Source organism: Zosterops lateralis, assembly GCF_965231275.1.
Source record: "Zosterops lateralis genome assembly, chromosome: 5".
NCBI classification, from domain to species: Eukaryota; Metazoa; Chordata; class Aves; order Passeriformes; family Zosteropidae; genus Zosterops; species Zosterops lateralis.
The window spans coordinates 16,078,284-16,197,991 of NC_139766.1; the positions used below are offsets into that span (position 1 = coordinate 16,078,284).

The 119,708-nt window shown below is 38.4% G+C and overlaps 6 protein-coding genes across 6 annotated transcripts; 4 read left to right on the forward strand and 2 right to left on the reverse strand.

Moving 5' to 3' along the window:
- Positions 1 to 11,299: 11,299 nt before the first annotated feature.
- Positions 11,300 to 20,845, reverse strand: QDPR (quinoid dihydropteridine reductase). The gene is made up of 7 exons (XM_083862516.1): positions 20,726 to 20,845; positions 20,515 to 20,607; positions 18,823 to 18,919; positions 17,915 to 18,055; positions 15,418 to 15,526; positions 14,012 to 14,095; positions 11,300 to 12,160 (listed from the first exon to the last, which is right to left on the reverse strand). Exons 1-7 carry the CDS (start codon positions 20,807 to 20,809, stop codon positions 12,052 to 12,054), a joined length of 717 nt encoding a protein of 238 aa, XP_083718642.1. The 5' UTR covers positions 20,810 to 20,845; the 3' UTR covers positions 11,300 to 12,051.
- Positions 20,846 to 21,755: 910 nt separating this feature from the next.
- CLRN2 (clarin 2) lies at positions 21,756 to 26,626 on the forward strand (the record flags this gene model as incomplete). Its single annotated transcript, XM_083861063.1, has 3 exons — positions 21,756 to 22,008; positions 25,778 to 25,957; positions 26,361 to 26,626. 3 exons carry the CDS (start codon positions 21,756 to 21,758, stop codon positions 26,624 to 26,626), a joined length of 699 nt encoding a protein of 232 aa, XP_083717189.1.
- A 5,724-nt stretch (positions 26,627 to 32,350) lies between these two features.
- Positions 32,351 to 46,105, forward strand: LAP3 (leucine aminopeptidase 3; the record flags this gene model as incomplete). The annotated part of the gene is made up of 13 exons (XM_083862363.1): positions 32,351 to 32,473; positions 32,905 to 33,020; positions 33,351 to 33,405; positions 35,143 to 35,248; positions 36,358 to 36,517; positions 38,285 to 38,446; positions 39,443 to 39,601; positions 40,332 to 40,456; positions 41,806 to 41,894; positions 43,024 to 43,126; positions 44,680 to 44,759; positions 45,381 to 45,493; positions 45,602 to 46,105. 13 exons carry the CDS (start codon positions 32,351 to 32,353, stop codon positions 45,798 to 45,800), a joined length of 1,590 nt encoding a protein of 529 aa, XP_083718489.1. The 3' UTR covers positions 45,801 to 46,105.
- A 1,037-nt stretch (positions 46,106 to 47,142) lies between these two features.
- On the forward strand, positions 47,143 to 49,115 carry MED28 (mediator complex subunit 28; the record flags this gene model as incomplete). The annotated part of the gene is made up of 4 exons (XM_083862535.1): positions 47,143 to 47,292; positions 47,378 to 47,444; positions 48,232 to 48,344; positions 48,782 to 49,115. The coding sequence occupies 4 exons, from the start codon at positions 47,143 to 47,145 to the stop codon at positions 48,977 to 48,979; spliced, it is 528 nt and encodes a 175-aa protein (XP_083718661.1). The 3' UTR covers positions 48,980 to 49,115.
- Positions 49,116 to 49,531: 416 nt separating this feature from the next.
- Positions 49,532 to 85,222, reverse strand: FAM184B (family with sequence similarity 184 member B; the record flags this gene model as incomplete). Its single annotated transcript, XM_083861638.1, has 12 exons — positions 49,532 to 51,313; positions 52,824 to 53,026; positions 53,693 to 53,797; positions 54,024 to 54,141; positions 55,550 to 55,696; positions 58,771 to 58,955; positions 59,379 to 59,491; positions 60,645 to 60,798; positions 62,025 to 62,237; positions 66,558 to 66,668; positions 73,664 to 74,422; positions 85,088 to 85,222. The coding sequence occupies 12 exons, from the start codon at positions 85,220 to 85,222 to the stop codon at positions 51,223 to 51,225; spliced, it is 2,334 nt and encodes a 777-aa protein (XP_083717764.1). The 3' UTR covers positions 49,532 to 51,222.
- Positions 85,223 to 92,424: 7,202 nt separating this feature from the next.
- On the forward strand, positions 92,425 to 117,051 carry NCAPG (non-SMC condensin I complex subunit G). The gene is made up of 21 exons (XM_083860809.1): positions 92,425 to 92,654; positions 93,247 to 93,456; positions 94,329 to 94,557; positions 95,839 to 95,984; positions 96,915 to 96,999; positions 100,174 to 100,366; positions 101,903 to 102,052; positions 104,068 to 104,208; positions 105,195 to 105,318; positions 105,948 to 106,037; positions 106,190 to 106,369; positions 106,844 to 106,954; positions 107,499 to 107,618; positions 109,125 to 109,361; positions 109,688 to 109,869; positions 112,547 to 112,721; positions 113,137 to 113,298; positions 114,114 to 114,285; positions 115,335 to 115,421; positions 115,846 to 115,921; positions 116,732 to 117,051. Exons 1-21 carry the CDS (start codon positions 92,544 to 92,546, stop codon positions 116,856 to 116,858), a joined length of 3,108 nt encoding a protein of 1,035 aa, XP_083716935.1. The 5' UTR covers positions 92,425 to 92,543; the 3' UTR covers positions 116,859 to 117,051.
- The last annotated feature ends 2,657 nt before the right edge of the window (positions 117,052 to 119,708 follow it).

A 119,708-nucleotide genomic window follows, 5' to 3' on the forward strand; every position in this document is an offset into this window, starting at 1 on the left:
GGAAGCCAAAACAGCTGGTCAGTATTGAAGCATCACTTCCAGTGTATTCCAGCGAGCAAGAAATCAAGCAAAGTGAGCAGGAGATCTGCATGAATAACCAGAGAGCTTCTAGCAAATCCCAAACAGAATAAAGAAATTTATGGGATGTGGAAAGAGGGAGAGGCTACATGGGACAGCTATAGGAACCTTGTATGCAAGGATCCAATGAGGAAGGCCAAGACCCACTTGAGGAATTCAGATTAGCAAGGGATGTCAGGAAGGGCTTCTACCAATACATCAGCAGAAAAAGGAAGATTAGGGAAAATATGGGGCTGCTGCAGAATCAGATGAGTCCTGATGATGGAAGACACAGAAAAGGTGGAATTTTTGAATGCCTTTTGTGCCTCAGTCTTTACTGCTGAGGCTGGCCCTCAGGAGTCCCTGTCCTGGTAAGAGAGGAATGCTAGAGAAAGGAAGACCTCCCTTTAGTCATAGACAGTTGGATTTGACATCAGCTTGATAGATTTAACACCCATAAATCCATGGGCCCTGATGGGATGCACCCATGGGTGCTGATGGAGCTGCCACATGCTGTTTAGATACTCTCCATCATTTTTGAAAAATCATGGAGAATGAGAGAGGTGCCTGATGACTGGAGGAATGCCAATGTTACTCCCATCTTCAAAAAGGAAAAGGAGGACCTGGAAAACTACCATCCAGTAAGCCTCACCCCCATCCCAAAAATTACAGGCTTAGAAGGAAATATAAGGCTCACAGCAGATGCTGTAGTTTACATTTACCTTTGTCTGACAAGGCTGTGCATGGCAGGGGCAAGAAAACTGCTGCCTTTCTCTCAGGGTGTAGCCCTGCTTTGTGCTTGAGATGTTTTGGTTTTCTGAAATTCTTTTCCCAGGGAATTTTCTGTACACAAGACTTGTTTTGTAACTGTAAACTTGTTAACATTCTTTCCCTAAGAGAGGCTTCTTCTTGATGTGCCTCTGGTCTGACCAATGTGATTGAAGAGGTTTGTCTTTGTTTCATCAATCAAATAGGTCTGGGTAGAATAGTATATAAGGAGACACATCCCAAAAATAAAGGACTCATTTTCAGCCTTCTGAAGTCACAGTCTTTGTGTCATTGTGGTGTGCAACAGTGTCACTCAGGGTATTAATAATAGGAGGGATCATTAAAAAAAAAAATACCAATGAAGTAACAGAGCAGTGCCTGGCTTTAAGGACCAGAGGCAGGGAACTTAGATACACTTCAGCTATGACAGAAGTGAAACAGTTCTCTTTGCGGCTATAAACCATCATTCAAAATATCAGCAACAGCAGAAATATTTAATGAAGAAGTGTGAGAATATCTGGTAAATAATGGGGTTTTCTAACTACCAAAGTTCTCTTTTTTCTTTTTTTTTTTTTTTTTTTTTTTTTTTTTTTTTTTTTTTCCCCTGAATCCTATCTCCTGACCTTAGAAAAATCAGTGTCCTTGTTAAGGACAAGACATGCTACCCAAATACAGTATAGCTGCTAACTCCAGGGGCAGAGCAGACACACTGTTAGAATCAGATACTGCATGACTAGCAACAATACACTGCAGCAATAGGAATAATACAGAAATTTCTTAGAGCAGCCTACAAGTCTCAGTGGTCTGTGAGTTCTCCATGGACATCTTCAACATATCCACTGTCTGTGCTCCCAGCTCTGAAGTGTTTGCCCACACACCAATGGCTACTCCCTCCCATTCTTGGACACAGAGCAGGTTTCCTTTAAAAACAGAAAAACAGTACTGATTGTACATCAGACATGATGCTTCATCACACCAGAATTTCTGTTTCCCTCTCCTCAGCAGGGAGAGCCAGAAACACATCTCCAAGCTGATGGTTCCTCCTCCCTGTGCAACTTTGCTCAGCACTCCACAAGGCAAGAATGAAACCACAGGAAGGAAGACACTGCAGGCTCAGAGTTTCTGTCTGTTTGAGTTGACAGTCTACAGGCAATGAAGATATTGTGCTCCCCTTTATGCAGTACTTATTTTTAACCTGTGCTTTTCATATCTGCACTTATTTTTTCCTTCAGAGGAAGTGGAAAAAAAAGTGAGCCCTTCCTATATAAACAGTTTGCAATTAAATTGGTAGTGTGAGTAGGAATTCCCCACTTTCAAGTTAAAAGCTGAAAAAAACTTCAGTGATGTCAATTTATTTTGCTTTTTTCTTCCTCTGTAATGTGTGCCTAACACACTACATTTTTAGTCCTTGCTGCAGCCAGCTACAAATCATGTGGCTGACAGTTAAATGGCCACTCTGAAGATGTTGTCTGATGTTGCTGAGGCTTTGGTATGCCCCGGGATGTAGGTCACTGTTAGTGCACAGCCTTTCTCATATTCTTTGCTCCCATGATGCATTTATATGATGGTGCTTTAATGTGACACTCTTTCAAAATAGAAGTTGAGAGATGTAAAATCTGTTTCCTACATAAATTATTTTTAATCTGTAATTTCCATGACTTGACATCTGCCATCAAATGAATATATCTTGTTGTTTAATTCTTGTGAAAGGCAGATTGTTGCTATCTCTACTGCCAGCACTCATCTCATCATTTTTAAACAGCCTTATCCCGGGTTTCCAGTGGTGCAAAAGAGACTTGTAAGGAGCAAAGTGTTGTGGGAGTTTTACATAAAAAAAACATTGGAATGAAGAAAGCTCCTAGGATTAGCAAGACTTGCCCCTCAAGTCACATGTGGTCACATCACAAAAGACTTATAAATTTAACAAGCTCCACCTAGTAGATGGGATAGTATTTTACTTCTCTCTAATCCCACTGAAAAAGCTGATCCAAAACCTCATAGATCTAATGACAGGAACCTTATTCTAATTTCTAGGTTGACCCTGTCTGTTTAGTAGTGCGATAAAAATGCAAAACAATATAAGAACTAGTGTATTACACCACAGCCAAAGTCCACCTGTCTTGGCATTTTGTATCCAACTGTGAGCAGTATAGGCCACTTTGGGAAAGAATTTTAGAATCAAGCACTAGAAGAGCAAGGAAGAGATGAAGTTGTGTCAGAAACAAGCATGCTAACCTGAGACACTAATTTCCAACTATGACTAAAATAAAAATTAACAGAATAAGCATATTTTCTTTGGTTCTGTTCCTTTCTGAACACTCTGAGCCTCTGAGAGGCATTTCAGATAAGATTACAGGTGCTTTGTTATCTTTTTTTAAACTATTTTTAAGTAGAGTAAATATCTCAGGCTGAACCTTGATCTATGATGCTTGCGCTTTTGCCATATCTAGGTTAATTTAAAACTAGTCTGTATTCCAGTTGGAAACATCTGGCTTAGATGCCACTAAAACATATTCAGGGTCGATAGGGACTTCGTGACTTTGTACAGGTGGATGTATATGTTTTTGAAGATGTTTGACTTTGGCATGCCTAAAATTAGTGCCAGTGGCTAAAAAGAATCACAGATGGGACTACAACACTGCTAGAATCTGATTTAAAACTTGTAAGATCAACTTTTTCTATCCTACACCAGTTCATTTAACAAAAAAAAAATCTGATTAGCAAAGACTTTACAAGTGAAATGTTTGATTTACCAACATTCATTTTTCAGTGAATGGAAGACAAGGTGGCTTTTGAATACTGGATCCAAACAGCTCCATAGATGGGGTTCTTGACAGGGTAAGATCGATTGTGAGTAGCAATGAACTGGACATTTTGTAGTTTCATTTTCACTGCACTTGCCATTTTATAACTCCAGGTTACTAAGTTAGAAACAGTGAGGAACATTCAGTTTTCAGGACAGTGAGAACTCTAAATGCCAGCTTCGTGACCAATGCAAGCACTTAAGCATTGATAGCTACATTTGGTTTTACCCCATGTGGTATTTCATACAGGTTATCTGAATGTCTTCTGAAAAATGGAAAGTACTGAAAGTAGACTGAACTTCATCTCTTATGCTCCTTAAAATAAAATGTCCCAAACTTGGGCACTATCTTCTGTCTCTCTTACAATAATTAACATAGTAATTTTTACTTCTTGGAGTAACAGAGTGAAAAGAACATTTTTAGTTTCTGCAGTAGTGTTCCAAGTGTTCCATTTCCTGGTACAAGAAGAAGGATTTAGAATGCAAATGTGGTTCAGTGAAACCACACTATATGTATTAATCCAAATCACAAGTTATGCCATCAATAAATACTTGATAGTCTTTTAATACTGATTTTGTGTGGTTGGAGAAGGCTCCCATCAAAATGGCAGGCTGTTCTGAAAAACAGAGAGAGTAATTCACAACTGTGGGAGGTCTGCATTACCACAAGGAGAATCATAGAATCCTGGAATGGTCTGGATTAGAAGGGACTTTTAAGACCACAAAGTTCCAATCCCCCTACCATGGGTGGGGACACCCTCCAGTAGACCAAGTAGATCAGAGCTTCATCCAATATGGCCTTGAATATTCCAAGGGTGGGGTATCCACAGCTTCTCTAGGTGATCTGTTTCAGCACTTCAGCACCTTCATTTTAAAGAATTTCCTCTTTATATCAAAACCTACTCTTAAAATGTGAAACCATTTTCCCTTGTCCTATCCTTACATGCTCTCGTAAATAGTCTCTCTGCACCTTTCTTGCAGACTCACTTTAGGTGCCAGAAGGGCACAATTAGGTAACTCCAAAGCCTTCTCTTTTCTCTCTGGATGTGACATACAACCCTTTCTTACTCACCTAACAGTCTTGCAAAGGGGTTTTTTCCTGAGGTTTGCATTACAAGATAACCTTGTTTGTTCATGAAATACAAATCAGGAGTTAAAATTTCATCTTTTCGGATGGAACAGATGCATTTTTTCTATCACCTGGCTGATAATTTCGACCATATTGGACATGGACAAAGTTAGTTGATATTTTTAATTACTGCATAAAGAACACATGGAGCCTTGGTTCCCTGAACACAGGAAGAATCAAGAAACAGAAGAAAATACTTCGCTAAAATTCATGCTTGTTTTACCTAATCCTTAACTCAAATTCAGCTCTCTCAAGTGTTTTTTTCCCCTCTTGGACATATATCCATGATTTCCTTCTTTAGCTAGAACATTGGTCCTTCGGTATGATGTTGGTATCTTCACACAAAACCCTCCAAACTAGTGCTAGTATAACCTTAGGTTTGCTTTGTTATTTGACATGAAAACGGGCATTGCACTACTCCACTTCTTGCCATATACTGGTGTTCTGGGCTTGTATTCTTACCTTCAATTTGAAGAGTAACATCATCTTTCTCATGTCCATGTTTGTTCTTATTTCACTCATCCATTTTATCCCAGTCTTCAGTATCACCACCATCCTCCAGTACTGTTCCCACTCATCCTCCATCAGAACTGACTGTGCTCTAAAGCTCTAGCATAACTTCATCCACATCAGAGACCCTCTCTTGTTAACACTTCCACTTTGCTCAGCAATCCAAAGAAACCTATAATCACAATGGCTGGAATCATGCCTCACATAAAGTGTTTTTGACTGAGATCTCAAAAAACTGAATAGAACAAAGAATAATAGGTTTAACAATGAGTGAGTGGAACAAAACTACTTAAGATCAATCCTTTTTTTCTGCTGAACTTCAAAATTACCCTGTAAATGCCACCCTCAGTGAAAAAGTATTGTGGCAAAAACCCCCTAGCATTAGGAATTTTCTTAATTATGACATGTTCAGCTGCAGTCAGAGTCTCTGCATGAAATCCACATAATGCAGCCATACACAAAGGAGTTGCTCTGTCTTCGTCTGTTCCCTCTTGACTATAGTTAAGGTGAAATTAATGCATTAAATGATGGAATTTAACTCAAATTTGCTACAGTTTTTAGGAAATCTTAGTACTGAAGGTATTTACCCAAGTAATTTTGTTGTAGCAGATGTATGTAACAGCAGATGCACCTAATATCTTTTCCTGAATAGAAAGTATTGACTTTAACCATTTAACAATTGTGAAATGGGAGGTGTATCTCCTTATCCAAAATCCAGTGGTTTTGTCAAGTTACTAAGTAAAAGCTCAAGAGTTAAGGAGAATATGTTAATTTGAAAACTCAGCCCCCACTGGAAATGACCATTGGACACTTCAAGAGTGACAATTCCTGTTTTGTTCCAATTTCAAACAGTATTTCAAAAGGTATCAGGTCCTCATGAAAAAATTAACTATTACAATTGTCTGAAAATTCAAGGGTTGCCCTCCATTGTTTTCCACCTCTGTTACTTTGAATTCACCTATTTGTTCAGCCCTTGTGACCAGGGGCTGCAGAAGCCACATGCCTGGGCACGCTGCAGTGCTGCCCAGGTGCCTGCTGTACCCAATGCCCAGCAAGCAGCCCACAGCTGGGAAACTGTCCTTGCCCCTTCAAACTATTTCATATCATCTCCTGACTATATGGGAAAACATCACTTGGCCCTTCCTAATAACCACCAAGAAAAAATACTTAAGTGCATACATGACTGGGTGCCAGCTGAACAGTTCCTACATCATTAATAACCTGTCCTCCCCACTCCATTTATCCTGCACACGATGTCTGTGTCGTTTTCTAGAGCACTCAAGACATTTATATGCTAAGCATGACTTATGCCCTTCTTCTCTTGCCAGCAGAGTGAAGACAAACCCCCTCTGCAACAGGAACATGGTGCATGGCTGCAATGGCATCAGATGAGCCTTCTCCCCACTTCCTGGCAAGGTGGCAAGAGCAGAAGCACCAGGAGACAGAGCAGCAGGAAAACCAGTAGGCAAAGTGGAGGAGAAAACCATTAGAAGCACAGCACCTCAACCTCCTACATTGCCTGACACCTCTCTGAGCAAATTTGGTCTTAGAGAGGCACTTAGGGCATACATAGCTACACCCTGCTACCCAGGATATGATTCACAGATTTTGAAAACTAGAAGCTGGGAGTTTAGGAGTCTGGTCATTGTTCTCATGGGGAGTGGAAAAAAATATGGACATCTGAGCATCTGAGAAGGATCTCAACAACTGGGAAAAAAAAACCTTCCTGGGGTCCCAAGAGACCTTTTTCTTTCAGGTGATATTTGTGTACGGTCTTAAATTAAAAAAACTAACCATCACACTAACTCATATTGATTCTGGATTTACTATGAGGCCCATTTCTTTTATTACCTCAGCCCTGTCTCACTGAGATGTAAGGATACGTTGATAGAAAGAGTAATTAGTTTCTTCAAAATTAAAATCAACAAGCTATTTTTAAATTCCAGCTGTGATAGTCATGAAAAATTAATGCCTGTTGTACTCAAAAGAAAATATCACTGCATACTACCAGATACAGGCAAGTGATGTCCAAACTGAGGCAGTCTTTGACACAGCAATTCTTTTGCAAATCAGCAAATATGACTGGTGGTAACAAAGTGATATGACTGTTGCGTGGGGTCACAATTTTACATTAAGTTCAATGAACAAAAGAGGTATTTTGAGCTTCTATGATTGTACCCATTGAGGTAACTGTGTTTTATTCATACATTCTGTTGCATCAATAGATCTCAACGCACTATAAAAATAGTCTCACATATATTTGAGATATGAGGCACAGGTGCAGAGATGTATTCAGTCTTCCACCAGACCAGTTGCCAAAGCAGGAGCAGAAACCAGAGGCTTCAATCTTAAGGTTTTACTATGCTTTCCATTTGTAAGAACATCCTAGTATGTACTTAGAAAGTGCTGAAGAGGAGGTTTATACAAGGAAAATACTAAGATTAGTGGTGTAGTTCATTGTTGGAATTTTTTCTGTGGATGGCAGGGACAAGGAACTCTGCACACCTGAGATGTTCTAGAAACACGTGGCTTTATTATTACAAAGGTCGTGGGTAAAGCGGGCCTGCTTCCAGCCACCAGCCTCAGCTGGAGCAAAGCCCTAAAGAGAGAATGGAGAGAGAGAGAGATAGAAGAGAGCTAAGGGGTAAAAATGGGGCAGGAGCAGGGGAAAAACGTGAGGAGAAAGCAGGAGCAAGGGAGGTGAGAGAGAGGAGAGGAGATGGGCCGAGAGAAGGGAAGAAGAGTGAGAGGGCCAGAGGAGAGAGGTAAGGGCAAAAGGTAGGAGAGCCAGGACAAGACAACAGAGGGGAGAAAAGGGGAGAAGAGCGGAGAAGAGAGCGATCCTCTTGTTACAATACATTATATCTTTTTTTCTGTTGAATATTCTAATTCACATTGACCAACCGGCATGAGATACAAAACCTACAAACTTTGCATGCAGCCTATAAGAAGGACTACATTACCATGTCATTTTACTTTCTAACCTCTATAGACTTCTTTCTTATGCATTAGTTCCCGGATGTCTTTGCCAAGGTGGAAAGGCAACATTCTTGTCCTTTTGTCAGCTAATCACCGTCTTCTTGCCTGCCATGCACACATCTCCAAACTGGCTTTCATTCCTATTTCACTCAGGTTTTACATCTACAGTATTTCTTGCCATGCAGTCATATTCATAAGTACTTCCTGTCCCCTCTTTCCCAACAGTTCATATCTACAGAAGGCACTGGATAATGAATATTAAACTAGAGAAATCAGAATTGTGTGGCTTGCTACTTTTTGTTCCCTCCTAAATAGTTTTTTTTTTAAATAGATATCCATTTCACAGGCAAAGGAGTTAAACTCCATAGTAATTAATTTTTATGTGTCCAAATTCCACCTCTTTGTTAACACCAGTCCAGTCTGAACAGTTACTGGCTTTTTTGCTTGGGTTAGGAGATTCTTATACCCATATGCGCAGCACAGCAGTTAAATAACCTGGTTTTATTCATACTGTGTCCAGGCCCTTAAAGCTGCGCTGCACAATATTGATTGTCATTGCACTTGCTGATAACATGTCAACAGCAATGGTACACCCTGCTCTGGGACTCCCTTCACAGCCTTGGTTTGTTTTTTTGTTGCGGTTCTTTTGTGTGTATCTGTGTATTGGTGCTGGCGGTGCTTGTTGGGTTTTTGCTGCAGTTTTTTTGTTTGTTCTGCTTGAGGCTGATGGAATAGTTTCTGGAACTGATATATGGAGTAGGCTGCATGTGCTTGGCATAGGAAAGGCAAGAAAGGTCGGGCTGTGGGCACTAAAACAAGAAATGGGGAAGAGCCTCTCAGCAGAGGCTGTGGCACAGTTAAAATCCTTGCCGATAAAAAGATATTCCTCAGCAGTAGAGAAATCTCCCCAATCCAGTGGGAGTCTCTGCCCTCTACTGGCACTGCTGAAGATCAGCCTTGCTCGGCCGTGGGAGTCTGTGATCAAACCCCGAGAGCCCTCACAGACCGTGTTGAGACCAGCCGTATTTATAGAGCAAATCCTTCAGAACATGGTGTTTCAGGAGCTGCAATAATAACAGAGAACTAAATCTCAAGTGACATTTGCTGTTGACTTCTGCAATGCCTTTCAGATGTCTGCCTACTTCTCACCTTGTTCAACACTGCAAGGGTCAGTCTGAAGCATCTCCACATGCTATTACAGTCCCCATCTGTTTTCTTCCAGTGAGCCAATACAAGGAAGAAGAGAAATATATAATAAATGTTACTTCTTGTTGTGGTAGTAATTTTCATTCCACTATTAAAAAAATCCACACTTGTTTAACATACCTTAATATGCAATTTTGAGTTACTGTAGAACTGGATGTGCTGACTCTGGTATTATTGTATTTGAAAACTTTTCTGTTTTCCTTGGAACCGGAGCATGATCCTAATTTTGTTGTAAATGTTATTAGATAATTGGTAGAAAACTATTTTCTTATGAAAATATAACTTTTTCAGTGAATTTTTAGTATGACAACAACTGTACAGTCTCAACTAAAAAACATGATAAATTCAGCTGCTTAATATATACAAGAAATTAATAACTATTGCATTCCTTAAATTAAAGGAGGATAAGCTTCTAACTTCTGCAGTATTGCAGTGTTGGTAATCATGCCATATAAATGCAAAATATGAGCAATTCCGAAGTTCTCATCAACACTAGAGTGGAAATTCATCATGCACTTATTTTTGTAATAAGCAGAAAGACACGCCTGCCTGATGTGGGTTGGGGTGCACTAGATGATCTTCAGAGGTCCCTTCCAGCCCAAACCATCCCATAATTCTGTGAAAATCTTCACAAGACTAGTCTCCATTAGTAGTGTGTGGGCACTGCAGAGAGTTCATCCATATGGAACACATCCACACAAAGACACATCTCTGCTTCTCATTGCAGCACCACCAGACCCTGGGCCAGCTGAAGGAACCAGGCCACCCAGATGTTTGCAGTGTCAGGGTGGCTTTTTCTCCTAGCCAATTAACTGAAATAAAGTTTGGAGAGATACAGAATGAAACTGGCCACAAAAGGCTCTTTAACATCAAACTCTTCAGGTTAAATCTCTCACCTTTAGCAACAAGCTTGACAGACACTTGGCTCATTGTCATACACTCACCTCTATCTTCACTCTCCAGCTTCAATAATGTAATTTTTGTATCTTTCTGCTCATACCTGCAAACTGCTGTAAGTTAATCCCAAAGTCTTGCATTCACAATTATTCGTTAACACTACTCACTGTTTTAGCTATCTTGGTAATGGGAAGCCTTCAAATCATGTTAACTTGTAGTATGAGAACTACTCCCTTTTCCTGCCCCCCTAGAGTTTCATTCCTTACCAGTCCCTTGCAGTTTGTGTCTGTACTCTGAGCCTGTAGAAACTGCTGGTGCAGCAGCATCATTGCAAGCTTTTCACTTAAATCAAAATCAGATTTACAAATTGATAGTCCTGGACTGGTTCAACAGGACAGAAAAATTGCCCTCTACCTTTGCATCCAGCAAAACAAAACAAATAAAGAGACAGTCATACCAAAACAGGCAATAATTCTACATTAAAATTAACATGGGCACATGGTGAGCTTTTCCAGTGGGCAAAGGGTTCCTAACTCATGGCAGTAAATCCTTCCCCAACATAACCCTGAAGTTAATAAAAAACAGAAAAGTGCAAAGGGACAACATACACACAACTTGCATATTTAATTGCCTTTAAGATGTGCTCAAAAACCCGACAGTACTGATTCTGTGAAAGTCTATGCTCAGACAGGTAATGCTTGCACTCTCTATCTGAACTGTATTTCCATGTAACACAGCTGGATTTAAGAAAACATTTGCCTCATCTGAAGGCCTGCCTCTATGCATGGCTAGTAGATCTTTGGCACACACAAAAATGTATTCTATGCACCATGATCAAAATTAAATAAGTAAAAAAATTAAGTCCTTTACCCCAACTGAACTATATGTTCAATTAAACCAATTAAAATGTTATCAAGATATTGGGATTACATAATAGAGACAGCCCAGTACATAAAACAATATGTATTTTATTTAGCACAAAAAGTTCCATCTTCAAGTGCATGTATGCTTTTTTCTACTACTTTATGGCACTTTGCTTTATGAAAAGGTTAAGAACCATCATGACTAAGAGAAAGACATACTATTCATTTAACAGAATGACTGTTTTATCCTACAACTGTAGGCCTGAGAGCAGCTTCTGAACTATAAGGCAAATTAGGAATTCCTTCTCAAGTGAGTTATCTCTATTCAGATTCTTTAACTCAACTGGAACATTCACAAGAAAAGTGTTACACAACTAGGACATGATATGTGACTGCAGAGCTCCCTATGGCTACAGCCAACATAATATGCAGAGGTGGGGTTATATTCTCAGACAGAAGAATACTCAAAAATTTACAGTAAGGTGCCAGAAACACTTACTGACAGAGAAAAAAATCCAACCATTATGTATGCAATCACATGACGTAGTTAAGCACAATTTTCATTTCACCGAGAACAGGTAAGTCGCCATATAATGCTCAGAATTAGGACATCTACAGACTTTAAAGCCTGCAACTTCAATTTAGAGACAAGTTGGTATTATTTGGTAAACAAATGCTGATACCTCACAACTGACAGCACAGAAATATTACTTGAAATCTGGTTCCATTCATGGAATAACAACGAACGCTGGATACAGAAGACCATTCAAATTATACTGGTGGACAAATTTTCCACAGCTTCTCCTTTGCTGAAGTTTCATCACTTTAAGTGACTGACATCAAAGATGTGCTGCTGAAACTAGTTCAGTCTTCCCACCTGTAGTTATCACCTGGATTAGACTGCCAGAGCTTGGTCGATCCTTTCCTGTTATCCAGTCATAAAAGGTTCTGTTTTAAAATAAACAGACAAAACAGGGTGAGGGGGAGCAAAAAAATTACAACTACTATCAGGTATAGAATGGATGAATAAAATACAAGCCTATTACTTTTCCTTCTTTTCCTGCTCTCTCTCTAGAGAGTTCTATGTGATACGATGTAATCACTGGATTTAGACCCTCAGAACTGGACAGAGGGCCCAGAGAAATCCAAGGGGCCTTAGAGCACACAGGATTTCCAAAATATCTCAAAGGAAAAGGCCAGGAGCTTAAAATGTCAGAGTGGCTAGATTTTTTCCCCAGTTTAAAAAAAAAAACAGAAAAGGTGGAGGAGGAGCTACTTTAATTGTCTGTACAGCATATATATAAAAGAAATACAGTTTTATGGCTAGGACAGAGTTGCTAAACCCATTACTCTGACAACTGGCCATTAGGAAATTTTGTGATCAAAATCAATGTTTTGATATTTAACTGTGGTCTCAGTGGGAGAAAAAAAAGCCTTAAGACATCCAAAACAGTGCTAGGATGAACACATTCTAGGTAGCAGACTGGGAGACTCCGTATCAAAACATAACATAATCTTCTTCCTCAAAACAGACTAGAGAAAGTGAATTATATTTTACATGTCCTTCAGCCCCTCCAATAGTGCAGACACAGCAACTGCCATGTTGGAACATCCCAGTATCCAACAAGAGCTTCCAAGGCACAAAATTCAAGTGTCATGTGGGAAAGGATTTCCTGCATCCTTCCCAAGATGCAGATGGTGCCAACAAATGCTGATGTTGCACAGTAAGATTTTCAGTTTTCAGAGCACTGGGGTTAAACTTTAGGGAATTAGAAACAAAACAATAAACCAAATTCTCCTGTAAGGATAAATTACTTAAAACTTAAACCTAAGAAATTAATTTGCAACACCGCAACATCTAGTTGAGCTGTCCCTGGAGCACAATAAATTAATGATCTTTTTCTGAACATTTTCAGGCCAGCTAAATTCAATTGATAGGGCCTGCTATAAAGAGCCTCATCAGACAACTGTAGAGGCTTAAACTAAACAGATGCAACTAAAATCACTTCCATCTCTGGAATTTACCTTACAAAAATTTACAAAAAAGGAAATCTGATGTCAGAACTAAACTACTCTCTGAACAATTAGCAATAGGTAAATTCAATTCCACTGTCAGTTCTAAAAGACTTAAAAATCTGAGTTCACCCTCAACATAAATTCTGCTACTCCACATCACATGGTAGAAGGCAATACTCACACTGCACCTTCTCTAACCCTCAGGAATGAGAACAGTAAGGCAGATAATCTCAGCCTGCCACTGCATAAGCTACAGTTGAAGTTCCAGCATTTTGCAGTATCATTCAGGACAAGTTTTCGTGGATCGTAAAAAAATTCTTTACTAAATTTTTCTGAACGAGAGCAGAAATGTTGCCAGTTGAGAGAACTGAACTAACATGCCATAAACTGGGCAGTAAAATGTGTTTAGAAGAAAAAGAAGCCCACCCAAGGTGACATGCTTATTTGCAGTTTATCTTTAAGCCAGGTGTCTCCTGCACCTGCTGTCTGCAATTTAATTTGTCTACGGGCTTTAGGAAATTCTCCAGCTTCCAGCTGCTTAAGGCTATCTTCCTTGCTGGAATAACTCATGTAGAGAACCTGAAGATGATGGAGTTAGGTTAATTTTCTCCAGTTAGGAAGCCTGTGTAATTAAATCCAATGTGATTTAGAAAGATGCACAATAAGATGATGGAGGAAAAAAATCCATGCAAATCCCAGACAGCTATTTTAAAAAGAACAGGCACTGAGATGCAGCAGCAAGAGGGACAGTGAGGAACATTTAGTTATCCCACAGATACTCACTCTGCAATGAATTCTAAGGGTGTCCAGGAGCTGAAATCTGCATCAGGCATTGATTTCCTGTTTGTTGGTGTATCTAAGGTAACTCTGTGATTAAAAAAGATAAGCAAACCTTTTATCATGTTTCTGATGAGCACCACCTGCTTCAATTCACTGCTGTAATATGTGCTTGACTTTTACACCACGTGGTATGGATTTCCCTTGCATCTCCCCCCGTGTGTTAACAATATATAGTCATTAGTTTCAATGTACATGCAAAGCTCCAACTAAGACCCCCCAGCTCCCTGGCTAGCTGAGGAACTGCCCATTGGAGCCATTACTCAGCTTGCAGCTCCCTTCCCACCTCTCTCATGAAGATGGGGAATGGAGCAATAAGCTTGTTCACATATACTGCACAGCACACATGCACTACATCCACATTTTGAGAGACTAAGTGCATGAATATAGGAAGTTTTGATTTTGACAATAGATATTTACACTACATACAATGACATGAAAGGGGTAACTTTCCAGAACTCCCTCACTGAAGTGCTGTTGACAATCCAAGGTACATTTACCCTCTCAAAAATTCACTTAAGAACAGTTTTGCATGAGAACTGCACAACAGCAGCATGCACAAGAACCCCATGATCTTGGCATCTGCCTGCAGGTAAAGGTCTCTAGAAGGTGGTGACAACTATCCAAACAAATTTAATGCCATTTCTGTCTGAGCAGAAGAAGTGTATTAAGAGTGTGTGTGAAGATACCAAAACAGAGAATTCAGGTAGTGTACCAAATCTCTGTACAGAACTCTTTAGTCTTTCGTTTTGGGTCCTGAACTAGATACTGACCTGTCAAGAAAAATACTCTAATTTTTGCAAGAAAATTGATTAAAATAAACATAGTGAAGACTTATTAGGCCATCCACTTTCTACTAGCTTTCCTGACAAAAATGAAAGCAAGCTAAACTTTTTTGGTTTACAGGTTCTCAAAGTAACCAAATTTTACCAATCAAGCATAGGTATGGTGCACCTTATAAAAAAGCATCTTTGATCAAGTGAAAACCTGTCAAGTAATCCTTTGCCTTATTATTATCCCAGAGCTAGGTCTAAAACTTCACTGAACAGTTCATCTCATTTTTACAGTTCTTTCCATAATGAAATAAAGAAATCATACACTAATGCATGGCTACAGTTAAACTGATTAAAAGTAAATCAAATTTTAATGCTAATATCCACTACTGTTTTGCAAAGGCAAAGGAAAGAACGTTATCATTTTTGTGCATCCAGCCAAGATGCAGCCTTTCTCTGTGAGTAGGTCTGAGAGGCTGTTTGTGTGCTGTCAACAGGACTCTGCAAACACATCTGTGTGGCTCTAGGTTACAGCAGTAATTAAATAAAACAGGCAGAGACAACTAAGCAACCACTTACGGTAAAATGGCAACTGCAGCAGAACCAGATGGCAGCCCACTGCTGGCACCAGCCAAACTCTGACAAAGCTGATGCACTGCTCCTTTGGCCATGCCATAGGCTATCATCCCTACAAATTAAAAACAGGCAATTTAGAGCACAATCAGAACAGCCATCATTATCAGCAGTAACATGACAGAAACTAAAGAGTGTTTGAATATTAAGACCACTTACCATAGCCAGAAAAGAGTCAGACTTTTAAAGCATACATATTAAAAGTATTGTAAAGCATACATATTGAAAGAAAAATTATACTATTAATAAAAAGGCTTTAGTAGATGTCCAGAAACTATCACAGAACTCAGTTAACTTAGTACTACAGAAATAAGCAGCTTACCAAGTCAAGCATGTTTAGTTAATGTATCCAAGTGCACCCTGAAGGATGTGACCTACAGGGCTAAGTTTACAAATTTAACAGAGTAAGATGCTCATAGACTTTATTAAGACACTCCTCTGTTAATTTTCATCATATAACTAAGGTATTTGTGAATTTGGACACAAACAGATACACTTCACTTCTCTCTCCAATCCGGAATTCACTTGGTCAGCATCCTGGGTTTGACAAGACCTGAGGAGAAAGCTACAAAAGAACCCAACTCTCATGGTAGGAAATTAATAAATAACATGCAGGGAAAGCAAGCTTCTTCCTAAAAACTGTTGCTTTCTAGGCAGCCATTATTTAGCAGTGTAAGAGCAGCAGAAAACAGAGCATAAGGCACACTGCTCAGGAACAAGATCTAGACAATCAGGGTGCTAGAGGTCTCAGATGTCTCAAGGCATGTATCTGTCAAGAAGTTCAGACACATAGACAAAGTACCTAAGAAATCATGAATATATTTTGTCTACTACAACTGAATATCTTTTCTCCTACCCCTCTATACAGCTATTCAGCCCCTTTCCAATGTTCCTAAAAAGTATTTTGAATATAATAAAAATACTTCTACAATGTAATTAGACATATTATATAACATCCACTTTTATTAGGAGGGATCACCGACAACACTAGCTAATTTATTTTATTGTTATGATAAACATATTCACACGTGTCTCATATTCTTCTCTGGTCTTGCCTAAACCAAACATTCTAAATCTTCTCAGAAACCTTTTCATGCTTGATGCATTTCTCAGACATCACATTCACACTGCTTCTGTCACTGTTAATATAATTTTCAGTGTTCTTCAGTTTGCTTTATGGGAGGCAAGAGCTTCTCATAGGAAAAGAAAAATCTCATAAACAGCAAACAAGAAAAAGATTATTTCTTACAGAACAGCTGGTTGTAACAAGGCTAATAAGGCATATTTACAAAAGTTGAGTAACAACTCTTTCCCAATTCTTCCTGATGTTAATAAGTTGCATGTGTTTGCCCAAAGCACTGCTGTGACTTTCAGAAAATTCCAGACTAGCTGAAACCAGCTAGTTCAAAACTAAAGTGACAGAAGGCTCATCACTCTGATTCCTGTGTTGTGGTCCCTTCCTCCCATGACCACCCAAAGAAAAACCACAAGAGTTTGCCAGAATTCATGATTTTCATTTTTTCATTTGTGTATAGTCAGTCAGCAGTTGACTGTAAATTATTTGTCCGCTTATTCTCAAAAATAAACCTTTTATCTTTGACTACAACAGATGCTGCTATAAATATAAAACATTAATCATTAACTAGAAAATATATAGAATACTTTTGCCCAAACAGTTTTAGGCAAAGCTTTTGAGAATATTCATAAAGTGTATATGTTTTAGTATCTGTGTCTTAAAAATATTGTTGAAATGACACTAATAAAAGCTTGGGAAATAGGAGTATTTGTCTCAAACTTTCCTCTTGCTGCCTGTGGGCTTGTGTGTCAGTACCTTTTTTTTTTTAATTATAAATTGCTCCCAGATTTCTTCCTCCATGCAAACCAACATGTTTGAGGAGCAAGATTAAAAATCCAATAAAGTTCTTATTAAATAGTTAGCTAAGGACAAAGCCAACAGTCAACAAGCTTATCTATGTCTGAAGCAAAGACTGGAATCAGAACATGAACAGGACAAGCATGGTTATCAGAATCAGCTGAGTCATCACCAACAGAATGACTGATCAATTAAGGACTCTGTCTTTCAGAACACAAATAGGAAATTTAACTTTGTCTAAGCATTGTACTTACATTGCTGTGTGTCTCTAGTCTTCACTATCTTCCAAACTTTTTTCTGTATCATATACTAGCCAAGTACATTTCACCAATGCATGCCAAATACTATTTAAATACTGATTCTACATGCTTGCACTAGAGCTTCGGGAGATTCAATATTGCTACCTGTAAAACCACACTTTCCTGACACCTTTGAGCAGCAGGGTCCCATTTGTGCTAGGTGTCAAGAACCCAGGGTGTAAAGTTATTGCTTCACAAACAAGAATGTGCTCAGATAAATAACTGTCTCTAACTGCTGGTGTCCCTGCAGCTGTCATGCACAGCCTTTTACCTGGGGTTCCAGATAAAGCAGCTTGAGCTCCTGTCAGAGTCAAGAGGCCGCCTTCTTTCAGATGTTTTGTGGCAAGGTGGCTGGAAATAGTCGATGTCCAAACACTCTGCTTCCACATCAGATCACAGTTTTTGTATAAAGCTGATTAGGAAGAGAATTAGTGAAATTAGCCAAAGGAAGACTTTTAACTCTGATTTCCTCACTGTTATACAGAGTGCAACAGCACTATGAAAACATTCTACCATTTTCTACCTCCCCATTGTAAAATATTCATTTATGTCTTTTGTTTCTTCTTTCTCTTTGGGCCTGTAACATCCGAACCAGAAGGGGGAAGAACAGGACACATTTTACCACATTTACTCCAGATAGAAAAGAAGGCTATTTTTCTTCTTGAATCTATACAGAAGTGGAAAAAGTATAAATTTCATTATGAATATTACATGTTTAAAAGCCTTTTTTTTAATCTGAAGGGTTTTTTCTGTAGCATGATTAGGCAGTGTCTTCCAATATCATATTGCACAGTAACAGCTCAGAAGTGCAGGAAGCAACTGAGGTTTTATGCATAAAGCAATGACTTAGGAAACAACATCAATGTGTCTTTTGTAACTTGCCTGACTCAGGTAATCTCAGCAAAAGTCACCTCATAGATAACAATACTGAGCTCCTTCAGAAAGCACACCAAAACTTTTTGATAAAAATTAGTGCATCAACAAACTACTGAAGAAACTAAGTGCTGTGCAAATTTAACAAAAAGCAAAACTTCAGAGAAGCACCAAAGAAACACTGTGACTAAGCTATTTTGTACTTCTATGCTTTTGTCCTCTTCTGGACTCAGGAAGAAAGGTTTTTAAAGACTTCTCTCAGGTATCATCCACGTTTTCACCAGCATGTGTGTACCAAAGGCTTACACTTGGCTTTGGCGCTGCCTCCAGCCCATCCTCCCGCTACACACAAGATTGCATCCACCTTTTCTTCACCAAGAAGTTTTCCAACTTCTGCTGTCACCTTCAACACACAGAACAAGAACATACTGAAAACACTGGACTGATAAGGTAAAGAGGTAAACACCACAAATGTCTTAAAGCTCCTATTTATGTATTTGAGTAACAAAGGACACAACGCAATTTAAACAGCTGTAGAAAGTTAATATTTACGATTCACAAACTCAAAACTGTGTTAAGAAGTAACTATAGATGAAAGTCAGACAAATGAAAGCCACAGAGTGTGTGCTGTCATCGGAAATAAATGATCATCAGGGCTGAAATACCTGACCCTTACCTCTATTGTCAGCAAAAATTATTATTTACTTGCTTTTGACAAGTTCTCTTCCGAGTATAGTGCTGTTTAAGACGAGAAATGAAACTCCAGGTCTGACCAGGACTACTGGCATCACTTTTGATGACAGTGCAAGAAAAACAACTAAAGATTAGCCTCCTTATTGCTTCTGTCTAAACTACAACCATCAGTTTGAGTCTGGCCACTAAATTTCAGCTTATATACTTTCAAATATTTATGATTTGTTCTCTTTCAAATATAAGACCTTTCAGCTGGTAATAAATTTTTTGGCTACGAATTTTCTCTGTAAAAGTAAACAGCAAACAATCCATCTCTCAACAAGTGAATAAGAATCAATAGCTTTTGCAAAACTATACTGAAAAATTTATTTTAAACATTCTATGTTATTGTTCTAAAGCTTTAAGAGTTGTGTAGATATAAAAGACCCATATTGGCTAAATATACAGTATATCAGTAACAGAAACTAGTTCAAAACTTAAAATGTATAAAATGAATCCTATCTATTGAGAATAAAGCAAATTTTTTTTTTAGGCTGGCTAAGATTCTCCAACATTCACCTTTGTGGAAACCAGTGCATTCCCCTAGGGATCCCTTGGGGCTTAGGCTCATATGTTTTGAGCGTGCCATCTACTTACCCACAACACCTTTATAAGTTAGGGCATTTGAAAGCAGTGTTGCATTTTAAGATCTCCTTACCCATCTTCATTTCAACTCACCTGGTTCAGTCTGTGACTTTTAAAAGTCAAGACAAAAAAAAAAAAAAAAAAAAAAAAAAAAAAAAAAAAAACCCAAAACTACTCTGTGTTCTGAGCCTCCAATATCCCGGACCAAGCCCTGCGTATGCACTTAAAAGGAATTACAACAAATTAAAAAGAAGCGACGAACAGAAGCTGAAGGACCTTGAGATTCGCCATGCGGCCGCACGACCGCCACCGACTGCGCTCCTGCTTCTGCACAGAGCCGTCCCTGCAGCGCCTCGCCCCCCGCGGCGGCAGCCAGAGAGACGCACAAACCCGCGGGGAGGCTCCGGGCATCGCTCGGCCCGAGGGACGGGCACCCCGGGGGAGGCTCTGTCCATCGCTCGGCCTGAGGGATGCGCACCCCGGGGGAGGCTCTGTCCATCGCTCGGCCTGAGGGATGCGCACCCCCGGGGAAGGCTCTGTCCATCGCTCGGCCTGAGGGATGCGCACCCCCGGGGAAGGCTCTGTCCATCGCTCGGCCTGAGGGATGCGCACCCCCGGGGAAGGTTGGCCGCTGCGCCGCCTCACCCGGCATCGGCCGCCCCGCGCCCGCCGCCGACCCACCTGCTCGGCCTGCTCGGGGAAGGAGTCGGTCGCTCTCACCACCACGTTGGCGCTGGCGTCCGCGTTCTCGGCCAGGTCGATGCTGGCCACCCACTGCCCCGGCGGGAGGAAGGGCGCGTTAGCGGCCCGCTCCCCGGAGCCCCGGCCCGGCGGGGCACGGCCGCTCCCCCGCGGGGCTCCCCGCCCCGCCACCGCCCGGCCCGGCGCTTACCCAGTTCTTGGACTTGAAGTACCGCACGCACTGGGAGCCCAGCGCCCCCCTGCCCCCGTACACCAGCACCTTGCCCGCCGCCATGCCCGCTGCTCCGGCGCTGCTCTCCCGGCGCGGTGGGGCAAGGCTGGGCAAGGCTGGGCCGGCCCTGAGGGCGGGCGAGGGGCGGGGCGGGGCGGGGCGGGGGAGGAGAAGTCCCAATGCCCCGCCTGAGCCACCGCAAGGGCCGCGTTACTAGTCCCCAGGAGTCCTGCTGCTAGTTAGTTAATTAATTAGTGGTTGTGAAGGCCCCCCCGGGCTCGGGTGGCAGTAATCGTAGACGCGCAGGCAATGAGGGCCGGTTTTGTTTAGCGCTCCCGGGTCGCACCTGTCGCTCGGGTTACCCCTCATGGGAGGGCCGGGCTGCGGCGGGCGGGCCGGACACCCCGTGCGAGGGGCTTGTGCGCCCCAGGGTGATCCAGGAGGCTCCAGAGCCATCATTTCTGCCCCTCGGATAACTCTGCCAGCCGTGACATTTAGAGGCCGGGTGGGAGCAAGCGCCGGGGAGCGCAGCACGGCTGAGACAGACGACAGCACAATCCTTCATCCAAATTATGCTGGTTTAATGCTTTGTCCCTTGCACACAGATATTTACCCATCTTTTAAAATAATCTAAGAAACTGGATTCTTCTCCAAATTTTCTTCACATGAAGTTGCAGTGAAAAACTTGATGTCATTTGAGCAGGACAATTAACCCCGTGAGGAAACATTAGACAGGCCACAGAGATAGGATTACTTGCTGCAGAAAGCATCACTGCACTACAATGTAATGAAGCCGTTACTTGCAACAATTTCAGGATGGTGTTGCAGCAAAATGTATTTTTGCCTTGATTTTTAACCATACAAATTAATTGCGGGACCTTCAAAATACAGACAGGAGTATTTTGAAATGCCTGGTATTCAGCTGTGGATTGTGGAGCATGATGAAAAATGGGAAATATGTCTGACTGCTGCAGAGAGGGCTTGTGGATGATCCCTTGAAAGCACTAGGATGCCTGGCTGCTTTAAAAAGACATTATTTGCCTTGGCTTCTCTAATAAGCTTTGTGTCCTTTATCTTGATTGTTGTTGCAATGGGGACTCCAAAATGGATGACTGGAAAGATCCTTTGCAAAACAGGGGCTGATTTGGTCAATGCCACAGATCCAGAGCTGGTCAAGTTCATTGGAGACATTTACTACGGACTCTTTCGGGGCGGCAAAATACGCCAGTGTGGCCTGGGCGGGCGGCGTTCCAAATTCACAAGTAAGTACAATTTTGGTTGAATTTTTAATCTAATGTCTAGTTCAAGTTTAGCACTTTATTATTGTTGTTTACAGAACTTTAGAATGTAAATTATTATTATTAAATAAATATGCAGTCTTCATGGTTTGACATTTTGAGTGTGAATATAAAATTTTTATCATTTCAGGAATGCTTTTTCATACAGTTATATTCTGTAATCCTGGAATCAAGTTGGGGAGAAAAATCCCTAGGGCTAGATGCAGAGTTTCCTTTCAACCTTGTGAAGGAGGTGAAAGTCATCTGGAGATGACCCTGTAAATCATACTTTCCCCTTGACTGACCTTTTCCCATGCCAGGATTTGCTCTGCCATCTCTCTGCCTCTGTCCTTGCCTTCTCTGTTGAACGCTTCTGAGGTTTTTTCCTTTTAAAAAGCAGAGATTTATTTAGCTGGACACATTTCTGTATTTCTCTGGCTGTCCTAATGCAAATGTCTACCATAGCACATATCGCTAACGTTATTAACATGTTGAAGAAATTCTTACTTTCTTTTCTATTAAGCAGGGAGACAAAGATTTGCTAAACTCTTAACAAATGTAGAAACTCTTCTAAATGTATTCCTTTTAACGTAAAAGATTTTCTTGAGGTCTTGAAAGCACTGAGCTATACGCTGGATGATTCCCAAATTTCACTCATCCTGTTTTGTAGTGAAAATAGCAATTTGCATTGAAGATTTCTAGTTCAGTGTACAGATTTACTGAAATTTAAAGCAATGTGAGCTGAAGCTGTTGCAGTCTCACCCTCTCCCTGGCCCACAGCAATGCTGTCCTGTCCCATCCCTTGCAATGGCTCTGGTAGTTGAGGTGAGATAGTTCAGAAGTTAAACTGGCCAAAAATTTAATCTACAAAAATAAATACTTGTTTTCCCATACAATTGTGTCTGACTACACAACTGCACAAGGACTTCTATAAAAACCTGAAGGCAGGTGTGTCTGTGGGACTTCAAAGAAAATGGAGAAAAGAACCAGAGCAACCTCAACTTAGATCAGCATGACCAGTTGTTAAACTGGATGAATTTGGACTGGTCACTTTTACAGTAACCAAATTATTGCTTGTGTTCTGATTGCAACTGCAACTTCATGACATGGACATAGCAGTCATGCTTATCCAGTCCCAGTTCTATCACTCCATCCTGGCAGAGAGAATGAGAAAAAAATAGCCAATCTCCTTTAAAACTCTGTGCAACTTTCTGGACTATTTAATGAACTTTCTGATTCTTTACTGTGCAACCTGAGAGGAAGGCATTATGTTCCAAAGTCACTCTGGAATACATCAATATGCAGTTGGAAGATGTGAGCCGGCACTCCTTAGACAAACAGAGCTCTCACTGAAGCTAGTAATAATTCTCTGTTAGAACTGTAAAACATTAAGTGCAGTAGGCATAAATAGGCATTTTCATCAACAAGTGTTCCAGAGATTTTCCCTTTTAAGTATTTTAATAACTCTATTGAATTTGATATTTTCACAATACTGGTTTCAAACAACAATACACAAAGCTGTTACTTTGGCACAGTAGTGAGCAGGCCTGGGGGTTCTGGGTTTGGCTTCTTTTTTTTGTTTGAATGTCCCCCTTAATCTCCAAGCATTCTGAACTTAGCAAGAACTGTGAGACTTTTCATGGGGGATGTGATAATATAAATGGACTTCACTGGCACCATAGATCAAGACAAAGCTAACACATCATATGGTACAGTATTGCAGTATCTTTGTCACTTCAGAATTCCAAATTGCAATAATTTACTGCTGTTGGTACATCCCCTTTCACTCTGTTAACATTCACTAGAGTAGACCTATGGCTGGGATGCTCTTTTAGCTGGGACAGTGACAGCGTGATTCAGTTGCCATAATAGGTGTCCACTGCTCTTTTGTACTCAAGATGTCTCATCTGGCCTCCAGCTGCAGCTTCTGGAAGTGTCCCATGTATAGTCTGCACTGTGCCATAGTGCAGCACGTACATTAGACCCAAGGGGTTGTTATGATGGTCCTATGGCACCTAAGTTGGCATAAGATGCTTCTGTTTTGACAATTGAGAACAAGCTGGGGAAGCCATGCACTTCTCCTGTGCATAGCAAACACTGCTGGATTGTGTCAGGAGTCCCCATGGCAATATCCTTCTCATGGATTCTTATTTCTGTGAACTAGGACTCACTGGGTAGGTCATTGGGACTTGGCTGCAAAACTCAGAAAAGAGACCAAATAATCCTTACAACTACCCTAAAATCTCTGATCATTTGTAAGGAGGCTTAATTCCATCTGCTTTGTTGTTACACTGCCAGTTATTTTCCAGTCAGAAAGCAACCTAGTTTTTGGATTCCCATTTCTCATCTATACTTCTGATTCTCATTTACTCCCCTCATTTCTTGTTGTCAGAGTCTTCTGCAGCTCTTCTGTGCACCAGGCCCAACTGAGAATGAGCTACTGAAAGGGTAGATCTGTTGAATCACATCATTTTTGTATGAGATTTGTACAGTATGATTTTTTTCTACAGAATCTACTATAATTCTGTCATATCATGACCAAATTATATGCCTGAAGTTCATGGTGACATCTACCAACTCTTGCTGCCTACTTTTCAGGTGGCTTGTTTAGACTTGGGTTGTTTTTTTTTGTCAGTTATGCAGCACAGGTAGGAATTTATTTATTTGTTTATAACACAGTATGCCTTCTTTGTAGTAACCTTTTAGAAATTAGGAAGAGAGTTCTTCAAAACATGCATTAGTGAGCAGTGCTATGCTAGCTGAAGGTCTCTTCTTGATCACCTTGTGTTTTAGGGTTCCTCTCAATCAGCCTCTCTCTTTCCTATCAGTCAACATGTCACCTACAATTCCCTACTCAGGTTTCTTCTGATTGTGTTACTAGAGGGCTGCAGGACAAACCAAAAACTCAGGTGTACATGTCCTGCTGCTGGCCAATCTGGCCCTCCAACAAAGGAACTGTCTGTGAAGACAGAACCAAGAAAATAACTGTTCTCTAAAGACAAGTGAGCGACAGGCTGCTGAGGGAGAGTTTGTGCCTATAGCAAAACATGGCTTCACCTAAAGCCCACCTGACTGCAATACTCTACAAGCTTCCTACATCTGTAGCTAAAACACTGCCAGATGCCCAGGAAAGCATAAAGGGGCCATAAACACTAGATGAGAAACCAAGAAGGGAATCTTAAACGCCAAACCTCTGGGATTAGGATGTGTGAAATCAGGGCAGATCTCGCTGGAGCCAGCAGTAAAGAGAGGATTAGAAAAAAAGAATAACATAAGAAAATAAACACAGAAAAAAAGTGATACTATTTTAGGCAGCAAGGGGCTGAACAAGAAAATGGAGACTATCAAACCTCAAATGCATGAGATTAAAAGCATGAGACAGGAATGAGAAGCTCAAAACCAGGAGTTTGGTACAGAGAACAGTGGTGAAAAAGACAGGAAAGTATGTAGCATACAATACAGCAGCAGAGATAAAGACATTAACACCGCTAGATAAACAGGACTTAAGCCTGAATCCTTGTTCACGGATCCTGTGTAGAGGATTATTCCTGTAGCAGAATATTCCTGGTTTGTCTGACGCACAGAAAAGTAAAGCATCAGGAGCTGAGATGTGTGCAACTAGCTGAATTCCACATCTCCATAAAAAACAGTCTTCCTTAAATATAAGTTGAATTTGAAGCACCAGCACAGTATGATGTTTACCATCATCAAGAAAACCTATACACTGAATAGACAATTTATTTTTTCTTGACAGTTTTCCCACACATGGTGAAAAAGTTGAATACAGGTCTGCATGTGATGATCATAATATTCCTCTGTGTGGCCATTTTCTTTTCTCTGGTCAGTTTTGGATTCTGCATTCTTAACGCAATAAAAGTTCCTTATCGGGCTATTAACGGTCCAGCAGGAGCATGCCTTTGGAACTTCCTTGCAGGTAAAGTAATTTTCCAATGTTTTTCTCTAGCCACATTCATAGAAAATTATACAAGTTCCTTCTTCTGCCTTACTAAATACCTCTTTGACTTAAATACTTATGAATGCAATCAAGTTGGTGGAGAATTCACACCTTTTAAAGCAGAACTTCCAGGTGGCATCTTGGCTTATTGTGTCTAGTCAACATTTAACAGGAGCTATGAATGCCAACCTTTGTCACAGATAAAAGTATGTTTGCCCATACAATAAAGCCTAAGCATTTTGAAGGTATTTAAGCCATGCTTTTGTCTGTCCCTACTCTGTATAGTGCTCACTGTTGTATTCAGTAAGTCTTTTGACGCATGATCAAGACATGTCGTATTTTGATTTAATAATGGTGAATACTTATTTTCATTTTGTTGCAGGTGGATTTGTAGTACTTGCAGTCACCAGCTTCATGGCTGCTGTGAAACTTCATCACCTCACAGAAAGAATTGCCAATTTTCGGGAAAATGTCTTTCGGTTCATTATCTTAGAAGAATGCTTTGAAGACTGTTTTTGGATTTGTGTGGCAAGTGCCACAGCACATGCAGTGAATTTGCTGCTAATAGCCATTAGTGAGATTCATTTCCCTAAAATTAAGACTAAAACAGAAGAAGTGAATGTTACAGCAGAAGATATCATGTACTAACAAATCTACCCAAAACTATATTGGTCAAGTGAACTGTTTTGACAGGAACAGCTTCTTCAGCCTTTGTTTTGAATAGATGATTTACATATAAACCTGAGTAAAGATGTCATTCTATACTACCAGCATCTAACATGTCTGTGAAGAAATAATTTTTAAAAAGCTGTAAATATCATTCTCAAAGAGACTGGTATCTGCAGTGAATATATGCTGTTTCTCAGTTTTTAGAACATTTGTACTTCAGGAAAATATTTAAGGTAAAATATTTAATCAAACCAAATGTCTTCTTTATTTAAAAAGACAACATGTTTATCACAAATCTTTGAAACTATAACTTTATTTCAAATCAGAAAGAACGCAAGTTTGGCATTTACTTTTGCAGAATTATCTAGAGCATATTGAGAGGGACATGTATGTTTGATGATGTTGGACAGTATTGAAAAAGAAAAGATCATCTGTGAGGCTAAAGTTAAGGGGCAGCAAAGGCTAAGTGTGAAAAATGTTTTTAAAACAGAAATTATCCAATACCACAAGAGAAAGAAGTGATAAATGTAAAGTATATGGGATACTGTTAGTCTATGAAAAAAAATATTAGCTGCTAGATGAATGTCTCATTGCAGCTTCTGGAAGTAAACACATTAAGGGTAGAAGTGCTTTTAGATAACCTGGAAAATATTAATCTGACAGATTAATTTTCTTCATAACTGTGTTAATTGTTAACTCTATCTGAAATCAAGTAAAAGTGATGTATGATGAAACAATATTGAAATTAATAGAACTGGCTAAATGGGTGGAAAAGTTACTTTCTTAGGAAGTACCATCATTTTGACATGGATTCGACCAGTTCACAGGTTACAAGGAGTGAATATTTTTGAGAAAAGAATATGGAATATACCATTAATAATGGATACAGTGGCCTCTACCATCTCTGGGTTTGGCTCTGCAAGGTTAGCAGGATTATGAGTGAAGCAGAAATTTGTGAGGGTGCCTCTGCAATAGGCCCTACTGACCTGTTTTCTTCAAGACACCATGAGCCACTTTTTTTTTAGGAGCACTTAAATTATTTTTAAAAAATTAAGAGATATGTGGAAAATTATGATTAGCCTAGAAAACTGTTACAATTTTAGCATAAAGGAGACTCAAAGCTGAAAAAGTTCCTATTTTATACCATCCTCTTACTTCACTGTTCTTCTAAATTTACTGGTGCTTTCACTCAGACTGTACCCTGGGCCACAACTCCAGAAAGATGGTGCAATAGCCAGTACTTGGATAGGCAGCAAACAAACCCCATCTACAATGGTGTCTTAGATGGTAATAACACAGTACTGCCCTGAAAACTGCCCACAGGGCCCTCTGTGGTACCACCACAGAAAATTCTGAGCGGCTTTGAGATAAAAAAAGTTGAAGCACAGCATAATTACACAAGTAGAAAATGTAATACTTTTTATTTGTAATTGTTCTATGAACATGTATAATTTAGATGTAGTTACTGTACAGAAAGATTTGAATTGTGGCATGTAACTTAGCTTTTACTAAATATAATTCTCTGCAGGAGGTAAGAAGGAAGCAGATTCTTACATCCCCCATATTGAGTGATTGCTTTAAAAATGCTTTTCAGTAGTATTACTATGCATGTATTGCAACACATTTTCATACTGATAATGAACTGCCTGATGCCCCCCACATTTCCACTCCTTCCAAAAATATTATTGAATAAGAATCATGGGACTATTTAGGTAGGAGAAGATTAAAGATTTGTTGGAGTGGATTCCTCGGTAGGTCACAGTATCTCTGAAAGAACCTGCAGAATGAATGCACTGTATACATGAAGTTAAAAGGGGATAACTGGGCTGACTAGCATTGTAGTTTCTTGAATCAATTCAACCATAGAGCATACTCTGTGGTAAAGGTCCAAGAGAAGATTTCTCTTACAGCAGACCTATGAATCATCATTGGGGATACTGTAGCTGGACAAGTTGAATGACCAAATAACATTATCACCCAATGACTGTGCTGTGACCTGTGAGAAAATAGTATTTTCAGTTCAGAGTGAACAGAAGTCTCACCATGCATGAACTAAACTTAATGAAACAGATGTAAGGCTGAATTAAACTTTCAGCTGCAAAGGTTGTCTAACCCTGGTATGTCCCTGGGGGCAAAAGGGGCAGCAGCCGATGAAGGATTCCTAACAAGAAGCTTCACTTCCAGAGAAATCCTAAGAACCCTTCTGGCACTGGAAATCAACCCACCAGGCTTCAGCCTGCCCTTCCAAAGTTTCCATCCAGCACAGCCCAGACAGAGAATGTTCCACCTCATCCACCCCTGCCTGTAGCTCCAGAGGAGCTCTTAGAAAACACTTTCCTGTCCGAATTCCTGATTTTGTGAATGTGACACAAGCAGACCTTGGGGACTGGAGTGAGTCCTCTGCAGGCAGAGCTCATTATCAACGTGAGGCCAGTCTCATTTAATGCTCATTAACTTCCAGAGAGGCAGGGAAGGAGCAGCAATTCCTTGCCACAACCAGGGATAATAGCAAAGAACTTGGACACCACAGAGTGGCATCTGCAGAGCCTTGGTGGCCCCATCCAAAGACCATGGTCACTGAGGAGAAATTCCAGCAGCTAGCATAACACCCTCATTTATTCCTGGATTTATTCTTCCCTCTTTCCTCTGCAAATACTTTTTCTGAACTTTGTACAAGGGCAGAGCTTTCAGAGAGATATTCATATGGTAGTTCTATAGACTGTCATGGTCTCCAAACTGTTTATTAACTGTACAACTTACAAGCATTCAAAATCCCTTGTTTCTCCTTCATAGCTGGTAACTTTCTCAATTATATTTTGTTTAACACTAATTACTGCATTATTTAGCTGAATAATCTTTTATTCTCCTGATACTTGAGTCCCCATCCTTATGTTCCCAGCAGCTCACCTGTACTGCAGGTGTCAAAATCAAGTCTGGACTGGCAGCTTCACCTGCTGCTCTCAGCTTTGCTGGGCTCCACCTCTGCTGCATCTCACCCTGCAGCCCAATTGCAAATCATGTTTGGCATCACCATGTGTCATTGTAGAGACAGCCATGACGCTCAGAGTGCTTTGGCAAAACTTGAGAATGCTTCAGCCATCAGCACCGTGTTATCTAGAACTCCTTCATACCTTTTCTACATAGCCTCCCATGGGCAGCTCCACACAGCTCTGGCTCTTTCTCTCCTGCTCTCTTCCTTCTGCAGTCCCAGCTCACTGCTTCCCATCCCTAGCACAGCCTCCTGTCCCTTCCTCCTCACAGCACGGCCAGCAGACTCTACCTGACTCTCCACCACCTAATTCACTCTTTTATCACACCCATAGCTGTGAGGGCAAGGCTGTTCCCACTCTTTGGTAATTAACACAGCTGCAAGATATGGGAGGCAAGATTGCCTTTAGCTCTATCTCTGTCTCTTCCCACAATTCCCCTTTTCTTTTTTATTACAAAGTTGAGCATTTCTAAAAAAACATAGTTAGATAATTTGACTTTATAACATATTTTCATATTTCTCTTAGGACTAACAGTTATCTAAGTGTTTAAATACAATACATGTTTTATTAGACTATCAAATAAACACATTGTACTGAGTAATAGAATTGCTCTGTCTCCAGTTTCTTCTGTATCTGCTGCTTTGATTACTTTTCTTGTTTCTTCTTCAGCTTTGTTGGTTTGCATGTTGTTCTCTATCTTCCACAAACTGTCTCATTTCCCTGTTGCAGGGAATGGTTCTCATCTTCTTTTGCTGTTGCAATGGTCTTCCTGCAGACCTCAAACCTCAGGGTCTAGATGGGCTTTAGGGTCTCTTTCAGACCTTTTCAGATTCCCTGATCCATTCCCAGCAGGAAGCATCCCAGTATCCCCCAGCAGCAGGCAGGAGCACACAAGACCCCAGACTGGGAGCAGTGACATTTTGTGGGGCTTGGAACCTCCCAACCCACAGCATCCCCAGATTCTGTAACAGCAGCAGGGATTGCAGGAAGGGAATGGCAGAAGAGGATGAAAAAGCAAATAATGACCCTGAACCGGAGCAGCTTCCCAGGGATAGTATTTCCTAGGATGTCCCTGTTTAAGCACTGCTAAGATACACTGATAGGTCAATACATGGAATGTTTGCCCTGGGAAATTTTGTCTGGAGAACAAAAAGTTAAATGCAGTCATATATATTTCGAAAGTACAATTACAAAGCCCACCCTGGGGTTAACAATAGTTAAGTTTATCACTTAGACCTTTTCAGCTTTCCCTTGTACCTCATGAACTAATTTCAAAAACGTGCAACCTGATATATGTAGTTTATTTACACTTTACGACCTTATTTACACATTTTTATTATGTTTCACATAGTGTATCTGACCATATGCATGCTCAACACGTGGAAATTATTATTTCTCTGGGGGCACTTCTTAGTTTGGAAGATCAGAAATCCCAGATGAGAAGATTTATGAGTAATATTTGCCCAGAACTTTGAAGACATTATGGGTCCAATCCTATCTTTCCACAAAATTAAAGACAACTTCATATATCCCAAAAACACCCACTTAATTTGTATGTGCAGAATAATATATAGAAGCAACATAAATGTAGAGAAGCTATGGAGTTCAAAGAACTAAAAAACTGTTCATTGTATCCAAGAGCTTTGCCAAAATAAATGAAACTAAAAATCAATTACTGCTTTGATTCTTCAAAAATTATTATGGTTTGATTTTAAAAAAATGCATTTTTACAAGATAAATCAAATTGGATGCAGTTTTCCTCAGTCATTTTTTCTGAGTACTGCTGTCCTTAATAAAACAAGTTATTTGTCTCTGTTCCACTTCATGGAAAAAGCTGTGAGGTGAGAAGGGCAATGGACTCCTAGAGAACAGGCCCAACTCCCACATGATGGTCTAACAGTGTCACTCCAGTTAAAGATGGATGGAAAAGCAAACATTGTTGTACATGTTGTCATAAGGTGTCTTATTCTCACATATTAAAATTAATTACTTAAAATCTATGCAGGGACAGGGAGAGAAACAAAAAATGTCTGATCACCTGAAATTTAAGTCCAGGGCATGTTCAGTGCTCTTTAGACTGACAGTGCAGTAACTCAGCAAACTCCAACCAGTTCTTGTCCATGCAGTACTTTTGCTGAGCATAAATCTATTTCTGATGTTACAGCGATGACCCCATGTTCTGTTGTGAATTTTCCTGGCAGAATATAAACAGTCATTCTCACTGTTTTCGGGGGGTTTTGCTTTGTTTAGCTTGATTTCTTTTTGGCGTTTCACCCTGAAACTGTTAGTGCTTTCTCGTAGAAAATAACGTGCCTTTGCAATAAAGTTTTATTTTTCCTAAATAATTTACATTTTAATCTTCAATACGCAAATTAAGTATGCAGTATGCAGACCAGGGCTGCCTAAGTCTGTGATAAACCCCGGACAGAAGTACGACCGCCTAGAGAGAGCATGCCACAGAGGGCAAAGCTCCCAAATCCGGCCCCTCGCAGGAGTCCTGGTCCCCCGTGAGGTGGGAGGACCCCGGCTCGGGCAGCGCTGCGGCCCCATCGCGGCCCCGCCCCGGCCCCTTCCCGGCCCTCCCGCCGCGGCCGCGGGCCCCGCCCCTGCCGGCGCGGGCTGATGAGGCGCCGTGCGCGCCCGGCCCGGCCCCGCCGCTCCTCCCCCGCTGCCTCCCGTGCTCGGTGCCGTGCTTGGTGCCGTGCCCGGTGCCATGCTGCTGCCGCCCTGCGTGCGGAGCGTGGCTGCCCGCCGCCTGGCCCGGGACGTGCCCCGAGCCTGCAGCTGCTGGCAGGGCCCCTCGGCGCGGGGATACAGCCGCGGCCCGGCCGGCAAGGTGAGGGGGAGCCGGGCCGGGTGCCCTGTCCCTTCCTGCGCTCGGGCCCGCCGCGCTCGGCTGAGCCCCCCTGTGCCCCCAGAGCTGAGCCAGGGGTGGGGCGGCTCTCTCTGCTCCTCCAGGGTGTAACAAGGCTGGAGGTCTGCACTGGCGGGGAGAAGCTCTTTTGTACTTAAAATTACTGATTGAAAGAGTTTTTGTCTTTATGTGATCGCTAAAACTGTTGTAAGTTCAGTGATGTATCTGATTTCTTTTTCATACTTTAATGTAGTTGTAGTAGTTGATCCTGGTTTACTGAAGTGTTACTCTGTGCATCAAGTTAGATAAATTCAAAAACAGATAAGTACAAATGTAGCAGTAGTTTTGAATAGTGTGCTCGCTGCCTCTCTGATAGGTCTCTAAATTTCGTTTTTATATTAACCCTTTTTTAGGGTCTTGTTCTGGGAGTCTACTCTAGTGAAAAGGATGATGGTGCTGCCCAGTTCACTAGTGCAGGAGATGCTTTTGATCAGCTTGTGTCTGGAAAGCTGAGAGCACTTCTGTCCCTGTAAGTGTGTGATAAACTTCTGAAATGGACTGAAGTACCTACAAATACCAGTAGAAATTATCTCTTTTTTCATTATTACTGTCTGTGTCCATATCACTCTCAGGCTGGTATTTGCTTTGACAGTTGGGAGGGGAACTGCCATGATAAAGCCAACCACTGAGCAAACATGCAAAAATTTCATGGGACCTGTCCTCTCTTCTGAATCAGCACAGAGCCAAGTATCCTAGTGCATGTGTGGCACACTGTGTGGTCATGGAGTAAATGTGGTGCTGTAACTACGTGTATCGCAAGTAAGGCCTTCTGTACTGAAAGAATCTCTTTGTGTCCTAGATGTGGGCCGCCTTTGAAGAAAGGCAAGACACGTATATTTCATGGTTTGCATCAGGTATGAACTTCGTGGTTTTGTGTGCTAGTTGGTTGATGTGTGAAGTTTGTTCTGCCTGATTTTACACTGCATTCACTGCTGTGCTTTACAAATGGCCTGCTCTTCTTCCCTCTTCTTGACCATTTCAACTCCTGTTCTGCACTGCCCATGTGTGCACAGCCTTTTGCACAGTCCTGTACTCCCTGCCCTGTGCTGCAAATGGAGAGGATGTGAACAAGTCTGCTGCAAAAGTGCTGTACTCTGAATAGCTCCTCCTGAATGAGCTAAAGCATGGCAGTTTTGGATCTGACTTCTGTGCCTCCTGTGTCCAGGAGGGGTGAGTGTGAGAGGAGTTACTGATAGATGCAAAGACCTTCCAGACCTGACTATTCTAACACAAGGCAGTCCCTTCATAGACTTCAGGTGCTTGAAACTTCTGAAAACAAGACTGTTTGGGACTGTTCTTCAAACAGGACTTTTGTCTGCACAGCCATGATAGATCACAAAGGTATGAGATGAGGATTCATCCACTCAAAGTCAGGCTTTTGGTGCCATTTGAGAAGCCAGGATAGACCTAACGCACGTATGTGCAATTAGCTGACGTATATGGAAGGATTTGTGCTTTCTTGGAGTCCTAGCTAAGGCCTAGGCAGGCATGCAATGTGATACTAGGTATTCCTGTCTAAGTAACTGAATCTTACATTAAGGCTATTTAAATAATCTGAAATAAATCCATTTGTAGTGAGAATTGCCTACCATGTATAAATTCCTGTGCGGACACCCCATGCAGGTGACACTGGACTTGGTAAAAAGGCTCTCAGAAATTTCATGGAAGTTGAGTGCACTGAAGGTCCCATTATCCCAGTTCTGCATACAGGATGGGCTCTGAAGTGAGTAACAAATCTCTGCAAAAGACAGGAGAATGTTAACTGGTATCACTGATTTTCTGGAAAGCTAACACAAGTTTCAGCATTTTGTGGACTAAAAGACTTTATTAGAGTGTAGCAGTATGAAAGCTGATTGTTAGAAGCTGACAAAGATGGAAGGGAAAACTTAAGACTAACTTAATTTTGTCTTAAGAGCTATAGGAACATTGTATATGTTCACATACATAGCTTTGAGGTTTATACAAATTTGACTTCACTCTTAAAAGGCTCCTTTAATCTTCACTGCTTCTTTTTTATTCCACTTGCATGCAGCTTATGAGGCAGGCATATAGTGTGCTGTGCTGTATTGTTTTCCTGGCTTCTGAAGAGGTGTACCACTGTGCAGCTTTGGGTTGCTACCTGGCTAATCCTGCCAGCAGAGCTCCTGAGATGAGCTAACACATTGAGCTTTTGAAGTGATTTTATTTTCTTGAACATAATACTGTGCCAAAAAAGGTTACAATTTTTCAGATAAGTTCTGACCTTTCTTACATCTTGAAAGCTGGATCTGCTTTCCAAAGACTCTTGGGCTTGCCCTTGGGAGTATCAGATTTTCATGTGTTGAGCATAAAGGCTTGTCTGCTGTGTGCAATGCACATGATTATTAACTGGACAACAGAATAACTGACTGCATGCCTGTGGCAAATGATGGGGAGCACAGGACAGCAGCACCATGCAGGCATTCTTAATGAAAAGTACCTGACATAGAAAAGGTACTGCATGTATTTAAATGCTGTGCTTCATTTGATTTGGAAAGTAAATCTTTTTAACAACTCTGCTGTGGCTGTAACAATGAGGAAAGTGAATCCATTTGTGTGTTGGCTTCATCTAGGACTTTCCAAGTGTGGTGGTAGTTGGCTTGGGTAAGAAGAATGCTGGAATAAATGAACAAGAAAACTGGAATGAAGGCAAAGAAAATATTCGTACAGCTGTTGCAGGTTAACTATTTTTTAAATTTTTTAAGCATTTTATCTGTAAAGCAATTGCAGTTCTGCAGCATGTTCCATTTTTTAAGACCAAGCCTAGGTATGCCTTTGTTTTGAAATGTGCAACTTACTGCATGGTTTGGTAAATACATTTACTTGTCACTGATACTCATGTAAATTTTTCCTTAGTGAGCAAGGACTTATCAAGAATGTAAATCAAATCTGAACAGGTAACTGCAGTTATTTAAATCAAATAACTTTCCTAAACAGTGTGATATTGAGAAGGGACTTGTCTAATTAGTATTTTAGAGCCAGGGAGCATCACCAATTTGCTTTATGGTCACTCTGTACTTAAGTATGCAGATATATTTACTTCTGCCACTTATTTCGTAACTGAGATATTTGTGTTATAAACTAATGTCAACATCAGTACCATGATTCAGTACCATGATTCTTCATTCTGTTGAAGACAGAATAAGGCGTATTTATCTTAATCAAGGATGACTGCTGCATCTAAGTGTGTAAATAAGAATTAAGAGTTCTCACCGAAGACTTTATAGTCTGTGATTGCATGACAGCTCTATGTCCAAAATGCCAGCCTGTACCTGCCATTAACATTGTTAATTAACTTTGTAGCTAACATAAAACATTATTAAATTATTTGGGAACAAAATAGAATTTATGGGATACATTGTTTATAAAAATGTATATAAACAAGTCTGGAAGATAGAACAGTCATATTCGTGGCAAAAAACTAAATTATGACAAATTTCTGATACCTGTAGATAGTCATAACTCATAGCATTCCAGAATAATAGAGCCTTGCTTTGCTATATAATGAGCTTTAAGGAGAACAACTGTGATCTTTCCTTTTTTATTCTTGCAAAGCATTTTAATAATTATAATGCCTCAACTGATATTTTTAGTAAAAATTTGCCAGTATATGGTCATTAGCACTTTTAATTCTTCTACTGCATGATCTCTTTGATTGACTTATTTATAAACTCAGATATCTTGAGTTAAAATAATTTTTTCCTTGCAATGTCCCATTGATCACCTCAGACTCCTGTTTTGCTGTTCTGTGTAATAGTTGGTCTTCAGTTCTATGCTGTATTTTTCAGTTGGCTGCAGGCAGATCCAGGACCTGGAGATCCCCTGTGTGGAAGTAGACCCTTGTGGAGATGCACAAGCAGCTGCAGAAGGTGCTGTCCTTGGATTGCATGAATATAATGAGCTGAAGAAAAAAAAGAAGCCTGTAGTTACTCCTCAGCTTCACGGAAGGTGATGGCAAAGGAAAGCTTGCTATTTATTCATCTGTTTGCTTATTTATAAAACTGTGTGCATGGCATGCTTGCACATGAGAAAAACAAAACTGAAGGAATAGGGCTAGCTACAATACTCTTAACTCCTACTCATTTGAATTTCCTGAAGTATTTTTCATCTCAGATATATTTATAGTGTTTGTTCCATGTGTTTTGATGCCATATTTAGAGGTTAAGGGTAAATAAATGCTGCTTCACAAAAAAGAAGGACCAGGATAAAAAAAGCAAAAGCTACTTGAAAAGAAGTTGTGATATACTAGGACTTCTGTTGGTATTGTGTGCCAGAATTGTGGAGAAGAGGTATTTCAAACTCCATAAATGGATAAATCCTTTGGAGAATCAGGATCTCCATCTGCTGTGGTCCTCTGTGACAAACCCTCTCATCACAGAATTCAGTTAAGTTGGTCAGGAATTTGTCCCAAATCTAAAATGATGGTTCCCAGTGACCATCTTGTCCTTCATACACCTAGAAATGGCTTTCAGAATTACTTTCTCTGCACGCTTCTAAGGAATTAGTCTAGGATGACTGGCTTGTAGTTCCCTATATCCTCCTTAGCATTTTTAAAGATGTGTATTTGTCCTTTTCAGTCATCAGGGATCCCATTCAGTTACACCTTTCAAACTGAAAGAGCCTAGGATTGCAGTGATGCCAGCCAGTTCCCTCAGAATCCTCAGATATGTGCTGCCTGCTACCAAGGACTTGTGTAGGTCCATCATCCTTAAGCTAAGTCCTAGGTCTCTCTTCCTGTCATGAGGAGTGCCCTTCTTCCTCAAACTGTTGCTCAGCACAAAGAACTGGGGAATTTGGAAGTAGATCTTTATAATTATGAAAGCTGATGCAAAGCCAGCATTGAGAACTTCAGTTTTCTCAGTGTTCAGTAGGTTGCCTGCACCATTTTGTAAGTGAACAGTGTTATTCCTGCCCTGCCTTTTGCTGATGGTTGAAGTCCTGACCTGTTGAAGTCCTCTAGGTACCTTTCCCATATCTTGCCAGTTTCAGTGTCAGCTGACATTTGGTTTCTTAATTACATCCTTCCATATCCAGGCAATATTTCTGTATTCTTCCTGCATTCTTTTATCATTGCCCTGCTCTTTTTAGAGGCAAAGTCCTGTTCAATGCCTTGCTTTGTGATAACAAAGGAAGTAAGTTGTCTCAGTAAAATGAAAGGTTTTGTACTGGCTATCTGGCAAAGTAACCCGAGAGACTTGCCCATTTCCTACACAGGCAGCTCTATGAATGTTTGCTCTGTCATTTGTTAGTGAAGTGCTGCCTTGAGTGCACTGGGAAATGAGATCCAAATTCCACTTTTACTGCATAATCATATTTCAGTAAAGGGAAAAACAGAATTGGAGACTTTATATGGTAAATAAAAACTTTGAAGGTTGTTAAAAGTTGATTACAAACTTCAAAAGGGGTATTAAACCTTGTGTTTAAGGATTTAAGCCAATCTTTGATTAGTAAGGATTAGGATAAGACCTAATGAATTAGATGGATAATTTTACATCTGTCTACTCTTGGATTCTCCTTGCTTTCTCTGAAGTATTTTTCACTGAGTAAAAGAAGAGATGAGTTACTAGACTAGAATCCTTGTAGTAAGATAACTCTGATATTCTTAATTGCTCCAAATTAATAATACTGCATTTTAAGAAAGAGAGTAAATGGTTGCTGACAACATCTTACTTTTGCAAATGTCTATAATCCTGATTATTGTGTATTGTTGTTTAGTGCTGAAAGTGAAGCCTGGCAAAAAGGTGTTATCTATGCTGAGGGGCAGAACCTCGCCCGGTACCTTATGGAGGCTCCAGCTAATTACATAACTCCAATCAAATTTGCTGAACATATTGAACAGAAGCTCAGAAGTTTCAGCAATGTAAAGGTCCACATAAGGTAAATTCCATGGAAATGATTCCCCTGTAGGGTAGAGGACCATAACAGTAAGATAAGGTATCTTCCAGGTTATTCAAATCTGAAGTTATTCAAATCTCATTTTCCCTTTACTACTTCAGATGAAACAAGCAGGGGAAGTAATTGGGGAGAAGGTGTGAGGGGTGCCCAGACTGCAGGCTGTTGTCAAGGATTAAGTGAGCTGCTAGTTTGCAAAGGAAGCAAGATACTGTGATGCAGTAAAATCATTATCTGTCAATTAGTCATGCAGTCAATTACTGCTTAATTAACACATTAGTGCTGTGAAAAGAAGCCTCAGTGAATAGAGGTCTAATATTAAGTACCTTTTGTTTTTTTCCCAAGTGGGTTTTTTACATACCTTTGCTTTTTTTGTGTGGATGTGGTAATAAAACATCATCTATTTATTGCTGTTCCTGTTGGGATTTTTTAAATAGTTTTTAAAAATCTGAGATGGAGCCATAAAAGCCCTTACAAGTGAATTTGCACAGCTGGTGCTTCTAGCCCCTGAACCTTTTTTCTGAATTTCTGCTCTATAGTGGAAACGGGCATTACTGGTTGTGCAAGTGTCGGAGGCTGTTTTGTTGACAAGCAAAAGACTGGGGGAAATCTTGCTAGCAGAAAGCTAAATATAACCTGCTGCAATATTGTTACTTCACATACCTTTAGCATCTACAGCCTCATAGGTAAGTGAAAGATCAGTGCTTCTGATGCAGAAACTGTAGACAAGCTGTTGTTTTGTTGGGCTTTTTTAAACAAGACAAAACAAATCAAAGAGCAACTTTGAGGAAGTATTTTAATGTTTCACCAAAAAAAGGTAGTAGTGGTTGGATTTAAACTGCAGTTTCCAAAATAACTAACTAAAATGAAATGGTTTGTGTACAAACCTTCAAGAATCATGATCTCTTGAAAAAAATCACCTTGGTCAAAGTGTCCAGTTGAAAAAATAAAAAACAAAACTAATATGTGTTTCTATTCCAGACCCGAGTCTTGGATAACAACACAAGAGATGGGAGCATTCCTGAGTGTAGCTAAGGGTTCAGCTGAACCTCCCATCTTTCTGGAGATTCACTATTTAGGGGCTGCCAATACAGATGACTCCCCGTTGGTGTTTGTAGGAAAAGGAGTTACATTTGACAGGTATGTATGCTTGTATGCCAATATTTTAATTACTAGGGGGAGAAAATGCTTGCCTGCTGTTTGTGTTCAACAGGGAGATGCTTTTTCTTTGCTCAGCACGTCTTCCAATGCCATTCTGCTGAACTGGCGTTATATAGTAGCTTGTGCTGCCTTTTCTGGCAATGAGACAACATCACTTGTCCAAAGTAATTAATAGGAATTAATATGCCATCATCTTGTAAGGGGAAGAAGGAAATTCAGAGGGAAAGAAAATAAAGATGGTGCTCTTTCTTTTCTTGTCCTGAACAAACCTGTGGATGAAGAATTTGCATGTTTAGAATTGCAGTATGTCACTGGACATCTAGATGATGCTTAAGGAAATAGAAAATAATTCATTCTTTGCAGCAGATCCTTATAACTACCTTCCATGTCACATACTACTGAAGACTTTATCAGTCAGTTCCCCATCCATATGCTGATTTTTATCAAGTGTGCTATTTTGTTTGCTTTGTGCACTGCTATTATGAAGACCAATGAGTTACTCCACTGCACTTTACCTGGATTTTTGTGGTCTCCTAATTATGAGGAAGTAATATTTTATCTGAAATGAAAACCCAGATACCTTGGTTTCAGTACTAGGGGTGCAGAAGTATTTGGAGCACCAGGTCTAGCATTCACTGATATTTAGTGTTAACATATACTGATGGACAGAACATCATCAGTGTATGTGACCTTGAGCTGTTTGTTGCAGCGGTGGCATTTCACTGAAGCCGTCATCGGGTATGGATGCAATGAGAGCAGATATGGGAGGGGCAGCAACTGTCTGTTCAGCCATTGTGACAGCAGCAGCTCTAAAGCTACCTTTGAACATAATTGGTAAGTGTTTTTGTGTGGAGAATCAAAAAATCTTAGTTTTAGAGGGTTTTGTGAGAGAGTATTTTTCTAGTATTAGCAATGTTAACAGCCATGTACAAACATCATGGACTCTTGTATACTTCTCTCATTCCCTTGCTCAACCTCTCTTCCATTTTTACTTGCATGTCAGAAAATTACTATTCTTTACTTGAATAAAGTATTGAACACCAAATCAAGACTTTTAAGGTATGATATTTACATTTTAAGTGGGAAATGTTTGTCAGTAAAGATACTTTCAGTGAGTCTTTGAAAAGTCCCGAACCTATATTACAAGAAGGAATGGGCATTTCTGTATAAGCAGTTAGAATGAAAAGGAGTCAGGAGTGCTGAGCTCCCTCCATGAGTGTGTGCCACAGCTGAGCAGGAAGAGGGATCAGCTCTAGTTCCCTTAGGTGAATATCTCAGCAGAAAACTAAAACAAACCAAACCAGTCTGCTGATACTGTTATGTATGTGCAATCTTTTTTTTTTTTTTTTCTGAAAAAAGTTTATTTTTTCTGCAGAGGTGAAATTAAATGAGCTGATTCGGACACTGTGGCAAGACCAGTTGGCAGTGACATGGAACGTGGTCTAGGATAAGTTTTAGTTAGAGAAGCTCGACTTTGAGTTAACTGGTACTTTAGTCACTTCTGTGCTTCAACCAGGAGAGGGCAGCGATGCCCACACATCTTCCTGGCGTTCCTCACCGGAGAGTGCAGTGGGGAGGGCTGGCAATCTGCACATCGTGCCACTGAAAAGTGGTGCTCCACTTGTGCACCTTGTGCCAGGTGCAGGTTTTCCCTAGGAGTGGTGAAGTGCCTTTCTTTCCATGATCCCAGTCACAGTTGCAGTTTTGAGACTGAGCCTGTTTTTTGCACATTTCTTAGTATGGCTGGAATTATGTGACAAGTCCTTGGACCACTCTATGATGAGCAAAACTTGAATGGCTCAGAGTGTTTATTTGAGAAGTTTTTAATTTCAGAAAGAAGGAAGTTCCTTTACATGTGAATAATTATATATGGGAGACATAAAATAATACTTACTGCTCCTCTGATATCACTTGTCTGGGGAAAAAAGTCGAAGAAAACCCTAGTGGTAAAATAGTGTTGGTTAGAGAGCCTGGTAGTGCATCATGCAGGGGGAGTTTCCCTAATTGAAAACTGGACCATGTGTCTTTCATTGACTGGGAAAATTTGGATTTTGAGCTTAATTTCAAAATTAACATTTGCACTGTTTCCTTAAGGAGATGTTTGGAGTTTATCTAAGTGGGGTTTTTTTCTACAGTTTTTCTGAGAGGAAAACTAATAATTCACTTTTCCTTTTGTCTCTGAGGTTTGGCACCCCTCTGTGAAAATATGCCCAGTGGTAAGGCAACCAAGCCTGGGGATGTAGTTAGAGCTAAGAATGGAAAAACAATACAGGTATGCATGTGAAACTTGGATTTTGAGTAGTTTTGGTGAAGTGGTTTAATCAACCAAGTTGACTGCAGTCAGAGTACATTTGAAAAAAAGCCCTTAAAGATAAGCAGTGCAAATGTGCTGTTTTCAAAATTGTAAGAAGCATGCTACTAACTAGAAGTTGCTGTCATAGGAGTTTTTCAAATACAGATTGAAGAGATGGGACGTGTTTTATAAATTGCTAGGAAAAGCTGCAAAGTAAGGTCATTTTTTGAGCATGCTAGAAAAGCTTTTTTGGCACAAGAGGTTGTTACAATGCTCATAAGTACAGCCTCTAAGTCCAAACAAATAACATTAATTGCTTCTAGCAGACCCTTCAGGACAATTCCTTGCTCTCTGTAGTAAGACATGAAAGTAAGACATCAATTTCCTGCTGATGTAACCAAGGTCTTTACACTGCCAGAATGCTCAGTACAATCAGAATTGTGAGTCATAGGGGCTCTTGGTTCAAAGGAGCTTGCCAAATCAGTACCCAAGATACATTTCATATTTATTATAAATGGTTCCATTACTCATCTAATAGATTAAATTGTACTGGAAGTCATTGTGCTGTAGATCACTGATTTAATGCAGAAGTAGATGGCTTTGTTTTTGTCTGAATTTCTGTGATTCTGCCACGTTTGACTTGCTGAACCTTCCATTTCTTTGACATTCATCTCTGAAAACTGACTTCAGTCACCCTCTGCTTTGAGGGAAAAAGACTGGGCATGTATTCCCCCACCAAGAAGAATTCTGCAAGAAAGTGCTGGTAGCTCCAAGCTTATGGTGCAGCCTGTGTGCTCCCCTGAGACACCTCTCCAGTCTCCAGGCCCTTCTGAGGAGCCAGCAGTACAGAGACCCAGCATGCAGAGGAGGCTGTAGTGCTGAAAGATGACTTACCTCAGTTACAGATACAGTTTTATTTTATAAACATAACTGTATATCAATACTATATTTTTTCTTTCTTTTTATCAGTGTAGTTTGAGTAAATTTTCATTACCTGAAGTTTCTAGGGCCTCTATCCAACAGCTATTTAAGACATGTGAGAAATACATCAGTGAAAGAGACATTTACAGTACTTCATCTGTTTTTTTTACTGATTTTGCCTTTGAAGGTAGATAACACAGATGCAGAAGGAAGACTGCTGTTAGCTGATGCTCTCTGTTATGCCCACAATTTTAATGCAAGGGCTATTGTGAATGCTGCAACATTAACAGGTAAGCAGTGTCCCTTCCCTGCTCATTTTGAAGTCAGTTTTATGTTACTCATTAGTTTGACTGTAAATTAGTCATGCTGTGTATATAAACCCAACCTTAATTCAAAGACAACTGAGATGATTTTACATCTTTCAGGGTAACAGCAGGCACAGCTCGTGTGTCTCTGGAGTGGGGAGGGGACATGCTCAGCTCTGGAGATGCAGCTGGGCTGGCTCAGCCCAGCTGGAACCAAGAGCAGCAAAGCCTGTGCAGACTTCAGTGTTTCCCTGTGCTTCTCCCATCCCTGAGCTGAACCCTGTCAGCTCCCAGGCCTGTGAGATGCAGAGGTCCTGCCCAGTCCACTCAAGCCCAGACAGGTGCCTGAACAGCTTGCTGAGTGCCTGAGCTCTGACCTCGCCCAGTGCCAGTTCTGAGCTAGCTCAGGCTCCATGATGACAGGAGTCATCATCATTCCCCAAGAATTCATTTGACTGAAGTACCTCCTTTTTTTTTTTTGTGTAGCTTGCATACTTTTAGGCATTATGAAACATGTTTTAATTGTTTCATCTCTACAGCTGTATAATAATAAAATTGTAAATTTAAATTTAAAACCAGCAATTGTGTATGCAGCTCATGAACTCGCTAACAAGCTGTCATGGGTGAGGTGACTGTAGCTGAAATAAAAGCAAACACAGAAGAGTAATTCAGGCAGGACTCCACTGTGTTGCTTAATGAATATGCTAAATGAAATAATTATGCTTCTGTAGATTCTCTGCTAATGCTTTAAATTATGTTCCATCAGTTTTACCAGTTCAGATCTGTGGAAATTTTCAACAGACAGAAGGGAAACTGATTTTAACATTGTTGGCTTGTATAAAAGCATTCCAGTCTGAGATCCTTGGAAGCAGAAAGGAGGGCTCCCACAGAAATTTTTTACATGTTTTGCTAACCTTTCTTTGTTGTTTTTTTTTTCATCTCACTAAGGATTGAGTGTTGGTATGAGAGAAGCAGTTCTGGCACACCAGATAGATAAATATCTAATCCCATGGTTTAATATTTTGATAAAGATTATTTTAATAAATTGAATACTTAATAAAGTAAATTTACACATGATGTGCAAAAGTCTATGTAAGTGAAATTCACAAAAGAGAAAGAAAGTCTTAGCTCAAAATTTATAAAGGTCTGTAAACTGGAAAAAGCCCATTTCACTTGTATTTTCTACATGAAAACAATATTAATAACTAGGGTTTTTTTTAGAGGATACCGTTATTGTGTAATACATTATTTTAGAACTATTTCTAAGAAACATCAATCTGAAATCAGAAAATTTAGTTTCATGGGAAGCAGAATATAGTTTTTATGATTTCTTGTGTTTATTAGAATATATGAATGTTTTTAAAGTGTTCAGAGTTTCAAAAATGTCAGTGTATTAAAGTCTTCAGGTTTTTTTGATAAATTCCTGTTACTGATAATGGGAATTAAAAATGGAAAGTTCTGTGAGGAGTCAGGATGCAGGGAAGAGCAATAGTCCACCTTCGGCTTTGTCATATAAACTTGAAGGTGTGTTTCTTTAGGTGCTATGGATGTTGCATTGGGATCTGCTGCAGCTGGAGTGTTCACAAATTCATCTTGGCTTTGGACTCACCTCTATGAGGTAGACCTCATTTTTTTGTTAAATCATAATAGTAATAATTCAGTGATATATCTTGTTGAAAAGCTACTACATTACTGAAAGATGTTACTACATTTTGAAAATTTAGAGGAATGATGTCAGTACTATATTGACTTGAAGATAATATTGACTTAATTTCTAGCTCTTCAGTGAGATGTAATATCATACACCAAACATCTCAAGGATCTGCATGTTCTGATAACTCACTGCATATACATAAACTCTGGACCACTGGCAGTAATTAGTTCATGTTAAAAAGATAATTGATCTTGCTGAACAACATGGAGAGAGAGATTCAGAGAGACCTTGTGAGTGGCTGAAATGCAATGGATCAAGGAAGCCTCGGAGGGGAAGGATTTCTGTTGTCAGGGAAAAGGAAAAACAGATAAAAAATGTGGTCTTTTGATGTTGCCTTTTGGCTAACATTAAGTACCTACAAAGCAGGATTGCCTGTTTAGTTTTGCAAACAGTGTATTTCCAAAAACCTAATATCTTGGGCTGAAGATTTTTAGACTGATAAAACCTAAACGAAAAGAAGCATGCATGGAAACAGGGCTTACAAGTGCACTTTAAAAAAAATTGCTCAAAATATTATTTTTTCAGGCCAGTATTTTGACAGGGGACAGAGTTTGGAGGATGCCTCTTTTTGAGCATTACACAAAACAAGTCACAGACTGTCCTCTTGCAGATGTGAGTAACATTGGAAAGTACAGCAGGTAAGATGAACCAATGCTTTCCATGTGGCCCTTTCTTCCAACCTATTTGTTCAATATGTGTGCTGTTGGAATTGCTTTGGAAACAACACACCTTTCTGTTTCCCACAGAGCTGGAGGAGCATGCACAGCTGCTGCATTCCTGAAGGAGTTTGTGACAGCCTCTCACTGGGCTCATTTGGACATAGCTGGGGTGATGTCCAACAAGGATGAGGTGCCGTATCTCCGGAAGGGCATGGCAGGCCGGCCCACCAGGACACTCGTAGAGTTCGCGGCTCGATTAAGTCAAGACAGTCACAATGCCAAATAAAAATACTTGTTCTAAAATCATCCTCTCTGCCTTAAGGAAAAAAAATGTATCATTCATAAATGAATGTCCCAAGCACATTTTCACTATGGCAATGAACTGAAAATGGATATTGTAAATTATTACTTGGGTAAGAATATCTCACTTTTGAGATTTGTCTTCCCATACCACATTATGCAGCTTAAAAATTACTCTGTTTTAACAATTGAAATATTTAATACCAAAACATGATAATGGAAATTACTGAGATGCCTATTTTATATGTAAAGTAGGGCATAATTATTGTAAACAATAAATACCTTATTTGGATGTGAGTTTTGAGTGAGAGAATAAACAATCTAATAGATGTACCTCAGGTTTGAGTAAACAGTAGGTGATGTCAGCGGTAACTGCAAAGTTGTTCATAAAAACATCATTCTGGCATTTTTTCCTTAGAAAATCTAAACTGCTTTTGGTATATACTGAGGCAGAAATGATGCTGTGTGATTAGTAGGGCTTCAGCACAGAATTGTGGAGTAAGTTATAAACAGGTCCAGAAGACATTGTAACATTTTTATAGAAAGCTAAGACTGCAAGTTAGTGCTTGTGTGTGTTTTTAGGGGGACTTGCTGGACCATCTCACATGGTTTTTGTCATCCTTGTAGTTGCCCTCTTTCCTGCTATGAGGTGGCTGCACTCCAAGCCAGGGACATTATTCCCAGAATCTCTTCAAACATCCTGAGACTTAAAACGTGGGGTGATGTTTTCTTGACAGTTTGGGGGGTCCAAATCCATAGGGTGGGGGTTTATTTTGGTTTAGGGTGGGTTTTGGGTATTTTTTGTTAAATGCCGTTGTTGGAACAAGTGATGCTGAAACGGCGCTTACCCAGGCTCGTACTTGTGACAAGGCAGGGCAAAGGTTGGAGGAGGAAGGTCCTTCTGGAGAGGATGGCCTTGCTGTCTGTACTTGCCTTGTTCCAGAAGGGCCAGTGGTCTCCTGGGGCCAGCAGCTTGGGCGAGGGGAGCCTCCCCCACGTCCTGTGCCCTATGAGGCCCTTCTGGTGAGCTCGGTCCGGTTCTGGGCTCGTCAGTGCAAGACAAGGAGCTGCTGGAGAGGGTCCAGCAGAGGGCAGTGAGGAGGATGGAGGGTCTGGAACATCTGGTTCTGTTTAGTCTGGAGAAGTCTAAGAAGGGATCTCATCGATACACTAAACTATCTCCTAGGCAGGTGCCAAGGGAACGGTGCCAGGCTCTCCAGCGGTGCCCAGGTACAGGCCGAGGAGCCCTGGCCCCGCGCTGCCCACTCAAAGCGCTTGCCCGCCCCGGGCCCGCCCCGCTCCGGCGCATGCGCGGTGCCCGCTCGGCCATGGCGGGCGCGCTGGGCGGGATGTTCGGCTCCCAAGCGCCGGGGCCGCCGCCACCAGGCCCGCCCGGCCCGCCCGGCCTCATCCCGCCGCCCGCGGGGCCGCGCAACCCCAACAGCACTCTGGTGGACGAGCTGGAGGCGTCCTTCGAGGTGAGGGGGGCGGCCGCGGGCGGGCACTGCCCTGCCTGCGCCGGGCCCCCGCGGCCGCTGAGCGCAGTGCTTCCCTGTCCCGCAGGCCTGCTTCGCCTCGCTGGTGAGCCAGGACTACGTGAACGGCACCGACCAGGAGGAGATCCGCACCGGTGAGCCCTTCCCGCTGGAAGGCTGCTGGGAGCAGGGGCAGGAGGGAAAGCAGTGCCGGGGTCTGGTGGGAAGGGCTCCTATCGGCGTGCAGTGAATGCCTTTCCAGCAGCAGGGAGGTGCTGGGGGGCGTTCGGAAGCTGTATCTTCATACAGTAACAGGAAATTGGAAAGGCCCGGCCAAGGCAGCTCAGCAGCGCATCGGTGCTTTAGGGCTTGAGTGACGCTCCTCTGTGGAGGAGGAATAAATAATGGCGTGAACAGGAGTTTGAAAAGTGGCCCTTGACTACTCCTTAGAAGTGCAGTTGTCCCTGAAAATTTTCTGAAACTTCACTCAAATGGCGTTTGAAAGTCGGCATAAATGCTTTTCAAAACTCCTTTCTGGATATTCATGTGCTGGCATGGAACGGCTTTTATTACCAAAACAGTAATGTGTAGTATATGAGGGCAGATATTCTCCTCAATAAGTGCATATTTTGGAACTCTGCACTGAGCCTGTTGCTTAGGCATGCAACCAAGTTCCGTGAATTATTTTATTACTTCTTGTCAGAAATAAAATAAAATCTGGGAGGAAGTGTTGTCCTGCACTTCTAAAATAACTTGAAACGTTTGACAAGCAGTGTCTTATACAGGGTCTTGCTGGTCTATAAATACATTATTTTAGATACTCTGAAAATTTTCATTCTAGAAAGTACTGTGAAAAGTGTTTTTAACAGACCACTACCATTACCAGCCTGAAATCTTCTATTTTTGAAAGCTGTTCTTTCAATCTTGTTACTATATGTTTAGGTGTTGATCAGTGCATTCAAAAGTTTCTGGATGTTGCAAGACAAACCGAATGCTTTTTTCTACAAAAAAGACTGCAGCTGTCAGTCCAGAAACCAGAACAAGTAATTAAAGAGGTATGTTAATTTACCTGTCTTGTGCTAGATCAGATAAGGTATGTACCTTAATCAACATATTCATAATTTTGGGTTTCTCAACATGATGCTGTGCCTTAAGATGGTAGAACTTGACTGTTATCATAACACTCAACATGAACCTGGAGAAGCTGCTTCTGTGTGAAGTATTGGAACACAACTGATAATTCGTTGGAAGAGACAAACTAGTTAGTCAGATTTTGCTGGGACGGGTGATCTCTGAAATATGTGGCATAGGTGAGCAGCAGTAGTGCTGTATCACTCCCTCTGTATCATTAGACACTTTTCCATTACTCCATTTTTCTACTGGAAGATCAGCTTGAAACCTCAAGGTCTGAAAAAGTTACATGGTCTTTATGCAAGGTGGTTACCATTTTGAATACTGTCTATTTACTAACACACCATCTTTTCATCCATAGGATGTTTCAGAATTAAGAAATGAATTGCAGAGAAAAGAAGCATTAATTCAGAAGCATTTAAGTAAACTGCGACACTGGCAACAAGTCCTGGAAGACATCAGTGTACAGCACAAGAAGCCTGCAGAAATACCTCAAGGTCCATTAGCTTACCTGGAACAAGCATCTGCCAATATTCCTGCTCCAATGAAGCAAACATAATCTTCAGTTGCACACAGCTGAATATTTTAAAAGCAATGGTGTTCTTTGTATGCTTTTTTTATAATGTAATACGTACTACAAATATAGTTAAAACAGTTAAGCCAAATAAATTATCTTCTTTTCTTTTATTACAGAAGTATTGATTGGTTTTACGTTTCAATGAAAAGTATTCAGAGTTGTTGTTCAGGGTGTTTTCTGGTAGAAGTGTCTCTCCCAGAATGTATCCTGTTCCTTCTAGAGAGAGTGGCCCTTGCTTTCCTCTCTGTCTTTTTGGCATGATCAAAATACCTGCAAAGATTAGTGTTTGATTTTACTGGAATATTTAAATGTTTTATGATCCAGTCATTGTCTTTGAGTACCACTGCAGAAATACCCTTAGAATTGTCTGTATGTAGGTCAGATCAGGTTTTTTTTAAGTGAATTGTCACACTCCACGGGACTGGCTCACCTCATGGAGGCTGTCTTGGAATATGTAAATTTAGTTCTTATAGGATGAACTGAAATGGAAAAGCACAAACAAAAGGGTTGGATTTGTAATGCAGGCATCATGTTACTGATCTTCTGACTCACAAGCTACTGAAGAGGTGTTCCAAAATACCTATCCCCAAAATACAGATCATTCATTGTGGCGGTAGGATCATCACCACTGTCCAGAATTATACAGTATACAGAATTACCTTCTATTGCAGTGCTCTACTTACTAAGTTAAATGTAGCCTAAAAAGATTTTGGAAGTAGAAATGGCAAGAGTCCTGTCTGTGTATTACTAAGCAACAAATTTAATTAATCCATGTAACCACTTTTCCACATACACATTTTTGGGGGCAGAGTGGAGTCATTAATTGTTGTAAGCCTGCAAATAAGAATTGGTAATTGTGTATTGAAATTTCCAGTGTTCTTGGGGCAGTGTGGATGCAAGTAATGACAACAGCACTGTACGTTTCCATCCTCACAGATGGCAAGATACTCATAGTGTTATTGTACACTATTTAATCTCTTTCTTGGTTGCAAGTATCAGAAGTGCCTTTTTGCCAAATCTACTGCCAAAGTCACATTTCCAACCAAGCAGTTCCTTTTGGAAAAAATGCTAGATTAACTGGGATGAAAAGTATTGGCAAGTAGAAGTGTTCTGCCCTTCCTTCCACATTTGCACCACCAGTGAGATGCAGTGGCTGTTTTGTGTGAAATACTTGCATCTCTTGGTGCTCTTGCTGGCTTTTCAGTGTAAGAAGAGGTTAGACTCGAGGTACACCTCTTTGTACATGTAAATTTTTTTTAGGTAGCTGGGCCCTGATGGCTGAAACTAAATGGGAATTCAAAGCAATTGAAGAGGAACTAGCCTGTCTTAAACAGCAGGCTGCTGGTTGTGCATTTCCCTGCCTTTCACACTTACTGAGTTAATTGCCCAAGAGTCAACTTCATGGGTTCTTTCTTGCCAGCAATGAATTAGCATGAGCTGAAAAATTTAGTCATTCCCCCACTCTGCTTTTATGGCGTTAAAAGGTACAAGGATGCAGCTGCCATCACTCTGGAACTCGGTGTACAAGTCTGACTTACTTCAGCATAACACAGAACTCTTTTGAAAAAACATAGAAATTGGATAATTTACAAGCTTTAATGTTCATACTTACACATCATCCTAATTTATCAGGCTAATACATATATTGAAATTCAATGGGAATATTACATAGTAATGCTGAGTATACAAAACAGTTTATGAAGCAAACCAGAAATTATTTCTAAACCAGCCTGCTATAAACATGCTATTTTTGAAGGTATACCACATGCTGTACAGCTTAAAATTCATTTAGCAAAAAGCATTAAAATCTTTTAAAATTACATTATTATATGCAGAACTTACTTTAAACAGCTGATGAAGCAAGCATATAAATGTACAGAAGGAAGATCTTTTTTCAGCTGGTGCCAAATTGACAGAATGTATCAGAGTCCAAATTCCATATTTAATGAAATTGTGGAGTGGTACAGTCTCTTGATTAAAAAGTCTTTTTGCATAACTGTATCCAAAGTTTTTCTTCATTTTTTACAGAAGTTGTTAAAAAAATGCATTTTCCTGAAATTCATGCCTGTAACTCCATAGATGTAAGAGGGTACAGGTATTTCCTAACTTTACTTAGAAATTACTTTTTTTTTTTCTTCCCTTAAATCATCTATTGGATTATCATTCCTAAAAGGAAACAGGAATTACTTTTATCGCAATTCTGAGAAGTACAGAAATAGTTTGCTTTAAAATGAAAAAAACTTAGTAAACCATTCTTGATGCTGAGGGTCTTGTTTTTGGTCATCTTTGGTTTGTGATGGTTCATTGCCATGTGTCCTGTGCAAACAAATAAGCATTAGCATCACCGACCTATGTAATACTTTTCCCAGAAAAAACTCATCATCCCATGAATAGTTCTATGCTCACATGAATGGATGAGGCCAAAAGGTGCCAGCTACAGTTTTAGTGGGATCTGTGCCAGCCAGGTAACTGGACTAGCAGCACTGGTTGTACCATGAAGAAAAGCATGAAGCAGAGCCTAACAGCTATGGAGAAAGGTTTGAACATAGTTCTTAACTTGACAGCCCAAAAAAAATGAAACAAAATTATGCTTCAAGGATGTAAAGTCTGGAAAATCAGAGAATGGCAGCTGCAATTCACTCTTAAAAATACAAAATACAATTTATGCATTAAAAATGTTTGGTAAAAGCCCCATTTGAAACGGAATGATTTATCTGAACGCTACCTGGTATTCATAATCAATCCTATTATGTAGTCCCTGATTTTCCATCACTCAGGATTTTTTAAACAAATGCTAGCAAATAGAATGTAACTTACGATTGACTGATGTAAAAGAATTAAGTGAGTAGCAGCCTAGTGACTCTCAGTCTCTATACATTTGTTTCCCTTTAAAACAGAAATCCCATTTGCCTTGGCAGTCATCTGGCATGACACAGCATGTTTGTATATTTAAGTGGGAATTGCCAAGCAGGATCTAAGCCTGGGTCCCAGGCGGTTTTTGTCAGCAGTCAGCACCATCTGCCCCCAAAGAAAAGAACTCTCTTGCACACAATTTACAGGATAACTAAATCTCCACCAGGAGATAGGCAAGAAGGCTGGATTTTGTCCCGAAATACAGTGGTAAGGTTTGGAGACTTTTTAACTGTATATTAGCTACATACATTTTTAACTAATTCTTGAAGAGAGAGTTCATGTTATAAAACATTGAATATCATTTACACAACTCATAAATTTGAAGAATTGAAGCTCCTTAGAGAGAAAAAAAGCAGACATTAAGTATCTGCTAATCAAGTTTTCAAGTTTTTAACCTTTGCCAAATGATCAGCCTAGATTCATTCAAATATCTCCTAGAATAAAAACATGCCATCTACATCTAGTAAGTGCAAGATGAGGCAATAAAAATAAGGAAGACACATCCTTACCAGAATTTTACTTTACTGAAAGATGCCATGTTCACAATTAAGTACATTCTTAGATAAATACTTGCAGCTCCTTTTCTTATTTTTTTTTTAATTTTTATTTTATTTGTGTATGTGTACGTGTGTGTGCATGTGTCTCTGTGTGTGTGTTTTTTGGTTGGTTGGTTGGTTTCAGGTTTGGTTTTTTTCTGCCAGGAGGGGTTGCAAGCATAAGGTCTGCTGGGCAGGGATTAGAGCCCACTTTTGCAGTAAAGTTCTGGATCTATTTGCAGAAAACCAAATACACAGAGTTCATTGCACAGCAGGAACCTTACATGGTTGTGTATTTCCACATGTCTAATATGTTTGAATTGCCTACAAGATTCTAAATATGAATTCATTTATCATCATACAAAATGGACAAATACCTTGTGGCAGCACTGCTGTCTGAGGACTGTGCTGATGGAGAGCCCACCCTGAGGCAGCCAGGACTCCGGTCTAAGCTTGTAGATTTTGTTATTTGAGGAGCACTTCTTTTTGATTTTAAGTCACAGCTCAAAAAGCTCTTTGCGTAGGAAGCTAAATTCGGAACACTGACAACACGACTGGGCACCTCAACCGTTTTCTTCTTCTGCTTTTATTGTAACAAAAAACTTCATTACATAAATTTTTTACAATTTATAATATAAAACCTCAACAATACTTCATTTCCAGATACCTTCTGAGGAACCCCCAAATAGGAAGATTTCTATCTTTTTCTATAGGCATTTAAATTAAGTTCTCAGGGTATGCTGCAATTCCATGGATTTTGTCATCCAATTAAAACAACTTGTGTATTTGACCCTGAAATTTTAGACAAACCAAGGTACTTTCCACCAACTTGACCTCCCTTCTTTCTATGGCTATTTGCAGACAGTAGCATGCAGAGGGGCTGGAATGACAAAGGGCAAATATCAAGAAACTCAAATAGATTCATAATTTTCCTCCTGCATGCAATATCCCGATTAGCTACTCCCAAATCTGCAAGCAATGGCCATGCTTATCCCAGTGGAAGACTGATGTCAGAGTTCTAGTGTTTTATATTGGCCTAAACACCTGTTATTTACGTTGCATATATACTTCTACTGAATTTCTCCTAGGCTCAACAACTGACTGTAGGTTGGCTCTGGAAAGAATTCTACTGAGTAACATTATCATAAAAAATTGATAGCGCTTTTATTGTCCTGATTGGCTGTATAATTCAAATAGTAATAAAAATTATCAGAATTTGTGATTTTAACTGCATTGCTGATCTTACCTTCATGGAGGGAGTCAGGCACGCTGTATTAGGGTTGAAGGAAAATGACCGATTCCTGTAAGATTCAGTGTTGGCTGAAAGTGAATGCTGACATTTTCTTCCTTCCTGAAGGGAAACAAAGGTATGTGTATGGGTGGTTGGTTTTTTTTTTTTTTTTTTTTTTTTTTGTTTTTTTTTTTTTTTTGTTGGAAGCTGATATGGAAAGATACATTTGTCAAAGTATTCCAGAACAGAAAGAAAAAATCCAGTCTGAAGCAATGTGTGAAACACTGAAGAGAACCTTGCAATAGATTATATAAATACGTATGTCCATATAAAAAACCAGTCTTACCACCAGCTGCTTGATAATCTCTTCTCTCTCGCTTAATTTGTCCTGCAGACAGTTTATAAGGTGTGTATCTTCAGGCCTGGACTCCCACTTTCTTGACTTTTCTTCTAATTCTTTAAGTCTGTACCAAAGAAAATGCAGACCAGAAAAAAATTTGCTCCAATTAGGTTCAAGAGATGCCTCGGATGTAGTCTTCCCTATGTTCCAAGCTAAAATACAGGGACATAGCCAGGCCTTTCCAGTAAAACAGGATTTTTTAAAAAAGGGCATCTGTACATGGTTTATGTAGAAGTACAAATCTTCTGGATTTCCAAAATAACTTGCCAGGGTTAATCCACAGCAGCTGTCCAGTGTAAAATCTAGTCCCTTGTGGAAAATAGTAAAAAGCCTGCACATCATGTTGCTAGTCTAGTTTCCTAACAAAAAAATCAGTGTCACAGTACCTATACATATCTATATTCAGCTATTTGTTCTGTTTTCTGACCCAGTAATTTTGGAATCCTCAGAATTACTCAATTCCTGTAACTTTCATGAAGACAGGCTTGAATATACATGCTGTTTTAATAACCCTGCTAAGTCAAAACCTGTAGTCTGAGTTCAGCTTTTAAAATTCCTTAATCAGGGGAAAAGATTCAAATGCTTATTACACGTTCTTAAATATGGTGTGGAAACATACATTTGATTGACCCATGTGAACACCAGTCATCATTTCATCAGCCAGGTTCCTGAACTCTGCTGCCTGAGAAACTGAATGCTATGAAGTTCACCTGCCATAACCAGGATGCATATGAGAAATGTATTACAGAATACAAACCACCTTTTTTTGTTTTGTTGTTTTTTTTTTTTTAATGTGTAGATAAACATCTTTGAGAGGACCACCCCCACTCTTATCATCTTAGTTATCTCAGAGTTAAAATAAAAAGATAAATCTTTACATTTGTAAGGTTTGGAGGTTAGAGGCCTGTTTACATACCAAGTCTCTCTTCTGAACTTCTGCTGCAAAGTTGTGGTAAGAGATAAGGAGGAGGGATATATATATATATAAGGGATTATTTCTGAGGGGTCTCTCCTGTACAATCTGAAGCACTGCAGAACTTCTCAACTCCACAGGGGGCTGCAAACTGTGTTTATTTACATGAGCATAACTTGGAAATTTTTAAGGAAATGAGAACGAGGTTAAGAAGCTTTTACTTAATGCTGCTCTGCTAAACAAAATTAAGTACAAGATCAAGGCCTCTGGTATCATCTGTGACAAAGATAATTTTATATTTCATAAAATTTCTAGATGCTACACACAAGTTTTAATTTAGCATTGTAAAACTTCATGTATAGCACTTTAGATTAAACAATTTCCAGAATTTATTGCAATGTATCTGGGTCGTTTTGGTTTGCAAAGACAATACCTATTCACTTCTATTTTGATCCTTATTTTACTTATGATTAGTAAAGAAACCGTACATACTAAAAATAATAAATACAAACAGAACTCATTGCCAGCATGAGCCAGAGTTTATTGTTAAATTACTTACGCAGTTTCTAAGGAGAATATCTTTGCTTGGAGATGTGCCTGAGTGCTGCTGAAATCAGATACTATGTTTTCAATTTCCTTCCGGTGATCTCCTTTCAGTATGTCCAGTTCTTTTTTATGCTTGATACTGAGGTCTTCTACCAGTAGCCTTTCATTGGTATCAAAATATGTCTGAATCCTCATGTTTTAATACTAGTTTATTATCATTAATCAAAGCATGCAGTTTTGAGGTGTTTTATTGACTGCAAAGGTAGTTAACTGGGCAAAGACCTGGCTTCTGCCTACTGATTTGACTTTGACATTTTGGTTGCAATTTCAGAAAAACATTTTAACACTGAGGAAGAGAAAAATTCTTTTGTAAAGTATTTGACCTTCACCCTTCAGAAAATGGAAAGTCTATTCCATATAATGGTGCTATTGATATTCTGTCTAGGGTTAGCTTGTACATCAATCTTAATGATAAAACATGACAATTAAGTATTACAGGAACTTATTTGTATTAAGCAAAATTATGTTGAAATATCTGGGATTTTAACATGGCTCTCATTATATATTTCACCACATCATGGCACCAGAAACATTTAATACTGCCTATCATCATCCTGAAACTCAAAAAAAAAAAAAGTGAAGAAATGTTGTAACAAATGCTTTTAACTACAACATTTATCTTTTTTTAGACCATATATTTTGCAAGATACTTACATTAGAAATGATATATTAAGAAATAATATTAAGAGATATATTAGAAAATATATATTAACACCATAAACTGAAAACTAAAAAATGCCTTACATTTTCTCAAGCCTAACCACAACATTGCATTCTAATATCAATCTCAAAAGCAACAGGCATTTATTGAAAAATCATAGTTTGATTTTTTGCTATTGCTTTATTAAACTTTCAAGAAACTTTTTCATTAACTCAATAGAGAGCCCATGTTCTATGGTTTACTGATTAAAATAGACATGTTCATCTCAGCATATTAACAATTATAATATTCACAAAAGACACTCAGTTTACCTTTTTTCCCCCTATTTTTTTTTTAATGTATTCCCAAGCCTGTTTCACTTGTTTCTGAAAGGCTTCAGGAAAGACCAAAAGGTCCATGAAAGGTTTCTTCCCTTGAACTTAGAGCACAGCCATGGAGATGATTGATTTGGCACGTAGCATAAAATAACCAGTGGAAGAATAAGGGTAAAAAAGGGAGAAGAATCCCTGAAATAAATCTTCAGGAGAAGAATATTCTCCTTCAGAATAGCCATTTTGGGACTTGTTCTCTCTTCCCATAAAAATACCTTTGCCTGCTCTAATTCTAAACCTTGTAAAAGCTTTCTTGTACTGGTGGTGGAATTCACACAATTCAAGAGAATAGAAAGCGGAATTACTACTTCAAGCAGATTACTGGTTTCACTTACTTGGCTAGCAGGATTAGTAATTTTAAGTAATTTGTTATAAAAAAATTGTCACATACAAATAACAAGCCACTATCAGCATTGAAATCAGAAAAAAAATTGGCATAGTATCCTATGTTATGGGGCACTATTGTTAAAAGTAAAAATAGCAGTTACTTATATGCACCAAATTAACCATTCCCCTACAGAAAAGCAAAACGAGAGCTGCAAGTTTCAGGTCTTCCATGGGTTAATTTCAGAGCAGCCTGGATCAGGTCCACCCCAGTGCTTTGGTCCTACCTCTGGTTATTGCAGGATTTATCATTACATAATTTCCATTAATGCTTCCTTCCCAAATGCTCACTGTAGTAGAGCTACATCATTTATTTCCTGTAAAGAAAATCCCCCAGCCCAGCAGCCTCAGCAGCCTTAGCATTTGAGGCCTTTTAGACCTCATCGCTGACACGTGAATAATTCTTCTCTTCATGAACAGAGGCTCAAAATTCCTTCAAGGTAGCTTGAGGGCATTAATGAAACTCTCTGGTTTGCAATTCTCTCTGTTGATCTTGCTTCAAAAGCTTGAAATGAAATTCACTTTGAAGTAACTCTCCAAAGAGTGCAAAAAAAAAAAAAAAAAAAAAGTTACTCATTCTTTAAATATCTACTGCCTGGTAGACAGAAATGGAATTACTCTGGCCACTCTGACAGTCTGCAGAGAGATATTCTATCCATTGAGTGCTTTTCTCTGGACTACATGGGCCATAATTTTAAAGATTCCTTTAAAGGCACACTCTTCAGAAATCCTTTTATGTATACAGCTCGTGTAGTTAGGGGCATACATTCTGCACCATTGCAAAAATGAATTGAAATTTCAAAGGATTCAACAGCCATACAAATGCAGTGGGCAGTGAACCCAGTCTTGTCTCCTTTGTAAGCTGTGCCAGGAGAGGTTTAGGTCAGGTATCAGAAAGAATTTCTTCAAAGGAAGGGTGATCAGACATTGGAATGGGCTGCCCAGATGTGTTTAAGGAAAGACTGGACGTGGCACCCAGTGCCATGGTCTAGTTGACATGGTGGTGTTTGGTCACAGGTTGGACTCAATGACTCAGAGGTCTTTTCCACCCTAATTGATCCTGGATTCTGCACTTTTTCTGTACAGAAATGGGAAGATCATTTGCACCATGTGTGCTGAGCCTGTAGCTACACTAAGACATGGTTTACCTTCTGCAAGACGGCCAAAACTCAAGTCACTTTGCGCCTCCTGTGCCCTGACAGCCTCTCCCAGTGCCAGGCTCACCATCAGCCCAGAGACACTGTCAGTATCCAGTGGCACTGCCCTTACTTCCCCTGTGCAAGGCTGGCTGCTACAGCCAAAGCAAACTCTTACAGGGTATACATGGCATTCTCAAGTGTCCCCTTTGGAATTAACAGTCCATTGATTTCAGCTACAGAGAGTATGTACAAAAACCTGATATTTATTCTCAGAGACTTCTATATATTTTTTTAATAGCTCTTTGGTGAGTTTGGGATTTATGTCTTCCAGTGCCTTTGAAAGGCTGACATTATGCACATTTTCTCAGGTCACTCCTGTGGGGATACACTAGACATAGTTTTCTGTGACATATAATGAACAATTAGTTCAAATGCATCTATTATGGCTGGAGGAAAATGTGAAATTAACTACTGCTTTTGCAAAATTCCTAGCTTCTAAAATTAGTACTTTAGAGGGGAAAGATTCTGACATGCATCTCACTTAGAACCCCACTCACACTGGCATTATTATCAAATCTCTAGATAGCACTACATAGTCAAGTGGGAATTCAAAGCAAACCTTCTATGCTGTTTATCTCTATCCTGAAGCTGTGCAGCATCTTGCTTCTGTGACTCCAACTCAGCGCTGAGTAGCTCCATTGTGTCCTTCAAAAGTAAATTCTCTTTCTTGAGTTCAGAAATTTCACTCTGACATTTTTCCAATTCATCATGAAGAGATCTGATCTGGCTTTGGCTACTTCCTTCCTAAGAAAAAGGCCAAATTTAGTTATTCACAGCCTCTTATTTTTAATGTTAACATCTTCCTAGAACTGTGTGCATTGAATTTTTTGTGATATGATTTTAAAATTATTAGTGTCATGCTATATACGTGCAAGACAAATTCAGTGATCAAAATTTCCTGAATATATTCTATAGTCTCCACAGAATTTATTTTATTGTAACATTCATTCATTTACTTCTTTTGTAGAGTCTGATCTTTAATTGGAAAGGAAAAAGCCTGCCTATAGGGAAAAAATTATAAACATTTAAAGTGAGACATAAAGGCAGAAAACCCATTCCATTTCTGGAAGAGACTGTATAATTTTACTATCACTGGAGAGAGAAATTTGATACCTTTGCTTTTGCTAAACACAACACATGGCAATGAAGTAGAAACTGGTCCCTTGCCTGTTGCTTCTTCAGTGTCCTCACACTCCTCAGCTCCATTTGTAGTTCTTCTATTTGTTTCTTCAGGTTCGTGCATGATGTCTGTTGCTCAGAGAGTTCCATCCTTAGAGATCCTAGTAACAATCAGACAGACAATCATTTAGGCAGTCAGAGGCCAGCTGGATGGGAAAGGCAGATACAGGGAATGTAGATGTAAACATTAATACATTACATTTTGTTTTGCTCCTCAACTCCTTCTCCATTAAACATAATGGCCTCCTATTACTAGAGAGGTAACAGCTGAGCAATAGTAAAATGATATGGAGCTACAAAAGCAATGAGTCAACATCAGAGTGGTAATTCTGTGGGAGTAGTATTGCAGACATCATCATCACAACTCTTTCTTCTAATCTTGAACTTTAGTGGAGCACCCCTCAGCTTCCCTGTTAATTCCACTGGTGTTTTATAAAGGGCCAAAAGGCAGACTGAGGAGAGCTCTGGTGGTTGTGTTAGAGAAGTACAATGCTTATGCAAGCTCATCTGTCATATACTGCAACTTCTGTGTATATTAGGTACAGGTTTTTCAAGTACAAGAAGAAAAAAGTTTTTATCTCTGTTGTCTCCCTACAATTTTTCTTGAAGCAGAGAATCTATCTATTGCATGTATAATAAGAGAGCAAGAAAACTTTCTAGCAAATTTTAATTACTGGTATAAAAAAATTCCAAGAACAAAATTCAGTTTGTATGTAAAATACTTTCAAATTATTCTTTATTTAATTTAAAAAAAATCTTATAGAGGAGCTTTAATAACCTGAGATTAAACTTGGTGATATTACACATCTTCCTAGTGCAGTGTTCTGTTTAGTTCTAAACAGTTTAGGGCACTTTTTGAACTGACTAAACAGTACATAGGAAACAACTGATCTCCACTGCTGAACTCAACAGAAAAGACTTGAAACAGATATAACAATTCATCTCAACATTGAAAAAAAGAATATAGTCATATAAACTAACTATAATTTTCCTATCTAATATACCAAATAATACATATTTGAATGTTGCACACCAGACTACTCTCTCAGCAACATTTTGCTGCTGACAACTGAGGGCTTGGTTAACAAAGAATATTAAGTCTACGTTGTTAAAATTGCAAGGTATGAAAAAGGAGATTAACATAGACCTCAGTTCCCAGAAGATGGGAAAGAAAATGAATGGGATGAAAGTCAGTGGTTCTCAGGATATATATAATCAAGCAGTAGGAACTGTGCATGACATGAGACACTATACCTAGCAACAGGGTTTGCTGCTTCTGTATCTGCTCAAGTTCATAATGTAATTCTTTCTTTGCTTTCTCTTCCAAGGTTTGTATTTCCAGTCTATGAGACTGATGTTGGATCTTGAAAGTCTCATTAAATTCCTTTTTCAAACGTTCTTCTGCCTCCTGTAAGCAAAAGTCCCCCCAAAAACAAAGTAGTTGGAGCCTATTTATCAGCTTGTTGTTTTACTTGTAATACTAGGATGAATATGGCCTTCCATTGTAGAACTTTAATTTTCATCACCACTTTACAAGACATTTTATCTATGCAAGCATAAAAATAAGCTGAAGTCAAAGATTAACACTTAATAGGTACAAGTTAAATGATCAGTTTAATTAACCTCTTAGATTTGTTGTGCATGATGAAATAGTAACACTGATATCTTTGCACTATTTGACATTAGAAAGAAAGTTTTATTATTCAACATTCAAAAGCCCCCATATTTGACCTGTTTGTCATTACTTATCACAGTGTGTCAGACAAAGGTGCCTATCTTTCCTTGTATCATTCTTGGGTCATGCTTCCACTGTGATTAGAAGCACAGCTGGTACACTGTAAATGATGGAGCAGTTGCTCTGTAGTGGCTCTGAAAGCAAATTCCTGTCCTCAGTTTCATTCTTAGCAACTCACTGCCTTCAGCTTGGTTTTGTCAAAACTGGAATTTTATTTGGAATATATAAACATGATATTAAATTCTACTTAGGGTGGTTTTATTACCTATGTTTCATAAAGTTATCTAAGCTGAGGGAACCAACAGGGACATCTGAACTCCATGTCACAATCACATGTACATTTTTCAAGTTGTTTTTTTCTTGGAGAGCAACAGTCTTTAGAACTTCAGTCTATTGCATTAATATTTTGTCACTGAAATCAATTCATCTGAACCTTTAAAAGCTTTGGTTACCCACTTACTGAATTGATTTCTTGAAGGTATATAAGGCAATACACATCACCATATCTGTCTATTATACTACTTCTTAAGTATTTATGTATAAATTAATGATGAAAAATAATAAAACTGAGTCCTGTTATTAACACGCTCAGGAATTCCCTTGTATTTGTGAAGCACGTGCACAGATAAAAGAGCTTGTATTCACTGCAGCCTAACTGTAGGGTATATTAATATTCACACTGTGGTCTAAGTGAAAATTATAAAAAAAAAAACAAAACAAAAATCTCACAAACCACTAACCAAACCACACCTCCCAGCCTGATGATGAGGTTTCAAAATCACAGAATAATTCATTATGTGCAACAATAGCAACTCACCATTTGATAATTGGCTCTCACTTAGATGGTTTACCCCATAAATATATATAAATTTATTTACAATACTATGTAGTAAACTGACCTTGAGTTCCTGATTCTTGCTTTTCTCCAACATTTTTAAGACTTTTTGATGTGATGCCTCCAACTGCAGTTTAACATTTTGGTTTTCTTTAATGCTGTTTTGAAGATCCTGCAAAAGCTTCTCTTTTTCTTTATTGGACTGTAGATTATGTTTCTTCAGTGACTCCTTGAAATTATTTGCTTGTTGTTCTAATATTTGCTTCAGCTGAGCCACCTTCCAGAAAAGTAAGTTAGCAGGAAAAGATTAATGGCTGCATTCACAATGGAGAGGAATTATGTAAAATTGAGTACATTTTATGAGCTTGTGTTTCTCTATGAAAAAATAGCAAGATGCTTCTTTTGTGCCCTTTTTTCAGTGGAGAATGACAACCTTTTTGCATATACTGTCTGTTGCTCATCATAGGCTTTTTAAATATTTCAAATCATCTCCATCTCATATGTGCAATCCATAGTTCAATTTGCACAATAATATGACACAAACCAGAAGGCAAGCCTAAGGCTCTGCTGAAGCTATCCAACAAAACTGATATATTTAATTTGAAAAAGCACCTAGCTTCATCTGCCTCAAACTGAGTTTAAGATCACTATTCATCCCGTTGTTTCTTGGCTTCTTCCATTGTGTCATCCAATGAAACACACAAAAATATCTGTCTGATCAAGAATAAGTGCCAAATACTATCCGTAATGAAAAACATTAATTGTCTTTAATATATCTGTGTAATGGGATCTGTCTGTGGCCTGGATACACTCCAAGAATAGGCAGATGCCAGAGCCATTTGCCAGCCATACTTTTGTTTCAAGAGATGATGAATTTTTTTTAATTACTTTTTAAATAGGGCACTTTGGTTTCTGGTTGTAGGCAAAAAATAAGCACCTATTGACTTTGCACCTATTGAACTCAAGCCAATGTTTTTCCTATACAAAGAAACACTGAAGTGTTTAGGTACTGCAATTCCTTATAAAACTAACCTTTGATGTGAAAGACTTACTGCTGTACAGTCCCTCCTATCAGCTGACACAATATGCATTAGCATCGTTATACTCAAGTATGCTTTTTTTTTAATGGGCTTCCTGAAAATAAAGGGACTGAAAAAAAATGTGCCAGAAGAACAGGCTGTATATTTTATAACAGAAAAATTTGAAACAGGAAAAACATTACTTGGAATACTTCTTAAGCAAATTGGTCATCTAGACAGGAAAGATGAAAAGAGGGCTATATAAACTTCATCTGTGGTCACAACTTTATAAACTTCCCTAACTCTTCACAGACAATTATTGCCCCAAAGCACTTCTAACATGAAACAAAAGATCATACTAACTAGAAATAGGCTAAGCTGGGAACACAATGTGGTAAGAAACCAGATGAAATCAGTAGTTTTAAACCCATTATTTTTCAGTGATTAAGGAGAAAAACCGTACAGAAATGTATCAGGCATACAAACACATTTTTTCTCATGAATCCTGGCACTTCTAAATTCAGAGGTTAAGAAACAAACATTTCCATCCTATCAGGTTTCCTCCTCCTGCCTTGCAATTAAAAAGGCTTTTAAATCCACCAGTGAAAATCCTTCTCTGGAATGTTTTACAGTGCTCAAGCATTTTTTTTGAGCTTCCTGACTTCTAAACAGATAGCCAGACCCTCAATTTGCTTAATCTGGTAAAGCAGCATTTAAGTCAATGAAACTAAGCCAGAATCTATTTGGATGTCTTCATTATTAACAAAGCAGCAACACTATGGGATTTTGTGTTTTATAATGTCCTCCTGCTGCAAAACAAAAGTTCTTGAAAATTCTGTACTTTAATTCCATTACTAATTCACTTTTGTCCACCAGAATTGCATAAAGTGATCTCAGAGATGCAAACATTACCTAACATAACATAAACAGTAATATGGCATAAGAAGTAAAAAAAAAGAAATTGTATTTTACTGGTTTTTTAGGTTTGTTTAAGTTACTTCAATCAAGTTCACAGTAAACAATATTCCTAAACTTGTAATTCCTGACCAGAGGAATTCCTGACTGTATTCTTTGGCTGCTATGTGGTGGAATCTTCAAGACCCATAAGAACTCTGGGCATTGCTGTGCTAGCATTGTTCAAAGATGTATCATGACAAGCTGATGTTTGCGCTTCCATTTTATGCATCTTCTAATTCCAGAACAGAACAGAATCATAGAATATTCTGAGTTGGGAGGGACCCACAAGGATCACAGAAGTCCAACTCCTGGCCCTGCACAGCACCATCCCCAGGAGTCACACCATGTGCCTGAGAGCATTGGCGAAACACTCCTTGAATTCCGTCAGGTTTGATGCTGTGACCACTTCCCTGGAGGACCTATTCCAGTGCCTAACCACCCTCAAGGATAAAAACTTATCTCTAATGTCCAACCTCAACCTCCCCTGATGCAACTTCAGGCCATTCCCCTGGGTCTTGTCACTGGTCACCACAGAGAAGAGATCAGTGTCTGCCCCTCCACTTCCCCTCATGAGGAAGTTCTGGACTGCAATGAGGTCTCCCCTCGGTCTCCTTCAGGCTGAACAGACCAAGTGACATCAGCTGCTCCTCATACAGCTTCCCCCCAAGACTCTTCACCATCTCTGTAGCCAACCTTTGGACACTTTCTAATGGCTTCATATTTTTCTTATATTGTGGCACCAAGATCCTTTAACACATGCTGAAGAGATCCTGCAGTTCAAAACCAAGGAACTGGAGGGTCCTAATGAATTAGCATTCAACCCACACAGGATCTCACATCCTTCCTTCCAAATGACCAAACAGTCTGATGCAAGTCTGATTTCTTTATCCATAAAAATCTTTTTAATACAGAAATACTGCCACTTTGAAGTGCAATCCCAGAGAGATGAAATTATCATGCTTCTGTCTACTCTGCATAATGCTCCAGCTATGTCAGCCCAAACAAAAACGGGTCTTAGGCAGCCAAGGAAGCTATTTATAGATCTGAAATTGTATCCAGGTTAGAACTGGATTAGTAACAGCACATTACCTAACCTTTGAGGCGGAAGCTCTGGGCTGAGCCATTCCAAAGGTTCCCAGATGGGAAATATGCCCTCAGTAAAACATAACATTACATAGTAAATCGTACTTTCTTGGCTGCGAATATTCATGTACCTATAAGCAGGAAACCGTTACAAGTTGAAACAATTTCACTGCCCTGGCAATACTGCCAAGTAATTATTTCAGAAAGTTACTTTTGGAGTAATGAAGAAAAATTAAAAATTTCAAATGGAGCATTTCCTTCTTTTTGAGAGCAGTCAGATTCTAAGATACAGTAAAATGTTTCTTAGTGTATCTGTTCATATTTATCACGGCACTGTGAACATAACATATGGCATGCTATGTACTACTTGATATTATTTATGTTTATAGTGGCAATAATTTTCCACCATTCTTTGCTAATTTATCATGATCTTGTGATGTGAGTCGATGAGCAGTTAGGAAACATAAGTTTCTTTCATATTTTACTGTCCTGAACATGTGATTTCAAGAAAAGTAATCTGATGACCCATGATCTTATTTTTTTGCATCTGCAATATGTGAGGAATAAACCTCCAGGTCATAAACCTTTCACTCTCAATAGGCCAGCATAGGTTGGACTGACCTGAAATTCTCTCAGAGAAGAATCTATAGGAAACAGTGGCATGCAGAAACATGTAATGAAACTTAAAAATAGCCAGAAATTTCAGAACATTAAACTACACTTAAATTCTGTATTTGTAAGACTGGGAAATAGATAGAAGGTCAGGATGTCACTGTTTGATAACAGAATGTATAAATATGTTTTAGAGGAGAAATGAAGAAGAAAAACCCATGCTGCACTCATAACTAGTACACCTAGTATAGCACAGATGGGAGAAAAACCAGGTGTTGTTTATTGTAAAGGAACACAACACATGCCCTGATTGCTGGAACATGCACACCAAGGGGTAGTAATGGCATGTGGGAAGGTAGAGGCAGTAAAGAGAGGACAACGTTTTGCTCAGCCTCCTGATAAGCCTATCTGTCCTTCCTCTGTCTTTGAATACTCAGTGAGAGCTTATTATGGCCACTGAGAGTCTACCAAGTCAGCTGAAGAAGATCTAGGTCTTCAGCTTTTGCAGAGTTGTTGCCATGCAAACTCCCACTGAACTTGAGGGAAGTGAAAACTGGTTAGAATCAGTAAAGATATATTTCTATGCATTAAAAAAAAATCAGAAAGTTAACAGGAGTTGTAAGAAGATTCTAATATCACTTTGTCCTGTAAACAAACAAACAATCAGAGTCGCCCTGCAACCCTGATATAGCCAAACTTCTCACCTTAGCACATCTCCAAAGAGAAATAAATGAAATAAATAGGCTTGTCAAAATCTTCATAGATATTTAGAAGCAGTTATTTCTGTAATTTCTATCTGGAGTTCTTGCATATTTTATTGAGTGATAGACACAACAAATAGTGTGAAAATCTAATCCAGAATCTCTCAGATGGGATGAAAAATGAACAGACATTTTATTACTGCATTATATTTATGCCCAGTTTACCTCAAGTGAAGAGTTTTGAAGTTTCCCAGTTAGAACTTCTTTCTCTTTCTCTAGTTGCTTTAGTTCACACTCGGATTTTCTTTTAAATTCATCTAGCTGTGTCTGGAGCTCCTAAAATTAAAAAAAAAAAAAAAAAAAAAAAAAAAAAAAAAAAAAAAAAAGGAAAGACAAGAGCGAGCATGCAATACCTGGAACAAAACATGCGGCATGAAAAAGAACACATTTCTTCTACATTAACCTAGATAAAAGAGCATTGTACACAATAGTACATGCTACTGTCATTTAATGTCACTCGTGTTATTTAATTTAAAATGTATAAACAGTTTGGTTTGGTTCTTTCTAATATTAGTGTGAGATAATACAGTTCACATTATCCTGATCTTCTACTAAAAGCTTCCCTAAGGTATAAAACTGTACAGCATGAAGAGTCAGACTGCTTTGGCTTGAGTGGTGTTAAGGTTCAAAAATAATTTAGTATGCAAGAGTCACCCACAAGATCTGAAAAACCATAAATATACACTGGCCATATAAAACCAAGATGATTAACGGGCAATTAGTGGAAAAGAGCATCAAAGGAAGCAATACTTGATAGCATCCATAAAGAAAATCATGGTGAGGAAGTAAAAATAAAATAAAATAATAATAAAAAAATGAAGATTATAAAATCACCTTGTTGATGGAAATAGTTAAAAAAATCAATAAGAGTAGTGATATGCATTACAAGTTATTAGTGTGCTTGCTCTTCCTATTTGTGCAAATTTGCTAACCAAAAAACATTCTACAGTCTCTTCAGATGCTACAAATGAAGGAAAAAATAACTATTTAACACCTCCCCCATCCTGTACAGCTCCTTCTCATACACCCTTGTGTAAAACTGAGGTAGCAATTAAAGGATGGAATTAAAAAGATACATGAATATTGCAAGGGAGGAATTAGCTTTAGTTTTGCCTGTAGAAAGAGGAGCACATATAACTGTCTTTTTAATTAAAACATGAAGATCAGGTGCAACATTCCCACTTCAACTCTGTCAACTGACTTTATTCTCTGTATCTTAATTTTTCCATCTGGAAAAAAAGATATTACACTTCCTTAACTGCTGTTACAGGTCTTAGTTGAATAAGAGGTTATAAACAGCATCAATAATGAAAAAGAATCGTAATTTTGTTTTACTAACTCAATATTTTTCTGATTAAATTAATATGAATCTCTAAGAAGATATTATTATAAACAATAATATTTATTGCCCATAAAAAATGTCTACTACTATGTCTTTTTTTCTAAAGTATGAAGTGTTTGATACTTAAATTCAATCTGACTCACATGAAGAGCTTCAGCCTGGCATAATTTTAAGAATGCATGTACAACCTAATAATAAATAGAATACACTATATAAAAGGCAAAGTCATTTCCATAAGACTTCACTAGTATAACTATGTCCCTCACCTGGGTTCAATTTTGAGAAATAAGATTGTATAAATGCATTAACTCTAGCAATTGCATGGAAATTAATTCTTTTGACAAGCACTAAACACAATTCCCAGTTTCTAAGATTGGGCAGGTACTATGAAGCTGAACATTTAGGGACAGCAGCTTTTTTATGACTTCACAACTTGTCAGCAAGTGTTTGATTATTCTCAAGTAAACGTTGAGCACAGAAAGTTACAGCAATGTTAAGTGCAGAAAATGGGTAGAAGTTCATTCATAGCACCAAGAAGGGTCTAGAAACCACTTGACCAGTAGTCTGATTGTCGCATTCTAAAAACTGCTAAAGTTAATTTTCTTTTTTTGTCTAGAATATCTTTGATGAACACCTAAGCCCATTTAGGAGTCATAAACTAACTTCCCCCTTAGCTCAAGCTCAAATCAGGCAAATCACTTAGACATGCACTGACTTGTGAGCTCCACTAGTCATTAAAGCACATGCTTAAACTAAACATGTGTTTTATGGTTATCTCCCCTTTGAATAGAATTCAGCTCACGTTTAGGTTCCTACTGCACAGAAACATCAGAGACTGCAAATTTCCTAATGCCAAAGGATTCAGTCACAGACAGCAGCTCTGATGAAAGTGAAATTCTTTGAAGAATCTCTTAAGCCAACTGCTGCTAATGCATATCAACAACAACAACAAAAAAACAGCTTCACCACTTAAAACACACTGAATAAAAGGTATTGCTCAGGTAAGATATTTGGATCTACAAGAAGATGAGCCTTCTTTCTGACTGAAGTTAAATAAGGAAATATACATGTATGCATGTATGTATGCATGTATTTGTAAATAGTTGTAATTTCATTGGTAACACATGTAGTCTGAATTAATTTACCAACACTTTGCAGAATCAGATCCTCTGCCTAAACAATACATAATTCTGATTAAATCAATTTATCTGAGTATTTCCCAGCAGCAATCCATGAAAATTTAACTCAGAAATTGGAATAACATCCACAATACATTCTTCTTCAGGAAGGATCTTATATAAAACACTCCAACTGCCACATGCAAAGCTTGCAAGGATAAGTATTGCTTAGAAGGCCATTTATCACATCAAGGATAAATTCACCTTCCTGTCTTTGGAGCTTTTCCCAGAAATACATCCGTCTGACCTCTTTTCTTTTTCTGATTTTTTTTTTTTTTTGTAGCAAGAAAACCCTGGCATTTTATGTTAATTTAAAGTGCCTACAGTGAGCATAATTCAAATGATGTTGCTGTGACCAATAAGATTAAAACCAGATGAATTAAAGCATCTATCAATAGAAGAATATTCCTACCTTCTGATTTTATTTTTTTTTTTCCAGATACCATGAAGTTTTAGACTGGCTGATTTCCTTTGTATCCTTCATTACATGATCTACCATTCCTTTTAACAGCTATTCCTTCAGACAAATTTTATCTTTATAGGACTGATGCTTGATTTTACAAAGAAAGTTCTCTCTTTTATTCATACCTTCCTTGTAAACAGCTACAGTTTCCATATTCTATAAAACACACTAGCCATAATGCACAAAAAAATCCCCCAGGGTAGAACTCTGGGGTCAGAGTAGTCTATTTTGTAGTGAAAATGCTATTTAGGTGGTAATACTCCATTGAAAAATATTGGCTTTCTTTTAGTTAAAAATGTAGAACTGCACTGATTCAGGATGGTAAGGCTCTTCTGCAGCCTAGGAATGACTTGGGGTTTTTTTGCTGTTCTGGTTTGAGCTTGGATGTGTAACTCACTTCCAACCACACAGGCTGCCCCAAGGACAACCTTAGTCCTGCAAAAAAGTACAGTAGATGACTTGCTGACTCTAATGCCAAGTCTAATTTCCCTGAATGGTAGCTTAACAATAGTTTAAGAGAACTAAAAAGTATAGAAAAGATTCAGGGCTGAACATTTGCTTAAGGGGAGATATTGAACTGAGGATACTCTCAAGATACACACATTCCTCATTTTACTAAGTTTATTCCTGCTATCATTTCTGCACAGCTTTTCAGAATAACTATTTTCTATATCTAAAAATAAATAAATCAGTATTTCACCTTGACCTCAGCAGAGAAAGTCTGCCTTAGATGTTCTTTTTAAGGATCTGGTTACAGAAGAAGTTGGACATTATGCCCTGATCTAGCCCAAGGATGTCTGTATCTCCTTTGCTGTCTTTGCAGAAACTCATGTACTTCAGGTTATGAACACAAGACAGTGTTCCACTGAATGACCCCAGAGATCTGGGAATCTTATAGGATTGGCTCCTGTACAATAAAGCCATCAATCTTAAAAAACAAAACAACAACAACAAGAAAAAAACACAAAACCCTACACTGATTTCAGTACTTTTGGTATGCCATGTCTTTTGAATATTTAAGCAAAATCACCTGTTAAAGCTCTTGCACATCTTCAGAGCTGCTCTTTTTCTGACTCTCTTTGGTACAAGTCATTTGCTGCAGCTGCGTTATTTGATGTTTCAGTTCATCTACTTTATTAACAGTTTTGCTTTGGGAATTCAATACAGTTCCCAGATCTTCTGTGGTACCAAAATTTACATTTCAAGTAGCATAAATAACCTGCAGAATTTTCAGTATCAATGACTACTAACATGGGAGGTACTTTAGAATGACATTAATGAGCATCTTACCTGCTTTATGCAGGATTTCCTTTTCTTGATGTGAATTTTTCTCTTTGACTACACTTAGATCTTCTTCCTCTTTTTTCACTATACATTTTGATCCCAGAATTGCTTGCTGTGTTCATTTAAGCTACACTTCCAAATCCTAAAATATGCATGACATTACTTTCATGTTTATTACATATGTAATTTCTTGTAATAAGAAATAAATGGTCATTTTCTCTCGTGGTGTTCCAGGATATAAATCACCTACAGAGCTGGTTTAAATGCATTTTTTGCTCTTCCCTAACTGTAAACTGTTTCTCCTGCCAGAATATGTAATGTGGAGCCCTTCCCTCACATGTAGTTGGCATAATTTTAAAGTGAATACCCATCAATAGTTACCATTTAAAAGATGTCTAAGATTATCCTAAACTTGAAATAGGTCATACTTCTAATAATTTCATGACAGCTTATGCCAAAAGTTAATGACTATTAATTAGGGTTTCTTCAGTTGCTGAAATACAACAGTTTGTAACATAATCTATTATACAGATGCCTAAACTCAGAAAAAATTGGGCCCTACAGACTTTGCTAGGAGTTGTTTTTCCCTTACTAAAGGAAAAATTTTGAACCATATTTAATGTTCTGTTTCTGGAGGTTCTAGTTGCAGTTTCAGATGTCTAACATAATACTGCAATACTCACTCAAATAAAAATGCCATTTTTCCTATATGAATGTCAAGTAAAACCTCAGGGTTAAAACTAACTTGTATTTAACACTCTCTGTAGCTCAAAACTTCAAGGTAAGCCTGGTACTTTTATGTCTGGCATATATGCCAGAATTCTTCCAAAACTAGACTGAACAGATCAGACTTAATGATTTGTCAAACTTGTATTTTCCCTTCTACAGTAATAATAATAAATGTGTACTCATGTAATTCCTTTCACCTAGAGGTCTCAAACCTCTTGGCATACACTAAGGAGAAAACAGGAAAATTCATCTTGTTGAAACAACAGTCCTTTCACCTTTCAAGACCTATAATAGCTTTTCCTGCCAGTATACTAATGCTCAAAGATATTTCTGATTAATAAGATGCTTCTATTTCCCTGTCTGCCATTGTCCACAGAAGTATGAAAAAAACGTATTTAATGGTGGCATAAGATACAGTCAATTTAGAAAGGAGAAACTTTTATTTTTTTTCGTTCAAACTGTAAAGAAACAGGAAACAACATCATGTCTAACTCTTTCCTCCCTTCCAGATTTATCCTAGTCTGAGGGTATCTCTTCAAAGATGCAAGGCAATATGCTCCAGTGGTATGTAAATCAGCCTCATTTCACAGATTTAGAGGATTTGAAATGCACGAGTTGAGCATACGTCCTTCAGAAAATATTTCAGTTTTATCCAGCTGATACTGAATTTAGAAAATAAGTTGCTAATGACACCACCCTCTTACTTCTACTTCCTATCATTTTATACATTATTTATTCCTAAATTACTGCATTTCTTATACAATGAATTAGAAGAGTAAACCCTGCGCATAAATTTTCATGTGTTTATTCTTCATTTTCTCTGAATGTTACCTCAAGTACCACAAAAAAAAAAAAAAATCAAAATCTTCCTTTCTCTCTTCCCCTCTAATGCTTCCAACTTCTACAGAGCCAGGATACTTTTTTAGTATTGAAACAGATATTACAGATTGACTCAATTTTAAAAAAGGGCTTATCTGCATTTCTGCCATTCATTGTTTCCTCTCCACTTTTCTGTAAAAGATAGACGTTGTTCTGATACAGATCTACACACTGAGACAATGAAATATGAGTAATGTTGGGGAAGGTGTATTCAATTCATCCTCTGATCTTGTAAAACAAAGAGGTTGTGACTGCATTGTAGGCTGAACTCCCTCTAAGAACATCCTCAAAGAAGTAGCTCGGAACTCTGCATCATCAGCAAAATGATAGTGGCAAGCAAGATGTGAGGGCAGATGGTGAAAACAGTTAAGAGCCGCCTTGGAAGAAAACAGCTGACTGGGCTGACCTTGCTCCCTGCAGAATTCTGGGGCGCTCTTCCTCTAAAGGAAGAAAATCTTCTTTCCCATCAGGGAACAAATTTTGTTACTCTGTAATACTCCAAGTCTAGACCTTCAAGGTGTTTTCTTATCTAATACACAAGATTGCTGTCATAGGGCTGGGGACATGTCTGGTAGGTGAGTTTATGTGATGTAAAGCACCTAAAGTACCAGAAGGAAGCTGAACTGTTGAGCACAGAGCATGGCTGGGTGCTTCAATCTCAGGACTATGCATCAGCATCTCTCCTGCACTCTGACCTTATGTAACAAAAGCAGCTGTTTGGCAGATTTCCCATGACATGTCAACCTCTGAAACTGCATCTGACAGATGATGCAACCAGGAAGGGTCTGCAGAGCTGTGCTGCAAGTGTACAAGACACACAGCAGTGAGGGTGGGCAGGCGAAGTGCAAGGTGAGAACCAATGGTGAAAGTCTCATGGCTCAGCACCTAAAACTTTCCAAGTCTAAAGGACACTTCATTAAATGGCACTTGTACAAGCCACTGCTGCAAGAGTCATACAAAGAACTTGATTCCTAAACTGCCAGCTCAGGTCTCTTATCTAACCCTCTTCATATCCATGCACTGAGCTATTGGCAACCACAAGGAAAAAGGAGAATGTACTCTGTAAACACTCAATAGTGCCTGCTGGCTGCTCTCATCACGTTTCTGGGCAGGAAAGGTAAAATATTCTGTTCAGCCAACAGATAAATTTTACTTCACTCCTCACTCAAGGAATACAAAGTCTAGTGTTCAAATGTTCTCTTAATGAGTTACTAATCATCTTAACTCTTTCTTTAAAGCTGTCAGCATTATATCCCTCCTATTTCCATTCTAAGCCTGCTTTACTACTTAAAAAGCATTTGAAACAATATGATATTTAAAAGACCCTCCTCTACCAAATTTTAAAGAATTGATAATTTTCACTTTCTCAGGCAGAGATGAGAGTCTCATACTCTACCTGTATTTGCTCCTTCAGCTTCTGGGAATGCTTCTTCTTCTCATTTATCTTCTGGCTTTTCTCCTCTAGGTCTGCTTCCAGCTTCTTTACCTGCTGCAGCAAAAAAACTTCCTCAGTCTCCGAGCTCTTCTTTTGTTCTGTTTCTCTTTGCTGACAGTTTGTTTCTATCACAGATTGCAGCATGGCTTTTTTCAAAGTCTCTTTTTCTGTCTCACAAGAGGCTTGCAGTTTCCTTGTTTTCTGAGTATATTCTTCAGTTGTTTTCTGGTTCTCGCCCTTCAGGTTATCCATCTCATTTATTACAGGGTATCTTTCCGCACTACATTTTTCATCTAAATTTCCTTTTTTATTTAGATTTTCTCCTCTAGATGCTTTGCATTCATTTAGCAGTCCATCAAACTCCTGATTTAAATGTAGAAGTTTGTTTTCAAAGCCTGTACTGGTATCTACTGTGTCTGTAGAAAGGCCCGTCTGTGCTTGTTTCACTTCTGTCCTTGACTCCTTCTCTTCTGCTTGCTTTTTACACAATATTAACTCTGCCAAGGCTTCTTCTTTCAATCTCTTGTGTTGTGCTACTGCAGTTTCAAGGGCCTGAATATGTTTTCTCAGTAACTGCTCTTCCTCAACTTTGCTTTTACACTGGAGAATTGTTTCTCTTGTCTCAGCAAGAATATTCTGAATTTCTTCTTCATGAGCCTCTCTCAGAGCCTGTATACTGTCTTCATGCTCATCATTCTTAGTGTTCAGGGCATATATCACCTATCAAACAAGAAAAATAGAAAAGTAAAGTATCTTGTCAACAGTAGCCATTAATCCAGTTACTGTATTTATCAAGGTGTTAAACACTAGAAGAATTACTGCTATAATTATCACTTCTTGATGTAAATGGAAGTATGAAAAGTGGATTAAATTCTGCACTCCTGGCTCCAGTTGAAAGACCATGGAAGATGCACTCCTAGAATCACATTCCTGACAAGTCAATTTGGTCAGCATTTCAGGGTAACTATTACCCAACTACAAACATCTTTTGATTTGATTCTGAAAAGTGTTCAGGCAACGTGTTTCAGGGGTTTTTCCCTATAACTTCAGTAACAGCTATAAATCTCAAAACAGCTTTTAGCAGATTCAAGCAAGTCTTTGATGACAATAAGTAATTTTTCCAAACAATTGATTTAAGCCCTTTAATGTTTTATTTTCTTTTACAAAATGCAGAATAATAATTCTCATGACTGTAAGATCTTATTAACCCTAGGCAGGCTTCATCTATTACCATAATACACACCAAATATCTCTCACAGAGGCTGTTGTACAAGCAACCCTACCATTGCTTCAAAAAGAAAATGCTATTAGAAGCCCACAGTAGCCTGAAACAGAGTAAATGCCCATGTTAAATTGACAGCTACATATAATTGCACAATAGGATAACTGCCTTGAAAAGACACATGCTTGTCTTTTCAGACCTCTTCTAGGACATATTTGGCCTGATCCAGTTTATACTGGACAGTTATCTAACTCAGGAAGAGCAACACATTACGTATGAAGGTTTTCGACTTGCTTGGTTGGTTAGGATTTTTTAGGGAGAAATTACTGCTCTAAAAAACTAGGTTTGGAATTTGTACACAAGTTCTGACAGATATTTCCAGTCTGGCTTGAGCTCACAGAAGTTAATCAAAAGATTCTTATACAATGTTTGAGAAAATCATAGCCTTAAGTAGATAAATAAATAAATAATTACAGAAACAATGTCATGATTAATTCTTTAATTATGCTAGAGTTGTGGCCCTATACTTCAAGCCTTTATCAGGGCAAGTCTCAATTGAGAGTCCAGTAAGTGTCTTGACCAGAATAAGTGTCACAAGCCTGCGATGTGTTATGTAAGTCCAGAAGATGTCTTCAGAATTATTGAATTTGCTTATCTATGTCCAACCACTTTTTGTGCTATCTTATATGAATAACATATTGAATTTCAGTCAACCATAAATGAAAGCAAATACACAAATACATCCTGTGTATAGTCAGCTTCCTCCCTGGCAGTCATGAATTAGGTACAGAGGCCTTAAAAAGCCACAAATGCAAAACAAATGGTCTGAATATATTTCTCAATAAACATTTGACAAAATAGAATAATGGCATCATATTTCAGAAGAATATCAGACAAGAAGTTATTGTCTACATTTAGATAGGTATATTTTGGGGGCTTAGATTACAAGTCATTAATTCTTCTCTGTTATATTTAACCATTTTCCTTTGAAATGGAAAGAGTTACAGTATCCTAAGCAGATTTCTTCATCTCATAAACTAAAATCATTCTTATGAACAGTTATTATCTATTCTGGAGACAGACATAAAAACTCCACAAAGATTATTCTTGCCCACATTTTCCACACTGACCAGTAATGACCGACCAGTAATTAGGTTAAGTAATTCTTCAGTTAACTAGGTCAGATGCTGCTGATAATTTTTCTGTATTTTTTTTCCTGTATTTCATCCATGGGTAAACCAGAAATGAGTATCTAGCCTTTGTGATTCAGACTTTCACTCAATTTTTCCTCAAATTTACTCACTTTCACTCAAATTTATTCAGTAAATCACCATGCCCTGTCTCATGCTATGTTGTGCTCAGGATTCCTCTAAAATCTGACTTAATCATACAGGTTTCCCAAACTCCACTAAGCATTAGACTACCGCCAGCACCTCAGGTGAGTTATCTGAAACAATGGAAGAATCTGGCCTCCCTGCCCCATCTATTAATCCTACACTTCTGTTCAATACTGGCTAGAACCACAATGAAACATTTTGATTTGTGTGCCCTTAAATTCAATCTTCAAGCTTGAGTGCTGAAACTGGCTTCTCTATATCTTAACCTTCTTAAAAGATTTAATTTTGAGACGGCTGCTGCTCTCTACTTTATGAAATTTAAGCCCTTCACATGTGCCTTTCACTCCCTACTGAATATAGCTCCTATATTCCTACTCCAGATACCTCATTTTGAAGACTAGAGTTATATGAGATGAATCCGCTGCTTTATGTGCTGAAAGGAAAAATATTGAAAACTTATTTCAGACCTGTACATTGTGAGTGTACACTAATGTGGTATAAATCCCTTAAAAGCTGTGTTGATAAACAGCTTTTAAAAAGTAGCTCTAAAACTGACCATTCGACAGTACAGAGAGAATAGCTTTCAAATGAGAAGTGCACATCGTTGCTCTTGGAGTCACTACCATAATGCCAATGGCTCCTGTCTCGTTACAGTTCTCCAAAACCAAAAGGATTGGGGAACACTGTACTGAATTTATAGCACCTGAGTGTTGTATGGCAGGTTGGTAAAAACATTATTACTCACATACACTTGAATGTTAACAGTGCAGTGAATGTGAATACATCTTATTTTTCCTATTTTATCCTCCAAATGATGTAAATATAAATAGCATTTCCTTTCTAATTTTCCTTATGGTGATATAAAATAACAAACAAACAAACAAACAAAAAGAAAACATTCAAGTGTCATCTAAAATAAAATGAGTTCTAGCCTAAATTTTACTAAAGAGACATCCAGCTGTCCCTCATTCGTATTTTACAGTTTCTGATAAATTACAAGAATAAATGCCAGGCAATTTAAGAATTAGGAAGGTAAAGCTACATTGCAAGAATATTTCCACAAGCAGAGTAGGTGCTAAAAAAGACACCAGTAATTTCAACACAGAAAAAATATGCTGTAGAACCACAAAACTTAATTGGGAGTCCAGGAAGTATCTTGACTGAAGTAAGTGTCAGAAGTCTAACCTGTAATATATAAACCCCAAAAATGTCTCCAGAATTACTGAATTTGTTTTCCTATGTCTAACCACTTTTTGTGCTATCTCTATATGAACAAAATGTTGGGCACATCCCAACAATTTCAGAAAAGCAAAAATATACTGTAGAATCAAGAAATCAATTCTAGAAGGTGACTCTTCTGCCCTGGGAGAATACCAGGCAGTTTATTACTGAAATTTCTTCAATAAAACTGACTCAACTTTAATCCCTTCTTTTTACACTGGTCACAAATCCATCTGCTATGACTGACTGTAAGCAGTCCTCAGCATGGCAAGAAGTAGGTCTTCCTAAACAATTAAGGAAACATTAAAGACTTCTTCAGATCTGACACGGAAATTCTGAGAGAAACTGATGGTTGTGAAACACAGCTACCACATAAGGAGGTCTGAGGAGGCCACTAGCAAATTACTGCAAGGAAATGTCTAGAGAAACCCTACACATTACATTCTCCGGAAGATGTTTCCTGCCCACGAGATGGGATTCACCTCACCCAACATCATCCACTGCATTACCACACATCTAATCCAGGTTAGCCAAAGGAGAAAGACAGGTGACTCCAAAGGGCAATAGTTCCCTTCCCAATACATGTGTCTAAATCAGGTGACACAAATGAAATGGTTTGCTTCATGGGTTTATATCATTTCTGCATACCTCACTTCCAGCTTCTCCCTTTTCTACAGAGCTGAGAAAGTCCTGTGCAAAGGGAAAAAAGTTTCCATTCTCATAGGATGAAACTGATACATTGTCTGTTCTCTAGGGTTTCTCTCCATCTTGCACTGAAGTCTCACTTCATACTGACTCCATCTCTATACATCCACTTCATGCTGTTTTACCAACAATTTACAAACCAAAACAGATATTGGGGGTTCATTTAGTGGATGCAGTTTATTTTGCCTTCCATCTGTATTCCTTATTTCCTTCCATTTTGTTTAGGTATTTATGAGTCCCTTGTGATTAGTATCATCTATTAAATTTAATATGTTTTTTTCTTTTTACTTCCAGGTCATTACTTACTGTGTGAAACAATGCAAGATCTAGCTCAGATCTTTGTAGTACCTGCCTCCCTACATTATGATTTTGTAAATCTTTTTTACAGTTCCTGGCTCATGTTGTATCTTAGATTTCAAAACCCTTTCCTACATAAATATGAAATAATTTTTCAAAATTTAAATAGGAAACACACCATTCTTTTAGATTCTATGTGCAATTAAGAGCAAGAATAAATAAAATCAGTCGGCATGACATTTACATGAAATACATTCTACTACTTTGTTATCCCTGAGGCGATTCAAATTCATCTTGAGTGTATTTATCAGGTTAAACTGTATTCAGATGTTGTCAGAGGAGCATATTATTTTTCAGTAAAAGCTAAATTAGGTAAAATGTCTGTCTATTAAAAACCACAAAAGTAGATGAAAGATATGCTTTGACACTGAAAAGTCACTGTGAACACACACATATGTAGGCAAGCAGAAAGGCCAATTTGTTGGATTTCAGAGTTCTTTCTCTTCACATTCTGCAATCTCTGCCTTGGTGAAATACTTAACATCTTAAGATCTCAAACATCCCCATAAATCTTAGGCTATTACAGCGTTGGATGAGTTCAACTTTATCTTAGGAAGCTCTGTCAGATGTTTAATGTGCAAGTAGTAGAGGATCTGTCTGACAAATTTATGTCCTCTGTCCATTGTCGTCACTGTAGACCAGGTGAATTTTTAGTACTCAAGTGAAGTCACCAATTCTGCATCAATAGAAGGAAAAGAAAAAGCCCTTATTTGCATGAAATTCACTGATAATTTAGCTCTAGTTGTTGTTATACATCAAGCTTTTCTAGGATATAAGCCTATCAAAAACTCATAGAAGTTTGATCTCAATTATGCTTCAAAAATATGAACTAATGCATTTCATCAACCAAATTTAAATACAGTGGTGACAGAATTCATTTGCCAAAATAACACTGTATTTTGTGAAACGTTTCATTACATCCCAGACTTTTAAAGAACTTTAAAGAGTCTAAATTGCAGACATATGTTCAGTCCTTTCCAAAGTTTTGTTTGGTTGTTTTTTTTTTTTTTTAATGATTCTGGATATTTACCTAAAATTTTATGCTTCCAAAATACCTTCTGATTTGCAGATTACAATAAAGCAACATTGTCCAATCTTACAATAAATACTGTACCCAAAGAGATCTGTCAAGTAAGCTCTGACTTGATTCCCACCTTTCCAAGTATTTACTCTAAACATAGTACAATTTGGAAGTCTTGCAAATATAAGTTGTAGAACTGTTGATTTAATTACAGCTCGAGGTGGAAGAGATTTTTCCCAAACAAATACATGGTTTTGTAGAGACAAATACTATAATTTATTTAAAACACAACATTTGTTGCAAGTTTTGCCCTTTAGGTAAATCTGTGAGAAGCATAGATAAAATGAGTCCTGTTTCTTCCTAATCCAAACTAAAGCATTATACAGATTGGGTCAAATTCTTACTCACTTGTAGTTTGCATTCTCAGAGAGGATTTTTTTTTAAATTTTAAAAGATTTCTTTATACATTCTAGATACTTTGCTAATTAAGAAAAGAAACCATCAGAACCCTTAGGTATCTATGAATTTATAATACCAGTTTCTGCTACAAGAGGCACCAAAAATTAAGTTCTTGCTGCTGTAAGCAAATTCAACGAAAAGATCACAGGGATACAAGAAGTGATTGCAAAATGTATTGAATAAAAATCCAGTTAGGGCAAGGAAGTATTAAGATACTCTGCCAATCTCTGGAAAATCTCACAGATCAATGAAGGCAATGAAACTTTAGAGAACTCCAGATGCATGTCATACTCCTGTAACTCTCTGGGCACCATCAGAATGAGGCTATTGCCCCAGACAGACCTCAGCATAGTGTTTTTTAAAAGATTTTTCTTTTTTTCAGTTTCTCACCTCATTTTCAAAGCAGCATTCATTGGACCTCAAGTAGACACAGTGTGATGAAGCCAAAGGGCTACATAATAATATACACCATAATACTACATGATTACTTATGTACCCAGGATATTTTTATACAAGCATTTGTAACAGTAAAATGGAGCTAGATCAAATACAGCCACTACTCACTTCCCATTTTAGGAAGATATTCTTATTAAGCATATGCTGGACACCTTCTGGGATTGCATCAGTGATCACAAAACCAAGAAAGTTTAACCACCATTTATCAGCAGAAAAAGTGGAAGCAGTCTGCAAAGAGTGTAGTGGCAATGCACTGAGTTGCACTGCAATATCCTGCAGTCTACAGAAAATCCATTATTTTTATGAAATACTATGGCATAGTGTTTAAGATATTACTGTAGAGGTGGCAACGGAGAGAGTCCTACCTCAGTGTTACAGCTGTTTTAATAAAACAGAAAATCTCTTAACTAAGGAGGACATGACTGTTGGGGGGAGGAACATGATACTTTATGGAAAAAAAAGTATTTTATATACAATATTCAATGTTGGAGTGTTCAAAATCCTAAAATACACAGCTCGATATATTTACATAGAATGTCTTCAACTGACTTGGCACTGACTTCTAATTTGGGTATAATTTTCACAATTGTAAAACATTGTCATGTACATACTGGTTAAAGGAAATATTAGGAGAGAGGTACTATTATAGTGTCACTGAAAAAGCTACTTTTAAATATTACCATTAAAAAAAGAACATGAAAAACCTATAAGCTTGCAATTTTTTTTTTTTGTGTAATTAAGGGATCATTAGATATTTTATTGCTTATTGCCTGTATTTTGCATATTAATAATATGCAAATCATTAACTAGGATTCATTGATAAAGAGACTTGAATTTATTACGTACTGTCCATTATAAAGTAATCTTGAGTTGTCAGTTACTAAGACCATCAGATTTTCTGCAAATTTGATATAATTAGTGCCAAATTTGTATAGTAAGGAAGTCATTCCATACATTGATGTCACTCTTATCCCTTGAATTATTTTAAATTATAATTTCTAGCTACCCAAACAAGATAGTAGGCTTTTTCCTAAGAGAAGTATGGCTTTAATACTGCTTTTGACTAGCTGTTCAACACAATTTTATGACATTCCACATGCATTTAATAATCCAGGAGTTCCTTTTTAGGGAGAAACTTTCTGTAAGGAAAATCAGAGTAATGACAAGCTAAGAAATCTCAGCCTGCACATTCTTGTCAGCTCACAGGCAAAAATAATGCTAGCTTTGAAATCCTGATAGCAAATTGTACACAAAAATCATGAAAACAAATACATCAGAAAGTACTTGAGGATATGGATGGCTGATTTTGTTGGTCTTGTTAGCACATAATTCAAGAAGTTTTATAAATAGATTCTCTCTATTTGCCTACATGCAAATAATTTTATATATTCCTTGCCCAAAGAAAAATATAGTGTTGCTCCAAAAGCATGATCCTAGTTTTATTCTATTCTACTTCACTTCATTTTTGTAGAATATTGAATATGTCTCTAGAGAACTGAGATCAAAAAGCTTCAAGCACAAAGGAGAGCTCTGGTAGCATAATAACTAACTGCACAACAGCTGAACCACTGTAAGCAGTGGTTATTGAGTACTGTTAACATATCACAGCAAACAAGGTCAAGAAACTTAAACTATGTGAAAAAGACAACATTTTTCAACAGGAACATGAGCAGACCACAGAAGTGCTCTGTTAGAGTTACCAAGCTGTTAGGTGCTTCCAGAATAAACCATTAAAATTTGATCATATTTCATGTCTAAAACCAATAAATGACTGATGGCTTTAAGGCAGATAAAGAGAGAAAGGTTAAAAGATCTAATATCTAGCTCTGCTACAAGACACTGAAGTGGTGTAAAGAGTCTATGCCCTCACACATGTGCCAGGTCACTTGCTAATTCTTCAGTAAATTTCCACCCACAAGAGTGAAACTAACAGAACAAAGTATGAGTATGTATTTTTTTGCAGAAGTCAGCTGTACCTCCCTTAAACAATGAAGGAAAGAGGATTTTGCTTTTCTGGCTGATTTTCCACAGAAGCTTATATAATAATGGTCATATTTTCTACCTGCTGACTGAGCTGAGGGGCTAAACCTCCAAGTGAGTGCTGGTGACAGGCAGTCAGAATGTGTAACATTTTGAACTGCTCCACACAGAGTCATTATGGAACATCTGCCTATGCTGCTGCTTCTGGAAGAGGAACACATTTGCTTCCCTTTGACATTTCTTTCCCCTAAAGGGAAAAAAGGGTTTGTAAGTGCGTTTTACCAGCAATTAACTTTTCATTGCATCAGCACTCTCTTTCTCTGTTACAACTCACAGTATCCAACATATGTACAGAAAACTCTTGTCAGACTACTTGACTTTTTTTTTAGTAACAATCTACTTGACCAGTAATACTTCAATTTAAAATGTGCTTCTTGCAACAAGGCTCCCAGTTTCACAATAGAGTCAGATGAACCCATTACTGGTATTACTTAATAACTACTACAAAGTAATGCATTCTGTTACAATCAAATACAATACAAATACACCCATTTCAGGAGAAGTGAGCTACAAAAAACTAGAAGTCTGTGGCCCAAAGCAAACAAATCATTGCTAAAGGTTTGCATTCTTTGCAGCTACAGCCAAAAATGTGCAGAACAGAAAAAAATGCATGACCGAAGACTTCCCAGATTTTACCTTTTCAAAACCAGAAACAGCAGTAGAATGGGAGCAGCTCTCAGACTCTCTGTCCAAATTACATGTTGGGATTCCCTGTATTCCTCTAACCAACACCTTAAGACATAATCAGCACTATATGCAAGGACAGAAATTCATCACCTCATCCAGTTTCTGTTGATACCTTTACAACTTCTTTGCCTTTGGGAGTAGGAGGAGGCCCCAAGTGACTATGTAACAAAGAGAATGGAAGTCAATATCTGTATCTTATACCTAATTTACATATTTTGTATTCATCTCACTTGGCACAACACTGAGTGGATGAATAATGAGATCACTATCTCCTTATTAATGAAAACCTGAAGTCACTGAGACAGAAGTTGCAGCTGTGCAACAACACACAGCAGCATTGCACACAGGGTTAGAAACAAAAAGGAAAGTACTATAGGCCATTTAAATTTAGAAGAAATTTTATTATAATCATTCTGACTGTAATATAACCAAGAAAACAGTGCTTGAAAAGGGAGCTCTCAAAATTCCTACACCAAAAATTATTATAACGAATTTCCCATATAGCTATTTTTCAGCTGATCTGGTGTCAGATGTTGCTTCTTACATGCTTGCTGTTGGTACTGCATTAGTCTACACAGAATTCAGAAGGGAAAGCATGTGACTTAAATTCCAGTTGTGCCATGAATTTGCTATAAGTGTAGTGTTATTGCAGAGAAAATTGCTTCTTAAAAGCTACATTCCAAAACAGAATTATTTGCTTTTTAGAAGTACTTTTTTGAGCTTCGTGTATAAATCATCTTTATTTCAGATAACTGAAAAATATCTAGAGGGGAAATTCTATCAAAACTAAAGGAATCAACCCACACATACTTTTATAGTAGAAATTTAGCAAAAGACATCTGAAAAAACTACTGCAATAAAATTATGCAATGTATGGGAAAAAAGTAATTGTGCACAAATACTATTAAACAAACATACAATCAAAGTACCTGTAAAGTAAATATTGGTATTGTACAGGAAGTATAATATAGGAAGTAAATGTAATTATACACAGCTCTTCTTTATATATTGATGGATGTGATGTACATTATCACACACAGTTATGATGACATGAGAATGATGGCACTGTAACTAGTAAGCCATTCTAACCTGAACATTTAAATGACTTCTTATTATTTGACCTGTATTTTTAGTCAATGTTTTTTCATTGCTAATAAGTCTCTATCAATTGTAGCAAGGTTACAGAACATGTAAAAGCTGTATTAGTAAACAAGGATAGTAAATAGGTCTTTCTCACTGACAAAAGTGCAGCATAAGAAAGGTTAATAGATAACTGCCACTTCCTATATATTTTCTCTTATTTCTTAACATGGTGTGGAAAATATCGAGTAGTTCAATAGTGACTAAAAGTTTTAAGTACAATATACCATATAATTTAATCCTGTCTCTTCTCCAACTCCTTTTACAAACGTCATTTAAAGCAGCTGTTCTTATGCACATCATGAACAATTGGCCGCGAGTCAGAGTCCGAGTGTACTGTAGCACCACGCGTTGGCTGCAGCTTTGTAACAATATTACTTGAGAACTATGGAACGCAAATTACATGCAGTGTTCGTAATTGTAGAAGAAAAACGGATACTGTCAATCCCTCTCAACAGCTCGCTGGAGCTCCCCTGGTTATGGTCGCAAGGTAATCAGAGCAGTTCCGTGCGAGGCTCCATCGCCCGGCACAAAGGCAGCCCCTCGGGATGGGCTGCAGCCCCCGCGGGGGAACTGTGCAGGGAACTTTGTGCATACCGATGTTCTCGGCAACAGCCTAAAATAGAGGACCAGGTTTCCCCTCCCTCCTCTCAGACGGGGACATCAGAGGAGACAATTCCCTGACACCCCCGGCCAGGGCAGCCCCACCTCCTTGGAAAGACTGCAACAGCGAGACTTACCTTAGTGAGCTGGGCAATCTTCTTGCACATTTTTATGTGCATTTCCCGATTGCATTCCTCTGCCGAGCTGCTGCGAGCGGCTTTAGATCCATTGCAAGTCCCGGGCTGATGAATGTTGTTTATGCCAGAGGCCATTAGGCTTGAATTTTAATCACGTCTGTCTGCGTAGGCTCGGGGTAGCGCGATCCCGGCCCCGCTGCCCGCCCCCCCGGCTGCGCTCAGCCCCCGGCGCTGGAGGAACTTCAGCCCCGAGCAGGGCACGCTCCTGCCGCCGCCGCTCCCCCTGCTCTGCAGATGTCCCAGTCCTTCAGCAGAACACCCAGCCGAGCTAGCAAAGAACAGCATGTGCAAACGTCCTGATTGGGATTTTTTTTTCCCTCCCCTTCTCTTCGAATGGTGAGCTTCCGCCAGGAGAAGACGCCAGCGGCTGGGTGCTACAAATTCCCCACTGGAGACGCTGAACCAGCCTAGAGGCGATAGCACAGGCATTGCCGGTTGTAGTAGAGATTGCCCGAAGATTAAATCATGCCGCCTTCTCAAGTGTCAAAAGACTGCAGAGGTCATCTGAGAAGAGAGCGTTGGCACCTTTCATAAGCTCTGCTATTTTGGCAATCCTCTCTAAACCAGGATGGGCCCGTCAATGATGAAGAAAACCTTTGTTCAGTTTTTGCTGCTGTGTTGAAAGCAGAACGGGAGCCAAGGGGCCCACAAGCACAGCTGAGCCCAGGAGCTGTGTCCAGGATCCAGTCTGCCTGCCTTATCCAAGGAGACTCTGTTCCCTTCAGTTACACTAAATGCACTGGAAAGGTGCCTGAAGAAAACTGACAGTATTGCAGGTCTTTTTTCTTTTTTCTTTCTTTTTTTTATAAATGTGCATACTGTTTCAAAGAGATCAGGCTTGGACATGCAAAATAAGGGACAGAAAAGGCAGAAAAACACACACACACGCAAAAGGCAGCTATTAAGATAATAGGATTTTTTAAGAGAATGCTTCAGTGAAGTGTTATGCAAGAAGAAAACTGTCGGTGAACACGTTTAAACAAGTCTAGGAGAGAAGAAGTAGGAGAAGACCAAGTAGGGTGAAGTAAGAGAGGTAGCAAAGATGAAAAGGGAGAAAGAACAGATAAGGGAAGCCAAGAGCTGCCCAACACCCCTTTGATGTGTCACTGCAGCCAGCACTAGAGAGCCCATGGAACAGCCGAGGGCTCCACCTCAGGCCCCGCTGACTTGCAGCCAGCCAGAGGGGTCATGAGTCCGCTTCCTCCCTACTGCCCCTACCTGGAAAGGCGGGCAGCTTTCCAGTCTGATCTCCTGGCAGTACTTGCCATCCTTCTTGGGTGAGAAGCTTCCACTTTGCTAGTGGTGGATTTCAAAAAAGAGCTTCCTGAGGACTACAGAATTAAGGAGGAGGATTATCTGGTGTCAGTTAATGGTAAGGCAGAAGGAAAACAGCAAAAAAAAACTTGGTGAGGACAAAGAGAGACAAAGAACTGTTAAGAATAACACTCCTAAATGGAAAAGATCAGGGCAGAAGAATACCCACAAGGCAGTGGGGAGAAGGAACACTGTGAAGATATAAGAAGATAAGACCTTGGGACAGGGAAACCAAACCCTTGATTGCCAGGAGAAAAGGAGAGACTGTAAATCTCCAGAGGCAGAAAGAATCTTCACTCCAGGAATGAGAGGAAATGAAGACTGAGAAATGCAATGTATAAATGAAAATTACCACAGTTGCTGGGAGATGCTAAGCAGGGAAATGATGTTTAGTCCAGAAAGATATTAGTAAGAAAAGGCAAGAAATAGATCCCTGCACAAAGGAATAAGAAAGTACAGTTTCTTTATTCACTGGCACTAGTGTCCAAGGTGCTGCTGGAACTTTTTCTGTGACTAGGACATAGGGATATGCCATGGCTAATTGTCTGATATCTGCTAAGACACGTACTCGCACATAAGTTTACGTCAGTTAATATTTTATAATACCTTCTCTATCTGGTCATCAATTTGAGAAAAAGCCCAGGAATTTAATTATATGTATGATTTTGATTAAATTGACAAGCTTATTAGGACAATCAAGAGAAGAACAAGGGCTGGAGCATTGTTTCCTCAGAAAAAAACAGAACAAACTAAATGAAAATAGAAAACAAATGAAAGAAAAATGCAAAAGCTTTTACAAATACTTACAAGATGTTACCTGTGTTATCACACAGGTGGACAGTAACATTTATGATTGTTCTATTAAATGCTGGATCTGGATGCAGGGGTGGATAGAGACTTGAGACACCTTTATGGGCAGAGCAGAGCAGAGAAGCACAGATCTTCAGATACATTGGAAAGGGAATAAACTACTGAGATATCTTCAAGAAGGCTGTTTATGAATTTTGGGGCATTAGAGTGAAAAAACTTGAGACTTTGGTACAAGACGATGTTTTAGCAGAATGTACTTTGTCACTGGTAAAGTGATCTCAGTCCAGACAAGACTTTTCAGGCAATACTTCAGACTCTGGAAAAGTTTCAATCAGATCTCATGCACAAGAGAAAACGCAACAAGAGAACATAAATTTACAGGTGACTCAAGTTCATTAGTTTTATTACTCAAAAAAAACCAACTTAGTTTCAATAACAGAATTTAATCAGATAATGCCAGAATGTTTCAGTGAGCATTTAGCTTTTTTTTTTTTTCTTGTAACTCATCTAGGAATCACCTATAAATATGACAAAACAAGGATGTCACAAAGCATAATCTTAATGTGTACTGTAAAAACATGGGTTTTGTGAGAATCACATGGAACACAAGTAGATTCCAGAATGTGTCTGAACTTGGGGCAGTAGATGGCAAAAGTTTTAAATAAAAATCTAACCAGAAAAGGCATTCACTTCTGCTTGAATTATTATTGCTGCATTAGTTTTTGGTAAATTGTGAGAGAAGGTGGTCATGTTACTACAGTTTTTATAAGCCTTTGATTAACTGTACACAGGTTTGTAACTTTGCTGTTCAGATATATTAACTCATTTCCTTTCCAGTAAAAAAACCAAAAACAAACATACATGAGCAAAAGACTATAAGCCTTCCATTTTTGATACTTCCTGCTTGTTGAACATGCAGACTGTATAACTTCTGCATTCTCCTGACTAGCTACTAGTTACTACTAAAGAAGACATATCCTCAAATTCCAAGACATAAAAAATGTATTCCCATTGCAAATGTTCAATACGTAAATTTGCACCTTTGTTTAACATACTTTGCAAACAATTTTCCTAAAACACAATTAATACCACCCAATTCTTTCACTCTTTGTCTGAACACCAGTGCTCAGTGAGATTTTTTTTTTTTTAATATACAACAACAATGTTAAAATGATTCCCTGGATTACATTCTACTGCTGTTTTGCAGTCCGACAGAGTTTACCTTTGAAAGTGGTAGAACAACAGTTAGTCATGAACTGTCATGTCAGAACTGATGGCCCGAGGCAGCCTGAGCTTGTGGGTGGCATCCCTGCCCACGGTGGCACTGGGGGAGCAGTAGGAATTAGATGATCTTCAAGGTCCCTGCCAGCCCAAACCTTCCTGTGATTCTATGAAATGAATCAAATGAAAAAGCTGTACTATTAAAACTGATTTAAAACTTCTCAAGTTAGTGTGTCAATAAAAGAAGATACACCCCTAAGTGAGATTCTAATTTAATTCCTAAATTACTACCCTAATTTTTGATCTCCACTTACATTCACTTTGGTCCTAGAGTAGCTTTTTGGCCCCAGAACAGGGAATCTGAGAAACGTTTTCTCTTTTTTTTGACAAGGGAAAATAAAAAAAGGGAAATAAGAATTAAAATAACAGTCAGAAGACTCATAAAAGTTATATTGCTCACCTAATTCACTATTCTATTTCTAATAAAACTTGTTTTGGGATTGAGTGCAAGAAAAATGACAAATATAAAGTGTGGCATATACATCTGGGGCAATTACCCACATTATACATAATTACATATAAAAATATTATATATAACTACTTTCTATTTTTAATTTCTTCCCACCTTATAAAACAGACAGGATTCCAAAAAGAGCAGAAGGGCTAAAGATTTCCTAATTGACTGAAAACAGTAACTATTCAAAAATGTATATACAATTTTATAGCTGACTTACATATATACAAGTTTTGGAGGAATGTGGTGAACATAAGCTCAGACTCTATTGCATAAGGATGGCTCGATTATGGATGAAACATTACTATGTTCATGTTTTAAATATAGAAATTGGAACCAACCAGACACATCAGATATAAAAGCCCTTGAACACCTAACAGGTTAGCATCAACTTCCATTTTTTGCTACTTCCATTTCTTATCCAATGACCTACATCTAATATTACCACAAAGTAACTGTCATGCAGTAAGTTTGGCTTACCCTGTGGCACTGTATTTGCTCACATAACAGGACCAACAAAGGAAAGAGAAAGGATCCAGAACAGTGAGTCAGAAGTAGATCATGGCAGATAAGGTCACTACTTCAAAGGACAAGGAAAAAAGCTGGAATTAATAGAGCGCATTACCCTCCAGGGCTCGGAGCATCATCCAAGGTTCAGAGTTTCATCATTCTTTTCTAGATAGAACAGTCAAATCCCACTGGCTATAACCTCTGGGCCTTCATTACATCCTTTCCCTCCCAGTCAGTCATTATATCCATCCCACAGGAAGCAGCTGGTCCTCACTGAGCCCCGAGAGTGAGCTCAGCAAGGAACTGAAGGAGCAGAGCAGAACTGGAATGGATTCCTGGGCCCACAGGCAAAGGCTGTGGCTTCAGGCCTCAGATGAGATAGGTCAGGGCTCATTAAAACTGATTAGTGCAGTCAAGGCCCTGAAAAATAAGCAGTAAAAAAACTATGATAGCAACACTTCTGTCAGTTGAACAAGGCATCTGGTAGCACAGAAACATGGCCAGCATTTGTGATCCTCCTTCAGCATGTTACTTACCTACACATGAAATATCAATTGTACTGAGAATTTCTATCTGTATTCTATTCTACCTGTAAACACAAAGCCTGGCAGAAATATTTAAATCAGTCTGGAAGAAATAAATCCTAGATGAAATCTATGGTAAGGGACTATAAGGTATTCTGCAGGGAAGGTCTTCTTCTGTAGACCTGAGATGCAGGTAGGCACAACTGGGATGCTGAACATGTGAATCAAAAAGCATTCAGGTTGCATTATGATTTCACTTAAAATCAATGTCCTGCGTTTTTAATGCCACAAGAATCACAAAGGTTTTTCTGTTCATCTTCCTGTTTGCATCTTCTTGTCCACAGTTCTATTGCAGAAAAAAATCTATACAAAGGCAATTATCCAGTAAAAATACATTAAGTAGAAAGATTGTTACACATTGTATTTCCCCACAAAATTTAACCTTAAGAAAAAGTTCAACTCCTTGAGGATATTAGTTGATTATAGTGTTTTTGTAGAGTGACTATTTCTTCAACATAAAATTAAAGCTTTTAGAAAAATGTTAACATAGATTCTATCTATAAGACTCTATTTTACTATTGTATTTGTGCATATAGAATCAATTTCCTACTCTCTCGGAGCAAAAGATGATTAGGCCTGATCTATATATTTTGGAAGTTAATAAGAAATATAAATCTCACCTTTAAAATGGAGTTATCTTTTTAAAATATACACAAATGCATGGTAGCATATTATGTCAGGGGGGAAAAATGCCCTCTACCACATATTTAAATTATTTTAGAATTTATTTTTATCTATAAAAGAAAATACTTTGTCTCCAGGTGCTGCCCTCCATTCTTCACATACAGCTCATATATATCCCATAATCCTTGACACCATTGTAAGGAGAAAATAATTCCAATTATTTGGTTGATTAAAATCTGCTTCTTAAATAAAAAACTAGGAGGATTCAGATCTAGAACAAGACTGACCCCTAGTGTTTTTATTTTTTTTTTTCTTAGACAAAAATTACCCTTCTTCAAATAGATCCTGCCTGTTTGACCTATTGTCATTTGATGGTTTGTCACCTGTCCTTACTAAATACCTGTCATCCCTTGAGGTCCATCAGGCGCTTATTTTTCTTAAAGCCCAAACACATATGGACATCAAAGGCCGTAAGTTCCTGCTGCCCACGGCTTGTGTTCACTTCTTTGAACGCTGTCCATAACCCTGGAATTGATACACGCTCAGAATGTTTCCCCTCAGCTCATCCCCCCGCCCTTGTTTCTCGTTCAATGTCATTAAATGCTCGCCCTACGTTCCGTAACAGTGACGCAGCTCTGGGGTTTGAGCCTTTTTATCTTTCGTGTGTTTAATGAGATCCTGAGATAATGAGATAATGGGGTTTATTACTTTTTTCAAGTAAAAGGATTTCTGGGAAAGCATTAGGTTCACAACAAACGCTTGAAAACTTGGTGGAAATGTCCAGTAATAAGGGCCAATAGAGTGTGGAAGGAGCACAAATGGACATCGTCAGCCCCCTCGCCGCGGACACAGAGAGCGGGACTTTTGTTATTTAGATGGAGCCTGAGCTTTCTCAGGTCGCTGCCGCACTTCCTTCGGTTTAAGAAACCCGTCTGTACTTTCTCTGGTGCTCATGTCCGGGGAGGGCTTTGGAGAGCGGCTCCGGGCGGGTTTGTCCGGCGCATTTAACTATTTGCCCAATATAATTGTGGAAGCCCTCGCCCTCAGCCTCCCCTCAGCCGCAGGGCCGACACCGGGCACGGACTTTGGAGCAGCCGCAGGGCAGTGGCAGCCCTGCATGGTCCCAGCCCATCCCTTTCCCTCCCTGAAGGGTTTGGAGCACAAATTCCATGAGGAGCAGCTGAGGGAGTTGGGGTTGTAAAGCCTGAAGGAGGTTCAGGGGAACCTTATCACTCTACTGCCTGACAGGAGGCTGCAGCCAGATGGGACTCGCCGTCTGTTCACAGGCAACCAGGTATAGGACCAGGGAACATAGTCTTAAAATGCGCCACCGTAATGTTGGACATTAGGAGAAATTTCTTCACAGAAAGAATGATTAGACGGTGAGTCTTCACAGAAAGTGTGAGTGGACTGTTCAGAGAGATGGTAAAGTCACCATCCCTGGAAGTGTTCAAGAAACGACTGGACGTGACACTAATGCCACGGTCTAACTGACATGGCGGTGTTCAGTCTCAGCTTGGATTTGAACACCCCAAACCCCTTCCCCGCCCCGATTCATTCTGTGATTGTGTGAAAATGGCGTCGCTCCGCGCGCGCTCCCGCCCAGCGGCCGCCATTGGCCGCCCGCCATCGCCCGCCCCCCCGACCCGGCCCCGGCCCCGCCTCCAGCGCGCGGGCACGAGCGCGCGCCCGCCCGGCATTCTCGCGAGATCGGGAGAGGCTCCCGCGCTCAGTTTGAAGCTGCGCGCGCGCCCGCCGCGGCCGTTGGTGGCGCGCGCGCGGGGCCGCGAGGGGCCGGTCCCGCCACCGCTCCTCGGCCATGGGCGCCAAGAAGAAGCTGCTGCAGGTCCAGGAGGCCTTTCAGCTGGCCCAGAAACCTCACCAGAACCACGCGAAGCTCGTGGTGGCTCTGAAGAGCACTTATGCTCAGGTACGGCTGCTCTCGGGCGGCCCGGCGCGGCGGGAGCTGAGGGCCCCGGGGGGCAGGGGCCGCCTCCGCAGCGTTTCCCTGAAACCGACACCAGTGTGCCTGAGGAGAGCCCGTGACTTAAAAACAAACAAACAAACAAAAAGAACTCCCGACCCTTCCCACAAAACTCACTCAAATGCCGCAGAACCGTGCCACCGAACTGCTGTGCGCAGTTGTGTCCTGCGGAGGCGGCGGTGGGCGCTGCCCGCAGGTGTGGCCGTGCCGCGGGAAGGTGTTACATACATAACACCTCCGAGATGTGGGGGTGACACAGGGTGTAATGGACGGGACGTTTGATTGTCCTCCTGAAATCTGTCAGCCGGGTGGGACCCCGCGGCCGTAATGTGCCTGCTGTGGAGCTACAGCAAAATACTCACTGAGGAGGGCACGGCGGCGGGTGTGCTCCGACTGCTGGCTGCAGCCCTTTAAAAATTTAATTTCTGTTGTAAGCTGTCAGTTGTAAGCCCACTTACTTTATTTTTCAGTGGTACAGCTTTGAAAGATGAACCGGCTAGTTCATCTTTTGTTGTGGTTTGATTTTTTTTTTCCCCAGTTGGATGATAAAGAAGACTTTAATGAAAAATTCATTCACTTCCTCAAGTACGCTATGATAATCTACAGGCGGGAACCAGCAGTGGAAAAAGTGATCAATTTTGCGGCTAGATTTGTTACTTCATTTTATCAGACTGAAAAAGAAGATGGTAGTGAAGAGGGAGAAGAAGATAATTTACTTCTGAATTATGTGTTTAAATTTCTGCTTGAGGTACAGTTAACACTTATTCTTAAATGTCTAACATAGAAAATGGAAACTTTTTGCAGTGGGGAAAACTTGCTGGTACTTGACAATACTCACAAATTAGAACTTAAAAAGTGAAAGCAAAACAGAGCTAGTGCTTGACAAGTAGCACCATCTGCATTCTCCCAACACAAAAAGATCCACTACATCCCACACGATAATCCAACAGCTGGATTTCAAAATTTGGGCCTTTGAGAAAAAGTGAATGTTCTCTTTATGCTTGTCAGATGTGTCACTGTAGGCTTTGCTATAGGTAGATTTATAAGTGTGGAAGTGTGGTGGAAATTAATTTATACTCTTCCTTTGATAACAAAAATATTAAAAGTTCTTCTATACAACTGTGGTTGGCATATGTATTAGTCCTTTCTGTTTACTGCAAGCATTACATAGAAAGATAAACAGTTCCACTAGCATGAACACACAAATAGAATTACATTTTCCTAAAAGTATTGATTTGCCATGGAAAGATTATGGATCAGGCCTAAGATAACTAATCACAATTGCTAATGTCTTTTTTTTTTTTTTTTTTTTTTGTCTTCCAATGTTTTATGGAGGCAGAGCAGTAAGTTGGCTGATGCAGGCAGTGGTCACCATGCTGCTTCCTTTGTGAAGGCACTGCCGATTTTCAAGGATCTGATCCAGGCAATGGGGCTGTCATTGCTTTTCAGTTCTGTGACTTTTGAATCTTAAAATTAAATTGGAAAAGCCTTTGAAACATAGCAGTGCATATTTCATTTACTCTGTAGAATATTAACCACTTAGATGTGCATATTAATAACCTTATGTTGGAAATGAGCAAAGTGTGATGACAGGAATACCTTTTTTTTTCTCTCCCTAAGTCTCACGATGCCAACAGCCACGCCGTTAGGTTTCGAAGCTGTCAGCTGGTTAATCAGATTTTAGGAAATATGCCAGAGAATGCTGAGATTGATGATGACTTATTTGATAAAATTAATGAAGCTATGCTGATTAGACTTAAAGATAAATTTCCAAGTGTGAGAGTTCAAGCTGTCTTGGCCCTGTCAAGACTTCAAGATCCTAAGGATGAAAACTGCCCAGTTGTTAATAGTAAGTGGTATTGGTCTTTCTCTTTTGTCTAAGAACCTTGGTTAATTTACATTACATTAAAGCATTTTAAAGCTTGGTGGGGGTTTTTTAGCATTGAGTAAATGGATGTTAGAGAGTATTCTTGTAATAGTTCATAAACTGTGAAACTCTGCTAGAGGAGATGGAATATGCAAGTGTTACGTGTGTTCAAGGGGCAAAGACAGAACTGTTAGGTCTGCTAGACAATCATATGGGCTCAGGCTGCTCTGTGAACTGAGTGTGGGAGTGGGCTTGTGAAAATGTGTTGTAAAGTAGTGGAGGTATAACACCTGTTTGCTCAGTTTTTGCCCTGTAAGGACCCTTTGGTATTATTAATTGAATTAGTACAAAACTCTTAGAAGAGTAGAAATTATAGAGAAAAACTATGGTTGTCTCAAATTATGATCACTTTTCTAGAAGAGATCAGCATCTTTGCAACACAGGTATCTTATGATGTTTGTGGGTTTCTTTGTGTATTGTAAGATTCTTGACTAAGCTTCTATTTCTTTGCCTCGAGGTAGACAAAGTGTAGGTTTGTACCAGCACAGCTGGTATGTAAATTGTGTCCTGATTAATCTTTACAAATTGCCTTTTGTGAAGAATTACTTAGTTGGGGTTTTCTGTTCTTGAGGTAGCTTCTTTGAAATTTTATTTTCTGGGTGTTGTTTATAGGTTACTTATTTCAGAGCACATAAAATTCATAGTAAGTAATTTTTTTACAGAGCAAGATGAATTCATGTATGCTCTAATTAAACTAATTTTATAGTTGCTTTGAATTTTGAATAAGGTTCAGCAATATAATAAAAAAGTGTGAGAGATTTACTGTAAGAGTTTTGGTAGGCTTAATGGAGATTGCAGTTTTCTATTTATGGGAAGATTTGAGGATCTACTTCAAAGATAATGTAGAAGAGCTACAACTAGTGAATAGAGGTCTTAAAGAGCCAGTATTTGGAAATGTTTTCTTTTTCCACTAGTAAATGACAAAGTGGTTATTTATGGGTGGGATCTAGAGTAGCAATTTTTGGGGTTATTAACTAAAGGTCTTACTTATGATTGCAAACATTATTTCTTTTGACATCATAGCTCAGCACGTAGTTACCATAAAATCTTGGGGTTGTGACCCTGAACTGTTTCCTGAATTATCAGTTCTGCAGGGGCAAGAGAGGGGTTTTGGTAACAGCTGCTGAATGCTTTTAAAAGTATTTTCTGTTTTCTATGTTTCAAACTCATATAAAAGCGTTATTATGACTGTTTTATTTTCAGTTTACAGCACTTTGCTTGAAAATGACTCAAACTCAGACGTGAGACGGGCTGTGCTGTCGTGTATCGCTCCATCAGAAAGGACTTTGCCAATAATCGTAGGCCGCACTATGGATGTGAAGGAGGCTGTCAGGAAGCTGGCATATGAGGTAAATTGGATCATTTACCATTCATTTCAAAGGCTGACTTAGGAAAAAGGCTTTAAATCTTTTATTGTATTTCACTTAACATTAAGAACAATTAAATAATTTATTTTCGTATACCAACATTTGGAGGGGGAGTGAGTGATTTAATATAAGTTTTCTAGTTAAAACTGCTGAACTTGACCCTAGAACTTGTTTAATAGAAATTACTTGTGTGGTAGAATTTTTCTGTTGAAGATCAGGTAGTAGCAGTATAAATTATGCATGCAGTCTCTTGTTTTTTATTTATGCATTTTGTGATATTATTGAAGCAAGTTTGCTTCTCTGTTATTACATAGTGGATGTTAGGACCACAGCAGTAGTAAAAAATTGCACAGTTTTTTGGTATTGCAGTTTTGAGAAATGTCAAGCATTAATCATATTTACATGCAGAGGTAAGTAAGTATGCTAACACGTGTGTTTCTTATGCAGACATCTTAGGCAAGATCTTGAAACAAAATGTTCAGTTTTTTCACACAGAACCATCTTCTGCTTTTTTTTCATCTTAGGTTAGATTGTTTTTTTCAATGGAATCTCTGTGTTAGGCTTTTTAAGGAGAGTACGAACTTCTGTAATTCATTGCAGATATTCATTATCCTGGACACTTCAAAGAGAGAGGATAGTTTTGATGTCCAGGTGCTGCATACTAGCAGAGCTGATGAACTTCTAAGCCATGTGTTAACTTTATTGTTTATTTTACTTTACATTTTCTTCTATGCACGAGGATCTATCTGCTTGTAATATGTTGGTACAGTGCTGTTAGTATAGGTATTACAGGTTTCTGTTGATTTAGGATTTCTGTGGATAGTTAAAACTCAGTTTAAAACCATAGGTAGGTAGTGTGTTCATTTGTTACCACATGTGGAAATGTATTTTAATGTCTTGATTATTTTTAAGGTTTTGGCAGAAAAAGTTCACATGAGAGCTCTGACAATAGCACAGAGAGTTAAATTGCTGCAACAAGGACTTAATGACAGATCTGGTAAGAGATCATAGGTTTCTTAACATCTTAATACTAATATTTAAGAGAGAATACTTTCTAATATGTTGAGGTGACGTATGCAGAAGCTGTGATGGCAATAATAAGGAGCTTGAAGGGAGTAATGATATACCAGGAAGTGTTTAGACACGTGGAATCTGCCTGCTGCTTTGTTTTTCCAGGCCCCTTATACTGAATAAACCAGAAAAGAATTGCACTTTTGAAAAACCTGAAAACCAATTAGCTTTAAAATAGGACCAAATGCTATTAAAATTAAAAAAGCCAATAATGTAGTTAAACACGGAAGCAGAAAAATGTAATTAATTTGGTGTATTTGGAAATGTTTCATTACAGATATTTTTGTAACTAATAGATGTATTTAAGAATTTAAATATGAATATTAATATCAGTCTGGAAATATTTTATATATGCTTTCAGAGAGAAATCTTCTCAGCTGGTTATTTTTTTGTTTAGCTTGAATTTTATTTAATGAATCTTTGACCCTTATGCATTTCACCATGGGGCAGCTTTATTCCTTTTAATGTCTTTTGTATGGTATCACTCTGTAGAAAGAGCCATTCAGAACTTACCCTTAATTGTGTGTGTTGGTGTTGCCAAAAGATGGAAACATCACTTGCATCTGAGCAAGACAATTTTGGCCTGCCTATGTAGAACACAGTTTTGGGGTTTTTTTATTTCCTCCAATAGCAGCAATAATATCCATGAATTTCACAACAGAATCTACCAGTTTTACTGAGTGCTGATGTGTAATCCCTGTACTTTGTTTGCAAAGTCTGCACTGAGTTGAATTTTACTCTTGAGAATTTCCCTTGCTGAGTGATGTGCTGCTTGGGAATTGTGAGAATTATGATCAATGTGCATATTCACTTAGAAAACAAGAATAAAGTACTGCCTTCATTGGGAACTAGAGCTCTTTAAGGTGTCATGTATGCATGTATTTTTATTGATCTACTGTTCTTTTTGGCTAGCTGGGGATTGTATTCTGTTCTTGACAGGAAAGGAGACAATCAGCTGAGTTCTTTTTCATGCTGTATAGAATTACACTTAAAAAAACCACCTCCTTCTGTGTAAAAAGTTGTGGTCACTTTGCCCCACCTATCCTGAACTGGTCTGTAGTAGCCTACAGAAGTTTGCCAGGTTCTGTTTCTGAACTCCAGCACTGAAAAACCTACATTCTCAATTACTGTTTCGTATTAATACATTAGTTTGCTGTTTTACATGACTAGTTGCTGCTTGTCTGCTGGCTGACACTGTCCCCCAGTAATGCTTGGGAATTATTGAGAGAGAATAATGAGAGATACTTCTTGGGGTGAATGCGTTTCTCTTTGTAATCTGGGGCGGAAACCATTTTCCCTAATTTTTCATGTGATCCTTCCCTTGTCAGGCAGGAGTATTTGTTGTATTCCCTTTGAATACAGCCTTTCTAGGTGGCCTGTTTTTCAGTGACATTGATGTGTTCAACATAAAGTGCCTTCTTTTATGATTCAGGACAGATACTTTCTTAGTGTCTGTCTCTTCCTTAGGATGATTTTACACTCCAGTTGTTACAGTTTTCATCTGGCAGGGTATGTAGTTTGACTGATACATGTTTTTTGCCAGGTGAGATAGGTTTGTATTCCAAATTGACTATTCTATATTGCAAATCTTGTAACCCTTAATATCTGTATATCTTTATTGAATTTGCTTATCTGGGTAACTCCTGAGCTAACAAGCAAGGAACCTGCTTATTCAAGGTATCTACATTGAAATTTTGGATGTTTTTCCATATTGGCTTCACACAAGGGCTTATAGTTAGATAAGGTCTGGAATACATAATCCACATTCTGCTTAGTTCTGCTTTTCAGGTTGAGTTGAGCTCTCATTCTACTATATTCTACCAGTTTATGCTTTTCACCTTCTTTAGTCTTAGGACCATAATTTAGTTTTTTCAAGGCTTTTTTACAGTTCTTTTTGAATTCTTAACTATATTTAAGTGCTACATTTAGTATCATGAGTTACATATAAGAGGAAAGATGACTTGTCAGTGTGTGTAGACTTTGTTTGCCTTATACTGGATGTTGTTTTCTGAAAGAGACGAAGATCATAATTGTTTTTTCCCTAGTTATTATGTTTTTACCTCCACCAGACTCCGAGCCTTTCAACTTCCCTGCTTAAGTCTGGGTAAATGCATTAAGGATGTGTACATTTTGGATGTTCCCATAAATAGTTTTTTCATTGATTAAATGGTATTCTATTGATCCAGGAACAGTTTCTTGTGGCAGTGGTGAGTAGGGAATTAAAGTATCATATGTAGACTTCATAATCCATTCATGTAATTGAAATAGCATGAGAATTCTGTATGTCAGTTCACATGTAGTATCCTGCCTCTGAAAGTGGCCAATTCCAGAAACAGAGCAAGTATATAACAATGTTGCCCAGAACATTTGCGACTGGAGCATCTCTGTTAGAAGGACAGGCTGAGGGAGCTGGGCCTGTTCAGCCTCGAGAAGAGAAAACTGAGAGGGGACCTCATCAATGTCTGTCAGTGTCTGAAGGGAGGGTGCCGGGAGGATGGAGCCAGGCTCTGCTCAGTGCTGCCAAGCAATAGGTAAAGAGGCAATGGGCAGAGACTGATGCACAGGATGTTCTGCCTGAATATGAGGGAGAACTTCTGTACTGTGCAGATGACCAAACACTGGAACACTTTCCCAGGGAGGTTGTGGAGTCTCCCTGACTGGAGATATTCAAGAAATGTCTGGACTTATTCGTGTGCCATGTGCTCTTCAGATGTCCCTCCTTGTGTGAGGAAGTTGGACCAGATGACCCACTATGGTCCCACTCAGTCTTATTACCTATTCTGTGATTCTGATTTTGAGTATTTCTTTGTTCTATAAGAGTTTGTGGTTTGTAGGTTTTCTGGGTTGAGATGTCTTTAGATGTAAAATTTTTTTGGATAAATGTTTTTTTTTAATTCCCTGTAAGGGCAAAAATTACATAGCCTCAAAGAGTGTGCCCTAGGTAGTTCTTGCTCAACTGGGTTTTTCTTTATTTAAATAATTGTTAAGTTTAACTGTATAACTTTTTTTGCAAAAAGACTTCTATAGAAAAATGTTTTGTGTTAAAAATGTGATACTTTTCAAACTTTGTTTTAAACTGTTTGAATTCCTGTATTTTTAGATGCTGTTAAGGAGGTTCTGAAGAAGAAGCTACTTCAAGCCTGGTTACAATTCACTGAAGGGGATGTTTTAGAATTGCTTCATAGACTGGATGTAGAAAACTGCCCAGAAGTGGCCATCCCAGTACTAAATGCTATATTTTCATTATCTCCACTTCATGACATTGCTCAGAACTGTAAAAACCTTGATAGCAGGTATGCAGAGCATTCTTCATTTCCAAAAGATGGATATTTCGTATGAGAATATAAAACTAAATTCCTTTTAACCTCTTAAGATACTGGCAGATTTCCAAAGGCTGTAAGAAAGTTATTTCACTATATTGATGTTTTTTTAAAGCCAGACAGGCCCACATCTATAGCTTTGGAGTGCAATGCAAGTAGCATCAACTGATTTCAAAACATCTGTCATGCTACTAACTAGAATACAAGACACTTGATATGATATTGTGCATTTCCTCCCATAATTCAGAGGAAGATTTTGCTATTACTTTTAAATCAGTGACAATTTGTCATTTAATTTTATTGTCTGAGATTAGACACCTACCACAGTTGGAAATCATTCCATTCTGATTGGTCTGACTTTGATCCTGAGCAAAATGAAGCTTCCATTCTGAAACACTGAGCTATCTGAGAATTTTTAAAGTAGCAGATCTGTTAGACTAATGACATTTTGAAACATAAGTCAAATTACTCAGTTTGTAATGAAGCTTACATTAATTTAATTTATGAAAAACACTAGGGTTATTTTTGTATGAAGTTTCTGAGTATAGCTTGAATGAATGGAGTATCAGAATGATAAATGGCTAGATTTTTGAAGTCTGTGATTTCTGTTTGTTAAACTTACATTTAAATAAAGACTTGTCAGGTTAATGAGAAACTGTCAGATGATCAGTTTTCATCTTCATGTTGCCTCAGGTGTTTTTGGCTGGGTTTGTTGTTTGTTTTGTATGTGAGCAACCTAAAGCAAAACCACGTTGTTGATAGTTTACAAGTAGAATGGGATTCAAGGGAGTAAAATGTACCACCACAGCGATACTGTCTTTTTTGTTTTGAGGTAGAAATAATGAACAGCTTAATGCTCTGCTTCTGAAAACAAAGATTAATTGCCATGGTTGGCATGAAAAATGAATGACTGGTTGGCACGACTATGAATCTAAAAAGGAGAGTGGGGAGGGTCTCATGATGGATGGTCTACCTATGATGGCAAATGGATGATGAGCCTACAGAGTTGCTGAAAAGAAATTGTAGTAGATTTTTATTTGACATACTATGATTGCTACTCCACTGTTATGTCAAGATCTTGTATTAGGAATGGAAGGAAAAATTGATAGAAGCTGAAAAATATTTTCATGCAGTTTTGTGTTTCTGTGAATTAATGATGTTCAGTTTTCCAGACTTGTGCAGTGGTAACAATGTTTCATAAAATACCTGGGTGGTTGCTCTAGAAGCTCTGAAGGGTTGGGCAGAATGTTTCTGCAAACTGGTGTGAACAGCCTGGAGTAAAAATACTGAGAAGGGCAATGTCCTCAGTGGCTTGTGGAGCTCTGTGTCCTCAAGAGAGGAAGTTATTTTTCTCAATCAGTAACTATTTCTGTGGGGAATACCTTTGACAGGGTTTTATTTGCATTTTAGCAACTAATATTTATTTTTTATTTTCTAATACTTCTGTGTATTTCTTATTTTAGACTCTTTTATTCATCTCTTCATATTGCTTTGTTTATTTTTGTTTAGAAAGCTGATTCCACTGGAAGATTTAACACCCGAGAATGTGTTATATTGGAGATGTCTTTGTGAATATCTAAAATCAAAAGGTGAAGAAGGTGAAGTTGTACTAGAACAGATGTTGCCAGAACCAGCTATATATGCAGATTATTTATTGAGGTACATTTCATTTAAAAATCTCTTACCACTAAAGTGGAAATTTTTTCTTAAATTAGAGAATATTTCTTTTATTCAAGTGTTATTCTCCAAACCCAAAATTGTGCTTGAATAGTGATTTTAGCTTTTATTCACTTTTTAAAAAAGATTTTTGAGAGACTTTTTAGAACTTGCAGGAACTGACATTTCTTCCATTATTGTCTTTTGTGAAAATAAAGTTAAATTTCGCTGCTGTCTCTGAGAGAAGCATTTTTGAACTGCTTTTGCCTGCTCAGGGAGGCATGCTTCCTAAAAACTTATGTTTGAAGGCAGTGACAGAGCTGCAAAATGAGCCAGTTACAGCACAGTTATTTAACTGGAGGGTGGAAATGAATGGTAATTGTGAGTTTTTTTGGCGGGATGTTTGTTTGTGTTTTGGTTGTCTTAACATAAAGTTTGAACAGAATTTGCTTCTGAGCATTGATAATGCTGGGAAATCTTAACTGAGCTGTTGTACCTGTAAAACAGAGTGAATCTTCCTGAAATGATAATAAATCAGATCTGCTGTAAAATGCATTGTATTGATGGATGTTTCCAATTAAAAATATGCATATCCTTTTCTCACTTTACTGGGTGTTATGTAATTACAGAAGTACTGGTAATTACTGGTAGTAATTACAGAAGTAATGACAGAAGTCATTGCTACTTTTCAGTGTGGAATGTTTTAACATGTTTCATAAACATTTAATAAATGGAGCATCTGTGCTTCCTTAGTTTTGAAATGTATATCTGGTCTGGTGGGTATACATTTATTCATTCATCATTCATTTAACAATTCATGAAACATTTCTTTTCCAAAAAATGTGTTTTTCAAAAGAGCATTTGTTCTCTTTGCATCCAGTCTTACTCAAAGTGCTTTCAGTTACATTGCTCTTCAGGGTGAGGCTAAAATTGATCAGGTTTGCTAGTAATTGTTTCTGATATGAACTGTTAAACTCTTCATTGTTGAGCTGTTGTTTCAGGTAAGATTTGCAGTTCTCAATCCTCGTGTACAGTGTATAATTGTGCAGTGCACTGTGAGGGTGTTGGTTAGGAGGAACAAGAACATACAATTCATTGGTGCTTCAGAAAAAAGCAGGATTGTGAGCTGCATTTTCAGATGTTCTTAAATAGTAGTTACATGCAAAATTTTATTTTGTCCTAGATTAGAAGAAGTTGTAAAAAATTGGCAAAAATAACAAGCTGTTACTGAAAAGTATCTACAAAGCTGGGTTAGATAAAAGCATCTTTTTCCCAGCTCATGTCAATATTTGAATTACATTTTGTGATATTGGATTTTGTAAGTGATGTTTCACTCCAGATTTTCTGAACATACATAACTTTCACTGATAGATAAATTTTGATAAAAAACCAATTAAGTCTAGCAAAATTAAGAAATGGAACAAACCGATTACACTTTCCATGCTGTATGGCTGAATGTATCTGATAACAGAGTTTTCTGCGATGACATGTTAAATCAGATTAAGAAGTCACCCTACACTTTCATAATTTTCTTATATTTTGATTTGTAGGCAATATAACAATTCTGAACTTGTAAAAAATACATTGTACCTAAATATACAGAAAATAGTAAGAAAAATGGTACATTTATACATTTATTCCTAAGATGTTACCTTAATGCATTTTTACAGAACCGAAATCACATGTAGCATTATTTGACATTTTACGTTTCTTATTGTGCTACATTCACAAAATGGATTTTTTAAAATAAAGTGCATTATTTTGAAATTCTACATTATTTTCTTATAAATAACTTCCTGAAAAATAATCTGTGAAAAGAACACAATCATATTTTTTTTAAGGTTTGTACCTAACATAACCCCTTGTTTATACAGGACAAAAAAGTGGTGGGATTTTTTATTGGGGGTTGGGCCGGAGTGGATATTTGAATTTGTTTGGAGTGTATTTATTTATTTACTTATTTATTACTGTCCAACAGTGAATCTGAATGTAATTATATCTGTTCTGTTTGGATTCAGTTATCTTCAAAGTATGCCAATTCTTAGTGAAGAACAAAAAGAAGACTTCAATTGTTTTGAAAAACTGATGACAAAAGAATTTATAGGCCAGCAACTGATTCTAATCATAGGCTGCATGGATACCATGGAAGAGGGAGGAAGGTAAACTTAAATATCAAATTTGTGTTACTAAGCCTAAGAGACTATGTCTGGGACAGGCATAGAACCTCTGCTTGGAGAAGAGCCTGATCAAACAGACAAAATACAGTTCTAATGCTAGCTGGAATAGAGCACAGTCTCCGTAATGGAACTGGTCCCAAAATTGTGCCAAATACCGTCTGCTTGCTTTTATGGAAAAGTAAGTTCTAATGCGGATTCAACACTGTTAGGGGAAACAAATTCAGTTGTTTTCATAATGTATTATTGAGATTATGAAATTACAAAACCGCTCATTTTGAGCATAGTATGTAAGAAATAAAGGAAGAAAAACTGATTGCTTCTCAACAGATGGCTTGTAGCAAGTAGCCTGTTTGTTTCTTGTGTTTTTAAGCTATAGTCTGCTAAAGCCTAAAAGGCTACAAATATCTTAGATGCCAGGCTAAACTGAACTGTGTTAACTGAGTCATTCTTATAATTTGAATAGCCTTTTGGTGTGAAGTAAGAAGAGCTTAAGAATTTGGAAATTCATGCCATCTCAGGCATTTTGTGAAAACTTGCAGTTATGATAGTATAAACACAGCAGTAATTTCAAACTCTCCATGGAATGTGTAAATGTGTGCCAGACTGGCAGGATAGTTTAAGTTGGTTTCTCTTCTTTTTTTAGTTTCCAGTCAGATAATTTCCATGAAAGCATTCTGCAGTATTGATACTGACTGTTTCTGCTGGTATGACTTTTCTTTGGACAATAGGGACACCTGATTAAAAAATTCAGCATTTTCTAATTAAAAAAAATCAGGTAAAATGAGTAAAAGACAAACATTGCATAAGTAAGAAGATACATTTGGCAGTTAATGTAGCTATGGAGAAAAGTTTCTCATACTGTGTTATAAAGTCTTCACACTATTTCCAAGTTGGTAGGATAGTAACTCTTATGTCTTCCATTTTCTTAAATAAGCAAACATTGTTTGTCTGTTTTTTCTCTAATCCAGAAAGCATCTGCTAGTTATTTTACAAAAGATTCTCATTTTACCTTCAACTTCAGCTGCACTTATACCTCTGCTTGTGGAAAAATTGCTCAGTATTGTTAAGGATGAGGACAGAAGGATTCAAATTGTAAGTAATTGTGAAAGCTTGTTTTCTAGTCTCTGTCTTCCCCTTAAATCAAACAGTCTTTATAAAGCATTGTAAAAGAAATATCAGTATGTACATACTGTCTCCTTCCACCTCTGTTGTTTTTTTTTTTTTCAGGGTGGGAGGGGGATTTTGTTTGTTATTATTTTGGTTTCTAGCACAGCTGCATTTTGTGGTTTTCTAGAGACCTGTATGTTTAGAGATGTGACTGGTGGTGTAAATGCAGTCCTCAAACTAGGAAAGTGTTACACTTCAGTGACCTGTTCAGAATACTGTATCATATTAGATGTAAAGGGTTTTGGTGAAAACATTCAAAGTGAGGATGATGTAGATTTCCAGCTTTTATATTTCTCTTCCCTCCTTTTAGCTCAGATAGGTGCTTAAGGTCTTCTTGTTCCTTGCTTACCCAGCTGAATGGGAGAAAATGGGATTGAAATGTGCTCGTGGTCATATTATGTGTTGTCAATTTGCAGGGAGCAAGCTGCTAAGAGAAACTGCACAGATATGCAGTACTTTTTCAGAAGGATAATATATTAAATTTGGAAAAGTTTAATGCTTAGTATATATCTGAACTGGAGTTAATGGCACTAATATACTGTTTGTAACAATAGATTGCAGAAATTATATCTGAAGTTCGTGAGCCAACTGTTGCAGTTGACCAGCCTGTTGATGCTGCTGAAATAAGGAAGCGGGAGCTTAAGGTGAGCAGATCTTAGTTAATAAGAGAAATAATTTTTTAAGCTTAACCATCCATTTTATATGCTAGGTTAATATTGGTTAGTGTCAATATATCACTGTCTAATACCAAAGAAGTTATTGTGTTAATTTTTTTTTTTTTTACTTTGTATTTCAGCTGGCTGAAATAAAAGTGAAACTTTTTGAAGCAAAACAATCTTTGGAAGAATGCATTACTCTTCAGGATTTTAATAGAGCATCAGTGTTAAAAGAGAAAATAACTGAGTTGGAACACACAAAAAATGATCTGATAAAAGCAGCAGAGCAAGCTGAAATTAAAGAAATACGTGTGGAGAAGGTCTCTTCCCTTCTTGTATTCCTAAGTGCTGGTTAGGGTTTAAAATTTATTCTTTGTTTTAAAAGAAAGCATAGCTCCACTTTGTCTCAAATACATTTTTAAAATTGAAACTAAACATTTATGGTACTAGTAATCTTCTGCAAGTATAGAAGCTGATAGTATGCTCTAGTAAAAGGTAAATTGTATAGAAGCTGATGGTATGCTCTAGAAAAAACAAATTGCAGTTGAACTGTTTTTTTGTCTTTAAATAACTGAAGAATTGTAAAAGGGTCTTGTTCTTACTTTTCTTACTCTTAACTAACTGAAAACATAAAAAGGAATTTATTTTGACCACAGCTTATAGACTTGCACAACAAATGTGTAGTGGACAAGGAATTTGGGTAGGGACAAATTATGATTAATGCCCCCATTCTTCTTATTGTAGCCACTGTTTGCATTGATAATGTTTTTCTCTTTTCCCTGACCAACTTGAAGAATGATCCTGAAACACTGTTGAAGTGTCTGATCATGTGCCATGAGGTTCTGAAGATCATGTCCCTCTCTAAAGGAATCAGTCCAACCATTAATGAAATCATTCAATCTCTGGTATGTAGGAATACAAAATAACTTGACCTCTTGAGTAAATGTAAAAATATTATATGATGCCCTTGCATTGTTCATACTGTATCTAGTCTGCTTTTTCTTTTGTGTGGATTTTTATAATTGTCTTCTCAAAACTATTTCAAGTACATCAAAGTGGCATCTGTATTTTGCAACTTGGAACCGGATATTGTTTCTCTTCAAGAATGTTAATGTCTTTCATGAAGAAATATGTAGGCTTGTTGTATGTTGGTTTTTTCATTTCCCAGAGTGATCAGCTCCATTTTATTTGAAAACAAATATTTATTAAAAACAAACACACAACAAAACACTCATGTGGCTTTTGCCATTATTTTGTTGCTGATTTCAAGCAACATATTCCATCTGCTTCTGTTCATACATAGATAAACAGAGTATTTGGTAGTTGCCATTTTCCAATCCTGTATCACAATAAATTATTTTTAATTTCAGGGTAAGCATCTTTTAGTACTCAGAGTTTTATTTTCGATTTATGTATTTTGTCTATAAAGTTTAATGTTATTGTTTTCAGATACTTCCAGGTGTAACTAATGTCCACCCAGCCGTGCGAAATATGGCAGTTCTGTGTTTGGGTTGCTGTACCCTTCAGAACAAAGAATTTGCCCAACAGCAGCTTCCATTGCTGTTACAGGTAAAATATCTGATGAGAAATGAAATGATGATCTTTTTGACTTAGTAAATAAATCTAGTCTTGTATCTATAACAAGCTATCATACATAGTAATGTTCTTTGAGAACCATAATTCCTGATTTTCTGAAGATCTGGAGAGTGGTTTCCTGTAGGTTTTTCTGATGTGTAATAAGATTCAGTTTATCTTGGTAGTAGCATGTTTTTCCTTTGTAAGGTCACCTGTTGTCTTAAAATTTTCTAGGAATTCCTTATCTTTAAAGTCTGACTTTCTTTTCCAAATCTGTCATGTATTTGTTACTCAGTACAGAAGAGAGAAGCTGTTGGATTCTCTAAGCCTTCCTTGGGAAACCAAATTAAAAATGTGTCTGATGGTTTTCACATTTCTGTTGCATACTTACTTGTGATACTGGGTGTATGATTTAAATTCAGAATAATGAATATGTTTATATTAGGGATTAAGGAAAAGTTGTTAACTAGAGGATAAAGCAATATTCAAACTAACAATAGCATGGCCAAACATGTATGGATATAGAGCATGTTGGATGCTGTAATATCCACAATTCCTGTGCTTGTGGTGAACGTTCTGATACCAAGTTAATTATACCAAATATGACACTTGTTAGCCTTGGTTTTTGACCCTGGCTCTGAGGGAAGTGTGGGTGGCCATTGTGTTTTATACCAGTGTGTTCAGGCAGACACTGGAGAAATGACAGCAGGGGTTGAGCTGATGTGCTTGGCTCAGACAGGGTAGTAGAGTTGTCAGTCATAGCAGGAGAACTTTGGGCTCCTAAAAAAGTAACATTTACTATTGTTTTTAATTTGCCCTTGAGTACAGCACGTTTAAAAAATATTTGTTTGGAGAAGATTTCAGTTACTTTAGTAACTCGAATTTTTGAGTTAAGTAATCTTTCTGCAAGTACTAAACCCCACAATCTCTATGTAGGCTGCTGTCAGAAGCAGCTGTTGGGCTAAACAGATGTAGAATCTCTGGGCTAAGCCATGGTCCATCGTTTTACTTGCATGTAATTTGAACTATAATACATATAGTGACCTATGTAACTTTGACTTTTATTACTCCCTTGGTCCCTGTTGTCTTTTTACATACTGTTGATTTTACTTAAGCTGTACATTTATTTAGTTATATTTCTGTAATACCTAACACTCTGGAGCTACCACAGGCAGACAGACTGTGTTTGTCCAGTGTCTCTTTACAGGTTGAACAATAAAATTACATCTCACACATGGATGCTCACTCCATGAGTTAAATTAATTTCATTTTATGTAGTGCAAATTGCGTAGATGACTTGATAAATTATTTCCCAGATGGTATAATAAATTTAGGTTTAAATTTGTATCACACCTTCCTGAAGTTTGAAAATTGGTTCAAGTATTATAAAAAGTTTCCCAAAATAATCAGTCTTATTAAAGAAAAAATGCTACTATGCGTAATTTCAAGATTGGTGGTCTACCAAGAAGATGATATATTTATTTTCCTTATTTCACCTAGGTTTTACAAATAGATAACATAAAGATAAAGCTCAGCGCTTTAAATGCAATCTTTGATCAACTAACACTGTTTGGAATTGAGCCTTTTAAAACCAGAAGAGGCAGTGACTCTCAAAGTGAAAGTGCACACGTTGGAACTGAAAATGGTGATGACAAAAGTGAAACAGTGGAGGAGGAAGAGGAGACTGCCACAGTTCACAGCCTTCTGAAGCTTCTTTCAGGTTTCTTAGACAGTGAGGTAAGGAATATTATAACATTTGCCTTAGTTTTGTTTTAAAATTATTTTTGTCGATGGCTCATCATCCCATCAGGTTGCCTGGGAATATTAGATGATGTGAATTGAAATTAATGGTCTAATATTAAAATAGCTGTCTTAGAAAATGACTAAAAGGTTGTCACTGGTGCAGGCTGATGTTACTCGTGAGTTGCTTTGTATTCCGCGCAGGTGGAAATATGTGAATGTAGAGAAGTGATTGGTAAGATAGCCTATATCCTATTGCAGTGAAGTATTAGTGAAAAACATTATGGTTGGTGTATTGTGTATCTGATGAGTTTTTTCTTCAGTATTCAGAACTTAGGACAAAAGCTGCAGAAGGCATTGCCAAGCTGATGTTCTCTGGGAGGCTGATCAGTGCCAAGCTCCTTTCTCGCCTCATTTTGCTGTGGTATAATCCCATGACTGAAGAGGACACTCGGCTCCGACACTGCCTGGGAGTTTTCTTCCCTTTATTTGCTTATCAAAATAGGTAATGCTCTTTGTAATTCCTTATATGACAGTATACATTGATCTAGCAGCTTTAGAAACCTTTTTTTGGTCTTGCACCAGTAGAAATTGCACAAATGCAAATTAAATTTAGACATCTAATTCAGCCTCCTGTGCCTATTGCTTTTGAAAATACATAATCTCAACCTGTGACCATTCTGAAGAATTTCCATTAATTCCCTGTTACCCTTGTGGCTTTCCATGGTTGGTTTTTTTTTTTTTTGTTTTTTTTTTTTTTTCCTAAGCATACAATTGAAACTGTTCTCAAAGATATTGAATAAAATTAATTTTAAAAGATGTGCTTTACTTATTTATGCTGTTGAACACTACAGGTAGGCTTTGAAGTGTCACTAAAAAGTAGCAAGCAGGAATGCTTCAAAAGAAAATAATCAGTTCCCAGTAGTTATCAAAGCAGCAGGCTGCTGGGTTGTGGTTTGGGATTTGGTTTGGTTTTGTTTTTGAACCAAGGAATACTCCAATTTAAATTCACAGCATATTCAGATCTCCTGTTTATTTTGGTGGTGGACAAAAGAGGTAGAGAACTTACGTAAGGGAAGAAGAGCTTAAATAGTGATTTTCATCTCCTTTTACCTGGTGCTGAAAGCTTGCTGAAAGCTGCTTTTCAGCAGCTGCTAGTGGTTTTATTGAGTTAGAACAAACTAAGTATTTAACTGCTTTTTATAGTTCAGTTTTAATTTAGGTGAATTATGTTACTTTATCTATTTTTCAAACCAAATTGAATTAAATTTTTGTGTCATATAGGTTGCCACATTAAGAGGAGTAGTACAAAGGGGAGTTGTCTTGAAGAGGCAGAAACCCCCTAAGCAATGTATTTTTGCTCTTGTCAGAAAAAAACCAAAGAAAATTACCCAGTTTCTTATAGAATGTGGTTTTCCCTACTTAAGTTCTTATGAAAGTAACAGAAAAATTGATTTCATGTGTTTTCAGTATCTCTGATAATGAGTAACGAATTGAAGCTTTTAGTATTGTTAATTTTTTACTTGTGAATGTCAACTTCTGATGCTGTGAATTTCATTCTCTTTTGTATGAGTTCTAGTGATTGCCCACCTGAGTAACCCCATGTATTTCCAAGTCATTTGCAACTAAGGCAATTTCTTGAGGCACCTCATAGATGATCTTTTTCTTGAAAAAATAACATGGTATATGTGTTTAGCAAAAATCAGAAAAATCTATGGAGAAAAATACCCTATGCCTTAGTCTGGCTCATTGATTGAGAATCTCTGTTTAGTTAGGAAATCTCATTTATTTTCTGTCTGAAAACATTATCTGCATCCTGGATCACAAATGGCCATTTTAAGTTGAGTAATTTACTTTCTTCAGTGATGGATACTGTATTATTAGAAGTGGATTATTAAATACCATGTGCCATTCAGAACTTGGCTGTAAAGTTACTATTCAAAGGAGAATTTGGGTAATAAATGAGATTTGGTGGAGGGTCATACCTAAATTTGATACTGATCTCTCACTGAATTTTAAAATTCCATTTGTTTTCTGGGTGCTGCTCTGGTTAATCTTTCCATCTGGTCACAGATATAACCAAGAGGCTTACTTTTTGAAATGAAATATTTAAACTCTGAGGAAAAAATGTTGATCCTTACTTCTTAAATTGTCATGTCAGAAGGGTGATATGAGATGCTAGAATAGGGACAAGGTCCTGTAACCAGTGAACAGTTCTTATTCATGGAATGTCTTCTGTAGGGTATTAAACTTTCAGACAGCTTAGGAGAAGCTTCTGCCTTGTGCCTATGTGTTATTAGAGGTGGGTTTTCTTAATTTACAGGGAATAATCTGAATGACACTTCAGTAATGCTTGAGCCAATTTAAAGCCTTAAAGCTGCTGAAAGGGAGAGTTCTTGCTTTGGTTCTTTTGTAGCCAATTGTAGTGCTCAAAAGGTTTTTTGTCAGCTGGTTTGGCTCCATAATCCAGCAGCAAATAATCTGCTTTTTTAAAAGTTACTTGCTTTCTTAGTTTTCTCCTGTAGTTTTTTGGGTTCAAATAGGAAGTTAATAGAAATATCAGCAAGAGCAAAGGCTTCACTTCAGCTGTACCCTGTACTTTTAGACAACTTGCTGCAGAACCAAGTGAAACATGATTTTTAGGCTCGCTTGGCAGGTGTTATGAGCTCTTCTGAAAAAAAAAATCACAAGTATTTCTTCCAAAAATCCTGTTAACCATTGCATACTTTTTTGCCAGCTTTCCTTGCTTTCGTATGCAATGAGAAGTACCCTCAAAGAAAAATGCTAACAGAAAGGGGGAATGAGCAGAAAACAAGATTAATCTATGAAAATGAATTAGAGAAATGTATTTATGGAAATGTTTCCTCTTGTCCTTCAAAATAGAACACATCTGTATATATCAGTTGAGTTTTCAGTAGTAAGGATGAATGCTCAAATTCTTCAGAGGAAGGAAGTGTTACTTAAAACTTGCTTGAAATACCGTGTGCTAAAATTTCAGATGGTAGTAGGAAACCGTTTTGGAAACAGCAGTATCAGTTTCTTGATCTTGCTGGCTGTTGCTGCCAAGTTTGGCTGCTTCCACTTTGCTTTGATTGATATACCAGGTCAGTGAACTTTCATCATGGAAGAGAAAACTTAATTTTGTTTTATTATGCTACTAATATTTGACTTCACTAAAACAGGTCTAACCAGGAGTGCTTTGAAGAAGCTTATCTTCCAACTCTGCAAACACTGTTAAATGCTCCTGCAACATCACCTTTGGCTGAAGTCGATGTCAGTAACGTTTCTGAACTGTTAGTGGATCTCACCAGACCAAGTGGACTGAAAAGTCAGTCCAAGAAGTCTCAGGACTATCAGGTACAATGTGTTAAACTGTAGGATGATAGTACTTGTCTCAGATTAAAAACTACTCCCCCTTTGCTTAGGGCCTGTCTGGGCCTCTCTGGGATTTCCAGTGTCAGCACTTGGATTAAATGAGCGCCTGTTCAGGGAGTGAAGTCTTTTTAGCTTGACATTTTCCTCCTCCCCTCTATCCCCAATTTCCCCTCCCTCTTACAATTAAAAATGCTGTTGGGAACTTGCACGTATCTTAATGTTTATATTGTGGAAGATATTTATAAAAATCAGTTGGTGAATGTACTGAAAGTAGTACATTTTAGGAAAATGTTTGCTGTGTAAAATTAGCCAGCTGTTTAATCAGATTGTTCTCACTGCTGTCTCTTGTAAACAGTTCCCAGCAAAATTACTGATACCTGATTTCTTTCCTTTGCAGGAGTTAACAGTGCATGATACTTTAGCCATGAAAATTTGCAACGAAATTCTGGCGGATCCAACTGCACCAGATGTCCGTGTTTATGCAAAAGCTTTAAATTCACTGGAACTCAGTAGTTCTTCTACAGAGAATCTTCTGGTGTTGCTCAGTGAGATTCAAGAGGTAGTACATAAATACCATGCTTCTTACTTTTTAAATCATTAGTAGTCTACTGTTCTGATATGCTTAAAAATGAAGGGCCTTTTGTTTACTATGACAATATGACTGGAATTTCTCTTCTAACCAGTTTTGAAAATTAACTTTTGAATCATTTACAATAATCTGAGCTGTTATCACTGCATAAACCATAGGCAGTATAACCAGCTTGAAATAGTGTGCCTGACATGATACATTGTAGTCCAGTAAGTTCTTTTGATAACTGTGGTGTAGTTACTTTAACTTAAAATCAAAATCAGCATTAAGTCTTGCAGTTTTGCAGCTTATCTTTAGTTAATTATTAACAGCTGAAATTTTACACCTAAATTGATAGTATAATGGGAAGATCATGGCAACATGAAAACAATGCTTGATTTAAGATGAAGTGGGAAGGGATTATGAGAGTTTTACTTTGGTGCATGTATTAATATGGAAAAAAATTGAAATTTGGAAGTGTGGCACATGAACACAATGGTATATAGAAATGTTGATAAGAATGCTGAATCCACTATGGGCCTATCACCCAGTGTTAGCTGTACTCTGAGTCCAGTTGCTTTAATTTTTTTCACGTTTTCTTTAAAAAAAATACGAAAAAACATTGGGATTTGAGTGCCTAGTATTGGAGAAGATGTTTCTCCTTTCAGCTTGACTGGACACTTTCATGTCACACATTGTATCCTTTGTGCAGTAATTTCAACAAATCATATTAGTATGCCAATATAATAGATAAAGAAATAGTTGTAAATCTCGGTAACATTTAACATTAAATGTCTGTTCTCCAGAAAGTGGAAGATAAACCATGTCAAAGAGCTATTGAGAAAATCCAAATGAAATTGAGCAAGGATCCTAATGTGGGTAAAAACCACTCTGAAAGAACTGAGGAAACAGTTCTGTCTGAAAGGCCACAGGAAAGAGACATCACATTGTCTGAAAATACTGTTCACAATGAAGAAGGTAATTCAGGAGGGCTGTAGTACAGTAGCAGATGTACAATTCAATGAATTGTTTAGGTGTTAAGAAAATAAGAAGTAATAGGACCTGGGAGACAACCCCATCATCTTCAGCTACTCCCCATATCACTTGTGCTCCACTCTCTTCCCAGCTCCATCGCCCTTCTCCAGATTCACTCCAGCACCTCAATGTCTCTCTTGCAGTGAGGGGCCCAAAACTGACCATGGATCTGAGGTGTGACCTCATCAATGCTGAGTACAGGGGAGTGGTTACTGCCTGCTCCTGCTGGCCAGGACGTCTCTGGTACAAGGCAGGATGTCACTGCTGGCTCATGCTCAGCTTACTTGTTAGAGCTGGTGGTCCCTTACAGTATCACTGTCCTCAAATGGAAAATCACTGTTCCCATGCTCATGGTCATCTGATTCAGGAGACTGGGCAACCTGAGGTCCATCAGTAATGTTAAAGAATCAAGCAAATAAAGAACTGAATGGCTCTGTTTTTTCTCTAGTCCTGTTAGTCGAGTGACTGACCATCTTCAGCAAGTGTTAGTCCAGTGTTTTGTTTGGACCTTTTTTTGCTTTTACTGTACTTTCAAAAGCCCTTCTTTACTATCTCACAGAACACTGACCAGGTTTAACTGTAATTGAACTTTGGCCTTTTGTGCCTTCTCCCCACATGAACCACAGCTCTGTCTTTTCCCTACAAAGCCTGACCTTGTCAGAGATCTTGCAGTTCCTTTTTCCTCTTGAGCTCCAGAAGGAGATCCCTGTTCAGACAAGCTGATCTGTCCTGCTTGCTCAGCTTCCAGCAGAGTGGAAGGGGCTAAACAGTTGTCAGGAATAGTTTATTGTATGACTGACCTTTGCTGGGGTGGAGTTAAGCTCCAGTGGAGTGACATTTTAAATTTCCTGTTGGCCTTATTAGCTAGATTCTGGTTTAAAGAAAAAGTGGGGCTCAATTGTGTGGCTTTTTAATGTAACAACCAAAATCTTGGTATTTAAGATAATCAGCTTTTAATTTATGACTTCTGCATGTGTTATTCTGTTCAACAGAAAATAATAAGGATGCTCTTAATACTCCAGTTAATGAATTTAAAGAAACTGCAAAATTAAGATCTACAAGAAGCAAAACTGCCAAAGGTACAGTGGCTACAATATTAGTTGTTTTTCATAAAGTAATTTCATACTAACTTTTTGTGAATGTATAGATGGGAAAGCCAATCACACTCTGTGGTAGTTTTTACAATTGTATTTGTTAAAAGATTAAAGTCGCTTGTTCTGTAGACATTTTTGTGCTGTTAGCCTCTCCCAATAACACAGATTTCAAAAAAGAAAACAGGAGCTTGCAGATAACCCAACCACAGCCACTGAGAGTAACACACAGGAGAAGTCGGAAATTGTGGGGTTTTTGTTGTTGGGTTTTTTATGACCACATTCTGTCAATGCTGACTGCATATTTCTGTGTTTCAATGCAATAACAAACACTGAAGAAAGATAGATACAAAACTAGTTTAAGACAATAAATAGTATCAAGATACAAAAAAAGATTTTTGTTTATACTTAGGTCAGCGGAAAGCAACAGAAGCGAGGTCTGTGAGCAGAAGAAAAACTGGTGCAAGTGCAAAACGTGGTCTTGAAAGGTAAATCCTTGTCTCCCCACCATCAAAACCGTCATGTCTCTTCTAGCAACAGAATTTAATTGAAATGTTTTTCTTTCCCAAACCTATATGTTTTGATATACTTTGTTCCTAAAACACTGATAAATATTTAAGGAAAAAAATTCTTTGAAATTTCGGTACTTTTGGAACAGTGGCAGGTTCTGCCAAGGAGTCTGTAATATGTAACATACCTTTATTTGTTGAGTATATTCTATATATTCTAGATGAAAAAAGACAGATTTTTGGTTTATATTATTGATCTTCTTCCAATTAGTTTTTTCTGCCTTTTTTAATCTGTTCTGTGGAAGTATCAATTTTTTAAATTTAAATTCTTTTTCCCCCTTCAATTTCGTTGCTTGTCCAACATGTAGTTGACAAGCATCTAGAAATGACTGAGAAGTGAATATAGACAATGGATTTTATCCCTTATGATCCTGCAGGATATAAGCATTAAAACAACATTATAGTTGTAGTATTCAGCTGTGCTTAACTCTTTCTTAAGCCATTAACCCATTTATTGTAGACTTTATTCTGACCAGGGTCAGTCTCTGCCATTTGCCTATTTGGTGTTGTATGCTGTGATTCCATCTAATTTTGGGGGAATTTTGCTTGGGTGTCTTTACTGATATTGCTAGATCACTTGGAAAACACCAGTATATTCTCAAAAAATAAAAAGTTTATAATTGTTAAGAAGTATTTTCTATTAAGACCATGTTTCAAGTTTGTTCCTATAAATAGCTCTTCAGTTTTCTTAGTCTCTTTTACCTAACTCTTAAATATCCTGTGTTTCAGTTGTGATCGAATTCCAGAACCGGCCCCAGTGTCAAGTGCAAGGCCTCAGAGAAGAGCAAAAACTTTGGCACTGGAGAAAACCCGAATGAACCTTTCAAGATTGTTGAGTGAGGAAACAGATGAGTGAAGACAAAAGGAGAAAGTGCCTTTGTCGACACTGGTAGTTAACATCAGACTAAAAAATAAGATTTTTTTCTTGCTGGTCATATTTACTCCTTTTATATGAATAATTTATAATCCTGCATTTTTATATTAGTGTTTTTAAAATAGATGCTTGTATTTCTTGTATTTCCTGATGTAAAGGCCCTTCTTCATGTAATAAAAATGGATTAAAATTTTACCTGAACTTGGATGTCTTTCTTAATAGGGAAGAATGCATCTTACCTGCAAATAAAAATTGCTGTTGATACTAAGTATTCCATAGTTAAAGCTGTTTTGATATTTAACAGGAGCAGAGAGTGGTCTCTTGTGATGTCAGCAATTTTGAATTGTACCTACTTTTATAGCACCTGCTTTCTTCATTGTTACAAGGTTTTATAACAGTAAAATCTGGTCAGCAGATGTGTGTATTTACTGTTCCTGTTAATGTCAAATGGATTGCTCTTAATTGGGAATTCTGCTTCCTGCAGGTGTGTGTCCACTTTATTGAACAATGTCAAAGTGGTAAAACTGGGTAACTGATTTTACAAACCATACTGGAAGTTTACTGATGCTGACCTTGTTGTACAGAATCAGTGATGTGCTTTTAGAAAAACATAAAAATACTTGTGGTACAAAGTAAAATCTGGTAAGGAAAGGAATATTTAAGTACAGAAGGGGCAAGAACTGGAATCCTCTTAAGGTGAGTGTTGTGTGTTTTTAAAGTAGTATTCAGTTGTTACTTCCTTGTAGCTCTGAAGTTCCAAACATGTAGGAATGGTGAGGAGTTTGAGAGGACAGCACACAGGAGTCACTGGTGGCTGAGCAGGTTCACTCCAGTCAGAAACACCAGGGCAGTTGTGTCTGTGTCACAGTGGGGGCATTTCAGAGCAGTTGGAACAAACTCACTCCATTCCTCCACAGGCACATCTCAACTGTGGATGCCAAATGCAGTTTTCTAAGGAACTTGCATTTTAAATTGGTAAATGTGCTATAAATGATCTTTGGTAATTCTCAGAAACGACTTAGGGACACGAGTGAAATTTAGAATTCCTAAAATGTAATGCCCAAACTATTATGCTGTTTCCAAGCTTGCATTTCGGAAACAGGGATTGTGCTCTTCATCCTTTGTTGCTCTTCATCCTTTGCAGTTTTTGTTGGAAACTTGTCAAACTGCACAATGCCGTGACACACTTTTCCACTGGTGCTTGCTTTATTCAGAAGACTCTGTAACTGTGGTGAATTAATTTTGTAATTTTAAACACCATTTTGAGGTCCTGACCTCCCTCTTTTTTTTAAATCCCGAAATTGTGTTGTAGTATGAGTTTGTAGGCATGCAGCCACTTCAGATCAGAGATGCTCTGTCCCCTTGAACGCTGCCTGAAAACAGTTGAAATGGGCAAAATATACAGTTGTTTTTCTCAGTTATAAGAGCTTCCTTGGGACTTTAGTGTTGGGTTTTTGGTGTTTTTTTTTTTTATTTTAAGTTCTTTCTCATCCTCCTCTTGAGTGGTTTGTTCTTTAAGCACTACAGTTTGAAGAACGGGTGCTAGTCCACTCTTATTCTTTCTTAAAATGAATTTTGAGGCAAAGCAGGAGCAGTAAAAATCTATAAAAGCCTCTGGGCCTGCCTTCCTGAATAAGACTTTAGTTTTGCCTTCTTGCTGTTCTGTTGTGCCTTGGCACATATACAGGTTCTGTGGCATCTCTTGGGAATGCTGGACTGAAAAGGAGGTTTCCTTCAAGTCGTCCTGTGTGGATGGCTCTGCTGTGGATGTGGCTTCACTGGTGTGTGTTAATAGAAAAAAGACTTTGTCTAACTGGACGCCCCCAGGGCTGGTGTGGGGCTGGAGTTCCTGCCCTGTGGGAGAGGCCAAGGAAGCTGGGCTTGTTGAGCCTGTGAATGTTGGGAGGATCCCCAGTTACCTGGAAGGAGTCCAGTAAAAAGATAAAATTGGGCTCTTTGTTGTGTATGATGAGAGGATAAAAAAAACCAATGGGTATAAACTGAAACTCAGACCAGAAAGTGAAAAAGGCCGTGGAACAAGTTAAAAACTGCTGGAACAGGTTCCCTGTGCAGGTTTTGTCCTAGGAGTTTTTAAGACAGGACTAGGTGTGAACTACTCAGAGCTGGCTGCCTATGAGCAGGGTGTACACCTATGGACCTTCTTGATGTTCTTTTATGCTGGGACTTATCCTGTGATCCTTTCAGGCCTGAAACCTGAGCAGCAACTGGCACTGAATTTCCAGCCCCTCTGGCCACATTGCCTGCCCAACTCCCTGTAAAGGGAAGGGTTTCTGTGTAATACAAAATTTGATGTGGTCTTGTAAGATTACCTTTCCAGGAGGTGGCTGTAATAATTGCAGGGTGGGACAATCACATGTGTGCTCTCTCAAAGTTCACTATTACTGATAAGCAAGGTTTCAATGTATGCAGCTGACTTCCTGAGAAATCACTGGGTAGCAAGAATACATCCAAAGGTGACAAGGAGCCAAGCCTGGAATGATCATCCTTGCAGTGAAAAAAATCTTTGCTTGATACGCATTAGTCTTTCTTAGCTAAAATAATGCTGGTTTTTACTTTAATTTTATGTGTTGAAAGCACCTAACTTCCCTACTGCTTAATTAAGGAATAAAATTTTAATCCCTAAAATATTTTATTTAAGAACAGCCTTTTTGTTGCTCTGGACCAATTGCTGTGTGTCCTTCCTCTTTTTTCTGGCTAAACAACAGTGTCAAACACGAATTAGACCTAGACTTGACTGCCTATTAAATAATGGTAAAATAGCATTGGCGACTCATCAAACTTAGAGATCCCATGTTTATTCCCACACTAGTT

What these genes read in the sequence shown, in the direction of transcription:
- QDPR (XM_083862516.1), bottom strand. Translation starts at nt 20,809, where the DNA reads ATGGCGGCGGGCAAGGTGCTGGTGTACGGGGGCAGGGGGGCGCTGGGC. An exon ending in ACTTCAAGTCCAAGAACTGG is followed by an intron (nt 20,608 to 20,725) that starts GTAAGCGCCGGG and finishes CCGCCGGGGCAG; the next exon opens with TGGGTGGCCAGCATCGACCT. An exon ending in TGCTTTATCTGGAACCCCAG is followed by an intron (nt 15,527 to 17,914) that starts GTAAAAGGCTGT and finishes TTTAATTTGTAG; the next exon opens with GGATGATAGCCTATGGCATG.
- NCAPG (XM_083860809.1), top strand. Translation starts at nt 92,544, where the DNA reads ATGGGCGCCAAGAAGAAGCTGCTGCAGGTCCAGGAGGCCTTTCAGCTG. An exon ending in TATGCAGATTATTTATTGAG is followed by an intron (nt 102,053 to 104,067) that starts GTACATTTCATT and finishes GTTTGGATTCAG; the next exon opens with TTATCTTCAAAGTATGCCAA. An exon ending in TTATTTGCTTATCAAAATAG is followed by an intron (nt 109,870 to 112,546) that starts GTAATGCTCTTT and finishes TCACTAAAACAG; the next exon opens with GTCTAACCAGGAGTGCTTTG.